The sequence below is a fragment of the Azolla caroliniana genome, unplaced genomic scaffold, assembly GCF_043228905.1.
Source record: "Azolla caroliniana isolate FFs.n. ecotype wild unplaced genomic scaffold, voAzoCaro1.0.p SCAF_8, whole genome shotgun sequence".
Taxonomy (NCBI): domain Eukaryota; kingdom Viridiplantae; phylum Streptophyta; class Polypodiopsida; order Salviniales; family Salviniaceae; genus Azolla; species Azolla caroliniana.
In genome coordinates this window covers 791569-900565 of record NW_028230443.1, presented here as the reverse complement: position 1 = coordinate 900565, position 108997 = coordinate 791569, and the positions used below count along the sequence as shown (strand labels likewise).

The window sequence follows — 108997 nt, the reverse complement described above, 5'->3', positions numbered from 1 at the left end:
ATAGAGCCAAAATCTTACTCGGCCTAATAAAACTAAGTATACACAATCTCTCTAGTATGTCTTTTTGTAAATAGATATAATTGCTAAAAATAAAAACTACACACGATTCAAAAGTCATATGGCTTTTGGATTGCAAAACATAGTTAGATTTTAAAATGAAATGTAAAAACAAGGCAACTGCAAAAGGTGAACATGATGCCTTACCAACTTGCATATTTGGAGCTCCTATGGTGATAAGATCCTTTCCGAGGTTTCTAAAAAGCCTTGTCGGGTTAAAACCCCAATGATAACCCTTCAGATAAATGTTTTGGCTTTGAATGGGAGGAGTGCTGACCCAACGAGGCCAAGCAATGTGTTGTGATGGCATTGTGGGCTATTTATACTTCCCATTCTCTTGCAACCCTCTTCCTTTCTCACAATCTACTCATGCTTGTAAATCAACTTATGATAAAAACCGGTTGTTTTTACTTTGGTAAGACTCTTATTTCCCACACACATATCTTATCAATTCAATGAAGGTTCAAGGCATTGCAAAGTTGACAAACCCTGTATATTAGACCAAACAATTATATTATAATTGAAATGGGAATCAAGCGAGATTCTTGCCTTTGGAGTTATATCTTCATTTATTTCTATGCCAAATGCAATAGTTCACTTGCCAAACCAAAATGTTGTAACATGGCGTGCTATGTTTGGTGGATACACATTACATGGAAATCATGATACTGCTCTATAGCGTTTTAAAATCATGAAAAGCATTAAGGCTTGGAGCCCAATGATGTAATGTTTACATCCGTTCTATCTACATGTGCTTAGATAGCATTGGTCAATAAAGGAAAGGATCCCTTTGGTGTCTAGTATACACCACTAATTTTAAAGGTACTATACCACATATCTAAAATGACCAAACGGGCATATGTAGCATCCATGTATGCATCTCGGATCCCTTAGCATCTTGTTTCTCCTATTCTACTTGCAAAACCTTACTCATATTGCTCATCATCTATGGCAAGCCTTGCCTTCGTCCTTTTTATCGTCCATGTCTAACAAGCTACACGTACACATATGCATGCGAATCAATTAGTTTGTCATTAGGAATTAATAAGCATCACATATCACACCATGACACATAGCTAGTTAATTAAGCATCGCATAATGACTATTATGATCCACACCTTCAACATATTACATATTGGTATCAAATGTTGGATCCAACAACATTGACAAGTGGTGGTGGATGTGTTTATGCACAAACTTAATTCACAATAGAAATACTTCCTCAATGTAAGTAGTTTCTTTAGTACCTCTTGAGTTTTAGCTCCCATTTGCCTCATGTTTTTGTTCTATTTTTATTCGCTAATGAATTGATACATATATATACATACATTATTATATATATATATATATATATATATATATATATGTATGTATGTATATATACATATATGTATGTATACATAACATACATATGTATGTAGTATATGTATACATATGTATATATTTCCTCTTTCTGTTTTTTCTTTTATTTTATTTACAATGTCTCGATTTTCTTAATCGTTTTTTCCGTTTGTGGTGCACTGGTGTGAAGATGGAGCGATCGGACGGCGTAAAGGTAAACGCGTTTATCGGACGGATTTTATTATATATAAAAATCGATATTTTAATTTTAATTATTTGTAAACGCAAGTGGCCTCAAACGCCGGCCGGGGACCTTTTCTGTCCGTCCGCCTGAAAACATTCTCTCTCTTATTATTATTATTATTATTATGCTATTATTTCTTCATTCCTTAATTTCCATTACTCCCGGAAATTCCAGAGCAGCTCAATTTCTCATTGGCCATCTCCTGTTAGGGTTAGGGTTAGGGTTAGGGTTAGGGTTAGGGTTAGGGTTAGGGTTATAATCAGCGTTTAAGCATAAATCGTACCACCCAACGAGAAAGAGAGCATTTAGCAGCAGCAGCAGAAGAAGAAGAGAAATCCGCAGAGGCTCAATTTCTCATTGGCCATTTGCTATTAGGGTTAGGGTTAGGGTTTAAGAATCGAGCTGACTGGGAGCTGAAGCAGCCAGCAAAGAAGAATTCAGGTAGAGTAGAAGAAAAAGAAGAAGAGGAATCCGCAGAAAACAGACGATTGTGAAGAATGGTGATTCCTAAGTCGAAGAAATCAGAGCATCCTCAGATTCCTCCTCCTAATCGTCCTCCTCGTAAGCGAACAACAATGGTAGATATGGCGCCGGAGGAGGTGTACTACAGATCGCTCAAGCCACCATGTCCGTGGTGCGGCCAGACGAACACCAAATTCCGCTACTTCAATAACAGGTACCGGACCCCAGGCACTCGGATCTCCAGCTATGACCAGCCCCGTTTCAAGTGCCTCTCTCCCTGTAACTTGGAGTTCATCTTAGGAAGAAAGAATGAAAAGAAACAGAAGACGAAGACGAAGAATGGGGATATCATCGTCCCCCCCACCTGCAACCCTAACCCTAGCGCATCCACAAATGACGGTAATTGTGCACGCACGATAATGACAAATATATATATGTATGTAATTAACTGTTAGTTAACTTACATTATGCATGATGGGATCGATCTTCCTAATATCCCGAGTACTAAACTAATAATAGTAATACTGATGATGGACGAATGTTGGACGCAGGCACAGAGTGGAGGGATCGACGTGAGGCAGCGGAGGGCACGTCTAAATATAATGATGATGATGATGAAGCCTTCCAATTCTTCCTTCACGAACTGTTTCCTGAGGCTAGTACTCCTCATGTCCACCATTCCTTCAATTCTTAGAATTTTAATGCAGTGCATCATGATTTTCTCATATAGTTAATTCTTCTGCTCTGCAGTATGGTGGTGCCTCCGACATTCTGATGCAGATTGAGGATCATCCGTATGATATCAACCACTACTACGGATCGAATACTACTACTACGATGACCACCACCACTACTTATTATTCTAATCCTCCTGCTCCTACACAACCAATTCCAGGGGTTCATGGTAATTCACATGCAGCTGCTGTCAATGGCCTCTGCGACCAGATTATGATGGTGCAACCTAATAATGATGCTGATAAGGCAGAACCATATCTGAATCAAAAGGTCCACATGGATAAGAACAGTGATTCAGTTAACATTACCACATCATTATCGTCATCATCATCAACAGCAGCAGCAGTAGCAGGAATGCCTCCGGAACAGCAACAGATCTATGAGGAGTTGTTGATGATACTTAACGAACAAGAGCTGCCACCCCTCTCAAATTATATTGCAGAGGGATCAGGAGCAGGAGGAGATGAAGACGGTTCTTGGTGGACGAGCTTGGATCAAGACCCGTTTTGGGCTGCCATTAATTTCTAACTAGGAGCTTTTAATCATTAGAGCGGCTAATGAACATTCATCGTCAAGATCAGCTTAAGCTTCGTTTTAGAAGCTTTTAACTAATTAGCTTCAGCTAGTAAATATTAACGAGAGTACCAATTTCAAAATGTGTGTGGCAGCACTTAACATCCCTGGTGACCAACAAATTAATGCAATATTCCTCTCCTTTCTGGAGACTGGAACATCATCTCTCTTCTTAATAATGTCCTTAAATGGAAGCTTAATGCTCTACGATTGTGTTTTATATATGTATGTCTAGGCATCGATTTCATTTAATCATTAGTCTCTTAATGTGCGGGATGATTATAATTGATTGAATTTCTGTTTTTATGTAAAATACAAAACAGTGCAGTCCATATTATGCATACATTCCCTTTACGCCGTACGATCGAAAAATGAAGAATATTAAAAGAAAACAATTTTGTTCACATAAAATAAAGTGAACAAAGAGAAAATATGTGAGCTCATTAACGAACAAAATAAAAAAGAAGAATTACATCCAAGGATCGAATGAATAAGCGAATTATTTAATTAAATATAACTAAACATTAATAACGACGTATTAATTTCGACAGCTTTTATTTAATATATATGATCTTCGTTTTAATTAAATAGAAAATGAAACAGACCTGAAATCTGAAGCACTAAAAGCCCTTTCAACTACATACTTCAAAAATAATTCCTTATTAAAACTGTTCTACATATATGTACAACCTTATATTTCTCATGCTTAATTAATTATTCTTGCCTTCTGGATAAATTCCTCTTCCCTTGCCTTATTATTAGAACACTAACTACGACCGCAAGTAGAGCTCCTCCAATACTATATTTTTTACATACGCTGTTCTATTTCTCTGGGTTTAGAATAATTATTATACTAGGCTTCTGCAGTACTAGTTAAATTAATTTCTGCCAAATATTATTCACTTGTCGTAGTTACATTTGGTGATTCGATGATCATTGACAAACTTATAATAGGAGGAAGAATCAATCCACGTCAGTGGCACCTGCAGTATCTATCACCCTAGATATTCCTACAAATTGCTTATGAATCAAACAAGAGAACGTTTCCATATTTCATTTCTGGAATATATAGCACGGGCAATTGTTTGAAATATCACGGACAATTCTCTGAATTTGTTGTAGAATACAATTTATTGAAATATCACCGGCAAACAAAAATCAAATTTTACACTAGGTAGGGTTGAATCTTTATCGATATCTGTACCATTACAAGCCTGTTTTAATCAATTTTTCCTGTATAAGACTTTCAAAGATATTCATAGAAACAGAACAGTACAAGTCTACATACGACACAAATATTTTCATAATTTGTTTAAAGGCTTTGGAAATACTGCGTAAATTAAACCCTGCTAGTTATTGGAAAGCAGCTATAAACTTATAATAGGAAGATGAATATTAATCCATCTATGAGCGAGGAGGACTAATGTTATAAACAAAATAGCTAGAAGTTCCAAAATTGATCTATTATGCATTAAAGCATTTTATGTGTGTGTTCCAATGCAGGATATAAGAAGGCAACACGAACAAATATGAATTAACGAGATTTCTTTTTATGTTATTATACAAGATGATTCATGGTAACAGTGGATCAATATATTAGTGCGGTTTGTTTTCTTAAATTAAACGTAGTCTCAATGCAGTGATGCAGAAGTATTAGTGCATCTCAGTTAATTCTAAGCTAATCACTCTGTGGTAAAGATTGCACTAGTGCATTTGGTGAGTTCAGAGATTAACCTTTTTTTCTAGTAGTTGCGTATGGTTGCAAAATTCAGGAAATGCAGAAAATCTCAATAAAAGTTATATGATATTTCATTAGAGTGACTGCGAAAGACATGGATATAGGTTTCGAAGATTTGTACGTGTAATATCAAAGCCAAAAGAAAGATTAGACTGCAGTTGATTACAAAAGGAGTTTTCCCAACTTGTACGATCGATCGCTTATATAAAATCTTCTCTCATAATTTTGTTTCATAGCACAATAATTTATGAATGCCTGGCTCATATATGTATACAGTATGACATTGTGGGGAGGAGGGCCAAACATTTGTCCTATGAGTGGCCTAAGAATGTCTTAGGAAGCATAGAAAGGTCTATTCCCAAGAAGAGAGGTCAGCTTGAATTGGTCTTGGTACAAAGCATTTCTTGGCCTGCATTGAGTTTTGGTGGTCAAGGCCAAAAGTCACAAACAAGATAATACTTTCGGTATATTTGAATCTGATGAAGAAGGTTAGTTTGAAGATGATGTATAGGATTGGGCTTCTCAGTGTCATGGCTTCTCAGAGCTTTGGCTTCTCAGAGAAGTTTCTAGATTCGATGTCAAAAAAAGAAAGGCAAGAAAGAGATATCAGGATATTTCAGTGATGAAGATTGAATGGTTAATGTGTTTTCATGAAGAGATGCAGAGGCTCTCTAGTTTTATGAGATGCAAACAGACAATAAAGGCCAGAAGAAGAGAGCAGGAAGGAAGATCCAGATTCCAGGGATGTTCAAAGTGGTGGTGGCGATGATTGAACAGTCTACCAAGTTACAGATTTCTCTGACAAGATACCATAGCATAGCAGAAGCTGTGATTAAGTGGCAATTAGAACTCTCTGTCTTTTGAAACTGCTTGGTCACTTAAGGAATATTGCTTGTTACACTGCAATTACAATACCGTATAGACTGCATTTGTTTTTCCTATATTTCATTAAAAGAAGGAACACAGCAAGAGAAAACAAACAGAGCTAATTTCTATATTTCATTAAAACAAGGAACGCAACAAGAGAAAACACAGAACAGAAATTTTGGAGGCTTCAAAATAACCTTTTAATCAAACCTTTAGCCTACATATATACAATCATCTATTTGGAAGATACTATATATTTGGCCTTTCATACGATATAACAATCTCCCAGTGATGGTCAAACCATTGGCGAAACTGATGGGAAGATTTGTACAAAACCTAATCCTCCTACCTGAAAGACATGACATAATTAATTAACATTGTGGTGCATCATGCGGTAGAACAAAAAAGGAAAGCTATGTTTTCAATATTTCGCATATTCATTCGATCCTTGGATGTAATTCTTCTTCTTTATTTTATGTGAACAAAATTGTTTTCTTTTAATATTCTTCATTTTTCGATCGTACGGCATAAATGGAATGTATGCATAATATGGAGGTGCACTGTTTTGTACTTTACATAAAAACAGAAATTCAATCAATTATAATCATCCCGCACATTAAGAGACTAATGATTAAATGAAATCGATGCCTAGACATACATATATAAAACACAATCGTAGAACATTAAGCTTCCATTTAAGGACATTATTAAGAAGAGAGATGATGTTCCAGTCTCCAGAAAGGAGAGGAATATTGCATTAATTTGTTGGTCACCAGGGATGTTAAGTGCTGCCATACACATTTTGAAATTGGTACTCTCGTTAATATTTACTAGCTGAAGCTAATTAGTTAAAAGCTTCTAAAACGAAGCTTAAGCTAATCTTGACAATGAATGTTCATTAGCCGCTCTAATGATTAAAAGCTCCTAGTTAGAAATTAATGGCAGCCCAAAACGGGTCTTGATCCAAGCTCGTCCACCAAGAACCGTCTTCATCTCCTCCTGCTCCTGATCCCTCTGCAATATAATTTGAGAGGGGTGGCAGCTCTTGTTCGTTAAGCATCATCAACAACTCCTCATAGATCTGTTGTTGTTCCGGAGGCATTCCTGCTACTGCTGCTGCTGTTGATGATGATGACGATAATGATGTGGTAATGTTAACTGAATCACTGTTCTTATCCATGTGGACCTTTTGATTCAGATATGGTTCTGCCTTATCAGCATCATTATTAGGTTGCACCATCATAATCTGGTCGCAGAGGCCATTGACAGCAGCTGCATGTGAATTACCATGAACCCCTGGAATGGATTGTGTAGGAGCAGGTGGATTAGAATAAGAAGTGGTGGTAGTCATCGTAGTAGTATTCGATCCGTAGCAGTGATTGATATCATACGGATGTTCCTCAATCTGCATCAGAATGTCGGAGGCACCACCATACTGCAGAGCAGAAGAATTAACTATATGAGAAAATCATGATGCACTGCATTAAAATTCTAAGAATTGAAGGAATGGTGGACATGAGGAGTACTAGCCTCAGGAAACAGTTCGTGAAGGAAGAATTGGAAGGCTTCATCATCATCATCATTATATTTAGACGTGCCCTCCGCTGCCTCACGTCGATCCCGCCACTCTGTGCCTGCGTCCAACATTCGTCCATCATCAGTATTACTATTATTAGTTTAGTACTCAGGATATTAGGAAGATCGATCCCATCATGCATAATGTAAGTTAACTAACAGTTAATTACATACATATATATATATTTGTCATTATCGTGGGTGCACAATTACCGTCATTTGTGGATGCGCTAGGGTTAGGGTTGCAGGTGGGGGGGACGATGATATCCCCATTCTTCGTCTTCGTCTTCTGTTTCTTTTCATTCTTTCTTCCTAAGATGAACTCCAAGTTACAGGGAGAGAGGCACTTGAAACGGGGCTGGTCATAGCTTGAGATCCGAGTGCCTGGGGTCCGGTACCTGTTATTGAAGTACCGGAATTTGGTGTTCGTCTGGCCGCACCACGGACATGGTGGCTTCAGGGGTCTGTAGTACACCTCCTCCGGCGCCATATCTGCTATTGTTGCTCGCTTACGAGGAAGACGATTAGGATGAGGAGGACGCTCTGATTTCTTCGAATTAGGAGTCACCATTCTCAAACGTCTGTTGGCTGCGGATTCCTCTTCTTCTTTTTCTGCTACCCTACCTGAATTCTTCTTCGATGGCTGCTTCAGCTCCCAGTCAGCTCAATTCTTAAACTCTAACCCTAACCCTAACCCTAACCCTAACTGTAGGTGGCCAACGAGAAATTGAGCCTCTGCGGATTTCTCTTCTTCTTCTGCTGCTGCTGCTAAATGCTCTCTTTCTCGTTGGGTGGTACAAAAGGTTTATGCTTAAACACTAATTCTAACCCTAACCCTAACCCTAACAGGAGGTGGCCAATGAGAAATTGAGCTGCTCTGGAATTCCCGGGAGTAATGGAAATTAACGAATTAAGAAATCATAGCATAATAATAATAAAAATAATAAGAGAGAGAATGTTTTCAGGCGGACGGACAGAAAAGGTTCCCGGCCGGCGTTTGAGGCCACTTGCGTTTACAAATAATTAAAATTAAAATATCGATTTTTATATATAATAAAATCCGTCCGATAAACGCGTTTAACTTTACGCCGTCCGATCGCTTACATTTTTCTTCAAATGGAAAAACAATTAAGAAAATCGAGACATTATAAATAAAATAAAATAAAAAACAAAAAGAGGAAATATAATATGTACATACATACATACATACATACATACATACATACATACATATATATATACATATACATACATACATATATATATATATCAGTTCATTAGTGAATCAAATAAGAACAAAAACATAAGCCAAAAGGGAACTAAAACATAATTGGTACTAAAGAGAGTACTTACATTGATGAAATATTTGTATTGTGAATTAAGTTTGTTCACCACCTCTCAATGTTGTTGGATCCAACATTTGAAACCAATAATATGTTGAAGGTGTAGATCATAACAATCACTATGTGATGCTTAATGAAGTAGCTATGTGTCATTGTGTGGTATGTGATGGTTATCAATTTGTAATGACAAGCTAATTGATTCACATGCATATATGTGTACTTGAGGCTTGTTAAACATGCACGATAAAAGAAGCAAGGGCAAGGCTTGCCAATGGTGATGAGCAATATGACTAAGGAGACGATATTAATAGTCGTAAATTTCTGATTCTTTAGTTAGTGACATTACCAAAATACCCATCTATGCTTTTCACTAACTCCAAATGTATTTTTCAAATTTTCTAAAATACCCTTGCTCCACACCACAAACAAACAAACAAAAATCCTCTGTTCCAACCCCTATGCCCATATTTATTTGCATGACTGCATCGGCCTTTGCCTTTGCCTTTGCACGCCACCGTGAATGAAGAGAAAATGGAAGCGAATTTCAAGCGACAAACATATCAAATATCATATATAGTTTTCGCCAACATTTTGCTTGTTTTCTTGGGAATTTCTCAATACACCTTTCACTTGTTCTTCGTGATTCCCCGAGCCACCAACTTCTATTGTTTATGTTGTTGTATATGCTCTTTGCTAATGTCATCATGAAGAAAAAGAAGAAGATCACAACTGTAAATGAAACGGATTGCAAATAGATTTTGGAGAGAGGGTTTAGTGTGTTCCTACATGCCTCCCCATGGTAAATAGGATCCAATGATCATTTATCATTGAATCCTTCACCTAATAAACACCACGTTTGGACATAAAGTACGAATTTTTGGTTCTTGATCCACTGCGTAGAAGGGAAAAGATGGCTCTTATTGCACTGAATTGAATGATCTTGATCCCATTCTATTTCATTGCATATATTGTGAGACTTTCATCAATGTTTGCTTGTATTCTATGTAGAAAATGACACCAAACAACATAAATATCAATTTGATATTAGTGGGGGAATTGCATCTAGACCTATTGATTTGAATGTCTCATGTTTGTGATACTTTGTTTTTATTAACTTTAAACAACCTCTTCCCACATAGAGACAAATCATTGTGTATTGCAATTGAATCGATATTTTATTATTTTATTTTATTTATTCCTTCCAAAACTACACCTTAGTTTCCAATACCAATCCAATAAGTGTATATAAAGCATATAATGATACAATCTAGTGGAGGGTAAGATAGGTAATATTATTGAGATAAAAGTAGAGCCCCCACTATGTCAGAAGGTAGAACAAACTCCACCTATGTATTGCAATTGAATCGATATTAACAGATGATTTGAAAGTTGAGGATGTGTTCCTATGGAAATTTTAGTCTAACCACATTGGAATACAATTGCTTCCATGATTCAGCCATAGAGAATGTTGAAAGTTGAGGATGTGTTGTGATGGAAATTTTAGTCTAACCACATTGGAATACAATTGCTTCCATGATTCAGCCATAGCGAATGTTTCATGCATTTGCAACCATTCGTAGTTTTCCATATTTCGTGTAAAATAATATCTTCAGCAATTGTCTCCAAATTTTAGAGTGTCATTGAAATCTCCACATACACGCATTCTAAACCCATGGACAATTAGACAATTAGCAAATTCTTGTCATGTATCAACTCTTAAATTTGAAGTATTCGATGCATAAAAAACTGTAAACTCATGATTTTCTCCATCCATGGTATGAAGGATGAGCATCCACCTACCATGAATGTCATTGTAAGCCAAAATAGGATCAAACTATTGCTTGATTCAAAATAACAATCCAAAAGAAATCTCCTTAAAAACATAAAATACATTGTAGTTGACAAAGTATCCCCTCCATTCAACAACTTCTAATGGCGTATATTCATCCTTCAATATAGACATTATTTATTTTGTTAAATTTGGACACAATAGCAAAATAGTTTCCATTTAAGAAACACAATTGAAGTTTGTTTTCATTCTTAGTAAGACATATAATTGCAATCGCCATAGCATGTTAAACATTTGGCTGTAGATGAACAAACCATATTGAGCTGCTACATTATATATGATGAGGTATAGACACGTAAGAGTGTAACACGCGTCACGTTTTATGCTCGATTATAATGTAAAAGGAACACAACAACACACACACAATGACACAAAAAAGATTACACAAGATTTAACGTGGAAAAACCCTCAATGAGGGAAACAACCACGGGACAAAAGTCCAAAACCAATCCACTATCAAGAAAGAGATACAACACAAAGTACAAGTTCTACTTCTAGATATACTAGAAATATGTAGAGATATGTAGCATAATACTACCGACAAAAATGGTACAATAATCCAAAGGGATAAGACTATCTCTCAAGCATATAGTAGAAAAGAAGAGAGAAGAAAACCCGGATAAGAATGTCCACAAGTCGAAGTAGTAGCCGTGTAGATCTCACGTTGAGTAGCGGAGATGGAAAGAAGATTAAGAGTAGATGAGTCGAGCACCAAGCTTCACCAAGCTCCACCAAGCTCCACCAAGCTTCACCAAGCTTCACCAAGCTTCACCAAGCTTCACTAAGCTTCTCTATGCTTCACAATGCTTCACTCTCCTTCACGTTCTCATACTTTGTTCTCATCTCTTCCCATATATATATATCTCCTTTCCACCTTCTCTTTGTCTCTCTCAAAACAAAAACGGTCGTTTTGTTTTGTTTTACTCTTTATTATTATTATTACTATTATTATTTTCTTTCTTTACTCACTAAAAAACGTAACTTACATTTACCCTTTTAAAGAATAAAGTAAGGGTAATAATTACTAAAGAAACAAAACTTTTGTTTTGTTTCATATTACTATCTAATAATAATAATAATAAATGTTATTAAAAAAAAACAAAACAAAATAGTGACCGGATAATTAACAATCTCCCCCTCCGGTCACACAAGGAGAGAATTGCTTGTGTCTCAATTCATCTCCATTCCGGCAAGCTTGGCACATAGCTCAAGCTTCTCCCTTGGAACCACCTTTGTTAGCATGTCAGCAACGTTGTCATCAGTGTGAACTTTCTCTAGTTGCAACTTTTGCTCCTCGATAGCTAATCGTAACCAATGATACCTCACATCAATATGTTTTGTTCGTGAGTGATACATTGAGTTCTTGCTTAGGTCCATTGCACTTTGACTGTCACAAAAAACCACATAAGTTAATTGGCTCAAACCCAATTCTAAAAGAAACCTTTTCATCCAAAGCATTTCTTTGCCAGCCTCAGTTGCCGCAATGTATTCAGCTTCCGTAGTGGACAAGGCAACACACTTTTGCAATTTGGATTGCCATGATATAGCTCCCCCTGCAAAAGTAAATAAGAAACCGGATGTCGATTTCCTACCATCAAGATCTCCAGCCATGTCCGCATCTGTAAAGCCTTCAAGAATTGGTTTAGAACCTCCAAAACAAATGCACAACTTAGATGTACCTCTCAAATACCGTAGAATCCATTTTACAGCATTCCAATGAGATTTACCAGGGTTAGAGAGATACCTACTCACTGTACCAACTGCGTGTGCAATATCTGGTCGTGTGCTAACCATAGCATACATTAAAGATCCAACCGCCGAGGCATAGGGAATCGATGACATCTCATCTCTTTCCTCCTCGGTAACTGGACAACATTTCCTACTCAATTTAAAGTGAGTGGCAAGGGGAGTACTTACTGGTTTCGAATGTTGCATGTTGAACCTTTCGAGGATTCTTTCTATGTATGTTTCTTGTGAAAGCCACAATTTCTTTGATTCTCTATCACGAGTTATTTGCATACCTAAAATGTGCTTAGAAGGCCCTAAATCTTTCATGTCAAAAGTCTTAGATAACTCCACTTTTAACCTATTAATCATATTTAGGTCTTGCCCAACAATTAGCATATCATCAACATACAAAAGAAGTATAATAAAATTACCATCCTCAAATTGTTTAACATACACACAATGGTCCACATTAGTTCTTTTATAACCTTGATTCACCATAAAAGAATCAAACTTTTTATACCATTGGCGCGGTGCTTGTTTTAGGCCATAGAGACTCTTTTTCAACCTACATACCAAATGTTCTTTCCCTTTCTCTTTAAAACCCTCCGGTTGTTCCATGTATATTTCCTCGTTTAAGTCACCATGTAAAAAAGCAGTTTTCACATCTAGTTGTTCAAGTTCAAGGTTTAAACTAGCTACCAAACCTAACACAATTCGTATTGAACTTAATTTCACAACTGGTGAGAAAATTTCATCAAAGTCAATTCCTTTCTTTTGACCATATCCTTTTACTACCAAACGAGCTTTATATTTTATAAAGTTATCATCACCCCTTTTCAACTTAAACACCCATTTATTTTTCAAAGCTTTCCTACCCTTAGGAAGTTCAACTAGCTCAAATGTGTTATTCTTTTTCAAAGAATTAATTTCTTCATGCATGGCCTCTACCCAACTATCTTTGTCTTTAAGAGTTTGCACATCATGAAAACTTTCCGGTTCACCGTCATTAGTGAGTAAAACATATTCAGAGCTAGGATACCTCATGGATGGTCGTCGTTCTCTAGTAGATCTCCGTAAAGGTTGATTTGCCACCTCTTGTAATGGGAGTTCCTCCCCCCGCTCAAGACCTGTCTCTGGCAAAACAACATCATTACTAGCATCATCTATAATCAACGGCTCAACAACATCCTCATGTTGCTCTTCTTGTTGTGAGGCACTCTCTTGTGTATCATCATCCATCATAGGAATTGGTTCAATATCTACTAGGTCACCATCTGAAGGGGTATTTGACCTTTCCGCCTTGTCAATGTCCTCAATGGTTTGGTCTTCGATGAACACTACGTCACGACTCCTAATAAGCTTCTTTCCCACAGGATCGTAACACCTATAACCAAAATCATCTTGACCATATCCAATAAAAATGCATTGTTTAGATTTAGCATCTAACTTTGATCTTTCATCCTTGGGTATATGCACAAAACACTTACACCCAAACACACGTAAATAATCATAAGAGACATCTTTACCATACCATACTCTATTTGGTACATCACCTTGCAATGCGGTAGTAGGAGATAAATTAATGATATGTGCAACAGTATTCAAAGCCTCACCCCAAAATGATTTAGGTAACCTTGCATCTGAGAGTAAGCACCTAACTCTTTCAACTAAGGTTCTATTCATTCTTTTGGCCAAACCATTTAATTGGGGACTCTTAGGAGGGGTTCTTTGATGTTTGATACCTTGCTCTCGACAATACGCATCGAAAGATCCATAGTATTCGCCACCATTATCGCTACGAATACACTTCAGTTTCTTCCCTGTTTCTCTCTCAACAAAAACATGAAACTCTTTAAAAACATCAAAAACTTGATCTTTTGATTTCAACATTCGAACCCAAAGCTTCCTAGAATGATCATCAATGAAAGTAACGAAATAAAGTGCTCCACCCATTGACCTTACCTTCAAGGGTCCACACACATCAGAATGCACTAGATCGAGTATACCTTTTCGTCGAAGAGAAGAATGCTTAAAGGAAACCCTCTTAGCCTTCCCTGCCAAACAGTGATCACATGTATCTAACTTCACATCTTTTAAACCTGGTAGGACGTTCTTTTTTGCTAGAAAGTCAAGTCCCTTTTCACTAATATGGGACAATCTCTTATGCCACAATTTTGAAACATCTTGATTTTCAACTGCATTGACAAAGTCAATAGAGACAGAAGCTTGCAAAAGATATAAACCATTATGACAACATTTATTAGCTTTCGCAATAATCATAGAACCCTTACAAATTTTCCACTTACCATTTTGAGACGCATGACTATAACCCTCGTCATCTAATGTACCTGTGGAGATTAGATCCAACCTAATATCGGGCACGTGTCGTACTTGATGTAGAATCGGCTTGAATCCCGTGTTGGTTTGCAAGCAAATGGTTCCTGTGCCGACTACCTTTGCAAATCCATCATTCCCCATCTTCACAACACCATAGTCACCTGGAGTGTAAGATGAGAAAAAATCCCTTCTGGACGTAACATGGTGGGAGGCACCACTATCAAGAACCCAAGTGGTTTCATGGCTACTTATGTTAACTTCATTGTAACTTGTACATACAACAAGTAAATCATTAGAGGAAGCAACATTAACAGAATCGATATTGTCATTCACATTTTTCTTATCTTTCATGTAGTTCGACACCTTATTTTCCTTCTTCCATTTGAAACAATATTTCTTTATGTGACCTGTCTTACCACAAAAATGACAAACTAAATCTTTATATTTAGACTTTGACTTACTTCTACTTCTACCTTTGTTGTTTCGGTCATCACTCCTCTTTTGGCTTCTTCCTCTATTTTCTGCAACGAAGGCGTCCATGTTTGATGTTGCTCCTTGCGTCCTTCGCCGAATTTCTTCATTTAGAATTCCACTCTTCACAAGTTCCATTGTCATGCCTTCCTTAGGAGCCGCATAGCTAGAGTAACCCTAAATGTTTCCCATGACTCGGGAAGAGTATTTAGCAACCATAAAGAAAGAACTTCTTCTTCAAACTTTATACCCATGCTAGACAATTGATCAAAACATCCTTGAAACTCATTTAAATGATCTAAAACCGACTTATTTTCTTTATAAGTCAAATGCATTGCTTGTTTAAGTAAAAACAACTTATTGTTACCGGTTCTAGAAGCATATAAGGTTTCTAATTTATTCCATCTATTTTTCTTCCCTTCCTACCACATTTGTAAATGCGTGACAACCAAGGAAAACATTGACCTTGTAACTTATAGATGTAAGATTAACCAGTATTACATTTAATCAATGGAATCTGACGCACGAAAGATTAATCTAGGGTCAACCGAGATGCAGCAATGCTTCTACATCATGTTAAGAAATTTGCAGGAAGTTCTGTACACTAAATTTAATATTTACTCTTTTGTATCTTGATCATGTTAGGAAGCCATCTATTGTCAGATAGTCTTTGTAGACAGACATGTTCAGCCATAGAGGCGGCTTTGGCCTCTCCCATGCCTTCTCAGAATTCAATCTAATAATTCTCTAAACATTCTTAAGAGAGGATCTCCATACTTTATTCAAGTGGTAATCCCCATAGTTCTAAAGATATGTACATTGAATCATGTGTACATTTTTTAGTCCATTGAATTTCTTCGGCTGTCAAATGTTTGGAGGACAGCAAGATGTATCAATGTTGGCTGTGAAAAATATGAACTTAATAAAGCTCGTATCACTACCTTTGCTAGAATTTCAGAAAAAATCTAATGACTTAAATACCTAGAAAAAATCCAATGACTTATTTTGTTTAAATGTATGCATTTGAAATAATATGCTAGATTCTGCAACTATACTTTTTTTCCAGTAAGAAGATAGATGCTGCTGCAGTTGCACATGGGGTGAAGCTTATAGCTGAAATTCTCGTTGTAAGTTCTGGAATCACAAAATTCTGAACTTTTCCATTATGATTAAACTTTAAATGAAGAACACAATTCTTGTCTTTTACAGTGGCATATATATGATTGTGAAGAGGGAAACATCAAATTTTTTGTTGACAGTACGTAGATTAATATTTATTATTTAGATAATCTCAATATACAATTTCATCAGATTAATATACTCGATTTTTTATAGGAATTCAAATTTATCAATTTGGTAGTTATAATTTTGATATGTTGATTTGAAATTGTAAAATTGATGTTTTTCACAGGAGTTTTTTGTTACATACAAAACACGTGAACATCCAACTGTAAGAAAGTTTAGATGATGCATTTGTATTTTATGACACACCCAAGGCAGAGCCGAGTATATATAAGGTGTGTTCCAACTTTCCGTTTGTTTTTGACTGCTTTAGTCAACCGCATAGGATCATTAAACAAATAGAGACATCTCTCTCAAGAATCAGTTTAGTAGAAACTAAAGATGGTAAATTGATGTCTAGGTATCTGTTACGTTAGTTTGTAGGATGTTCTTTTGACTCATTGCTTAAAGAATATCGCAGTGGTCATTCATAGAAGGTGCGGATCCCTCCTAATCTTGCTCCTCCTCGTAAGCGAACGGCTGATATGGTGCTGGAGGAGGCCTACTACAGGGTCCTCACGCCATCATGTACGTGGTGCAGCCAGAGCAACACCAAATTCTGGTACTTCAACAACAGATACTGAACCCCAGGCCCTCGCATCTCCAGCTTTGACCAGCCTCGCTAAAAGTGCCTCTTTCCCTATCAAGCCGAGTTCCCCTTAACCGGACAACCGCACAGCCACAGTAGCAGAAAGGAAAAGAAGCAGAAGAAGGAGAAGATTAATGATGAGTAGTAGCCATCAACATACTGCACCGCAAAAGTAGTCCGTGAGAAATCATGATCCATTGCATATGTATTAAGAATTGAACCCGCAACAATTAATAATTTCATGTAATGGTCGACATCAGTACTAGCCTCAGGAAACAGTTCGTGAAGAAAGAATTGGAAAACTTCATCATTTGCACACGTGAGGGAGGACGGGATGTCAACAATGTTGGTATACTCCTCCTTTGCCTCAATTCAATCTTTGGAGTCTGTGTACACATTGTTATATAGGAATTGCAGTAGGCAGAGAGCTGCTTCCAACATTCGTCCACATTGATGAGCTAGGTTGCCGGTGGGGTGATATTCACATTCGATGATTCATCATTAATCCTCTTCTTCTCTGGCTTCTTTTCCTTTTCGTTATTGTGGCTATGCGGTCGTTCCCTTAAGGGGAACTCAGTTTGGCATGGAAATAGGCACTTGTAGCGTGGCTTATCAAAGCTAGAGATTCGAGTGCCTGGGGTCCAGTACTTGTTGTTGAAGTACCGGAATTTGTTGTTGCTCTGGTTGCACCATGTACATGGTGGCGTCAGACCCTATAGTAGGCCTCTTCCGGCACCATATCATGACCACAATTCTATAATGTGTTCAAAACATCTCTTTGCCACCAAAGCATCCCGGCCATGTGCTCTACAATGTGAAAGCAACATTATCCATCCTACAAAAGAGGATTCAGCTGGAGCAAGTTTCATTAAAGTTTCATTAAAGCTTCAGCTTTCCCCAACCACCCTACATGGCCAAGTAAGTCAACCAAGCAGTTGTAATGCTCATTACATTAGGGCACAAGGCCAAATTCATTTGGATCCTTTCCTTCATTGACTAATCCCATCTAAGTATATGTAGATAGAAGGGATATAACATTACAATCTGGCTCCAAGCCTTGATCTTTTTCATGTCTTTAAGACACTATAGAGCAGGTTCATGATTTCCATGTAATGTGTATCCACCAATGCTAGCATTCCATGTTACAACATTTGCTTTTGGCAAGTGGACAAACACATTAGTTGCATCTTTGACTCTATTGCATTTGGCATATAAATCATTCAAGGTTCTCCCAAGGCAAGAATTTAGCTTGATTCCCGTTTCAACTATAATATAATGGATTAACAGGCCTTGTTCCAAGGCTATAATGTCAGTCGGTGCACGCTTTCCAAATGTAAACATATGTAAAGAGATCACCCCTTGCATCTTGGAGCTGCATTTTTTGAACTAGGTGAAGTGCCTCCTCGGTGCAACCATGTTGAGCATATCCTATCACCATTGCACTCCAGGAAAGTTCATCATGTTTTGAGACATATCAAAAACCCTCCTTGCATCATTTAAGCTACCAAGTGGGGTATACATATCGATTAGGCATAAATCCGTTGTAACTCATCTTTTGAAAAACCTTGAGTGCTTTGTCACCACATCCATGTTGAGTATAGCTAGTTATTGGTGTATTCCATATTCCTATATGTTGATTTGGTTGCCTTTCCTAACACACGAGAAGCATCGGGGAGTTCTCCACATTTCACATACATGTTGGTAAAAGCACTCCCAATGATAGTGCCAAACTCAAACCCTTCTTCCACAACTAGAGCATGGATCACCCTTCCATTAACCAAGAACTCTAAAGCAGAGCAAGCTTTTAAAACATTGACAAGAGTCACAGTGCTCGGCTTAAATGGCTCTTTTTGCATGTTGTAGAAAAAGCAAAGAGCTTTATCATTAAGATCATTTCATGTGCAAGCACCAATGATGGTGTTCCAGCTTATCAAGTCACGTCTTGGCATTTTTCCAAACATAGTAAGAGAACCTTTAAAGTCACCACATTTGGCATACATATAAAAAAGAGCATTGCATACAAATACATCTCATTCAACATTGTTTCCATGAATTTGGGCATGAAGATAAAGAGGACATCATAGCACATGAATTGAGAGCAAGGATTCTATGAAACATTCTCCATGCTCATTGAAAGCTGATATTATAGTGTATAAGTAAACACATTTGGCTCTATAAGCCTATTGAATATGAGCTCTTATTCATACAAACTCTCTGAAAATGAACAATATGATGAAATGGTTACCCTTCTACCTGATATTATGTCTTTGATGATTATATACTTCTTTAGAAGGAGGTGAGCCGTATGAACAGAAATGGGTCCCTCATGAAGACTCATAATATCAGAAAAGCTTCCAATGATCATTCTGCTTCACTGGTAATGGGGGTTCTACAAGAAGAGGTATTTTCATCCTTGGTCCAAAAGAACATTATATGAGGATTTAGAGACACGAATGGTTCTATACTTTGTGGTTCAACCAAATGAGGTTGGATGAGCACGGAGAACATTAGAGACGTTGATGTCGAGTTAGAGTGTCTACGTAGTCTTCTTCATGTCATCAGACTTGCAACTCCTTGTGTCTCAACTTTCTGTTTTCTAGTCTAGGTGTGTATACTTTGCCAATCCAAGTGTCTCTCCATGGTCATGAACTATTAGCCGAAAATATTTATTACACCCGACGATATTATATATCACCCACTCTCTTGACACTATCCACTTATGCACAAGTAAAATTTCATGTATTTCCATATGCATATTTCCAAGTCCACAACTATGAATGGTGCACCCATGCACACCACAGATGCGGTCTACATTCACAAGATAACAAATAACATGTACCATAATCAAACTTTACATATTATGGAACATTGTTAGTTCCAATCTTGAGAGTTGAATGATTGACTTTGGTGAACCAAATTCAAAATATAATGTGCAAAGTTTGCATGTGCATGCTACACATTATAATGTAGTGGCTTAGTATGGTTGTTCATGTGGTACTAGATGTCTAACATGCAATGGCAATTGCAACTATACAACTTACTAAGAATGAAAACAAAATTTGGAGACAATAGCTGAAGTTTTTATATTTTATATTTTTTGTGAAATATGGAAAACTATGAATGGTTACAAATGCATGAAACATTGTCTATGGTTGACTCGTGGAAGCAATTGTAATCCAATGTGGTTGATTAAAATTTCCATCACAACACATTCTCAACTTTTGGATCACTCATCAATATGGATTCAATTGCAAATTGCAATACATGATGATTTTTCTTTATGTGGGAAGAGGTTGTTTAAAGTAAATAAGACCAAACGATCACAACACATGCAATCCCCCCACTTATATGTAAATGGATATATATGTTGTTTGGTGTCGCTTTGTACAAAGAATACAAGCAAAAATTGATGAAAGTCTCACAATATATACAATGAAATAGAATGGGATCAAGATTACTCAATTCAATGCAATAAGAGTCATCTTTTCCCTTCTATGCAATGGATCGGGAACCAAAAAATCGTACTTTAGGACATCCAAGCATGTTGTATCCAATGATAACTAATGGGATGGGCATTGGATCCTATTCACCATGGGGAGCCATATAGGAATGAACGTACATACTAAACCCTCTCTCCAAAATCTATTCACAATCTGTTTCATTTGTTGTGGTCTTCTTCTTTTTCTTCACGATGAGTCATGACACTAGCAAAGAGCAAGACAAAGAAGGATATACAAAAAACATAAACAAGCGAAGTCCGTGGCTGGGGGGGAATTGCGAAGAACAAAGGACAGACGGGTCTTTTGAGAGTTTCCCTACAAAACGAGCAAAATGTTGGCGACAACTATATTTCATATTTGATACGCTCGTAGCTCGAAATTAGCTTGACATATTTTACCTGAGCGTGGAGATTTCTGTCTGCTCGCCGCTCGCCGATTGCGCGACATCTCTGGCTAACCTCTCTGAGGTATGTATCTTGCCTATTTTTCCTTCTCTGTGTCTTTCTGTTCCCTGCTCACATCCCACGTAGAGTAGGATTCATTCGACCAACTAACTAGAGGCAAAGAACTAATCGTTCTTTTCCTCACTTTTAAAAGGAACTTCGCAGGAAAATCCTTGATAATCCATAGTTAATCTCTCGCAGAGAAGCAATAAAATGCTTCGTATCAAAGATATCCCCCAAAATCACTAGACATGAATATAGAAAAGGTATGAATTCCATATGCATTTACTCCAATTTGAGGATGCAAATATGTATGCATGTGTATATCACAGACAGGTTTTTGTCATGAATACACATGCACCTTTTTTCTATTCAATGTCCAGACTCTCGAAATCCCTTTTTTCCCATTCAATCTCAGTACTACCCATTAAAATGGTACCATTATCCCCACAAATTTACTCTAGTTAAAGCTCCTCAATTTATATAAGTGCATAACTAGTATGTATGGGTTTAGTGGTACCGGTGCTTGTTTTGGACTATGAGTATCATGGTTTTCTCTTTGTATACCTAGTTTGAATTGTGCTTGAAATTGCAAACAAATTTATTTGTTATGCGTTGGTGGATGGATGGATTGTCGATTATTATTGTTGAAAACAATAAATAACGTTCAACATTAAAGATTTCACCATAGTGTACACTTAATTTCGCCCGGTGCGAGATTATGCATAGACAAATTTTTCTATTGGTTTAAAAGATAAATTTTTCTCTCGGGCTCTAGAATGATGCATTAATTATTGGCAACATTGGATTGATGCATAGATTTGAGATCTTGGTGATGAACTTCTCCTTGTACAACTATGATGGAATTGTCCCGTTCTTGCTTGAAATTTCAATAAACTTCATGCAGAAGGAAGTTTTCCATTGGTTAGCCAAATAGCTTGTTAAAAAAAGAACCTTTATAGGAATGTGCTAATGACTGGAATTTGGGGGATTGATGGATTGTTGAAATCTAGGTTGAGAAATCTTGACTCTTGATGATAGTACCCAATTGATTGCCCCAAGCAAAATGTGGTGGCCTTGTTGATGATTTCGTGAGAAATTTACAAAATCCCATGCAATTTCACAATGATTGATTGATGTATGGATTAACAAAGTTTGGATTAAAAAGTTAAGACTCACTAAATCATAACTAGTATGTATGGGTTTAGTGTTACTAGTGATTGTTTTGGACTGCGACAATTGTAAACCATTCTTGACTAAAGTTGGTTTATTATATTTTATATAGAAACCATTGGCTTGATGGAAATCAAAGTCAAAATGTAATTGGCAAAGTGATTGTCGCTTAACGAATGTAGTTGACGGTAGTGCGTCAAGCTTGGAAAATCTTATGGACAATGGGATGTTGATGCAAAGGTGAGAGCATGCTCCACTTGATGTGCCATGCATACAAAGTTTTCCACTTCAATTATAATATTGCTTACAACTAAAGTTTTTCGATCAAAGTGTTTGGAAGGTCTTTAGATTTTTGTTCATTTGCATCCAACACTACAATCTTTATCAATTATACTTTATCTAGGACAACATAATGATTAGTGGACTCTCTTATGTCCATATGTACATGGGGCGTCTTAGAGCCCATATGGTTGCATCATACATAACGGTAGGGGAGGAAGTGTGCCAAAGTTCAAGGATAGACAAAGTTGTATATCCTTAAGTGAATCGATCCATGGCAGCATGCTCATAGAGAAATTCCCATTTATGCTTGAAAATTTGGCCCCTAGATATAGACAATAACCCATCACTTCAACCTGCCCTCTTAATAGGTTGAAGACAACTTATTAGAAAGTCAACGTGGATGCATGGAAGTTCATGGCCTTAGTATTTCCCAGGGGTTTACTGTGAGCCCCTTTTCGCATGGAATACCATATAGGTCATTGAGATGATATTGTATACTTCCACGAGATTTAGACACCAAGATTATGTTATCAACATAAAACCTCACCATTTCCATGTTGCTACGTCATCTATGTAGAGGCCGAAGCAACTAGGGGAGGGAGAGCATATTTGCTTCATAGAATGTCCTCTATCTATTTAGAATGCTTTCTCCATATATACATCCCTGGATATTATAGGTTCTTGGAGTGATCTAAGACTAGTAACAATGACGCTAAAGATGGAATACGTTTCTTTTGAATGTGAACTTGAAATTCATGCATAATTTCTTCTCTTTGTCTTTTTTCCCCTTGATCTTTTCTCTCAATATTGTTTGCAATAGATTTTCCCTCAATTTCTTTTACATTTAAATGTGACTGCATGTTTGTGTAGGCTAAAGTGAGTCTTCCTCTTTCTTCTTTATTTTTTGATAGATTGGAAGATCCATAGCGGAAACTCGATCCTTTATTTCCTCGTAAGCTTCCATATATCCCAGGTATTTTAATCTCCTTATTGTATTTAGAATACATGGATTGTGTATACATGGTTCCTCTTCTTGGCTAAAAAACTCTGGTATGTGCTAAGGAAAATTTGGTATGTTTCCCCTTCTCCTTTCTTGTTTAGGTTTAGGATATCCACCCTGATAGTGTTCCTTCCTTGCTATACACTGTCTTGTCTAGTTCTGAATCCTGATGCTAAGGAAAATCTGGTCTTGTCTAGTTCTGAATCCTGATACTTAGCTATAGCTTGTTAGTAAGCAGATGGCGGCAACGGCGGCGCTGGCAGCTCCCTCGACCTCCTTCTCCTGCTTTCCTATCCCTGTTTCTCAGATAAGTCTTCTTAACAGAAGTAATGGAAGGAATAGGGATAGGAGGAGGAGGAAGAAGAAGAATTTGAGAGTCAGATTCCCAACTGCCTTTCGGAAACTCATCTCCACCAAACCATTCCTGGCCTTGGTCCCTCCTCCACAGGCAAGGTATGTTCGTGTATGTGTGTGTATATCAAAGGGGCGTCATTTTTGGTCCTAGATTTGCTCGTAGGCTATCAAATATTGAAGACAAAAGAGAAATGAGCAGAGTTTGCAGAAAATGTATACATGGAAATATTCAAATGATGGACATTTTCGACTTTGCATTTAACCTAGATTTTTCCATGTGCTACTTCTGTCACCATCCTGATGTTTGAATCCCTTATTTGGTGTCGATAAATTAAATGGATATTAATCTATACATCGAGGTTTTGTTTACAGGTAAGAGATATATATGAGGCAGGCCATCATGTAATCCTGGTGTCAACGGATCGATCGAGTGCGTTTGATAGAGTATTAGCAGCTGTTCCTTTCAAAGGACAGGTATGCATTTTTTTAAACTCATAAAAAAGTTCATTTGCCAAGAACTCGGTAACATTGATTGATGTAAGAAAATGACTTTGCTTCTCATGAACTGCTAAAATGATCTCTTATATGCCAACTGGGTATGTATTTTGAGGGGATGGAGGAATGCGTGCATAAATCAAATATACACATGTTTCAATGCACTAATCATTTGACGGATACATGTACCTATCAAATACACAATGCTGAAATTTACAAGTAACAAATGATATGGAGGTTGCTGTCTATTTTCTTGTACTGAGTTTTATGATCTATATGTCCTTATATCGAGTTGCCATTTCCACGATACACATGCTTCAATGCACTAATCATTGGAGAAATGCAAGTATTAAATACACATTACTTTAATATACAAATGATTGGGAGGTTGCTATGTCTTTCCTTGTCCCCAGTTTTATTGTCTATATTTCATTATATGGAGGCCCCATTTCCATGTTTCAAACATTCCAATTTCTGTCCATACAATTGGAATTTTTATTTTTTTCATTGTAAACAATCATTTTTTTCTGTAGGTTTTGAATCAGACTAGCCTGTGGTGCTTTGATAAGAACAAAAATATCATTCCGAATGCAGTTGTAGCAGCTCCTGATCCCAATGTGACTATAGCTACTAAGTGCATCGTTCCAAATGCAGTTGTAGCAGCTCCTGATCCCAATGTGATTATAGCTCCAGTAGAGTTCCTTTCTGTATATTTGCTAAGGGGCACTATTTTCTTTGATATATTATGGATGATGAATGTATGCGATACTTTGTATCCACCTTGAAGCTTTTATACACTTGATATGTACATTAGTGTCCTCTCTTTGACAGTTCGTGGTTTCGTAACATAAAGCAGAAGCACATCTCTATGAACTGTTTACAATAAAGGTGTCCATAACTACTGCGGCATTGATTTACCTGATGGTAAAGATGCAGATATTTGCATGGCATATGTTCATTTCATTAATTGTGGTTATGACAAAGCTGTAATAGAGGTGTTTTTCAGCATTATAGCTCAACATGGAACCTGTAATGAACAATTTATGTCTATTGTCAAATTGCTCTATTTGGACACTTTGATATCGCAGTATCTGAACTAATGTATATGGAGTATTTGAACATGGAATTGTCCTTCTTTACCTACCACTATTAATTGAAATGGAAGGGCTTGGAAAAAATCAAAGATCATGATGTTCCCATTTCTGGAAATGAGGTAAGCTTTGCAAGCTAAGTTTGTTCGATTCTGAAAATGCCGTCAAACTTATTTTGTAAAAATCTTTTAAGGTAGACTAGTGTTTGTAATTAAAATCATTGAAGGTCAATTGTCGTACACCATTTCTGTTTGAAAAAATCTTTTAAGGTAGACTAGTGTTTGTAATTAAAATCATTGAAGGTCAATTGTCATACACCATTTCTTGGGAATTATCCATTTACCTGAATTTGAAGAGCATGTGTACTGGTTGTTCCTAGCACAAGAAAGTAGAAGAGCATGGAAAATGTTTAATGAGAGGCAACCTACCACACAACTGACCTTACCTAAGGTGTGGCATGAATATGCATAGATACTATATGATATCCTAGGGCAGCCTCCAGTTCCTCACCCACAGGGCTCACAACCACGTGAATCCACTTTTTTACTTCACAAAATGTAAGAAATGCCATTGATCGGTAATAATTTCAGAAGGCCAAGATCATGATGGATTGGTAGGTAAATGCTTTATCTATGCCAGTGGCATCTTGCTCCCATTGCTAGCACACATATTTCATAGAGCTAGCTATGTGTAAAAGTTTCCCTACCAGATGGGAAAAACATATCATTGTGCCAATCCTCAATAGTTGGAGACCCCATGATGCTGAGCAACTATGGCTTAACTATACGGCTTGATCCTAGTGTCATTGAGGCTGCAGTTCACCTCAACAGGCAAGCAGCCGGAAGGGGTTCACAAGTTTGGATCACATATTGATCCCCCGAACCCTTAATGATTAGGGCATAATAAGAGGATATATTGCTGCTTTGTGTATATATGAAAAGCCTTTTGACACTGTGCCACTTGCTCATCTTATGCAACGGCTAGAAGCCCTTGGTATCCCTATAGATATGCAATGGGGAATATATGCACTGCATGAATCTGTGTTAGGAAAAGTGCGGTTTCCAATGGTTTGTTGGAGGCTGTGGCTAGCACAATTGGAGTAAAAACAAGGATGCCCACCGTCACCCACTCGTCTGTTGCTATATGTCCACTTCTACAAAGTGCTTTGATAAGAGAACTAAAAAGAGCATCTAGCTTCAGGTCAATTGCTTGAACACTGTGAATATATCGGGAGTTTCTTTATAAAACTCTCCTTTTGAATAAGCATCGAGCAAATGTGGAATAGGTCAACATTCTGCTCAAAACTAGCCCTTCTTTTTTCATTCTCTCAAAGCTTAGTTGAGCTACCTTCATCTGTATGCTTTTCCTTCTTGCAAATGTTTTTATTCACAACCTTACAGGGCGGGTTACCTTCCTTGGGGTCTTGACCAAGTTGGAAGGATGATATATTATCTCAGTACTTGATTTCTCTTATTTGGAGAGAGCCAAGGATAGACGTCAGGATCCAAATTCCATTCACATGGGATTTCTGCCAATTCTGCACTAACAAGCTTATATTGGACTCTGGGGGTGCTGTCAATCATCTAAGCACTCATAAGAAGATGGGAGGTCTTTATTGGGCACCTATTGCAAGCTGATAAGATGGGAACCCACGTTGTGCATTAAATTCAACCAGTGCATGGAATGCTATATAGTCTAAAAACCTGCGAGCAAGATGATGAAGGGGTTCATTGAATCTATAGCAAAGGAAGACAAATATGCTGAGGTTCATATTATTTTGTAGTTCATATAGTTCACCATTTCATGTGCATTATCCTTTAGATCCACAACAGTGAAAGAATCTTGTGTTGTAAGTGGTTGTAATCCATAATTTATTCACCCTAGATTATGTGGTCTATTTTTTATATCATTTAAGATCATTTCCACTTGGCTTTTCCTCTTCTCCCTGGTTCAATATTCTTAATTTTATCCTAGTTTCAATGTGAGTAGGTCACAGTTATCTCATCTCGGTTCATTTGTAAAACTTGAAAGTCCATTATGTGTTTATGCATGTATTTGAAGCTTTATTTTTTACTTCTAAGCTTCACAATGATGAATGTAAATATTCAAATATGATTTATCTGTCATTGAAGAGGAGAAATGGTGAGTTTTCCTAATCCAAAGGTTTGAAGCAAGTTAAAAATACGTGACAAAATCTCTTAATAAAATCTTGGTCATTTATTTCTGCAGATATTACCTGCAGCACCAGTTGAACTTGTAACAGAGCTTTCAAGGTGGTAAAACTCCTTCAAATACTTTTAACTAAATATTTTGTAATCTAATCGTATGAACATGATAATGAAAATTAATAAAGAGGAGTATTGAACTTTGGTATATAGTAAAATATCAGTCCATGATCTAGCCCACAGAATTTTCCATGATTCTCAGTTGCAATATTGGTTAGTGCAACGATCCATAACATCCAGGAAACTCATTCAGTCACTTGGTTACTAGTTTATAATACTATCAAACATCAACAAGCTTGACGAGTTTTTATTCACATTCGATTGCACTGGGGGCATTATACTGATGATAATTTTGTAGACAAAAGAACATAGGATTAATTGTACAATCTTGTATTACACATGTTTTTCTATTAGATAATGGTAATGTCTCTCTGCAAGGTATGTATATTTACCTATGGAGCTTTGATGCAGATATATATTGCTGCATGACACCATTACAGGGAAGAAGCTTGAATTCCACGAGACAAAGGTTCCATTGTTTTTTATTTCATATTGAGGAATGTATCTGAAGCACTTAAGAATCTGTGAGAGTAAACTTTCTGCTAGTACCAAAACAGCAAGTCGAAAATCACATCTTGATCTTATAATTTTGATGGGGTTCTCACAGCCGTAACTCTGTTAAAGATGTAACCCGACACCCTAAGCCTTCTCTGCAGTAGACATTCAGAAGATAAGGGTACGCGATTCATGCTACCTAGAATCTATGATCGCATTTACATCGAAACCACAGGCCACACCCACATTGAAACCTTTCATCGCCCGACACCTTTTTGAGAGACTTGACTAGAAATGAAACTAGTCTCATCGGCCATCGCACTTTTGTATCACAATATAACTCTTTTATTTATGTTCTGTTTTCCTGTTTAAATCCTATCGTTGGCCCTTTCAGCCACTTCTATTTTTAGTTTTATTTTATTTTCTATAATTGTGTACGCATCCCCTTATTGTTACATTTGTCTCATGTGCCAATTTTGGTCTTAGAAGACGTTCATTTTTTTCTTTTTTTCTTTTTTTCCATACTCATGAGTCATTACCATCTTGCTACTAAACATCAAAAATTCAATCCAAGCTTTAAACCCTAAACAAAAACATCTCATCTCTAATGCTATGGTATGAGGATATAATATAGAATCCTTGTAGAAGTGGGGACATGAGAGAGCCACAATATTGATCCAATGTATGAAATGCTAAAGCACAATGTGAAATCATTGCTTGTATGTATTATACAATAGATGTTAGACATCCCCATTGATTTTGGCTAACAAATCATTGCTTTTAGATTCATCTTATGTTGGTAAAATTCACACATTTCAAATATGTGATATTGTAATGGTAAATAATGTATGGTTGAAACTTGGAAACCTAGAGAGATTCAATTTCATCAACTTGAGTCAATTTTGATAAAATGACATTAACAATATGTTGAAAATACCACCTTATCTCCAAGAGCATGCAAATTAGTTACAATAATTTTATTTCTAAATGAAATCACTTTTGATCAACTCAAGAGTTAAGCAATGTCATTGCCATTGCTTTATGTCAATGCTAATAAAATAAAAATATCACCTTATCTCTGAGAGCATGCAAATTAGTTACAATAATTTTATTTCTAAATGTAATCACTTCATATCAACGCAAGAGTTAAGCAATGTCATTGCCGTTGCTAACTTGCTATACATGAATAAAATAACGCATCCTTAATATTGTTGAAGCTCTTGAGTTTAGGGTTAGGGTTTGCTTTATGAATGTAAACAATGAGGGTGACTCATATAATGATCCAGACAGCATACTTTAAGGCGGAACATTTTATAGGCTACATATTGTAAGGCTCATTCCCTTCTATGAGTTTGTCAACACATAGATATTTGTACTTGTACATTCTAATTTAAGGGATGTTAATAGGTGGGCTAGAGCTACTTGCAACCCATATTTTAAGGTGATACATTATATAGGCTACATGTTAAAAGCTCATTCGCTCCTTACATCAGTTTGTCAACACATAGATGTTTAGGCTTGTACATTCTAATTTATGGGAGATGTTAGTAGGCTGGCTATAGCTACTTGCAACATGACAAACCTACTATTGTCAAGGCATATATACAGTTACGATCTTTCACGCCTAAAACATGAATAGTCTTGTCAAACAAGAAAAATGGTTTCTCCTCTTTCATATGGGTCCATTACCATCCTAACAACAATATATATGCTTCCATCTCTGCTCTGTCTAAGAAAAGGTGCAGATATTTCATATGGGTATATATATACATTGATAGTAACCTACTCGTGATTCGAACACATGAGCATGCTTACTTGCTGATGCAATTTTTTCTTGTGAAGGCCCCAAAATCCCATATATAACACTTATTTCAAACATACTCTTGGTAAAAAAAGATAATAAAAAGACCCCTTTATTTTCTGGTTCTGTCGACATACAATCAAACCAAGATTGGTCCCTTTATTTTCTGGTTCTGTCGACATACAATCAAACCAAGATTGGTCAAAATGGACACATCATCATATAATGAGAAGGATTAAGGCAGAAGTAGACATTGTTGGTGTACAAGCGAAGCCTTGGCTATTTGAATTTCAGGGCTCACTTTGATGAGGTTTGTCAGAGGCTGGAATGGAAACCTGACCACAAGAAAACAAACATTGATCAGGAAAAAAGGGAACACATATTGAAATGAATTCAAAGCAAATGAGAAGAATTGTTAAATAAAATGATGTAAATGAGACGTGCATCGAGGCATAATCAGGAAAAACAAATGAATTGAAGTTTATATTCTAGAGAAAAACATGAGATCGACATCAGAGAAAAGGAAATTAGGATTTAAGCCAAAACAAATGAATCAAGATTCAACATTTAGGAGGGAAAAATGGAAGCTTAAGGGCACTTTATATGAATTTGATTTGACAGCATGTATGGTATAAAGATTAGAGGGGCAAGAACTTTACCATGTCAAGTGAAGGATTCCAAGCCCGAGGAGCAACTCTTGTTGGTTAATGCTTCTTGCTGCTCATATAATTATTCTCATTGGAGCTCCTGCTGGAAACAAACAGAGAGGATCATACCAAACCAATAAAGTCGCAGAATTCTTGTAAGGCAAGTCATGGCACCACCAGTCTCAGGTACAGTTGTTGAAATAGCAAGAGTCAAGATTCACATTTAACGCGTAGAGATGCCATGGTGGACTTGGAGGCAAGCGCATCCATGACCTGTGCGGGACACTAGATTTGCTCAGCCCATTGACATGAAGTATCTTCATGTACAAAATGCCCTACTTTAGAGGAGGAGTCATGCTGATGCTTATGGCACATCTAGTTCTTAGAAACAATACTCTGCCATTCTTGCAATGAGAAAACATGATTTTACGTCTCCCCACCACTTCATGACTCTAGTGGTCTTTCATGGCAGCTTCCACACTCATGGAAGAACTCTTTGTAGATGTCAATCACCCGCTTTATGATGAGAATCAACATCGTCGACATAATTTATCACAACAGTTTGTCCTTTCCGCAAGCTGGACTCGCCTATACTTCTAAGATATTTGGGCTTCATTAAAACAAGATCATATTATGAAAAACCTCAACTGTCATTTCCAGAACCAGTACATTGCTTCTTGCTGCTCCTCTCTCCAAGATCATCACCTCCACCGCAACGCAGATGATGCAACTACTGCTCTTCTTGCTGCCCATATAAATATTTTGTTTACAGTTATATTTATTCTAGTTGGAGCTGCAGCAGAGGTCACAACAGCGAGGACTGATTCTAAGCTTCTCGTTGGAGCTGGTCCATATCAAAACAGATGCACGTTTCATATCATCATCATCTTCTTCTTCTTCTTCATCATCATCATCATCATCATCCATGTGAATAGATATGCACAGGGCAATACTTCCATGGCCACCACAGGATTACTCTTCTTCAAGTTGTGCTCCTGTGGCTGACTTGATGTGAACCAATGGTAGCTTACCATGCAAAAACAATGGGACATTCTGCTTTAATGAGTGGTTCCCAAGGAAAATGCTTTCATTTTGTTTCCTGAGATATTCAGGATGTTTGAAGCGGCTCCATATGTATTCAATAGCGGCCAGATGTCCATGAAAATGTATGGCCTCCAGGAATTGAACAATTTGATGACACACATGATGTATATCAACAGTGACATTACCACTCCTTGCATCCTCCAAACATTGAATATTCAAAGCATAAAATGTACATACATATCAGTCTGTAATTTTGACCTGTGGGGGGGTTATAATGAACAAGGTTGTCAGGGGCAAGACGATGGATGATTAAGCTGCAGCTAGCTGTGCAAGGGCTCCCATCACATCTTTTGGTGATAATTATGCAGCGGAGCTGGTGCAGCAGCTGCTCTTCATGTTTGATGAGGATCACGAAATACTTAAGATAGTTGTAAAGATCCTCCAGCTCAGAGATCAGCAGGTGAATTAGGAACTTATGCTTTCCTAGTCTATTAATATATTGCACGGATTCAATAACTAAACCATTTTCTAACTTATATATAGGTGATGAAGTTCCAGTTAGTTCTACATGAAGTTCCTAATTAACATGCTAATCTCCAAGCTGGAGGATCTTCGCGACTATCTTCAAGTATTTCATGATCTTCATCCACCATGAGGAGCAGTTGTTGCTCCAGCCCCTCTGCATAATTATAACTCAAAGATCTGATAGGAGCCTCTGTACAGCTAGCTGCAGCTTAATCATCCAGATAAAGGTTAGCCACCAGCTTCTCCATGTTATGGGGTCCAATTTAGGGAAGCGTAAGAAGATCAGGCATCCTCCCCTGCGAGCTATGGCTGCAACTAAATACACTTCTTCTTTTATGTGGTGAGTTCTTCACGGAACATTCAGTCCTATTAGAAATCGCAGCATCCTCGGCTTCTTCTGCTGAATCCTCAGTAAAGCTTCTGCCTGTTTACCATCTTCCTGAACAGTGTTGTCATCCATGATTCCCATCATTTCGGCCGACCATGCATCCTACTAGAACAAAAACATCTTAAGCAGGATGTAGCAAGTCATTCCTTCTGCTGCTGCAGTGGTTTGAATCGGAAGGTGGGCCTTCGAAGGAGGAGGAGGAGGAGGAGGAGGAGAGGACCTCTGCCTGCCTGCCTGCAGAGGCACCTGCCGCCACGAAGAAGAAGAAGATAGCAGGAACCTAAAGTATTAACGAAGGAAAAAACGTGTAAGAAGAAGCCCTACGTCTTGGGTTCGAAACCTAATTTTCTCACCTCTCTATTATGTACTTCATACATACGTACATACATATCCCTTAATTCACTAAATGTCTGTGATGAAGGAAAAACCGTGTAAGAAGGAAGCCCTACGTCTTGGGTTCGAAACCTAATTTTCTCACCTCTCTATTATGTACTTCATACATACGTACATACATATCCCTTAATTCACTAAATGTCTCTGATGAAGGAAAAACCATGTAAGAAGAAGCCCTACGTCTTGGGTTCGAAACCTAATTTTCTCACCTCTCTATTATGTACTTCATACATACGTACATACATACAAACATACATATCTCTTAATTCACTAAATGTCTGTGATGTAGGGGTTGAATCCATGTCCTTGGTCTCCATTAAATACGCTATAATTACAAACCCTATCCCTCCCTAGTTCTCTCTTTTCATGGTTGAGATTTTATGACATCTCTAGCACGCAATTGCTACAAAAGAAGTCGTTTTAACTTTACAACATAATTCTCACCCCAACTTGTGAATCAAAAGTGAAGGCATTTCACATATTCCAATTGAACCATAGCCCACAATACATTAAAAGCTCAAACATAATTTTGAAATTAGCCATCAGGTCATTGTTCTCCATATGTGTGAAAACTCAATTGAAAGAAGATAGGCTTACTCTAGTTAGAGACATCCATACTAAATTGATACACCTCCAAACCATCCTAGCCATCATGCATGAAACAAATCGATGCCTACTATGTTCCACTTCCACCCAACAAAAGAAACACATTCCTCTAGCAATGTTTCTTTTTTTATATGTAATCCCCAATGGTAAAGCTCCAATCGTAACTCTCCATAGGAATATCTTAGCTCGTAGCATCAACCGAGAACATCAACCTGCCTTGATCACATGAAACCAATAAGTTATGGGCTTATGAAAACCCATATCTTTACAACCCTTTCTTCCATCCACTTATGTTTGTCAATCAACTTATGTTAGGCATCATTTGTGGAGATCATATTCAATCTCCTATTTCCAACAAACGTCCAATCAAACTCTTGAGATCTCCCATCTAAATCAAGATTTGGCGTATACAATGATAGTAATTCTTACAACTTATTACAAATAAAGGAATAACTTGTTGGAATACGAAATGTTGATCTTGTTGTTCGAAATGCTATTAATCTTCTTTGTGACACCAACATAGCATCCTTGATTGTTACCAAACCCAATCTAGCCATCCAATTAAATTGAAGGTTAAGAAGTTGTTTACCTTCTCACCTCAACAACCTTGATATCGCCAAAACCTTCATTTGTAATGAATTGGCACATCCCTTTCTTTGTGGAGCATGCCATTGCACAAAATCCAACATACTTTGCCAAGATATCAACAAATGATTAACTATCAGAGATCTTGCACATTTGACATCCCTTTTAGATTTAAGGACATTCCGCCAATTAGCGTCAAGCACATGTTCCAAGCTTAATGCTCGTCTTCTCTCGTTATTAAATGCTTTAGATCAACCCAAAAATTTATAAGCATCCCTCTTACATTGTATATGACCTACACATTGATGAGCTCATTAAGGAGTGAAACTGGTTTGTAATCACCCCCCCTCCCTTTTCCCATTGAATATGGATATAACGCCCGTCCTATTTTCATCTAATGTCCCCTCTCCTTTTCCTATTTCTACCCCCATGTTCCTCCTACTAGTCCCAATAATAAATCAAAACCCTTCAAGTCCTTATAAACCCCCCATGATCCTCCCCTAACACACTTCAACCCCCAACTAAACCAACTTTGTATACTATCAAACCCTTGTGTTCAATTCACAACCTAAACCAAAAAACAGGCAACTAGGCGTGCGAAACAAGTTAATAGACGGTTTAAGCATGACTTATTTGTAAACGTCTTTTTTTCTTACTACATAGGCCACCTTCAACCCATGACACGTACATGTAGCTAGGTAAAACAAACTCACTCTTCCCTTTCTCCCCATACACTAAAAACTCATATACTAGAAAATCACAAACTAAATTTTGGACTCCTCCTTTTAGGAAACCTAAGATTACTAGTAGAATCCACAATCAATCTAAATACTCTGTCAAAAATGAAACTAAATTTCTTAGTTCGAAGCTTCAACACATCCTGCCTTCCCTAAACCCTAAATTGTAAACTTATTTGAGTTCAAAAAAAGCAAAGCAAGTAAAATCAGCTTTATTGAGTGCTCGTAGAATTATTCAAGAAGCAAATTCTACCATTATTTCTTAGCGTATAGTTAAAAGTAGACAAATGACCTTATATGAATTTGGTATGAAATAGAGAAAGACTTAGAAATCTTATATTTGTTGATGATTTTGTTGTTTTTCAATGTTTGGAGAATTGTTCCAATTTGGTTTGATATAATTTTGTCATGGAACAATGAAAAAACAAATTCGGTTTTGACCTCTATAAAAAGAGCACTTAACAGAATGGCACAATTAAGTGGACACACACTTACCTGAATGGTTACTGTATTTAATTGAATGTTGTCTCAGAAAAAAAAAAAAAAAAAAAGTGCAAATTTTATGTCATTTAGTACATTTAAATATATTAGAATCATTGATAACCACCACACATTATCAAATCAACATAATATCAAGTTTATGATGACCCATCTATGACAAGTCCTGGTCTTTTCTCTTTCACATTGACTTGATTTGAGGTCATGTTAGATTTTGCTTTGTCATTAGGAAATCAAACACAATAAGTTCAAACCATAAATGAAATTATTTGGCGAATTACATCACATCAGCCAAGAATTGCATAGACCATGTGGCACATTTGTACCACAAATCAGCCTATGAAATCATGCAAGCATGAATTCCCATCAAGGCATAACAACTCATTGGAGAACAAAATGTTATGCACAGCTTTCATTAAAAATATCATGTAAACTACCATTAACATTTGGATGTATATTTTGATTAACTTTGTATTTTTATTCTTCTTCCTTATTGTGGTACCCTACTATTCTAATGAGAGAAGGAAAGAAAAGCCACTCATATTTCAATCTACAATTTTTATATATACATTTAGAATTTCATGTTTTACTCAAGTAGTAAAAGTTGGAAGAACACATCATTCTATTTGGATAGGGAAGGCATCATCGGTATCTCCAGCATTCTTCATTTTGATCTTGCGTGTTTACTTCTCTAATATGCATCGAATGGGTGATCCATCTGCCTTGATTATAAGTGGAAGGCAATGCAGGTCATACAATCCAACATCCACATTGTCAAGGTTCAGTCCCTCCACCAGGATTATGTCCTAAGAAATATTATGACAGAGGATCAGAGCTCATCATATTGTATGCCTCTTGCCTGAAACATAATATCAAAATCTGAAATACCTTGTTTTGCAAAAGAACTACATGTGCTGGAATCAAGTAATCAAACGCTGCAGCAGAGAGATAATCAACACCTGTACCACCCCCAAGAAAGCAGAAAAATGATGTAAATTAGGCAGGCTTTTGGCTGTGTTTGGTTCAACCATTTATTTATCTTCCGAAGAATGACAAAAATGGAATCCACGAAGTACACCACACTCATGCTTGCACTGCTTCTTGATCAGAGCTTTAGTTAGGTAGGTCCATTTGTCAATATTTAAAATTTTTAGGGGTTTACCAATCAGCTTAATCTTGGTGTTGTCTCTAAGCCATTGAGCTCCATCTGAAGTGAAAGCAACATAGCTTGTATCGAATTCCTTCTTCCACATAAGACGCCTGCAAATTGAATCTTCATTAACGAGTATTTCACTTCTCATCCAGCATTATGTTCTGGCTTATAAGATAAAAAACTTACCTGTCAGTGTTTAGAGTTCTGAAAAGAACACGTTCCACACCATAAGGAATATGAAGGGCTTGCATTGCCTCAGCTGCAAGACCAAATTATAACCACCAAAATTATTAGAATTGCAGTTAGATGGGGGGAAAACATAAGATAATTTGGGTTGAGTTGCCAGGCAAATGAAGATGGTTCTGAAATTTGGAGAAAATGCAGATACAAATATTGATGAAAGATATTCAAAGCAAGCAATGGCCTGACTTATTCTTTCTTTAAAAAAGTCCAAGTGCCACATTCCAATTAATGCTACGAGCATTTTATATTATAAGTTGTAATCATAGTGAGCTTGTTCATGATCGTCTCCCTCAAACATAAGTTATCACTTGGAGTGCAGGGCCGTTATAGGTATTGTGGCTGAACTGATCTCTGTGCAGCTTCCGATTAAAATTGATGACAGTCAATCTCTATTATTAAGGCAAAATACTTCATTTTGATATATGCTAAAACAAGGAAAACATGATCTAGCTTTCACTGTATGGAAGACTTTTGGGACTCTCTTTACTTTCTGTAGCCCTTTGTTTACCCAAACACTTCAAAACCATTTCTCTAACAAGCTCCCTAGCTCCAGGCAGTGTAGAAGTTGAAGACAAAAAGATGTACGCAACAGCTCAATTGAATAAAGTTTCAAACCTTCATAGTTCCAGTTTGGACACACTTTGTGTGATTGAACACCATTATGGCACGAGAAAAGGAAAAGGCAAATGATGTAGGTCATTTCTTTGAGAAGAATCTACTAGTAAGAATAGTCATATCCAGCCATACATGTATTGATTACATACAACTCGTTGAGGTAGGGCTCCTAATTAGACAATAAGGTTTTGGGACTATTAGCTTTTTGTATCCATGACGAGCCATTTGTTGAAGTAGAGAAACTAATCAAACCATAGGGTTTTTGGGAGTATCTAAATAGGTGTATAAAAGGCCAACCTTCAACATCCTCTGCCCCAACTTTAAGCAGCCTATTAAACTGTTGAAATATGTATCATGTATCAAAATAGGTTTAGGACTATCGAAATAGGTATCATGTATCAAAATAGGTTTAGGACTATCAAAATAGGTATCATGTATCCATAATGAGCCACTTGTTGAGATAGAGAGTCTTATTAAAAGATAGGGTATCGAAGGCTGATCTTCAAGGCCCTTCTGTTCCAATTTTAAGCAGCCTTGTAAAGGCCAAGATTGGTTAGTTTATGGTTCATCTGACCAAAAAGCTCGGAGAGTGCCTAGAATAGTAATTTTTTTAAATGACATGTTCTAAAATTTCAGCAATTTCCTCTCAATTAGTCCAAATCTTCGAAAATTTCCCTAATTTGCGAACGAATGTCATGCATACATAACATAGGTTTGATTGGAATCCAATCCAAATGGCCCCAGCACAGGCCTGTGATAAAACTGGAAAATGACTTTTCACTGGCCTTCAACTCTTTATCGATTTCTTTTGCACTGTCATTACAACAAATAAAAAAAGACATGTATTTTTACCTGTTATATTAGTATCCCTTGGAACATCCACAACCAATGCTAGACCTGTTTCAAGCACACCAAATTCAGTTCTCTCTCTCTCTCTCTCTCTCTCTCTCTCTCTCTCTCTCTCTCTCTCTCTCTCTCTCTCTCTCTCTCTCTCTCTCTCTCTCTCTCTCTCTCTCTCTCTCTCTCTCTCTCTCTCTCATAGGTCATATTTGACCTCCGAAGATGATAATAGAATCTATCTATCTATCTCTCACCATTGAGAACATGGAGATCCAATGTATCCAGATGATCTCCAGCCTCATAGTAGTCCTGGAAGATGTGGCTGGGAGCATCAACATGGGTGCCTGTATGAACTCCAATCTTGAGTTCGGATTGGTTGGCAAGGTCTCCATTGGGGATGCTGGCAACGAGCTTGATCATATTTCCTACCCCTTCCTGTGAGCCCCAGTCAGGGAGGTCTGGGCGAAGGGAGTGTGTGATGTCGATGATACCGCTCCTCTTCACGATGTGATTACTATAATTCGGGGAGGGAACACTCGGGGAGCTATGTGGAGAGGAGGATGAACAGAGGCCCGAATCGAAAGAAGGGTAAGCTGGATAAATGACAGATGATGATGATGATGATGATGATTCTGCGTCCACCTTCAAGAAGGAGGACTGCGAGCAGCGCGACAGATTCAGCAGTAACAGTAACAAGAGCATAGTGTTCAGCTGCCCCGCCATCGCCATCTTCTCTTCTCGTGAATGGATAGAGCTTAGAAGGCGGCAGGAGAGTTTTCCATGGCTCTTCTTCGCTTCTTTAAAAGCTTTTTAGCAGAGTAGAGACAGGAGAGAGAGAGTAAAGAAGATCCTATCTACCACTTACTTACCTGCTCTTTTTGGAGGCCCAATGAAAAGAAAATACATATGATAGATATGGCAGGGGAAGTAACTAACTATTAGTAGTGAAGAATGAATGGGCCTTGCCATGTGGTTCCAATGTTTTCAGGGATCCGCAACGGCTCGGCTCAAACCTAAACCGAACCGTTAAGCCGCTTCTAAGTGGTTTTGGCAGTTCAGTGCGGGCTTGCCATTCGTTAACCTGTTTGAGCTCGGTTTAGGATGGCTCAAGCCGAACCGAACCTATTTGGGACAAACCGTTTAACAAGTTGGTTACGCCTTAATCAGCTTGGCTAAACCGGTTTATGCTTAACCAGTTTGGTTTGGACAAGGTCAAACCGGTTAGGCCGAAACCCGAACAGCTGTCGATTCCTACATGAGGGCCTTTTTGCACGGTCACTTGTTCCTCCTCCGTAGTGTCAGGCCTCGAGCACATGCTTGTCTGCAACAAACTCTAAGAAACAATCATTATAGTAGCACTTTTCTAGTTTAGAACTACGTTTGTGGTTCTACTCATTTTCAATTAACACATAGGATATCACAACAATTGTGTTGTAGGGCGAGATAAAGTTGATACTGAATCAACTCGAAGACTTTGCAAGAATGGTGATGACAACATTGGAACAAATGTTTTGAGAGGAAACGACACGATTTGCCCCCACAAAGGCTGTTGAGAAGATAATGGCGTCTACTAATTGTTTCAATCGAAGAGATGCTCTTGTTTCCTTGATATATAGAAGAGAGAAATGCACTTGAGAGGACTTTCTAAGAACGATTTGTCCAACTATCAATACTTGACTCTAACAAGTTATTTCTCTTCCCGAAAGAGAGGTGGATGGAAAAGACACAAATGACTTAAGAACCCTACTAGAGCATGATGATGAACTAGTGATAAATTGGTCCACTATTAAGACGGTGTGTGGTTGCTTATAATAGTTTCAATGGTATGGAGAATCCCATATTATTGTTATGAGACCAATATCTAGAGAAGAGTGCAAACTGTCAAGGCTTTAACGAAGCTAAGAGAAGAGCCCAATCATTCATGGTACTAGGGGTATGAAGAGAAATAATGGAGGAGCACGTCAAGGGAACTTATATGAACAACAGCTTGGTGAGGATGGTAAAACACTTTTAGATTTCCTAAATTGCTAGATTAGTGTCCATTCCTCGCTTAAATAATGTTTGGGGTGCATTAGACAATCCATATGGTGTGATTCCCTTGACCATAAGAGGAAACTTCCAAGAGGCACTTTGTTAAAACTTTTTCTACTTCATTGACAATAGGATCCATGCATAAAAGAGAAAGGTGTCTACTTAAGACAAACTTTGGTTATGGTGTTATGGAGGATATTGAAGAGAATATGGTTCAAGTTGTAGACTACCTTCGAGTGTTGCACTTCTAAGGGTCACAAATGAGTCCCAAGGGGTCACTTTCCTCTCAATGGGTTAGTTGGGGAATCGAGGGATGTCACTCCATGATGCTTCATCCTACGTCAACACATAAAAGCATTTATATCTCCACTTCTTTCAACCATGGAAGCCTCAAAGACTTCTTAGGTTAGTGTTTGGGGTTGCCGTATAATTAAATAGATAATTATTAGATAAGAAACATATGAAGTGTCTCAACTACATAGATAATTACCAAGTAAAAAGCATGTATATCTCAAGTAATTAGTGTGAAAAAACTACATTGAGGAAAGTGGTTCTTAGTGTATGCAAAGGGTAGAAAGGACCAAAAGACCCATTCTATATGAGAGATCTTTCCTTTTTATACAAGTTGGAGACCCTAAAGGTCCCTTTTACATTACAATCCTATTAGCCATGGGTCATTCCTATATAATAAATGGTAGGTCCCCCACAAATTATTATATAGCAAAATTTCTTACATACACTTGGCCTATGACCACTATTTAATATTGATGAAATACTACGCCTCATAGTATTATTCTATTCCCCTTAACAATTACTCAACCTCTACAAGAACTAGAGTTAAAAATGAGGCAAAGGGCCCAAATGGTAACAAAACAAAAAATTGGTTGGCAGCTCTAGGACCATGGAAAAGGGGAGCTTCAAGTAACTGAGTGTGATTGAAGAGGGAGGAAAAAAATAGAGTACAACAATTCAAAAGGATCCTTAAAAACATAAAATATTTGACAAGGACGAAAAAGAATAACTAAAGCCATGGAAGAATTCTAATTCAATGGCACAAAGAGGGAAATAAAGTGTCATCTTGTTGAACATTCCTAGTTCTCAATATTTCCAGTTGTTCCGAGCAACTTGTATGGCGCTTCATGGTGTTAAGACCCTCAATAGTCGGTGATGATGGTAACTACTACCAAAACATAAGGTTTGTGATTTTTATTGTTGGTGGTGGTGTTATCAATATTCATGGTAGAATGAGATCATCTAGACAAGTTAGTATGGAATTGTAGTGATGATTTGTTCACGTCATTGCCAAAGTTGTTGCAAGGAAATGTGGCTTTATGGTCAAGGTGGCATCACTATCAATCCACTTAGACTTCATTGACATTGCATTTTTTTACAGCCTCATTATCAATGTTGATGGTGTCGTAATGTGTCGCGTGATGGCTGAGTCTATCGAATGATTAAACCAGGAATGGTGGGTTGGGTAGATGCAAAGGGAGGGAAGAGGTGCTGAGGTTGCAAGACAATGTTCAACAAGCGAATGAGTGAGATGATTAACAAATAATGCAAAATGGCATGGAATAGTTGGGTGTGTCATGCAATCCCAAACCTAGAAAATAAGCCATGTGTATCCGGTGGTGCACGCACATAATGCAACTGCACAATGACATTAATTAATATTTGAAAACGATGACTTTCTTTGATCAGGAATACAATCAAGGATTCCAAATTCTGTATTGCTGCATTGGAGTACTATGACAGTATTCTCTTGGCTAAGTATGTGCTCAGATCAAATAGCTTCTAGCCTTTTTTAAACATCTACCATTGATGTGCAGAAGTAAATATTACTTTTTTAAACATCTATCATAGATGTGCAATAGTAAATGTTATTGGCTGATAAATTATGTTGATGGTTCTTGGTGCACTGAGAAATTACTTAATATTCTTGTGAACCATCTTCAAAGTCTTTGACACTTTCTCCAATATACTCGAAGTTCAATCCATACTCAAGGTAATGCGGTATATGATCTGACTTCTACTCGTCCACTGAAATAATCTGATGGCTGTTCCACAATTGCATGAAGATTCAAATCAGCAATACAATATTTAACTGTAAAGTGAACTTGTTCTATCAATTCGTTGTTTACCTTTTGTACAAAAGTGATATCAAAATGGATGCATCTTCTGTTTGGATGAAATGATCCACATTGAACAATAGAGCATCTTTTTTTATCCACACTAAGCTTCCTTCACCTAATACCGCTTTGGTTGAGGTTTAATCCCATCATTGATCCTGAATTTCACGTGGAAATAAGATATCTGTATATACAGAAAGCTAAATGAAAAAACCACATGTTAATGCCATGCATACCTCAAGAGTGCAGGAACTGAACTGCCAAGGTCTTTTCCTTTCACATCCACCAAGGCGATGTCATCATCAGCTTCATCTGATTTACGGAATCCATATTGGAGTTCCTCTTCAGTATTCAAAATCCGAAAAGATGGATACTGTGGCGCATCATTGATGCTAATATTAGACTCTCAATAAAATCATTCAATATTTCATATTTCCTCATAATTCAATTGAATAAGAGTGCTAGGAAAGTTAATCCCGAATCACTGTTCTTAAGGTATACAGCAAGGCCTTTCTTACCTGATATTGAGCGCCAGCCAAAAGCTTCTTTCTCCTTTCCTTCAGGGCCATTTCTAGATCTGATCCCTTTTCCAACAAAATATCTCCAATCGATTCCCATTCTGATGCAGACCCCCCCTGCATTCATACAGAATGAATAGGGGGAATGCAGTAATAGAAGAGATCTAATTTTACACGTATAAGATATTGTATTTGAGGGATTCAAACATAAAACTTCAAATTTCCGCATGCAAGCAGGTGTAATTAGCCTACCTTCGTGAGTTTCCTTGCAAATAAGTCATATTTTTGAACTTCTGCAGTCTTGGCTGGGTCCAATGTTCTGTTTCATAGGTTCACAGGTTAAATAAAAAGACCTCAAATAGCGAATTCCAATTCCAAAATGGCACATGATTAATCATAACCTCATTCTAGAATTTCAATTTGCAATAACCGTTAACCCATTTACGAAGGGTGAGCAGTGGAGAATGTCAAGACAATGCATAGCAAAAAACCAGTGTATATATGTGTTACATATGATGACTATTGTATGCTTCATGGTTCATCCTTCTATGGTTTCACAGGAGTGAATTCTCGTTAATAGAAATCCACATGGACAGTAAACATCAAAAACTTTGCCTCACATGGACAGTTTCAACTGCCAAAGTAACATCTGAATTTTTTGCAGAAAAGAAAGGGAACTCTCATCCGCACTTACAAGATTTTACGCATTGACTTGTTTTCTTTCTGCTGCAAACCAAAACCTGAAGGTTGCCCTGCGTCTGCACCCTTCAACATCCATATTTGCAGTGCTCGTCTAATCATAAAAGAAGAAATGCAAAATACAGTGTATTATGTAAAATGAAACTTGGAAGGATCAATAGATCATGTATGCTTGGAGTTCATGAATCTTGAATACCACAACAAAAGTTGATAAATAGTGTAATAAAACTGAAATGCCTGAAAAATGAGCTAAATTTTACAGGAGACCTAAATCCAAGCACTGTAGTACCTTTTTGAAGAAATTGGGGTTGTCGGCTTTGCAAACATCAAATTTTGGCTTGAATTAGTGATCCCAATTGAGAGCCCATTTCTGATCAAAGATGGGACAATGTGTCATAAATTTTTGGATTGATCTAAAGCATTTAATAACATGTCTAAGTGATGGGACTGCTTGGTTGGCAGAGGTCAGTCTGTTTTGAGGTCCAGAATGCAAGAAATGAAGGTTGCCAACAAATCTTTAGAGAATCCTCTTAGTGCTAGACATCCCCTTGCATTAAGGACCATCAGAAGTTGAATATTTTAAGTCTAACTAATCATTTAACAACTAAATTCAAAGTCGTCTTGAGGAAATATATGTAGCCTCGAGTACAAATAAGTAACAGGGATTGAAAGCAATGTATAGATGCCAGCTAAAGTTTCAGAGACAAACACAAACACATGCACCTCTCTTTGTGCGTATTCACTGATGATGCTCCATACTGTTATTCCTAGAATTTTTTTGACACTTTTGAGATATAATATCTCCGAGCGATAGTGAAGATCTTCTTTTCACAACAACAATGATCCTTGAGATTGAACACGGAAAAAATCTGAATTTCTAAAACTTAAACAAAGCACGCATTTGAATTTAATTACTACGCACCTCTCCGCAGGAAATCTTTTATGATGCCCCCTAAGACATCTGGATGTAAGAGTTACTGTACGAGGTGTCATCTACATAATGTTGGCACAAACATACATACATACATATCCAGACACAAAATACGATATCCACATGTGTTACATACAGACGCTATGAGAAATTGTGCGTATAGTCTATAAATTCCCACTCCATCATTTTGGGTCACATGGCAGAGATTCAAAAGCAACATATTTCAAGTATAAGTGGCCGCTCATGTGATGAAGCGGATGTTGAAGCGGCTCAGTAGAAGCCATTCTTATGAGATTGATTTGGTATAAATCAATATAATCACACCTTCCATGTAAATAAGCACATAACAATGATATGAATGATTATCTTCTTCAAACACAGTTTTCACATGGAATATATAGTATACGATTCTGAGAATCACATAAGAGAAGGAGACGAGGAATACATGGTGCTGCTGAACTGAATGCGAAACGCAGGGGCAGAGGCGAGGATCGTCATGGCGTGGCGTCGGAGGAGGAGCAGAGGACCGCAGGCTCTTCTTCTCTCCTTTGAAGATAAGACTCTCTTTTTCTTAATTTTTGAAAACTGGCTAATGTAAATAAAAGCCTTCAACAATCCGCCCAAAAATCTAAGGGTTTTCTTTTTTTTTTTGTATTCCTTAAGGTTTGTTAGCTTATCAATGGTGTGTTAAGTTTTAAGTTAAGTAGCCTCTTCTATATTTTGTTAGGCAAGGGGTTTACATGCCCGTGCTTGCCCACTATCTATGGTTATCGAATTTGCCCATGATATGTCTAGGAGAACACCTCTTCTTTATTGTCTTACTAGCCAACAACATCACAAAATATCGCTTCGTTATATATCTTTACTACGTCCTCACTCCTTGGATTGCCTAGGTTCAAAATCGAAATGTGACTCATATAATCAAGTAAGATCATATGCCTAGATTCACAATGCAATGTGACTTCATAGTTGTTTCATTTTGGAAAGGCATGAAGCCTTAAAGTAAGAAGTAACACTCTATTCAAAATTGACAACTCCATAGGTGGAGTTTGTTTTACCTTGTGACATTGTGGGGGCTCTACTTTTTTCTCCGCTACCTTACCTATCTTGCCCTTCATTAGATTGTATCATTATATGGTTTGTATACACTCATTGGATTGGTAATAGAAACTATGGTGTAGTTTTGGAAGGAAAAAAAAATCTGACAACTTGGGGTTGATCACTGATTATATCTAATGTTGTCTATATAAGAACGAAATTTGAATTTTCTCTATTTCATTCCATGTATTAAGTGAGAAATGTCTACCCACATTTTCACTTCATAAAGCAACAATTGGAACACCATAGTAATGAATAACATCAATCACTTCCTATCCTTAAGTATAATTTTGGTTGTATTGATTCTCAAACATATATAATAATTATTCCAACCCTCTTGAAAGTTTAGACCCATAACATAAATTCCACCTATTTGTTGATGGGGCATTAATACCAAAATATTTATAGTTTTTCACCACTTGTATTGTTTCTCTCTTGTATGTAAACTTGGGGTAATGTATTCATTGCATTGCCTTTATTGCCACCAATTTTGTGTTATTCACATTAACAGCTAACAAAATTGATTTGATAGAATGTTTCCAAAACATCAAATAAGTGTACGTATATGATCCAAAGTATATGAGAATAAAACATCATCAACATATATGAGTATTAAAATAAGCTCATGCATGAGTTTTTGATCATCTAATCCTTCTTTTTGTAGTCTTGTTTACTATTTCTTCAAGTTTATTGATGCATAAACCAAGGAGACTGGGAGAGCGTGGATACCCTTGCTTGACCCCCATTTTGCTCAAAAGGTACTTTGAGAAACCACAATTATAATTTAATGGCATTCCAATCTCTATCATTCTTTTCCAAAGCTCACTTCTGGGTACACTCTCAATGACTTTTTTAAAGTTCACAAAACAACGATATAGCATTTTACCTTGAAGTTGACTAATAATAACTTTTAACGCAACCAAATGATCGATTGTTTTGGTCCAAAGCCGACATGACCACATGCTTCTTTGTGATGATGTTTAGCCCATGAACTAATCTTTACTCCATGATACCGCTATATAACTTGGTCATAACTACCCTAACCATGATATTTTGGTATTTGCATACCAATTTTTTATCTCACCCTTCATGGATTGGCTTGCCGCTTAATGCAATTCATGAGCCAATCTTCTAGAAAATCTTGGTCAATAGCTTAATCCACAATAGTTGTTATCCATTGATGAGCTTGCAACCTTATCCAACATTTTTTAGTACACATATGCATTATTTAGTGTTTTTGCAATACTCAATTTGTAGGCATTATCCCACTGTGCATATATATCATCAATGGATTTACTAATTATATCACCCTTTTTGCCCTTGAGTTGTATCCATGCTAACTTTGGTTGAAGTTAAAACATTTGTGGTTTCTTCCTTTCTGCATTTACTAATTATATCACCCTTTTTGCCCTTGAGTTGTATCCATGCTAACTTTGGTTGAAGTTAAAACATTTGTGGTTTCTTGCATTTGATAGTATTACCTCTTCTTTATGCTCATCATTCTTAGATATTGATACAATTTTATGGCTTTCTCATTTTTATTTTTTGCTTGTTTGAACATTTTGAGATAAGATGTACATTCCTCATCAAATAAAGCATTCCATAGGAATTTGAGCACTCGATGTTCACTATATGAACATTAAAATAATGATGTCCTACATTGAGAATCATATCTTTCAATTGCTTTCAATTTGTTTTCACATCTTTACTAAGGGACAGATTGATCATGACATAACTCTCAACCTCACTTGAATATAGATTAGCTTTTCCACATCAACATCACATAATGTACCTCCTTTCCTTTGTATTGTAATATATTGGTCAATGTGTGGGTTTTTGGTTGCAATGTGAAAGTATAAGGGCCTCTGGTCAGAGTTTGGTGACATTAGGCCAATACTGAATGTATTCACTATGGACGCATCACATTCTTTCATGAATGCATAGTCAGCTACACTTCCTCCTCCCAAGGTTGCAAGATATGTCAAAACAATTGTCATAAAAAAATGCATGGCCGCCATTGAGAATATGCAAGGTTGTGCAATTAAGCATGTGTATGAGAAGCCTACCATATCTAACATGATACAATCTTTTGAGTCATGTACCAAATTGAAGAGAGAGAAATGAACATGAAATGAAATGTTAGAATAACATCTTGGAAGAACCTAAGGTAGCCTATGAGACCAGAAATTACATTCACATGACTTTTATAGAATGTTTGGTAATTAAAGCAAAATTAAATTGTCCTTAAAACCTAGGTGGCTTCCTTATTTAACCAAGTTGTGATAAAAGTATGATATATAGGTATTCGAGACCATGGTACAAGCAAAATACAAGAAGAGATGCAATGTACAAAAAGAATAGCCCCTAGAGAGGTAGACCATGACTAGAGTAGCCTCTTAGAATGGCTTTTGCCATCATTATCATCTACCATGGTATTCAACCCATTCGGAGAAAGAGTGACTAGACTTGTCACTAGAGTCTTAAAATAGTGTTATTACTTACTGTTATGAGAGTGATTGTTATTCTTCATAGTGTCAGGGAAAAATAGTAGAGACTGAAAGGGCAAAATTTAAGCCAAATAATGATTACAACCATAGAACGTAATATTCGCATTCTTATGCTCAAACATTTGCAAACGAATGTGTATGCTATGAAAATATACGAATGACGTTTAAAATTTTTGTTCTCTCTTTTTTAGCTTTAAAACAACTTTTACCTTATAGTAAATAATGAATACAAACGTATGGTATTTACCATACTTCGAGGGTGTTTACATACCCAAATGATCGAAACATACTTGAATACGAAAGCATGTGTGGTACGTATGGTTCATACTATGATTACAACTATAGGTGAATTCAGGTTATGCATGCTCGAAACCAAAATGAAAGCTCTTAAGTGTCCTAAAGATCCATGGTAATGATTTCAATGGATGGAAGTGGCGTTACCATTGGTAATGCTTCTTGAGATGATGGGTTTACAAGACGGATTCTTGTATGGGATGAGTGGGGTTTAGGGGCTATGATATCCTATGTTGATCAGAGAGAGAGAGAGAGATCAAGAATCAATCACGTCTACAACGGGAGGATATCCTAGGTATACATATTCCAGCTCCTCTTTCCATACCTGATTGCCCATCATGCAATAAATTATAAAGTAGAACAATTTAGTGGCAGCTTATATTATGAACAAATAGATATTCAGAGTTGAGCATATACTGCAATGCGTACCTCGTCACGGAATTCGATACGCATGCGAGGCACATTAGTCTTGTGCACATCATTTCCTTTCGGACCTCTTTTGTAATAGTTACGTCCAATCCAGTGTGACTGTTGATGGAAGACAAGTAAGTTATAACTCACCACTTGAAACACGGCATAGATACCCAAAAGACATAGATATATATATATACATACGTTCATGCTATGTAATGCATACGTGCTCGTGTTTATGATGCTATGATATGTCTTGATAAATGCATTTAACACATACCCATGCACACACACACACACACACACACACACATGGAGTTCAATATTCCTTGAAGATGTAAGGATATAATTCAGTTAATATATATGTTTCTTGATTATTTTATTTCTCATATAATAGTTTTCCTAAGCAACTATGTTTGTTTTTTGATGATGCATTTACCTCTTGTGTTTCTAGTCTGACAATAGATATAGTTATTAGTGACCTACAGGTCATTTTGTATTGTAAACATTTTTTTGTGGGGTTTCACTAACTATCCAGGTTTACCACCAATAACATAATGATGCATTGCAAAAATAAAGTGGTGTTGTGCCTCATCTATACATACCTTCAGGTCATGTGAGAATCCTGATTGATAGACAGAGTTTCGTGCAATCTCACACAAGTCACAGGAGCTCAATTTCCATACCTGCCAATTCACATAGCAAATATAAGAAAAATAGTTTGACATAAATTTGACTTTATGAGGATATACAACCTCTTGTTTACCTGAGCTGCAATGCTATATTCTTCAACCAAAGCTTCCTTTGTAAGGTGAATCTGTAGAGGGTCGTCAGTTGATAGTGAGACATTCATTCCACGTGCAAAGAATATCGGAAAAGGGTTCCGATGGTAATCAAGAAACAGGGAATTGTTACTGAGTGGAGACATTGCCAAGCCAATCTGTGAAGATAAGAATCACCATAAGTTGTTTAAATACAAGCAGAATCTGGAAAGGATAAAATTCCCCTTTACACTGATTGAGATATTACATCATAAAATGGTGTCTCAGCTTAGAGAGCAACAAACCAGAATCAATATATTAGTAGAACTGCCCAAGGTACTTTTAGAGATCTATATAGCAGTGCCTTGAGAAGGAGCTTTTTTTTTTAATGCAGTTAGTTACCTGAGCAAGGTAATATAAATATTGCAACCCGGGTGTCTTGCGTAAATTATTTCCATGTGCTATACTGTGTGTGAGTAAAAATGCAGCTGCCAGATGATCAAGGTCACCAGCCTGGATGGAGTTAAAATTGGAACAGTTTATAATTAAACTAAACTATCGAAAAAACACATTATTTCTATAGACATAATTTTCATTACCTCCCCGGCATGAGGGCGAAACTTGAACGTTTTCATTCCTTTCGACTCGCGAAGCTTCATGATTGGAAATTATTTCAGAAAGACACTCACAACATCATGGCAGTGACAATAGTTTTTGATCCTTGTTAAAAAGCCATACCTTATTCAGAGTATACAAGTTTGCATACACATAGTATGCATAGTAAGAGTATGCAGGATTGTAGATTATGTTCCAATTTTCAGGAGTGGGCATGTGCTTTGTCGGTCTCCTCTCTTGTTTACTCTCATCATCCACCAGGTCAAAACCGACAACCTATGTAGCACCATACAAATTACGCCATCTCGTTAATCAGGAAAACCAACATAGAATAAGCTGCAAATGACCAGTTCAAATTAAACAGGCAACATGCCTGTTCAAGGAACATATGTAGTTGTGGATGAGAGCTAGGGTCAATAGTAACTTCAAACAATGGAAGGAACACATTATCCAGCATATTCTGAAATGAGTTAACAATGCCCATTTCTTTGTAAATGTTGTAAAGTCGTGGGAGCTGAAAAACAAAGATAACTTACAATTAGCGAGCATATGAGAATCAGAATCATGTAAAAAGATGGACAACAAATGAGCTCACACTAATTACAAGGAGAGTTACTGGACTCAAAATAAATGGAGACCTCAATTAATGTTTTACACTAACCCCAATTTCTTCTGACACTAGAAACTGCTATAATTCTACTTCTACAACATTGTAATGAGCCATCTGTTACATTTTCCCGTAACAGTTGTCTAGCTATAATCAGTATAATTTTAGGTTATGGGTAATTTGCATTTTAGGAAAGCAAAAATATGAGGACAACAACTCATTTACCCTCAACAGCTCACTCTGACAAAAGTTCTGACTTTATGGCTTCAAACAGCAGAACCAAATTCACCTTTGGCACTCTTAAAAGTGCTGCATCTTATTTATTAAACATGGTAAGTGTGAAAGTGTTTTTAGAATCTAAGCCATTGAACATTAGGAGAATATAAAGTATAGATAATTCACCTTTTGAGGATAAGAACACGAACTAAGACCTTAGGGAAGAAGTCAAAAGTAAAAGTACGAGACCAAGAGAAAAGTAAAAAGAGAAAACGCAGACTATAAAAAACAGTAAAAATAGAATGGTCATAACTCCCTCGTTGTTTATCCAAATACCACGTTTAAATATGGATTAGAAAGCTTGTAAAAAGAGCTTTCTATAGCTTTTTAAATCGCTTAATTTGGATATCGGATGAGGGAGATATGACGATTAGAAGGTCGATGTGTCATAGCTAAAAATAGGGAGATAAAAAGCTTCTAAAAATAGCATGAACGTGGATAAGAAGAGGAAGGTTATAAAAGAAGAAGTGATATTAGTGAGGAGGGGGGCGAAGAGTGAAGGACAAAGAGTGGATGAGGAGTGTTAGGAAGAAGTGTCTTTGTGGAAGAGGAAGTGTCTTAGAAGAGGAAGGTCTTTGGTTTTAGTTCAATGTGGAGTTTGTCTCCTTTGTATTCTCTTGATGTTGGAATATCAGAACATTCTTATTTCTTGCACGCTTTCTCTATCTTTTTTCTTAGTTTCTTGAGTTATACTCTCTAATCATAATTACCTAGAGCTATATAATATATTATGATTTTCAACTCCATCTAATCGGTTTGGTCAAGCCCTCATATAGTGTATAACTATCTATTATCTTATACACCCTATCAGTAAGCTCATTCAAATATCAGCTACTGAATGTTTTATGAAACATTCTCCATTCCCACTGGAAGTTTGTTATGCCTTTGGGATTCATTCACCCTTGCACAATAAAACTCGCTAATAATTTGTCAGTTCATGGGGAGGAGTTTGAATGTTTCGTGAAACACCCATTTAAACCGAATAATAAGCATGAATCACCCGCGGATTTGAAAAACATTCCAAATCATTACCTGGATAAGCCAAACAACATTTTTGCTGTAAAGTTCATGGTTGGCAAACCAGCTAGCAAGTTGATCCCACTCACTTTGTTTTCTTCCATATATAGAAATACGATACTCCGCCATCTAGAAATAACACAAACGAAGAATTGTTGTTAATAATATCTACCATACAGCATCCTTTTTTGACATGTTATATGAATAAAATTTTAGAGTTCATTAACATACACCGTGGTGCAGAGATTGTAATTGCTCATATGGTGTTTGGATGGATTGGAGATTCATACAACTGTTTAATATTAGAGGGGCTCATAGCAATTGGATGTATATAATTGACTAGAACTTTCAGTGTACAGGAAGTTGTTGGACAAGCAACAAAAGATAGAGTCACCTAGGATATGCCACATTTACACAAGGAAAGTCAATGTCATGCAATTCCAGGACCCATCCCCGAACTATCAGATATATTATTGTTGTCATTAGAACTGGACCCAACTTCTCCATTTGTCATCATTGTGTCATAAAGAGACTCTTATTCATCTATTGGGGATAACTGCATGAGGACTTGGTAGTAATGGTAAGCAGCAATCAGACTAGTATGATTCTAGGATCATGGGTTAAGTATAGCAATCTATAGTAAGGACTCTTCATACCTAAATAAACTTCCTCATTATATGTGACTCACATCACAAAAAGGCTGACTAGCTTAATCTAAGAACTCACCTACCTCCTATAGACTGAAGCAGAAATGATAAACTAGGTGGAGCCAGACATGACAAGAAAGTGGAGATTATAAGAGTGAGAAAGTATTCCTGTTAATGTAAGAAATGTCTCTCCATCTGGAGTTTGCTGAAAGAGTGAATTTTGTCAAAAGGCAAGAACATATCTGGTTTTGGTAAAAGAGACATGCAGTATGTTGGCGATGAAAGAAGCATACCTGATACTTGCTTTGTTCCAAATCCTGAAAAACTTCCTTTGTCAGCTCTGCTAGAAATCTCCCTGCAGATTGTAGATCACCAATTATTCATATTTAGCCATCATATGTAGGACTTTCATATTCTCAACTAATGCTATACCTTGGCATAAAAGTAAACCCTTCCCATTAAAAATGGAATATAGTTTAATTCCTACTTGTAAACAATCTCATGCTTTTAGATACTTTTATTTTCAATGAAGTTACTTGTAACGGTACATTACTAGTTTGTTGGCAGTATGGATACCTTGTAAACGTTTCCATGTGAAATCAGAACATTTTCGAAATTATTGAAAGGCATACAAAATTCAGGTTCAGGACCTCCCAAAGGATGGACAATAAGACAACCAAACATTTTCAAGTTTATTGAATTGTACAGGGAATCCTGGTTGAGGACCTCTCAAATGATGGATGATTAGAAAACCAAACATTTTCAAGTTTATTGAATTGAATAAGGATTCCTGGCTGAGGACCTTTCAAACGATGAACGATCCCAAAACCAAATTTTTTCAAGTTTATTGAATTGCATAAGGAATCCAGGTAACTGAGAACCTCTCAAATGAAGGATGACCGTTAAACCGAGAATTTGAGGCTGGCCTCCTACATTTACATCTTTTTTACAGCAATATTTCTCGCTCAGATATATCCTAACAATCCATTGACACATTCATAGGTTTAACATAAGTAGTAGCATGTAGTCATTCAGAGTTATGTTTGCAGAAGCTCTTTTAAACATGTGAGTGTTGCATTCCCAACCCTTGATTTAGGTTATGTCTTCTAAATTATCCTACAGCGAATAGGATTTGTAACTTTATGAAAGGTTTTGCGCAGTAAACACACCTTGGAGCAGATTTTCTTGCTTCAAGAAAATTTCACGGAGCCTACTTTGACCACATGGGTTGTACTTGAGATTGAATTTGTCAAATCTATGGAATGTGTTCTTGTCAGCATGCACATCTAGCAGATCCACATTAAGGTCATACCTATAGCACTCCCATCAAAAAATAAAAACAAAACCCATGATCATCATCAGTTATCCGTGCCAAAAGGGAAGCTCTGCTATCATTACACTAATATGTACATATGGAATGGAATGCAAAGCCTTAAAGCTTTACCCAGTCAAATCTAAGCTCACAAATACTTCTTTGAGAGTCAAGTATTTTCCATCGCGAAAGATAACAACCTGAACAAAGAAATTGTAGTTATAACTTATGAATGAATGCTCTTCTAGATTATGACCAACTAGTCCCTTCCAATTCTTACCTCATCTGGCTCTTTCTTTAACTTCGATTTGATAAAACGTAGAAGGTGTTTTTGATTCATGCATGCCGAATGGTGGACGTGGGTATCAACTTTCCGCACATTGTAAAAATCTCTATGTGGAGCACTCTTTTGAGCTAAAAATTCTCGATCAGCATTTAACATAAGATGTAGGCTAAATTTCTGTCACCATTTCAACATAAGAAACAGATATTAGAGTGTGATTATAAATAACTACCTTTAATAGCCCAGGAAGAAACATTACCTGCTCTAACAAACGGAGCCGATTATGACACAGTGTGCGAACATTTCCAGTTGACACTATCTTCAATACGCGATGCATATCTGTGAAGAATTCTGTAGCACCAAGAACTGGAAAAAGATCCTCCGTGGCTGCAATAAACATAGTAAAAATTTGTTGAAACTCACACATTAGATGAGAATATAGTGAATTTACAAGGATTCACAGTGAAACAAAAAAAACACTCAGATTCAGTGGTGCTCGTAAATGTGTTATGATGGGCGTGGATTCGATTGATTGCACCTTTGTAATGGATACATAGTCCAGATTCAGTTATTTTGTTGGCATAAATTAGAGGCTAATAAGGCTATAAGATTCGACGGAGTCTTGTTCATTAAGTCTGCAAATTAATTTCCTCATCATCAAATCATCGTGATAACAGGAAATTTGGAAGTACCTTCCTCATCAGCGAACACCTGAACGACCCCGTCTACCATCCGGAAAGCATGCTGAGCCCGGCCAGTCAGTGAGTGAGTCAGTAAGTAACAAACGGAACCAAACATGGAAGCTTTACTTACTTAAACAGTTGAAGGAGAAGGAGAAATGGAATACCTTTGATGCCGGTTCTGCCTTGTATCGGAAAGGATATTGGTTTGGTTTGGGGCTATTAACGTTCCCGTTCTCCTCCTGCTGTTCCTGCTGTCTGTGATCACTAGTATCCCAAGGCGCTACTCGATCCCTGAATACATACTTCTTGCGAAGATCCAAACAATCCTGGAGCATTATACACACCTCTTCCTCCTCTTCGGATGGACCGTCTGGGTAAAAGAACCACAACAAAAAGAACTACCATAAGCCCTAAACCCTAAACCCTAAACCAGAAACCCTAAACCAGAAACCAGGCACATAAAGTCATCATGGTCACGAGATTCTGATTATGTATGTACCAATTGGTGTCATGTCTATTCGAACAAAGGTTTCTTGTTCCGGTTCTTTCCTGAGGATGTCCGCAGCAATGCTGAGTGACCTAGTTATGTTGGTTATCTTCTCTCCCCCGCCGACTCCATTGGCAAGAAGTTCAGTAGGAGCAGCTGAAGACAAGGTAGTTCTTACAGCTCCACCATCTTCCTGTGTTCAAAAGAAGTGGCATATCATACATACATACATACATATCATGCCTGTCAGAACCCTAAAAATTTTAACCTAATCAGAATATGAAGAAAACATGTATCATCCATCCATCATCACCTTCCTTGAACCAGTTGTTGCATCATCATCGTCCTTTCCTTGTGCATGAAGGCCATTCCCCACATCTTTAAACTCAAATTCTTGCTCTTCATTGTCACTTGTCCCCTGATCCTCACCGTCAGAATCCTCCCCGCTGTCATAGCCTCCTCCACCAGCAGGTGATTTGGGAGTAGTACTCGCCCTTGTAGCAAAATTTGTCAAAGACATCGTTCTCATTGTTGGATTTAAGTGGCTTTTGGCACCTGAAAATGTGGTTGATTCTATCTATTATACATATTGGCTCAACTATGAATGCTTAAAAACCTTATCCATCCATAACTAAGCATAATGATTCCATCAAACCTTCTCTCTGTGTCTGAACCCTTCGGAGTCCTGAGGGAATGGAGGTTATGTCCGAATCGAACTTGCCATTACTTCGAGCTGGCTTGGATTGATCTGCTTCATAATTATCAGGGGTTACATTCTCTGATAAAGATGAGGATGGGCTTCTAACCGCACTCTTCAGAGTCTTCCTTCTTCCTTTGCTATCCAGTTCCTTTCGTGTGGGACGGCGAGGGTATGAACCATCATCCAGGTTGAGGCTGTCCACGAATCTCTTGTGGAGCAGAAACGCAGATGCAGCAACAACACTTGCACTTACTATAGCTGCTGTAGCCAATGAGATCCACTGATTCTTCACTGCATCTGATGGAGTTCCCATGGCCACTGTAATTGGCTTCCAAGCCAATTCAAAAAGATCACAGATTCTGCTGGAACAATAGACTTCCCTGCGCCAAATAAATGGACCACATATTGACTGACGTTAATCACTTGCTTTAATAACCAACCCATCAAGTAAAGATCAAACAGAAACTAGTATACGTCTGATTGCCTTCCTGTGCATCGTCATCGGCTTAAGAAGAAGCTAAAATTTGATAATAATATGCATGAAAGAATCAATAGATATCCCAAGACATCCTATTTTTGTTTGGCATTACGGCCTAATTATCTCCAATAACCTATATTCTCTAACAATAATATATCGGTGACGAACAGACACACACGGTTAATGAGATGATATCCAATTTGTTTGATCTGATCAGGGAAACGGTACAGGGATGCGCTTATTTTCTATTGTGGCAAATCGGAGAGAAGGCATAAAAAATCCCTTATTTTCTTTTGTGGGAAGTCTGGGAGTGAGGTTTTTAATAGGATATAGCCTGAATTCATGAATTGGGCAGTTTAATTCATATTCAGTCTGAGAGTAGTTAGAAGTAATGCTGCTAATTTTGTTGCTCTTTCTTACTTACTTGCTGGCTGAGTGGATTATAAAATTGGCGTGGGCTCAAGTTAAATATGGCAGGGGCGAATAGAATACATATATGATTACGGCCATGATCAGCGTCTAGGAAAATTCTTAAATGTCATCAGCATAGTACAATGTTACTTACTGCAATTTTGCAATATATGCATGATTAGGATTAAAGAACAGGTTGTGTCGTAATAATTGAACAGTTCCCCCTTTTCCGGTTAATTAATTATAAGGAAAGGAGTAGAATTAGACTCTCATTTCAACACCCCGCGTCTAATATTTATTAATTAGCGATGCTGCTCCGTTTTTCAATGACAATTATAAGACTACAGTCTGTCTACTTACTAAAATATACATATATGTTTCGATGGATGGATATGAGAAATCCTGTGTGAACTCATGAAGATTTCTATTCTATGATCGATGGATGGGGGGGGGGATTAACATAAGACCTTACCTTAGCTTTACTCACGATCTCAACTCTTACAGATTACTGAATTATGCAGTAGGCATGAGTGTGGATGGATGGACTCAGCCACCAGGAGCTACTAATTTAATATAATTAGGTATTATTATTATAATTTATACATAGTAGTAGGGATGATGCCTCGTGATCCAGACCGGGAAGGATTTATATCTATATATGTATTTAGAATTTGATATACATTAATGGCGGAAGTAATTACGTCGTTTATATTTCTTTAGGAACAGTTATTAGATCTGTTTATGTATATGCGCACATGTCGAAAATGTTAGCTTTTTTCTTTATTATAAATTATGTCTGAGAAAGACGTCGCTGTTCTTTTGTACTGTGGCTGGGGATGGGTCACGTGACGGATTCTTATGAGACACGTGAGTCGTCCCACCAATCATCGACAGACTGACCGACCCATCAATCCAATTTAGCTTTTGCAGGAGGCACCTTATCTCCAGAAACCTTTACCTTTACCTTTACCTTTACCTTTAGCTCTTTCTTTTTCTTTTATAAACAGGCGTGGAATTTATTTATTTATTTATTTATTTATTTATTTATTTATTTATTTATATACTACTACATACATACTTAGTACTGTTGCTTGCCTCTCTACACCTCTCAAATTTCAATGCATTAAAAAATTATAGTTCAAACTTCACTCTATAGATATGCTAAACAATCCGTCTCTTCTATAGCATATATACATATATATATATATATATATATATATATATATATATATATATATATATATATATCTATGGTACCTCTATAGTAGTATTTTACACTGTAGCATAAAAGGGTCATAAATTCCACCCATGTACTACTCGATAATGTTAGAGTGGCAACGTATCTAAACATGTGAACCAGCAACCATTGGCTCTCTAGGGATTGGTAATGTGTTCAAGGGGCAAGGTTATTTCTTTGAGATTATATGTCCATTTTTAAGACTCTCTAGTCAAAGAATCATTTCGTTCTTTTCTTAGGTCTATGTATGTGATCGATACATATTATTTATGGCACTGAGTAAAAAGGACACGGCTTTGGACCTTTTATCTAGCATTGTGAATGTTGGGTGACAGATAATTGCCTTGGAATTGGTACCACCCTCTTTTACATTGCACATTGGATACCCCTTCAAAAGCATTATGACCCTTTTTCTTCTTTTTCCCAAAAAACAAAACTCTAACCATTAGTTATAAAATTTTACACCAGCGAATTTTATATATGAATCGTAGAAGGGACTCAATAGTTCCATCTTATGTGGAGGCCCACTAACTCAACAACGGGAGAGGATGACCATTGTTGGATAAGGCCAATCGATGTCTTTCAACTCTCTCGGATTGTACAACTTCACTACAATAACTTCCCATGGTGCACGTGTTGATTGGAGAAGACGCTTATTGCATTGTTTCGAGAGAGACCTTAGTGGTATTGGGCAGACCAATTCTAGCATGACTTAATCTTTGGCATTGATGGGAGTTAAGTGAACATTGTCAATGGTGGAAAACGAGACTTCTTGTGCCCATTATGACCCTTTTAGAAATTGTTTCAACCTTTTTCCAAGTTTTACTTTACACGTATGTCAAAGTCATAAACATTTACCAATGCAAATGACGTACAAATGCCTACTTATGTGTAGATGATATAGAGGACATCAACATATGAGGATATTGATTTGAATTGAGTACGATATGTTCTTGAACCTAATCATATTTATGTGATCACTTCATGAACAAAGTGTGTTACAATCACTTCGTGCGTGTGAGTGATGTTTAACACTTCAATGTGCTCCTTCAAGAACTCCAATAAATCCAACGGATTCAAGGCTTTAAAGACTTTGAACAATCCAAAGAATGTAAGCAAGTATATTTATTAGCCTACCAATTGAACTAATCTTATCTCCCTCTTTTTCTGTCTCTTTGATATAATCATCAATGTAATGTTCCAATTATGGATAAAACCATTGAGATCCAAACCTTCCCCATTTCTACATGTTTCATCAACTTACTCACAATTCATAAAAATTCCAATATGTTGACTTTTTTTGTACTCTATCTATCTATGTCAATATAGCTCTACAAGCATCTCATCATGGAGATAGGTAATTTGATGGATTTGATTATAACCCTCAACTTTAATTGGATTGAAGCAAAATACATGCTTTTGTATGCATGGATTGGATTTTTGGCTCTTCTTGTCGAAGAATTTTACTACTGAACTTTTGTGTTGTGATGCATATAGTGGCTATGAGAGAAATATGTGGAGTGATAGGTCTAGATTGACAATGTGGGGAAAGAAAACTAGAATGTGATCAAATGTATTACATTTTCGTAAGCTTATAAAACGGTGATACTCAAACCATGAACTTCATCAATGTTTATGGGTGACTAACCACCCTTGGTTTTTTAGAGGGTGTTTTGTTGTGGGGAAATCCGGCTACAAGGATGCACACGAGAATGTCCTTATGTACAAACATACGTAAATAACATAGGACTGATAAGTACTAGCTAAGTAGGATTTGATGGGTACTTTAATGTCCCATGAAAGAGAGGAATAAAAAATTAGTTTAGTAGGAGGAAATCTGTGACGACAGATGTTGTCTTTACTCATGATGTAATGACTTCCCCTTGTCTATAAAAGGGGAGGTTTGAGACTATTTGAGGGATCCATGTTTTGGAGAACAAAGTGCTACCGGACTGAACTCTGTAGGCTTCCTTCCTATTCTCTGTTTTCCGGTTTTCCTTGTCGTTGTGTTGCAAGGGGGTTGTGAGACCTCTGTTTCGCACTGGTAGCCTGTGTGCTCCCGTTTGGAGGCTCGCTAGTGTCTGGGTGTGTGTTTATAGCGAGCTCGAAGCTCTTTTGCCGATTGCGATCGATTGTAATCTTTTCCTTTTTCTTTGTTAATAATTAGTTCGTTGAGTCTCTCTGTGTGTTTTGGGTTTTCCCCATGTTCTCGTCTCTAATCTATTCCTGTCGTGTTATGTGTCCGAGTGAGTGAGGTCAAGAGCTCATCGTTGCCAACTGACATCTGGTCCGGAACGATACGCGTCTCCGAGTCCGTGTGCTCATCGTCCAACATCCGAGAACCGATCCAGACAACCTTCCTACTCTCACCAGCTCCTTGGTCCGAGCCCCTTGTGGTTCTGCCCCATTTCAACACATCCACGTGGAAATCCGCAGACAACATGAGATCTTGCCCTATCAATTGTGCATGTATAACTTTAACAATATTTTTTCGAGTTGGACTATGTTTGTGGGCTTGGTTTGAGCTACATACAATTCCACATTTTGGAGTAGCCAAATTAATTTATTGTCTTTGTGCCACCCTTGGATCGTCGTTATTTGTTCTTTTGGATTCACCATGTAGTTAATGATCCTTTATGTGGGCCTTCAAACATGGTGTCTCATACATTCCACCATGCTTGATGGAGAGTCCTTTTAGGAACCACACTAGGATTTGGACGTTGATTGACACAAACATATTGGTGCAATGTCCTTTTCTAGGGCCTCATGGATTAGCATATCCAAAACTATGGGTATGAGATCTAGTGCAAGGTTGGGCTCCAAATGAGGTGGCCAACTCAAGGCGAGACCCCAGAATTAGAGTTCCAAAGTCTTTTATAAATCTTTTGGTAGAAAACATGAGGAAAATACTACCTTCCTCCATGTCTTTGTCCTTGATCTTGTTGCAACTCCAAGACTTACGATGCATTTATCAATTCTTGGAAAGACAATATGCATAAGTCTCCATGTGTTTTTCAACTTCATGGACAAGACTAGAGAGGGAGTTACCTTGCCAGAATTCAACGTGCATGACAAGCTCTTGCCTATCAATGAGATGGAAGGGTGTGTGTTTGGTGGCAACATTGTAAGACACTTGAAATGTCCACAAGGTTGCATGTGGTTGTTATGGCCAGGTTTATTGAGACACATAATCTTTGTGATAAGTAAGTTGCACAACATCTTCTTCAAGCTTTTAGCTTGGCCATTATACCTCAAAAATACTATGGGATGCTTTTGCACCAAGTAACCATTAGGTCCTCCATAAGGTGTGCTACCACATCATTCATGAAATGTCACATGCAATCACTTAAGACCTCAAGTGGACACCCAAATTAAATAATAACATGTTCATAAATGAATCATTGAAGGTTTCTAGCATCCTTTTGAGTGAAATGTTTAGCGTTCAGCCATCTCATGTAATAGTTCGTTCAATTACCACACACAATCTATCTTGTAATTAGTAATAGTAATACAATACATTTGGGTGTATAGCTTAGTTGGTAGAGCATTGGGTTTTTAATCTAATGGTCGCAGGTTCAAGTCCTAAATAGTCCATAGCTCTAATTGTATATCTCTTTTGGTTCGAGCCTAAATTAATCAACCCAACTTGATGAACTACATTTTGTTTAACCCCTTTTTTTGAAACGTTCTTTAGGAATTCTTCTTTCATCATTGTGAGATATTATAGTGCTACTTGAGGAAGGTACCGTTTCCCTACTTGGTCATCAAGTGTAAGTTTTAAAGTTGCCTCTCCCATAACATTATCGTCAAGTTCATAAGCCTAAAGAAACTATTTAAAGTCTCTATGTGATTGACGTGAGTGTCCCTTTGCCCTAGGTATTTGGGTACCATCTTGCTAATGGCATATATTTATTATCAACTCTAGAGAATGTGGTGGTTGATGTGGTATATTGGTGTGTTCTTATCACTGTATTATTTACTATACCCACTAATGACTAAATTGATTAGCATAATGTGACTTTGTCCATGTCAACAAGTTGTGGTTCTCGAGGAACCAACCGTGCTACAAATTGGATTTTGGTAGTATGTTGTAACTCTATATCTCCCTATTGATGAGAGGTCTCTTCGTTGACTAGGTATGATGTTTCAGACTTTTGTTCCTACTTAGTAAACTAGGTCTCATAATGTAAGAGGAGGCTAGAGCTTGGCAAAGGTTATCTCTCCTTTAATGTGATCCTAGTTGTATTTCTTGGACCGCAATCTATCCATTTTCGTTTGTTTAAGACTTTTGTTGAATTGTGGGATCCTAGTTTGTGGGATGATGTATCATTGAGATGTAGGGACAATGATGATTTGTCAAAATTGACGAATCATCACAATCATTAAATTCAAACAATTGGTAAACTGGCGAGTCATTGAAATGTAGGGATGACGAAAATTTGTTGAAACAAGTCATTTCCAAAGTGTAGGGAGAGTGATGATTACACAAAAGTGACCAAGTTGAAACACCATTGTGAAGCCCAATGATCCAGTGCATGGCACAAAACATCTTGATGGGTGCCACAAAGTTATTACTGTGCATGTTAAATGTGAGTGGGAATATTGGGGTTTTGCACCAAGGAAGATGGGTTTGACAATTGCCCTTCTTCTCCCCATTGCATGCTACTCATCCTTTGTCTCTTTATTGCAATTAGCTTACCCTAGTGCGAGGTTGTTAGGGCCTTGGGTTTAAGGCTTGGCTTTCACACCTCTTTATTATACCATCTATGTTTTTTCCTAGTTTCATCCTTCATCTCTTTATTGCAATTAGCTTACCCTAGTCTGAGGTTGTAAGGGCCTTGGGTTTAAGGCTTGACTTTCACACCTCTTTATTATACCATCTATGTTTTTTACTAGTTTCATATGGGGGTTGAACAACCTTACCAATTGAGCTACAACAATTTGGATGCTCTTTCTATTTCACTAGATGCCACTATGGAATGTAGGGGTTGAACTCATGACCACATGGTCTCCATTGGGCAACCTTGCGAACTGAGCTACATCCATCTCTCTCTCTTTTCTATGCCCACCTATCTTCCTCCTCCCTTTTCCTTGGAAGTTTTAATTATGTTTTTTGATCATTTTCATTTCTGGCCTCCCTTCATTTCTTTTTCCTTCTTCCTTATGTTTCAATTATTTATAGTCATAACCATTGTCCCTAGGCCTTTTGGCTTCGACCTTAGGCTCCTAGCTTTGTTCTGATAAGGTCCTTGGCTTTGTCCATCGGCCTTTTCTTCCTCTTTAGACCCATGTGTCATCCTTAGGTCCTTGGCTTTTGGGCGAGCATTGCCCGTAAATTTCAATTGAGGGTTCAAATTCTATTGCTTGTAAATTTCAACTTTAAAAGAAATTGTATTTTGATGCTTAGATTGTTTTAGTTGAAAAATGAATTTTGTGTAGAATTTTGCTTAAAATTTTCAAATTTTCAATTAAAAGATTCATAACCGTCCTTGAGGAAATACAAACTAGTAAGCTTTCACAAATATCAACCCTATTACATAGGGTTTAAGAAATAAAGAAGATGAAATAACAAAATGAAAGATTGCCTAAGAGAGATCCTTGAACTTTGGGATAACAACCATGATTATTGGCCATGTTGCCTTTTGTCGTCATAGACCTCCTATGCACCCAAAAGGAGCAAGAGACATGTTCGTTACTTACTGTAGGTTCTTACACTCAGTGAAACAAGTCGAGAGTGTATATAAACTTGATGCAAAGAGACCAACACTTCACATGGTTGAAATGGGATAACAAAAAAGTTGCACTAGCCCTTGGAATTCAAAGGAGAAACTTGCAAAACAACAATCATGTGGCATAGTCTTTCATGTCCTTTAAGAACATTTTAAGGTTTGCTTGCAATTATGTTTGGAAATTTAGGTTCTCGAGTGAAATACTATTTGAACCTCTACCAACTCCAACGATAATTGGTATGACTAATTTCATATAAATGAGCATTGGAACTAAGAAATAAGGTGTCTCCTATAGCATAACAAATGAAGAGAATATTAACCTCATCATTTGTTGTAACGAGGTTTGGATGGATCAACACCGTTGACACGGTGAATTGTGTGCACAAGAGCGTCAATCTCCCTTGAGCTCATCAACGAATTAGCTAGTTCAGTGGGTGAACTCTAATGCTAACCTTGCTCTAACGCTTAACGTGATTATTAACAGAGATTAAACAAAGACGTAACATACTGAATGGAAACAATTAACTACCTCATTAGCAAACACATTAACACAGAACATCAACATGGATTCTTTTTCGTGCCTATTTGCTCTGTAATCAGATAAAATGTGGTTTTGAAGTCATCAAATCAGTCAAATTGAAGCATGCATATGTATGTATGTATCAGTATGTATAATGCCATAAACCTCTGAGTTGAACCCTCAGACAAATGCCCTATTATTATTATCATTATTACATTTTTGACTTATGATCGATCTACGCTTTCGTTAGAGCGAGCCTCGTCGTGCAGAAAAACTGAGAAGCACCTTCCATCCTGCCATAGCTTCATTCAGTATGCTTCTTCTTCTTCTTCTTCGTCGTCGTTTAGGACGCGTTCTTGCGACGCCTTCGTACCGGTTTCAGAAGGTTTCCTCAAGAAGCCGCTACGCACAGAGGGAGTTTTCTGCACAGTCTCCATTCAACGTCTTCTATCCTCACTACCACCATTCCTCTGTGTCTTTATGTCTCCTTTCTAAGGTACTTCCATTTTTCTCATCAAGTATTGAAGACATGGAATAAATCATTTTCTGCTTTTTTGTTGTCCTCTAATGTACACTTGGACAGGAAAAAAGCCTGTTTGATGCATTTACTGAACTAGGATACGGTAGGAGCACACTTTCTCATCCTGTAAACGCACAACGCAACATACAGATAAATATAGAGTCTATTTTCCCGATTGACGTTGTTGACGTAGAACATCATTTTCTACCAAGACATGGCCCAAGGAGACTGAAAATGATTAGAATCCTTGAGTATACTATCCATCGGGAAGAATAAAATGGGCCTAGATACGCAGATTCCTTTCATTTTAGTTTTTGTAAAATATTATTCCATATGAAAAGAATAATAAGTCTGCTTTCAATGTTTGAAATAAGCAAAAAACACTGTATCTTAGGTAGATTCTCTGAGTATATTGTTGATAGTTTAAAAAGACAGTAGTTGTGGACCTCGGCTAGATTATGTTTATGTAAAATATCCTTTCAACAGACAAGAAGTCTGCTTTTTGTGTCTGTACTCAAACTTTGCAGCATAAGTGTGTATTATGTCCCAAATCTCCAGATATGCGAAACAATATATGGGCTAGAGTTAATCCTTTTCTCAACAGAAGGTTTCATAATCAACCGAATATATTTCGTTAAAGCAAATGATTTTTTGTGTCTCTGTGTCAATGCAGGTTCTTGGTTTTAGAGTAAGGTATTTCTCAAAGGGTCAGTTTCAGCTGGGTGATCAATCAGGATGTCAAAATATGGATAGCAGCAGTGAAGGTGATAGTACGTCTTTCACAGATTCTGAACTTTTTGATGAACGCAATGGATGTAGTGGCCATCGCAGTGAAATTCTACAAGAATACAGTGATTCAGAAGATGAAGACGGCCAAGTCATTACACCACTGGAAGTACTGAGAGTGATAGAGAAGGATTCCTTTAATAAGCTTTCAGATAAAGAGAAGGAGAAAGCTAGAAGATCAATGGCCGATGAATTGATTAAAGCTGCTTTAGATGAGCCTGATGAAGAAGAGGATGGGATGGTGCCAGAAGAGAAACAACGGTCTCTTAGAGTGGGGATTATTGGGGCTGTTAATGCTGGCAAGTCATCTCTCACAAACTTCATGGTGTGCTCTCTGTGATTGTAAATAAATTTGTAGATTTGGTGATATGTACGACTGAGTGAATGAATGAATGAACAGATATCTTCTGCATTTAATGCATGCACATAGACCTACATTAGCATATACTCCTGCTAAGTGAAATTCCTCTACTCAAATCATGTATGACAGGTGGGCACCAAAGTTGCAGCTGTCTCCCGGAAACGGAACACCACTCTCAGTGAAATACTTGGGATTATGACGAAAGGAGACACACAAATTGTATAAATCCTTTTGACTGTAGAATAATTTAGAAGATTCTATTGGTACAGTATATGGTATATTAGTTTTTTGCTGGCTATATGCAGTTATTGTATGATACACCAGGGTTGGTCTTGGATATCTTAGGAAGGCCGTCAAAGACTGATATTAGAAGGAGATCTGAAAGTGCATGGCAGTTGTTTTCTCACTGTGAAGTTATCCTGGTCCTTGTGGATGCATATCGTCAAATTCACAAGTGAGTTTTTCTAATTTATCTGTTTGTTTCGTATCTATAGGTTTTTCTATTTCTATTATAGTTGTTTTTAAATCACAGATCTGAGGAGATAATGTGAATTGTATGAAATGAACTTTTATTATCATAACCTTTTTTTCTGATCGTGGAATGGGTCTGTTCTGATGAAGCTTCACATAGAGATACAAACATTATTAATTGCATCGTGATGAAACATCATCTTTGAAAATTCAAGAAAAACGAGATATTACAGCGGCTTAGCAAATGGAAAAACCTTGAGGAATCACAGTGGATTGCAACAAAGGCAGGAGAACTTTTCAAGTAACCTTGTGAACATAATTTTCAAATACAATGAATCATCATGTTCAAAAATTGAAGCTAAACAAAGTATTACTGCATACCTACAAATGGGGAAACTTCTGAAATTACAATCTTCTTTATAAAAGGCAGGACATCTTTTCAAGGAACCTTGTGGAGAACTTGGTGAATATAGGGGTATGAAGCTTGTTACCTTCTTTGTATCAAAATATGGAATCCAACAGATATTTATATAGGGGATATGAAATTTGTGGTTCATTTTCCACTCTTGCTAGGCTTGTGAGGTAAGAGAAGTTGCCCAACTGTTTCAAATATCTTGATTATCCAATAAAAAATTCCCTCTTTCATGCCAAAACAATGAAAGACGTTTGAGAGATATTATGTATATGATGTAGAATTCACACACAAGGTTCAAACGATCTCGCATTGTATGATGTGGCATCAGTTTCCAATTATCAAAACTACGTATTATATTGCCAAGTCTAAATAGAAAACTCCTGATTGAATATTTGACAATCCCTCATTTTTATGAGCACTACAATTGATGCTTCTTGTTCTTGCAATACTGCCGTTATTTTAGGTGAGGAGAATAATGTTCCATCATGAAGGATAGAATTTCAACACAGAAAAACATACTTCATAACGAGTATACATTTGTAAACAGGCTAATAGTTTCAATCTGTTGAAATGAAGACATATGTTGATCTTATATAAATCTGTTTGATGATTCTAATTTATTTGATATGGCCCAGCTGACCGATGATCACCAATTTTACTTTTGTAGCTTTGGAGTGATCGAAAAGAAAAAAGGGGTTAAAGATTGCTTAATTTCTAGTTACAATTAGAGATTTTATTCTTGAAGTTTACATGAAGATTGGGTTAAAATCTTACGGTTTTATTACAAAGTAATAATTTGTTTTCTTGACAGGGAAGACAAACGAATTTTACGTTTAGTAGAAAGGTTAGGGAAGGAGGAGAATCCAGATCCAAAGAGAATTCTGGTGTTGAATAAGGTTGATATTGTTGAGAATAAAAAGGATTTATTGCCTCTTGCTCAACAGTTTGAGAAGCTGCTTGGCTATGAAAGGTGAGATGAGAACATCACTTCTTCGTGCTCAGATACTCTGAAAACCCAGCAGGGTAACTTCCTTTCCATTGATGCAGCATATTCATGGTCTCAGCGTTAACAGGCTCGGGTGTGAAGGACATTGTCAACTACCTAATGGATCAGGTAATTTTCGGCTCCTTATTCATGCTCATACGATGCCTTATTTTACATACAAATTCAAATTTCAGCTTTATAACAAGGTGCCAAATTCTTGAGCTATTTAAATGTGAGGGTGTTATCAAGGAAGATGTAAAAAATGGTCACGTCATTTTGTTAAGTTTTTTCTGGAAAATTCAAATGATGTTAGTAAACCTGCAAAATCTTCTTACAGTGTTTAGTTGCCTAGAAATTTTCATGGTCAGTATTACATGTACTTTACGGGAGATTAATTTCCTACCAATTTCTCTCTACATGTTATGCAAAAATAATATACTCGTAGGATTTGATGTATGAATATTAACTTGTTACAGGCTGTTTTGAGGCCGTGGGAAGAAGAGCCAAATCCTCTCAATGAGGAAACTGTAAAGATACTTTCTATGGAGGTTGTACGTGAACAATTGTTGGATCGTGTTCATGAGGTAAATATTTCTAGGTATCTATCAAGAATTATCCGACTTTGTTTCGACTAATGGTCGGGTCACTACATTGTTTAGGAAATACCGTATATTTTAGACCATCAACTTATTGATTGGGATGAGCTGGAGGATGGTTCTCTGAGAATTGAGCAACACTTTTACCTACCAAAGAAGGGGCAATGCAAAATTCTTGTTGGCAAAGGTGGTTCCACAATAAGGTAATTTGAAGATATAAGATATGACAACAATGTTTATTTTCATACAAATTGGATGTATTGAAACGTCTTCAATTCTGACAGAGATATTGGAATCAAGGCATGTGAGGAGCTGAGGGAATTATTAGGAAGAAAAGTTCACTTATATTTAGAAGTCAAACATGGTGGTGGATGTTGAGCCGTGCCTGGCTCCTGGCTCCACAATCTTAATCTGTAAAAAGGTTTCCATGTTTTCCAATTGCTTTCCTAGTGAGCTAAACAATGCATAGGTGGAAAATAGTTATGATTCATTTTGTATTCCTCTTCATGCTTATTGGGGAGAGAGATGCAAACTATGTGGAGATCAGTTTGTGTGTGTGTGAGAGAGAGAGAGAGAGAGAGAGAGCAAAAGGTCATTCATTCAACCCCCTACATTCCGCAGTGGCATCTAGTAAGCTTCGAAAAATATATGATCTAATAAAGATGTGTGGAAGTCAGGTCTTGAACCCAAGGTCTTGTATTCTTAGTCTAATAACTTATCACTAGGGTAAGTTAATTATGAGAAGAAAAGAGAGGGGGTGAGGGTCCACTGGGTTAAGTTAATTATTAGAAAAAAGAAGGGGGTGAGGAAGAGGGCAGGGAGCTCTCTTTTAATCAATTTTGCATATTTTATTTGGACGTTTTTTATTGTATTTTCAAATTGTTCGCAGTAAAAGATTGAATGTTCATGTTATATGACTGCTAAATGCAATTTTTTAACCAAATTCATTCCATGGGCTGTTTTAAATAGAGATTTTCCTCCCTTTTACCTATTTGAAGAATTTAATCAACAATCCGTAGAGTAATGAAAGGATGCTGCTTGTGGAACTCCTGTAATATACTTGCCTTGGCGACATCACCTTTTTGCATTTAACTAATACCTGTGTTTGTATAGCGTAAGACATAGTATGATCAAATTCTCTATATGATATCACTGTACTCACAATTCAGAGTTATCATGGTTGCATGATCATGTTTTCCATAGGGCATCATCATCATTGTTGTCTGGTTCCTGGCTTGGTGGGATGGTTACATCAGAGCGCCTAATTCATCAAATTAAGAGAACCCAAGTTCAATATCTGTTGTATTGTAGCTTGTGTTTGATGATTAAATTAAGATTGTATTTTCTATGGCAATTCTATACCTTAAAAGTCTGAAGAAACTGTTGGCTAGGTTCAAAATTTATACTCAACATTAGATTGGACTTGTTCTGACGTGTTGCATCATAAAATGTGGTTATTCTACACAACAGATTTGAATTATATGAAAAGAGTCTCTTTCCAAAAGACTGTTTTACAAAAGTTGTTTTGCTATCAGCTCATAGGATAAATTTATATATAGATTGAAGTACTTGGGAATATCTGGTAACATTTGTAGAACCAAACATACAGCTTCCTCACAATAGATGGAGTTTGTCACTTTGTGTCCTTTCATACACAATAAAGTAATTCATGCTCAGGACATGTAAATTATTCTATGAATAACTAAACCTACTGTATACAATCATGATTTGTCTTTATATCACTTTACAAGTCTAAACTACAGACCAAGAGTTGGTTCTGCAATCCACAAAGGTAAAACTGTGTACAATAAAGGGTGCTTTCATGTCAGAATTGATTCAATAGAATAATAATAGAAAATAGATGAATTTATATAAAATATTGGTCATTACATGATGAATTTATTGTAGCTTTTTATTTTGTGTTTTGGCTTACCTTCTAGTTGTCCTTAATTATGAACTTTTTGAACGCATTTTGTGAAGTGTTATTTTTTATACAACTGTAACATATGAATCAAAGCCATTAGCTACTAAGATTGTTATAGTTTTGAGGATAGAAAAAGGAGTACTGTTAAGGGAAACAAGCACAAGATCAATATCTGATTACTGGCTGAATATCTCAAATTGTATACTGCGAAGAATTTGAGCAGGCTTTTTATAAATGGATTGATACATTAAACTACTGCTTGAATTGGCATATTAATGCATAATCATCATGCCAAGTAAATGTATGGGGGGAGAGTTTGATATGAGAAACAAAACTAAAGGTTTGACTATTTTGAAAAGGGATTACAAATAGTAGATCTACTGCCACTATAGATAACTAGTTGTTAGCCGTCATTGTTGTAGACAACAAATCAATTGTCCACCCACTACAAATTAGCAAATGAGTGCTGTAGAAAATTGACAATAAGTCATTGCAACCTCAATTTGATCACAACCAATGATCAACAAAGATCACGTTGGTAGAGTGGCAGCAACCTCCATATCCCAACCATACCTAATTTCCCCCAATCCCCCCTCAATCTAAAGGTTGGTCCCATTTTGATCCGAGGATGTTGTTAATGCATGAAACTAAATTATGCAACCCTTGTTGAGGAGAAAATCGATAAGTTGCTTCAATCAAGTCAACTTATTCACTTAGTAAAAAATAGTCCATGTGGCTAGGTTTGATAGTATACATTCAAAAGAACAGCAAGAATATACATATCCTTCTAAATGATTAGAAACTCAAAACAAACACTATTTGTGACACTTTTCCATTTCCCTTCATATGTAGTGTCCTCGATATGATGGCGCATAGATCATTGAACACTCATCTATTTGCTAGCAATGGTTGCTTTAGCTAGTAAACGCATATGTTGGATGATGTTTCTCTAGAAAATCTAGTGTGCCATTTTCAATCATCGTAAAACACGTGTTATCATGGACTATTAGTTGTGGTTGGGGTTTGATGAAGACCCCACATGAATTACCAAAGACTTTCCCAACACCGCAATCTTGCAAATAATTGGGAAAGATGAGCCATGTTTTGCTGAAGGTGATCAAGATTAATGGCTCTAAGAGGTTCACTTTTTCTTGAATCACAGGTTATTAATGCTTAGTATCCTTGGATTAAACCATTTTCCACAATCCAAGGTTTAAAGTAGTAGTGTTGTCTCTAGGTAAAATTCATCTTCAAGTGAAGATTGAGGTTATATTCAAATTATATCTTATCTCTTAAATGAAGTTTGTGAATTATCTTTAATTCCAAATATCCATAAATCTTAAAAGTGGTAATCTTTTGGCATGCATTTGGTACTAAATATGTGTGTACATACTACATGCACATGGATTTATAGAAAAAGAAATACATGGATTAACTATGCAAAGGATATTTTCTTGCTTTTGCATGACTCAACTAACTTCAGATTTGTGTACTTAATTACGTCAATTAGAGACTCATTTCAAACTCTGCACACCGATGTTACATTTATTTATTTATTTTCTTGCAAATTTGGAATTCCTTGCCCTAACACGTTAGCATTTTTTACAAATTTTATGATGTTTAATTTGATCATGGAGAGGTGTCGGCACAAGTAAAAAAGGAAGATAAGGACAATTTCTCTCATTGATGACAAAATTGAACCCTCTACCCTTGACATTTTTATATTTTCATTATGTTTCGAGGTTGTACACATATTACAACCTGGACGTATCTGTAACCAATGTATGCAAATGAAATATTCATGCATGTGGAAACATACTCAAACATTGAGCATACATACAATAGATATCGCCATGTTGATGCTCACCGTTGTGAGCATAGTTTTTTATTTAACTGTTTTACGTTCTAAAAGCAACTCTCATGTATTATAATAAAAATGGGATGAAAGTGTCAACAAATTATTATTCCTTTTACACTTTCATTTTTGAGAGCACACTTTGTAAAGAGAAGTTAAATGTTATTCTTCTTACAAAAAAGTGGATCAACTCATTATAAATAAGGGGGAGGGGGTATTTTATGGATTCACAATTTTGACACATGGGAAAAAGAGTGCCTATGACACTCTTTGTTACACTCAACAGGTCGTCACATAAAGAAAGATATATTAACATGTTTTAAGAGCCCAAAATGGTCTATAAGACCAAACAAGAGATTACACCTTAAGAGTGTTGTCTCGTTTTATCTTAAAAAAAGGTGAGTAACATAAAAAACAAAAAAGAATTTGAAAGAGACTAAATTATCAAAATACAAAATACAATTATCAACAAATCTAAAGTGTGATTACCTTAATGAACAAATAGTTGCTCAAACATACATAACAATTTGTTGCTTCCTTCTATTGATGGCAACCAAAACAAGTTGGTTCCATCGATGATAGAAATATAAATACATGTGTATTCCCTCCAAGAAAAAACCATATCGAGGTATATGAATTCCATTGATATCCAAGTGGTGCATTTTGGTGGGTCTATGTGCTATATTTTCTTCGCAAAAAGCACAAAACACTTGACATATATTTGAGTGGGGATGATGACGAGTACTAAGGGAAAACTAACATATGGAAAGTGCATGCTTTTATGCAGCATAAAAGGGGGGATGCGCTCCATTAAATAAGATTTGTTTTGAAAAAGTGGATTGATTCTTTTATGCAAGGAGACAACGCAAAAGATGTGAAGCCAAACGAAAGATATGGTCTTATGAAGGAGCATTGGTAGCCACAACTTTGGATGATGGATTCTGTCACATCCACATGGAAAAAGCATCATATAAATAAGAGTCTTGTGGGTGCCAAAATCTATACACAAGAGATGGATATATCAAAATGTGTATGTGAACTTTTAAAATCAACCATTTATATGTTTATAAATATATAGGTAAGACAAAAGTCCAACTATCATATCCTATGTTGTGTTTCCTTTTATACGGTTTGGTATTGGATGAAAAAACTGCAGGAAAGAAATTCCTAAAGCATCGACTTAAGCACAAATGCAGCTTTGATTAGTAAACTAGTAAGCCATGCTAGGGAGAAATACATACTTGACTGTGCCCACTCCTCAAGTTGGTATTATACTGTGTATGTATGAATGGCATGACTATTCCGTTTCAAAAGTTAGAGATAAGAGATATTAGTTGTTGTAGGCCATAGCAATGTCAGCAAAAAAAAAGAGGCAAAACATGAGAAGTGAGGAAAGATGAAGTCGAGAGAGTAATAGTTTTGCGAACCGAAACGGTGAGAGCGTATGTTAGTTGTTGACCTTGTGCACAAAACTTATATGATCAACATACCAACAACAACCTCAAAAGTGATAGAATATATATATATATATATATATGTATATGAAGGGAATGAGGAAAAAGTAAAAGGATAGTAAAGAAGAAAAAGGGAAAGGTCTTGTTTGCTTCATCAAAAAAGGAAATCAATTCAAAAGAAGAAGAAGAAGAAGAAGAAGAAGATTGGATTGATAGTGTATACATACAGTTAGTTCTCTAAGAGAAAAAGTGATCTCTCATCTTCTTTCTTTCTTTCTTTGAATTCTTTCTACTCATGAAAAGCATTATTAATATAAAGGAAAGTGTTAAAAGGTCATCAAAAAGAGAAAAAAAAGCTCTTCAAAGACCTCTTCCCTCTCTCTCTCTCTCTCTCTCTGGAATCCCCTTCTTCTTCTTCTTCTTCTTCTTCTTCTTCTCAGTCTTGGCTCCTCTCTGCTGCTGCCATGTCTTCCATCACAGAAGATGCCTCCCTCGGAAAACTTCATGACCCTGCTTTTAAGCTTTTTGGAAGAACGATTCCAGTCTCTTCGGAGGGAGAATACGAATCTGCTTCTTATCAGGTATTGATCTCATCATATTTTCTTCATGCCTTCATTTTCTTTTCATCCAATCCATGTCTATGTAGAGCTACGCCATATCCCTGTTTTTCCTGACACATGTAGCTATATATGTATATGTATGTATGTATGTATCTTATTTCTGATCATTTTTTGCAAACTTTGCAAAACTTATGTATGATTCTCGACCTTCCCCCATATTTCTTTCCAGAATGCTTGCCCAGAGGCCCCTCTTTCTGAAGATGAGAGCTCTGCTCCAGATGTGATGAGAAGCGATGGCCATGATGAAGACCCAAAACGTAATCCCAATCCTTCAAGACTGCCATCACCTTCAATAGTCAAGGAAGGTTCCAATGATCCAACTCTTGAAACAGAGGTAGTGGTTACAAGTTCGTCTACTTATCTTCCTGATGATGCTCCTCATGAGAAGGTAGCATGTGAAGAAGAGGATCTGAAGAAGCCCAAAAAGCTCATCCCATGCCCTCGGTGTGAAAGCATGGATACCAAATTTTGCTACTTCAACAACTATAATGTGAACCAACCTCGACATTTCTGCAAGAATTGCCAACGCTATTGGACAGCTGGTGGTAATCTAAGGAATGTTCCAATTGGAGCGGGCAGAAGGAAGAGTAAACCTTCTATTCCACTCAATCAGTCGGAGAACATTACGGTACGAGAAGATTCTCTTGAGGATGCAAAGGATCTCATTTCGTGTAGTGGAGCGTCTTCCATCAGCCAAAGCACCTTGTTTTCACGGGCTCATGGGGCGGCTGATTCTTCATCTGCTACTACTACGATACTAACGTTTGGCCAAGAAAACCCTGTACTGGATGATGCAAGAAAACCACATGTTTCACATAGATTTGATGGATTTCAAGGATACAAGCAGGATATCTCTAGCACCACCCACGCAAAGACTAACCACAACTTGAATGTCGACTCAGCTAGACCAGTTGACAACGAGAAGGTCGTTAATGCAAACATTTATGATGTGCAGAACCACCCAGATGGGAAAACTACCCAAAATCCTGCCTTTTGGCAGCATCCTCGCCCTATTCAAGATTCCTCGATTGAAGTACTTGACTCTAATGAAGTAAAAGAAAGTAGTGGTGTAGAAAGTATCAGGGGTAAGGCTGATGCAATGCCTACATGTGTATCGAGTGTGTCATTCTCATATATGCCTGAGCAAAGTAGGGCTGATGCAGTGCCGGCATGTATATCTAATGCCTCGTTCCCTCATATACCTGGGCCATGGGCATATGCACCAAACCTTGCATGGGGAAATGTTGTTGCTGCCAATGCAGTTATGCAAGGAGAGCTAAGCAACTCACTGGGCAACACAAATCTTCATCAGGCCATACACTCTGCCACACAGCCTCCATGGGCTTCAAGTGCTGATGCAGCACATTGTATAACTCAGCTTCCATGGGCATCTCTTACTACTACTCATCCGCAGGCCCTAAACAACATAATAGCACAGGCCCCCCCATGGGCTGGATCTATAGGCAATCCATGCTCATGGCCGTTTATGCAGCATCCATTATGGTGGAATAGTGCTTGGGCCATGCCTTTGGCAGCTGCATCTATTGCTGCTGCCGCTGATCAAACGCTTGGAAACAATACACTCGGGAAGAGGCCACATGATTCTATTGAATCTGACAATGAGAAAAGTGTTCCACTGTTGATGCCTAAAACCCTAAGAATTGATGACCCAGGGGTTGCTGCCCAAAGCTCCATTTGGACGGCCCTTGGCCTTCAAACCAGATCAGATAATGTGACATCTACAGGCATGTTCAGGAAAATTGAGACCAAAGTTAAAAATGAGGAGAACAATTATGCTCTGAAATCCAATCCAGCTGCAATGGAGCTTTCAGCTCTGTTTCGTGAGAGCAACCTGCCTCTGTAAACTAGATGTGCAAAACGTGTATTGTGAATGTTATTTTTTTATTACCTGTCGTCTGTATATTATGAGTAACAAATTGATTTGACGTTCTGTAGTTATAATGAAATAGGTGTAAAACTGCACCTTGTACAAATATATTTATACTGTTTATAAATCATAAGCTTAATGCAACCTATCATCGAATAAAAAAGCAGGTAGCTCTCTGTAATGTCTTTTGCAGGGAAATTGACTTGTTTTGCCATTTATTTCCTATAAATTTATCAAGCTTTGTGAACTGGTTTTGAGCAATTGCATTGTAGATTATGCATGCATGTTAATCTGCTAATTTACAAACCAAAGACCACAGAAGTTTATTGCAATTGCTACATTAGTGATGCATAGAGTTATAGCTTATGTTGGCCTTTTTAATTGTTGATGACTGCATGTTATCTATACTCGTCGACAAATGTTGGAGAAGGTTTGATCCATGACGCTTTGGCCAAATCTTGCCTGATATTCAAAAGCATAGGAAATCAATTTTTAGTATTCACACATCACTGATTTCTTCTAAATGGTCATGAAATCGCTAGCTCATGGAAATCATTTCTCAATATGTTCAATACATGCAAGGACATCCAAGTGCACTTGTTGAACTTTGTCATAATGGCATTCCATGCTGCCAATTGTCCTAGAATATGATGTCCAATCACCATTTGAACTGTGGTGGTAGTACTAGTCACCCATTGGTAATCACATGGCGAATGAATAGAGACTTGAAGCTGGCTAAATCAAGGGCAACTCAACCCAACCCATGCATCTTTGCTATAATAACATTTCATGCTTGTGTACCATCTTCAAAATCATTCAACCACATGCATTTAGTGTTAGAAATGTTCAAAGCACTATGTTGCTTGATTCGGGAACAAAAATCATTTGATCCCAGTTATTTATGATAAACAACGCAAACACAAGAATAAGAATAATAATGCATCCACAATTTTTAAGCGAAAAACTCTCTAATAAGATAAAACAGAACAAGAACAGGTCCAAAAACACTATCCACTATCAGGAAATAGAAGGTACAACAATGTGTTGTTCTAGATAAACCAGAGTATTAGATGAAACAAGAGTAAAACTCTAATCACTAATCTCACCAAAGCAATATTACCACTGAAAATATACTGCACCTATTGAGTTCTTGCACAAATTGATTATCACCAAAAATCATATGAATTAGTCGTTTCAAACCCAATTCCAAAAGAAATCTTTGATTCCAAGAAATTTCTTTGCTAACGCTAATTGTTGCAATGTAATCTACTTTAGTATTAGACAAAGTGACACATTCTTGCATGTAGATTTTATACCATCAAGATCCTTTGACATGTCTACATCTGTAAAACCTCAAAAAATTGGTTTACAACCTCCAATAAGCATGAACCTACATGTACACGTTAAATACTTTTTAAATCTATTTCATAACATCCCAATGAAGTTTACAAAGAGTGGAAAGATACCTACTTACAACACAAAGGATAGGCCCGAGAACGGAGAATAGTGACCAAAGTCAGTAAAGGGTGACTTTTATAGCATTTTACAAAGGGTTGGGGTCCTTTCACATTAGGGCGCCCATTGGCTAAAAGCTTCCTATTGGGGTTTACTCTATCCCCTTTTTCCTAATGTCTTGTCAAGCTTGGTGTCCCTTGTTGGCTCACAACTTGTGTTGCATATACTTAACACAAGTTCTGGAAACTTTCGGAGCATACATTCTAGAATCTTTGGAAAGTTCTAGAAACTTCTAGAGCATGCATGCACATGCGATGCTCAAGAACATGTGTAAATATGGTGGTTCATCTTGATCTCAATCAAGGTGAATTACACCAGTTATGGAATCAGAAGTACAATTCATTCTCTCTCTCTCTCTCTCTCTCTCTCTCTCTCTCTCTCAATATCTTGTCTTTTCTTTCACATTCATTGTCTCCTTTTTGCTTTGCTCTAGCTATTATAGTAGATTGTTCACATTCTCCTTCCTAAGCCTCATCATTCGACTCCACTAATAACCTAAATCAGATTATGACAACTTTGCAACTTTTCTAGATCGAAAATGAAAACATTTAGGAATCATTGTAGAAACTTCAAGTAACTTTATCGATGGTGTCTTCAAACCCCTAATGTTCTGGATCCTAAGGTCAATCTGCCAGATAAATTTGATGGCAAAGGATGCACCATCACAGGTTTATCAATCAAATCCAACTTATCATTTGACTAAAGCCCCAAATCTGTTCTAATGATTTTCGACAAAAAATGGCCTATGCTTCTATTGTGGTGACTCCATCCATCTTATTCCCTAGTTCCCAATGAAGGGTCATTGATGACAAATCTACCAAGAAAACAAATGCAGAGCTCCTACTAACAGGAAAACGTTATAGTAGGAGCTATGCAACCGGATGATTCATGGTGTCCACCTTTATTGTGTTCGTACCATTCGCCTACATCCCCTAGAAGGTACGCCTTCGTTTTGTATCTACCTCAATAAATTCACTAGCTTTACTAGATCATAGAGAAATAATTCGTTTCATTGACATTGCCTTTGCTTGAAAACATGAAATCTTGGTTGTCCAAATGTTGAAAACCAATATCGGTCAAAACCATCGATGGGAAAATGCTTTCATCAAGTGCAATTATGGAAGGTACACCTTTAGTCCTTGAATAGGTTCCCACCAAGAGAAAATGATCTTTTATCTCATTGTCTCACACCGACATCTAATCATCCTCAGGCTCTCATGGTTGGAGATGCACAATCTAGTGGTGGATTGGTCTATCCATTCAATCACCTCAACTTGAGCCCTTGGATTTCAACTCCAAGGAAAGAAAGTCTTAACTTGATCACTTTAACCCCTCCAAATATGCTTCAAATATCTTGGTCTTAAAGTTCCTTCAAATCATAGATGGAATGAATATGCTACACGTCTCTTAGAGGTAGGAAAGAGAGCATATTATGCATTTGAGAACATATGTAATCATGGAGATATGAAGTGTTGGATCCTCAAGAAATACCTTTTTGACACTTATGTGACACCGATGCTTCCCTATGGGGTGGTAGCATCCCTAAATCTACTTGGAAGTTTTAAAATGTTCAAAAACATTTTTTTACGAAGTTTTTTCAAGTTAAGAAACAAACACCATACACCCTTCTCCTTGAGATGGCGTCACTTCCCATTGAGATCATGGTTGTAGATAGGGTTGTTGAATTCATGCTTAAGGTTCAAAAAAGTCCCTCACATCGACTTTCTAGAATCGTATGGGAAGCAAGCAAAAAGATCCAAAAGGCGCATAAAAGCAAATATTTGTGTTATGGTTGATGTAAGATATGATAAAAAGGTTTGGTAGATGGGATGCAACACACTTGCTTCATGATTGATCACTAGATTCCTCTATAAATGAGGCCTTTTTGCAACGCCAATGTATCATGAGATGGGACAAATGTGGCGGCTCACACTTCACACATTATACTACACATGTTGCACATAAGTACAAAACCGCACACATCGATATATGTTAGCTCACATGCATTGTGATGTGAAACGGGGTGTTGGGGGATACATGATGAGAGTGGTCGACTATGCACCCTTTTCCTTAAACAAGTTCGAGAGTCAGAGTATCACACTTCCATACAATTCTCTGCCTTTATTCATCGAGAGTTGCTATTCACTTTCACATGTATTATTTGAAATGTAATATTTTTGGTCTCATAGGTCATATTTGACCTTCGAAAATGATAATAAAATATATCTATCTCTGTCTCTCTCATATGTTCTAGAACATCGAGAGTCGCTACTCACTCACATGTATTATGTGAAATGTAATATTTTTGGTCTTATAGGTCATACTTGACCTTCGAAGACAATAATAGGATCTATCTATCTATCTCTACCTCTTCTTGCCAATGCCAATTAGTGGAGTTGAAGCCAACAAACCCAACAACATTTCATCATATAAAAAGGCGAATTAGAACATGGCTAAGAACTATGACTTTATCAAATAGATAATGCTAAAGGTTGAACCTTCAAGTATGCACGTACATCATGCAAACAATATGGTGGCATATTTACTAAATTTACTACGACACGTAGTCAGCTATCCAAATTTGTTTTACTAAAAGGAAGGTGGAGATTTGTTTCTAATGAGAGAGTGAAAGAGACGTTGTTATTGCACTACTTAATGGTTGTTTGCATGCCTGCACGTGAAACAAGTTTTAAGAAACAGACACCTTCCTATGTTAATGCGAAATGTAGAATGAGCTTATTCTGGTCTAAAGAGTATAACATTATGGTTTTCCTCTGCCAGCTTCAGTTTAATAATATTCCAAGTACGTACAACATAACATGTAAGATAAGAAAGGTTGCTAGTTATGTACAACCCGACATCAATATTTATAAATGCCCAATCACATTCATATGAGTCCTGTGCATAAGCTTTGTTTGCAAAACCCTTGATGTGCATATACTTAACAATAGCATGTTAAAGTGACGGACCATATATCCGGTTATGGTTGTAATGCTACTGACTGAGATGGTCAGTCACACATCCCTTGGTTTGGTTTATGTTTGCATCACTTTAAGTTTCCAATCTTTCTCCTCACAACAAGAGAGCTTGTCAATAATATCGGATCATAGATTGCAGTCCTCCAGACTCCCAACAAGGGTTTCATTTAAATGCAGTGGGTGCTAATGTTTTTCTTTTAATAGAGATGATATAGCTCCATACAACTTGATGCAAGACTTTCTTAGGTATTTCATCTGAACACAGATTTGTAGCATAAATATTATACACTTAGCATGGCAGTTCTCATGATGATCAGAGATTCTCATTTCTGAATTCATGTCACATGCTTTTTATTCACAAAAAATACTGAATATCCAGATTCTGGTCAATCATGTGTATGATAAAACAGAGTTGAAAGAAAACAATTTTAGCAATGATGTATGGCATACAGTTTTAATTTACAAGTCATGTGAGTTTGAAGGTTGAGGCAGCACCAAATTTATGTCCACTGCCTTCGGTGTCTGATTCCTCATCACCTGAGTCTATTGGGTCTACAGCAGTAGGTGAACAGGAAATATTTGAAGCAGGAGTACCAAGGGAAACTGAATTTGTCTCTACATTACCTGCCACATGTTCAATGCACTTTGCAGTGCAATCACCAGTTGTAAGCATCACAGCCTGCCTTAATGGTCTGATTTCAACTATTGTTTTCGATTCATCAGAAGGTAATGGCTGTAGCCAGGGCTCTCCATCCAGCCTCATGTAAGTCTTCTCTCCAGCTTTCTGGTTAAATTCTATCCTGACCTTGTGAGCCTGACATGATGTGAAGAGGGAAATAACTATAAATCCTGATATAAAGTATTCTTAGTATATCACTAAAGATACATGTTTCAAGCAGTATGGCAATGTCCCCATATGCAAATATAAAATCTTATCAATAAGAAACAAGGTTTAGGGTTTAGCTAAGAATGCAATATAAACATTTAGTGTTCCAACTTGGAACTTCCAAGCACAAGAACTGCAGGCTCATGCATAGCCTAGATAAAAAAGTCGCCATTCCAACTCTCATCACTCAGTGCGTGAATAGATGTATACATATACAGATGTGCATGCTTCTGAAAAAACCAATGAGCCAAATTTCTACCAAATCTGAGGAAACAACCACTCTAAAGTGACTTCATTGGCCTGGATCCTCCAATGTGCAAGAAGAATTGGCTTCCTGGAAGGTTAAAATGCCTTGACCATGATGATGGCTTCCTGGAAGCTGGGGATAAATAAATGTGACCATAAAATTTCCCAACAAAAGAGAAAATATCGGTCCTAAGCATCAAATAAAGGCACGCACCAGGCACATAAACAAGGTATGGTGAGCATAATGACCTTACAAAGCTCTGGTATAAAGGAAACAAAACATGCTGAACTATAAGTTCAGAATTTCTAGATCACTGACCAGGACTCATCCAACTCCAAATGATACAAGCCAATAAGAATCTATTAGGATGGGCCCGTATATCTAAGCACCAAAAACCCTCTACATTCCTGATAATATACTCTTGGTTTTATGGATAACGGATTATGTGTCAGGTTATCATGTGAATTGTCATGCAATTTTGGTATTACCAATCCCTCTTAATAAATACAATTTCCATATTACTCACGTGATATCCTTACCCTATTTAGTTTCATTCAAAGATATAAACCAGAAGACAATCACTAATAAGGGCAACGCATTTTTGTGCATCTAATTCTCTTCACTCTTAGCCACATTATCAAGACTTTGTATCCTCATGCTTGTTGCAATACCTTTTCAAGAGTTTATGAGGTGTCAACTGACATTTAGTTACCTTCAAAGATATAAACCAGAAGATAGTCACAAATAAATTCTCTTCATTCCTGGCCATATTATCAAAACTCTGTATACTCATGTTTTTTGCAATACGTTCTCAAGATTTTATGAGGTGAAATTGACATATACCTGAGCAAGTCGTGTACCATGGCCATTAGGTGTCAAAAGTGCAAGTCCATGCCATCCATCGTGAAACCCAACAAGTTCAATGTATCCATCATTTACATAGGCAGGAGTCAGGTCCTTCAGTATGAAAACGAGGTTATATTAGTAAGCACGGGACTAAACGATATTCATTTCAAGCATCTTCATTAATCTTTGTTGTTAGTTATAAACGAGATGATCGCATGCAGACTTCCTATTGATTGCCCTTTAAAGGAGACTGTTCTCACGTTGATCTAAGTAAATATACTGGAAATCATCAATGAAGAGAAAACCTGTGTATGTTTCCTCCAAAACTTCCTAACTCTAGGAGTTCCCCATGGATTCAAACCCCCAGAAAAACTAGGCAGGTTCAGCATTACAATGGACCTTATCCTGATCCAAACAAGACATAAAGTGATTCAAGAAGCAGAACACTTACAGAAAAACCATAAGAGCTCTATTGCAGTATACCTTTTAGGGATATGTAATTCATGCCAGACTCTTTCATTTTTGCCTTGAATATAGATATTTGCTATTTGGTTGATGTCCCTGTTACATGTAAGAATACTCTGGCTTCAATAATCAGATTTCTTTATAAGGAGAAAAGATGGCACATGACTCACATTGTAAGGTACATACAGTAAAATACTTCACATGCATTCTGAATACAACCTGATGTGGTAGTGTGTTTCCTTATCATATGTGTGTTTTACCTATCTTAGACCTAATTTATGATTTATCAGAATCCAAAACTGGATATTATCAAATGTCTTACATTGATGTAGGACGCATAATATTGGCCAAAAACCAGCCCTGTGTAACACCAATGAGTGCATATCTTCCCTGCATTATCCTTCAATCATGAATAACCAACAAATATCCTGCTGCACATAGATGCTCTAATGTTAATCAATCTCAGACCTGATTTGCAAACTGATTTTTGAATAATTCGGGATGCTCTTGCCGTTTCCGATGAAACTCATAGGAAACCTCTGCATCCATTCCTGTCAACACCACAAAACATAACTATTAATGTAAAAGTTCATATTTCTCTGGAATACCCATATAATATATATGCTGTAAGAACGTTTCATCTTGAAACCATAACACTACTGTTTTTTAATAGCTCTGAGTACAATTCATTATCTTACATGTCAAATTTATCTTAATGGATGCTAATGTGTTTCTTTTTCGTTTTCTTCATAAATATGTGAGTAGCTCACATTTCTTTGACAAGAACGTGTTGCAATAGGGTGACTCTCAACTCTCGCATCCCTTCCCTAAACCAGAAAGATTTTCTAGCTTTTCATGTGCCCTCTCTGCAAACTTTCTAGCGCAATTAAATGTGTAATAGCAGCAGCACAACAGTTATTATTCTTAAAAATTGGGGGGCAGGGGGGACTCATGGTTCCCCAAATCAACCCAATAATCACTGTTGCCAGATGACTACTCATGCCTCTGCCTACCAAGTCACCTGCATATACTATAGTACAATGGCCATGGTGAACTTCATAGTCACAGAAAGATATTTACCTATACTCAAGTAGTTCCAAAATCCACCTCGGAAATTTTGCGTCCCATCCTGTAGTTGATAGCAAAGAAACAATGTTTATTATGCAAATAAATTGTTAAAAGATGCTACATGATTGAAAACTGAAGCATACAAATTGGCAGCACTCCTGGCTTAGTCAGCAATTAATCAATCAATATATACACATGCCCACACACTTTTGTAAGACCAAATATTTACATACAAACTGCCTTTATATAGCATCTTGTCAGGTGATAGTGGCCTTTTTCGTCCACGACAAAATTGACAGGGTCATTGCAATTACCCAATCTATAATGTAATCCCTTTCACGTGTTGTGATCTAGACCCTACTTGTGTAATTTTTAAATGACCTGTAGAATGAGAGTGAGAGATGGAGCTAGAGAGTTGTGATGGTTCTTTGTGGATGAGTTGTGGGTATATTGTTGTTCTTCAACAACTTCAATGTCTCTTGAGGTCTAGCAGGAAGAGTCCTACGCACCACTGGTCTTTATGGACAAACCCTTGTTTGAAAAGGCAGCGATATCACCCAATTATTTCATTAAATACAATGCACAGACAAACATAGTATTCCTCTAATTCTACCCCCTGATGGCACAATTGTTAGATCCGTTCTTCCATATATTTGCACGCATATCTGCCTGCCTCAATCTTTAACTGATGTGAAGAGGCACTGAGCTGCTCTATCACACTACAAAATGCATGAGATAGATGTGTATCCATATAAGAAGGCCTGATGATAAATCCATCCAGAGATGTGTGTGACAAGAGAGCCTTACAGTGAACAACCTTCTTTACCAAGAGACATTGTGGAACTAATCCATGTTCTTTCACATCTAATTTAATGATATCAGTTCAGATGACTCTATTCTTTTCCACCTTGGTTATGTTCAGGTATTGCGGGCAATCCAAGCTACATATTAGAACAGAATTAGTGCATTTATATTTATGGCATGTGAGATAATAATACCAACAAAAAAGGACTACTTGGGTGAAATCTTGGAAATTGGCAAAATGGTTAAGATATATATGTATACCTCATGGTGAGGATCAGATTCTGATACTTTTTTAAAAGGATGCAATGAGTGAGGTAGTTTCACTGGTTCTAGTTGATGAGCTCGAGTTTCCATCTTCATAAAAACATGCCAACTACAGAAACAACATTATTCCTTTGTAATTTAGAAAATGCCTACACATCAACCTCAAACAAGCAGGTCAAACATATCTTATTAATTGTGTTTACTTCCTGATGTTTTTCATGTGTTTCATTTGTCATCACTGGTTGTCTACATATCTGGAAACGTGAGAATCATTGTGATATGTAATGGATTTCATGGTAGGAGACTACAGGTAGTTCAGCAATTTCTTTTAGAGTCTTTGCCATTCAGGTAAGAAGTCACTCAATAAATTTGCATACCTGTCGATGTTCATTGGTGTTGCGTGGTAGACCAGGCAGAGAAATCTTTTAACGGATTCAACATCTGTGTCTGGGTTCTTTTTACCCTGCAAAATATAGAAAACCCTCCTAATTAATACATTTATGATATGAGGCAATACAAGAAACTCCAAAAAACATCAGCTGGCATCTCACCCATCCAAATGAAAATGGCAAGTTGTTGCCTGTCCCAAGGGGAACTGTTGCAATAGGTGGCGGATGGGAAAGCTTCAAGTCGCCAATTACTCCTAAGAGCCATCCAGCTGTACCATCTCCACCAGCAACCTTAAGAGAAAATTGAAATTTTTGTGCACATGGATTGCATATACAGATTTATTCACATTCATGGGAAATTAATGTTAAAGAAACCTGTTGGCCCAATCCGTGTGGATGGTTAGGAAAGATACCGTACAAACTGAATGATTAGATTCAAGGAAGAGACTCACAATAATTCTTAATGACTCCTGAATTCTTTCAGCAATTTGGTCTCCGTTTCCTTTCAGCTTCTCCAAACTATTAAAAAATTTGTGAAGCGCCATGTCTGGTTCATCTTCGCTCAAATTGAAGACCTTACATTCAAAAGGTAACAGAACAAAGTCCCAAAGTTATGACTCCACTATTCTGAATTAACAAATACACAAGGACACTTTTTCTTTTCTGTGTTACCCACAATTTATTACTTTAACCCCACAAGCATACATATTTGATACCTCCCACACCTTGTGATACCTTGGATCCTGAATTGTTAGTTGATATGTTCCTATTCAAGGTGCATATTAGAGGACTCTGGAGATTAGCTTTGAATTCCATCCCATCCTCAAAGTTATGAGTTCAGTATTCTGAGTTAACAAATACACGAGGATACTTTTTCTTTTCTGTGCCACTTTGCATTTATTACTTTAACCCCATAATCAGACATATTTGATACCTCCCACACCTTGTGATACTTTGGACCCTAGATTGTTAGTTGATATGTTCCTATTCAAGGTGCATATTAGAGGACTCTGGATATTAGCTTTGAATTGCATCCCATCCTCACATTCATACTCCTAATTCAAGTCACTTTCAAGTTTCCATGGTCCCCATCGTCTATGAAATACACCTTTTCTTGCATCATTTTTACAGCATGCTCTATCTTCACCCTTCTACATATGCCAAATTTTTCGAAGTAGTTCAAAACTCTTTGAACGTGATACAGGCAAAATTCTAGAAATCGAAATAGTTGCTTCAGACACACAACAGCAGTAACGGCCATTGTACTTGCTCACAATACACAAACATTGTGAATAGAAAGAAACCACTTGACACCCTATTATTGTGGACTCTTTATCATACAACTGGAATGAGATCAGCAAGGCCTAACAGATTCTTTTTTATCTACTTGAATCTTGCATAATATGGATGAAAGCAGATTTTCAGGCCGATCTTTTTACCTACCTAAAAACGTGCAAGAGGTCAAATTATTTTTGCAGTAAAATGCTTGTATCAGATGTTTTGGCCCAATCTTCATACTGGACTTTGATACTCATATGCACAAAGCATCATCTGGTTCCAATAAAATGTTTAGACAAATCTTGTTCCTACTTATGAACATGCAAGAGCCCCCATATTATTCCTCAAGTTAAAATCTTGCATCAGATGGATGCAACCCAAAGACTAGCCCTATCTTCCAACTGGAGAGTGGTACTCATAAACTTGTATTCTTATTTGCATATAGCATGGATGAACAATACAATGGGACCTTAATAGATTGTCTGATGCAATTCAAAGCTATCCTAGCAGTATTTTGTCACCTGCTTTTCAGAAAGAACAGCTTGATATGATATCAGCAATTCCGAACCGAGCTGACCACCACTTTTTGTATTGATAAATACAAGTACAGGGCATTTTGGTGGTTTTTCTTCGTTTGACATAATCTCACAAAAAATAGAATCTGGAATCTTCATCTCTGCAATGATTTCCTCTGTTGTTTCTCCCATTCTGATGCTGCGAAAAAGAAATTTTGGTGAACAATGCTAAAACATTAATATATAGAGTGCCGGATATAGTGGTGACCAAATAAATGGAATGAGCTACAGCAAAGACCTAATATGGGGTCTGAGCTAATGGTCAATAACTAATAAAAGACAAGTTTTCCATCATTCTTCAAATCATGCAATATGGAGATCTGAGCTACGGAAAAAAATTGAAATGAAAAAGTTTTCCATCATGTCCACAGACGTTTCCTGTCAGCAGTGTAGAGCAGGCATTGTTTACATCAGGCATTCATCACATCATCTAAATATGTGGAGACATATGTCCTGCCACAAATCTAAACGAACGCACGAAACTAAGAGACAAATTACAGAAAAACTAATAATAAGAAATCAGCATTCATCAAATCAACCAAGACATATATATAATGATCTATATGATGCAAGGTAGCACACATAATCTGTTTACCAAGAAATGAACAGAGAGTTGGGGTGGGTAGAAGACAATATCAGACTGGTTGAGGTATGTATGTATGTTTGTTTACCAAGAGGACGATAGAAGGAGTCTGAATTTGCGAAGAGCTGTCCGCATTGGCATCATTTGTTATGTGAGGAGCCCCACAGAAGGGAACATGTTACATGGTGGGGGGCCATTTCAGTTGTCAGTATGTATGTATTGCATCTACATACATACATACATACATACATACATACATACATACATACATATTTGTTGACCGATATCTCACACGTTATCCTATCATACTCACTCACGCTTTTTACTCATCATTTTTACTTCACTTCCTCAACAAGTTTTCCTTTTAACGTACTTTCCTCCTGCCTAGCTAGCTAAACACGTTACACCACACATACATACATGGAGAGAGAGAGAGAGAGATAAAGAGAGAGGCACACGTAAATCGGTTGTGAATTATCGACTAGGATACCCATGGATTCTAATGAATTGTTCAAACTCGGCCGATGTTAATTGATTACGCCTTTCGCTTTCATATCTTTCTTTGTAAAGTAAGCCCCCCTCCCCACACACGTAAACGAGAAAGTCATTAAATCCATTGTGCATATGAAAGCATATGGAGACTCAATGGATACATTGATGAATTATAAATGGTATATGCTCTTTTGAGCATATGCTATTGGTTATCGAGCAAGAAAAATATATACTTGGTCAATTATGCAATTAAGAACATGTGTGTGTTCTTTTGGTCGTCTCCAAATGTGCCATGACCAAATCCTCATAAGCTTTTTACAAATTGCTACATACTCTCTTGGGAAAAGTTGGAGCTAGAGAGTTAGGAATTATCATGAATGTACCAAGCCTTTCCATATGTTGAAATCTGTAAGAAAACAACACTTGTTCTGTCCCCTATCTTCAACATTGGTTAGTCTAGGGGTAGAGGGCTTCAAGAGCAAATGTTAAAGGATAATTGACGGGAAGAGGCTGCCCATAAGAGGAACACCACAGGATGACGTGTGACTAAAGTGCACATGCCTCCAACCTACTTAAGTTAAATGCCTCGTTGACCTTGTGATTAGCAAAGTATCCCAAAAAGCGAGGGCTCTAGCCTCAAGGATACTTTAGTTTAAACCCACTTTATATTATGTATATTTGCGTTGTTTCTAGTTCCACGTGATTGGACATTGTCTCTCGTACAAATGTTGACTCCATCTCGTGTATAGGATAGAGACACTTTTATTTGTCTTTCGGGAGGGACTCACGTGGGTTCTTTAACATCAATACTAGAGATGTGTGTAAGATCTACTTACATACTAGTAAGGAGCATTGGCCCTTTGCCAATTAATTTCCAAAATTAATGAAGGAAAGAAGAGGAGGGGCAATTTCGTTAGTTAGTAGGATACTAAGATAGTAAATGAAGATGATGCATATGCATATCATATATGTATGCATACACACATACATACATGCGTGCATACACACATACATACATGCATGCATACACACATACATACATACTTACACACACACATACATACATACACACATAAATACATACATACACACACATACATACATACGCACATACATACATACATACGCACATACATACATGCATACACACACATACATACATACACACACACATACATGCATGCATACACACACACATACATACATACACACACACACACATACATACATACGCACATACATACATGCATACACACATACATACATACATACATACACACATAAATACATACATACACACACACACATACATACATACGCACATACATACAGGCATACATACATACATACATACATACATACACACATAAATACATACATACACACACACATACATACATACATACATACATACACACATAAATACATACATACACACACACATACATACATACGCACATACATACATACATACATACATACATACATACATACAACTCTTTCTTTCATTTTTGCGCTTTTCTTAACTGGGCATGCCAATTTTACCCCCTCCCCTGCTTCCTGTCCTGCTAATCTACCTGTTGCGTGTGGCTGTGAAACCCTACTTCTCTGTCATGGTTCATTGGGTTACTCTCCCTCTCACTCATGCTCTGACTGGTAAGGGTAATTCCATGTTTTGTTTTTGTTTTCCCGGTTCAGATACTCTGTTCTGATATCTTTATTCCTCGTTTTGACTTTCTGGTTCAGATCCTTCATAAAACAAATAGAAAATTTCTATGCGAATGAGGGCCTGATCTGGTAATCAAGTTAGGCAAGGTAACCTGATCGCATAACAGATCGACCATTCCATCCGCCTCACACACACACACACACACACACACACACACACACACACACACACACACACACACACACCTGTGCACATATCTAGTTAGCCAAGGTGAAGAGTTTTCGGCAAAGAGGGGTTATCTCAAAGCTTAGCATGGGTACAATCCCCATGAACACAAGTTCAGATAGTGATGGTGAATATCCGGCCTCTCCAAGCCATAATAAGAAGTCTACATCACCCAAATTATCCCTCCTTCCCCTTGTTTTCCTCATATTCTATGAGGTCTCGGGAGGACCCTTTGGTATTGAAGATTCTGTTCAAGCAGGAGGACCCATGTTAGCGATTATAGGCTTTGCAATTTTCCCATTGGTTTGGAGTATTCCAGAAGCTCTAATCACTGCCGAGATGGGCACGATGTTCCCAGAAAATGGGGGCTATGTTGTGTGGATTTCAGAAGCTTTTGGTCCTTTCTGGGGTTTTCAACAAGGATGGTGGAAATGGCTTAGTGGTGTGATAGACAATGCACTTTACCCTGTTTTGTTTCTTGATTATCTCAAGTTTTTGATACCTGCCGTAGCAGATGGGCCTGTCCGAGTTGCTGCCATAATAATTATCACCAGCGCTCTCACGTATTTGAACTATAGAGGTCTTGCTATTGTTGGATGGGCAGCTGTGGGTCTAGGTGTGTTCTCCCTTCTCCCATTTGGTGTCATGGCTTTACTATCACTACCCCACATTGAGCCAGCAAGGTGGTTTATAGTTGATTGGGCATCTATTAATTGGAATACTTACCTCAACACATTATTTTGGAATCTGAACTATTGGGATTCGGTCAGCACCCTTGTGGGAGAGGTGGATAGCCCACATAAAACATTGCCCAAGGCACTCTTCTTTGCAGTGATACTTGTTGTAGGAAGCTACATGGTTCCTCTCCTGGCAGGTATAGGTGCATTTAATGTGGTTAGAAGTAAATGGAATGATGGATACTTTGCAGACATCGCCGTCTCTGTTGGGGGGGTGTGGTTGGGATGGTGGATGGAAGCTTCTGCAGCTTTGTCTAATATGGGAATGTTTGAGGCAGAGATGAGCAGTGATTCTTTTCAGCTTCTTGGGATGGCCGAAAGAGGAATGTTGCCACAATGTTTTGCAACAAGATCAGTGCACGGGACCCCTACATTAGGCATTATTGCCTCTGCATCTGGGGTGCTTCTTCTTTCATCACTAAGCTTCCAAGAGATTATCGCAGCAGAGAACTATCTTTATTGCTTTGGTATGCTGGTTGAATTCTCAGCATTCATCTGGCTTAGGGTACATCGGCCGGATATACCACGGCCTTATAAGATGCCGCTTGGTACTGTTGGAGTTGTGTTGATGTGTACACCACCTACTATTTTGCTTTTCTTGGTGATGATCTTTGCAACGTGGAAGGTTATCATTATATCTTTTGTTGCAGCATTTTTGGGTTTTGCAGTGTACCCTTCTTTAGGGTTTTTGAAGCGAAAGAACTGGATTCCCTTCAGTACAGATGTGGAATGTGCAGCTATTATAGATGATGAATCAGAGAATACCAAAGTAAATGACGATGCAAATGTCGGCTTGTTGCATCATGAAAAATGTTAATGAGGAGCCTAGAACTGCACAACGTCTGTGATTAGTATTGCATTATGTACTTATAATTCCCCATGTTGATGTGGGAAAGTGTTTCAAGATGATGTTTTCAAACTCTGTTTTGGTCATCATCATCTGATTATGAAACATGTTATGTATGTGAAGCAAGCCACATGAATACAAGGATCCTACTCTTTGTAAGGTTCCTATAGACGTGCTTTGACCCTACAATATTGCTATTTGCAATTGTCTAGGTAGTAAATTTAGGGTTTATTGACATTTCCCCACTGTGCAGTTGGCATATCACAAGTTTGTCACTGGGTAAGCATGTTTCCTACAATACAAACACTATGCAGTCATGTATGTAAACTGGCCTGTTATAAGGCTTTTGAAACAAAGGAATAAGATTCCACTCAATAGAGATTTGGAATTTGCAACTATTTCTTTCATTGGTGAAATTCAGATAAATGGTGGTGCAAATGGCATGTTGGTTGTATAAAGCAAATTGATATTTGTTTGCATGAATATCTGATGAATGTGAACGTAGTAAATCCATGCATGCATTCTGCTATACTACACCTTCACAAACATGTGTTTATAAGTTATAAATTTGTTTAATTTGTAAGCATAGTTCTTGACAAATGCAAAAAAAAATTGCATTTATGTTTGAAGTATTTGTTGAGATTCGGTTGTTTGAAGTCGAAATGGTAATTGGAGCCAGTAGAGAATGCTTTCTTGTTATTGAATGTAAAATTGAAGCATGTAAGGTTAATAAAATGAACGTTATAAAGCATCGGCGATGAGGATTGTTAACCACCTTAATATTACAAATCTGCAATAGCATTTACAACATAGGTTTTAGATGCTAGATGTCAAACTCTTGCCCAAATGATGACCATTTGTAACATGTAAAGCGAGTAGATTTCTTTCATGCTCACTCCTCATCCTTGTTGTCGTGCTTGTGGGGAGATTGGGCATTTGAGTAAGAGAAAATCACAAATAGCTACAATAAAGACATACAACTCATCTCGTAGCCTTGGAGTTGATACAGTGTCAACCATGGGCATTGGAGCTCTTGGATAATTGTCTAACTTTTGAAACTTGCCTCTAGAGTTTTTTCTTTTTTTATTTAAAAAATATCCTGTCATTAGTATAGTCATTTTACAAGATTCAAAGTTCTATGTAATTGGGGGGGGAAACAACCATTTCGGAGGTTGATAATGCCAATAAGGAGTACCACAGTTGGCTGTCATGAATGGAGAAGGTTTCCATATAGTGATAAACTCATGCCGTTGAGCAATCTTAGCATCAGAGTCACCAATAATACCATCCCATTGTCCCTTCAAAGTATGCACTATGTCTAACCAAATATTTGAGACCAATTCGGCCGGTGGTGTTTTCAGTTGTTGGAAAATAAGAGAGCACCTAGTCTTCCAAATATGATATATAGTGGTACTACTCAATATCTCCCATACTGGTTGGACTTCCTTTCGTATTCCTGTAAACTGTAGTGACAACAATGGTACTTTATGTACTCTTCCAAAATTAGTGCAAAATCCATGGTCCATTGATTCGTTATCATAATGAAATACATCACGGACAAGAGATGTCCAAACCACCATACCCCAAGTGAAAACCAACGGGGAGAAATAATTAGCAAAAATTCTAAGGAGACGTTGCCATATCAATTGAGACTCAATACATTCCCATAAGCAATGTTTTTGAGTTTCCATTTGTAAACGACATCGTGCGCAAGTAGACTCTACTCCCATCCTATGCAGCCATGTGCCAACTGGCAAGGCTCGATGTACAAGCAACCACTGTACATGCAATATTTGGTGTGGCTGTTTTCTAGCCCATAACACTACCCAAAAATTTGCCAGGAATTGGGGAGTAATACCTTGTTGATTCCAAAATTGAAAAGCAGCCGGTGTCACATCTCGTATATCTGAAAGCACATGTCTTCCTAACTGTACAGAATATTGGAAAAAATTAAATTTGTTACCCGTAAAAGGGTCTGTCCACTGATAATCCATTGGGTCCCATTCTAATCTGAAAACCGATATTTTAGCCAACACCCACAACTTCCAATGTGCCTTTATTTCCCCAATCATTGGGTCAATGTACCATTTCCGGTCAGCATATCCGATGATTCTTATCTTGTGTTCCATAGCATAAGGGTAATCTATCCTCATTTCCCCAGATTGTGTCAATTGGTTTGCTTCATCCACCTCAAAGGATCAGTAGGTCTTATCATCTGAATATCCTTTAACAGCCAAGAGTACTTCCAATCTTGAAAAGACCCCAACCCATCTTGAAAACTTGCCTCTAGAGTTATACTAGTTCACCCTCAAGAAGTGGACATCAAGCTCCATCTTATTAGGGATAGCCTATAGCCCAATACTAGTACACTTATTATTAGTTGGTGATCATCAAGCCCCTTCCTACTATAGACTTTTCAATCATTGATTCAATTAGTTGGTAAAGTACACAAGGAAGTTGGAATCGTGGTCTTGTACAATGTGAACTTGTTGCCTATACATAATGAAGCAAACAAGATTGGCCTGATGTTGAGCTCCGATTCAAATATTGCACTTCAAGATTAATGGTGACATCCAAATATTTGTGAAACATATCGAGATGATATCGTAGCATTTGCAAATCGCACTCCAACATCTTCATGAAGATTTTTTCAAACCTCAAAAGGCAATAGCCCTATTTTATAATCAAACAAAATTTCACTTCCCGTTTGATTGGTGGGAAAACTTATTCTCATTTCATTGTAGTGTTAAGTTGAAGATGAAGTGTGAAAAGCATTTAAATTTAATTAGACCATGGTTGTGGTAGTAATGATGGTAGCAAGTTTAAATAAAGTTGAAACCATTCCCCATTGTACATATGTTAAAAAAAAGGGAAAAGTACCAGGATACCCCTAGAAGTTCGTCTATTTACCAGAATGCCCCTGGAAGTTCCAAATTTACCAAACTACCCGTATGTCCAAAAAAATACAGTTTATAAAGTAAGTACAAAGGACCCAAAGAATCTCTTAAGTAAAGAAATGTGTGTTTTAAGGGTATTCTAATAAATAGGGCTTGTAGATTTGAGTGTATAATTACTTTATAAAGTGTATTTTTTTGGACATAGGGGTAGTTTGGTAAATTTGGAACTTCTAGGGGCATTCTGGTAAATAGACGAATTTCCAGGGGTATCTTGGTACTTTTCCCTAAAAACAATGATAAGGTGTAGGGGGAAAGTAGTTATTGTGGGAATAAAAGCACATGGTAAAAGGTCTATCGCATGTCTAAGGGAAACAAGAATGATACCTTGAGAAGCTTTTTTCTCCCACATTAGCACCTTTGCTTTATACATAATGTATTGGGAGGAGTCACAAACTTCACACATGTATATGAGCCCGCATCAAAAACTAAAGACGTAAGTAAGCCCAATATTCTAAGTGTTAGTCATGGAGTTCGTAGCTAAAAATTATGAAGATAGAAGAACATAATGCTATTCAATCGTGGACACTGTTACAAAGATGAAATCCGAAGAGCTTAACATCATTTGTTCATGGACAATCTTAGCAAGACGAAAGTTGATAATAGATATCGTAACACATTTGCGAGGCATGGGGTTATAGAATGCTGCCCAACGAGATTGTAGGGCAAGCTTCTCAACTGTACAAATACAAGAGAATTAGATAAACTAATAGAATTAAATGCGAGGGGGGTATGTGTTAGAGATACTATCGCATGACACAACCTCCTCCTGGCAACAACTAGGTGACCTAATGACAACGACCTTCAAAACTTCATAAGGATCGACGATTGATTATTTATTTAGGTAGGCCAACTAGTGCAATGGTGGTAGAGTAGGTCATGAAGGAATGGTCTTTGCTTAGATTGTGATGTGGGGGAAGGAAAGGGATGGAATGGATATCATGTATGATAGATGATAGATAGATGATGTGGTAGCCTGTAGTGTAGTGTAGGTAAGGTAAAGGTAAAAGGTAAAGGTAGGTCCGGCGGCTGTTTTCCTAAACAGCCGCCGGACCTACCTTACCTTACCTACGACATCATCTATCATCTATCATCTATCATTCCATGATGATGATGATGATGATGATGATGATCCATAGTACGTAAAATTCGTGTTCATCTAGCATAACATTCGTTTTCCTACGTTGGAAAACGAATGAGAATGTTATTCAAACATTCTTGTATTTTTTTTCCCATTTTTTTAATGTTTTTTGTTGTTTTTTTTCCCATTTTTAGGCTTATTTACCTCATAATAAATAGTTAATTCAAAAGTATGGTATTTCGCGAATGCGAATGCGAATGCACGTATGGTACGTATGGTTCATACTATCCATCCCATCCCATCCCATCCATGATGATGATGATGTCCCATCCCATCCCATCCCATCCATCCATCCATCCATGATGATGATGATGATGATGATGATGATGGCCCATGCCCATGGGCCATCATCATCAGAAAAAGCCGATGCCTGAGAAATGGAGAGGAGGAGGACTCATATTTGAACGATTCCCCGCAAGATTCTCTCTGCTTCTGCTTCTGCTTCGTTCCACTTCTACGCGGAAGTTGCAGAGACAGTTGAAGGAGGAGGCCTGAAGCTGCAAGGCCTGAAAGCTACACAGGAAGAGACACAGATTGATCCATCCATCGAGATCCATTGATCCATTGATTTGAGATCCATTGATTTGCGATCCATTGATTTGAAAAGATCCATTGATTTGAAAAGATCCATTGATTTGAGATCCATTGATGGGAAGTGGAGGTGCTGTACGCAGCGTGGCAACTAAGCTTTGCCGTCTATCCTCGAACCAGCAGCGTTGTTGTGCTCTATCTCCTTCTCCAGCGCCTCTCCCAGCAGTAGCTAATTCCTCAGATCCCATCCCTCACTTCTCCTTCCTTGCGGCATCGGCTGCTGCGCAGGATCCTAAACTCTTGCCTAGCAGATCTCGATGTACCACTTCATCATCCATCGCTTCTTCCTCTACACATTTCGCATTGACAAGGTGTTTCTCCTCGCAGCTTGCCCCTAACGAAGCAAAAAATGTTGTCTTTGTAGATACTCTAGCTCTGGTATGTTTCTTCCCCTTCTCTTTCCTAAGCACACACACCCTCACATACATGCGATTGTCTGCATGTATACATATGTCTATGTGTAGGGCTTATAGCAAAGCATGTGTTCTGTGTTTGGATTAGGTAAGAAAGCTAGAGTCACACGGATTTACTGCAAACCAAGCTGAGGCCATCACTGCAGTCATCACTGACGTGCTCAATGATTGCTTGGATAGCGTTGGACATTCTTTTGTTTCTAAGTCCGATTTACAAAAGGTATCGTAACTCTGAAACAATGCGGCTTGTAACTCTTCAGATAAATCAGGATACTGTCATGTAGACAATTCTTTATTATTTTTCTCATATTTCCTTTGACGCTGTCATATTTGAAATATTTGTTTTCAGTTGTTTTCTGAAGCTTTTATTCCTTTTGGTTTCTCTAACAGAGTGACATGCTACAAGAAGCTGCCTTGTTGAAGCTGAAGACAGAAGTGGAAAGCTCTGAGGTATTACTTAACTTGGTTAAAATTTTTCACACAGCACTTACCACATCCATTATCAACTAATGATGAAAGTGGGAAGATACTTTGGTTGCTGCCGGTTTTTCAATAGATTACATTCTCTAATCTATCCTCACAATATTGATTGCCAAGGAATAGTGATACATTACTTTTGCAATTATAGAAGCATATATCACCTTCTGATGGTTGCCAACTACTATTGGCATGGTGTAGCCTCAGCTGAATCGTACACTTTCAGGGTGATTCCACTGATTTTGCTTATCTAACAACAAAATTGCATAATCTCTGTGACTGATTTATTAAAGAAGATTCCTTTCCACAGAAGATTGTGTACGACCTTAGAATGCACATTTGAGATCTTAAAAGTGACACTCAGTTGCTCTCTCTAACCGAAAACTTTCTCATTTGTCTGGTGATTTCCTCACATGTGCGAAAGCTGTGTACTAAGTAATGGGATTGATTTCTCTTATTTGAAAGCCAACTTTATTATGCTTCTACGAAAATGTCAACCTAGCACCTTGTCTGCTATGAGGGGAGATCATTTATAATCCATCAAAACTTTATATAAGATACTTCCATCTGAAGTCACGTGCACTAACATTTTATTACCCATGGAGTTGTCCTATGTAAATGACTAATGGAGTCATTCTAGAATATATCAAGAGTTCACGTTTACTGTAGATCATCATTATGGTTGGGAAAGGTCGTGCTTTTCTTATATAGCTAATGTAAGTTGCTGTGTTTTGAAAAGAAAAAGGACATGCTTTATATAGATTGAGCTGGACATGCCAGGCTAATGGTCTCTTTGGCATAGAGGGAGGAAGTAACTATGGCATACATGTGTATTCAGGAAAAAAAGGTTTCTGCAATACAACGTGAGGCTGAGAAGATAAAGGTAGACATCGACAAACTGAAGGCGGAAGTGAGGTGCTTTCCCTTGGTTATTACTAGCTCAAATTTCGTGGGTTTTGGTTCTCTATTGATTAATTGTTAGTTTATGTTTACTACATTAGGTATGAGATGGACAAAATCTCAGCAGGCCAGCGTTTAGACCTGAATTTAGAACGTGGGTAAGGTATTGCTTTTTAGTAAAACTAAATAAATGAAGTTAATTGTTTTCGTTTTATCACTAAATATGTTAAACTGATAATTTTTTAGCTCATTTTTAGGAGAATGCGAGAGGAATTGGCAAAACAAAGTGCTGACACCTCCAATTTGACCAACAAGCTTAACAAGGTCACAATTGATATCAGGATTTTGTGCTTCTGATGGTTTGGTTTGTTTTTTTATCTGAGATTTTTGAGCTATGGTACACCACAGGAAATCCATGCTCTCAAGACACAGTTGGAAGCATCAAAGTATGAGGTTATCAAATATTGTATAGGTGAGTTCTGGCTATAAAATTACGAAGTACCGTTTTCCAGATTCCTCACCCCTAAACTAATGCAATGTAAATACGTTGCAATGTGTTGTTTTTTCTTTCTTCATCGTGATTAAGGACATGACAAGTTCTGTAGTTTCATGTGCATTTTTACATTCGTTTTTAACAGAGCAAGCTGATCCTATTCTTCTGTAATAGGAAAATTTGAACAGGTCAAAAGTTTTAATATAGAAACGTAAGGCATATACATACATAAAATGTCAGTGACCTAGATTCCTATGTTATATGGAGATTTATTAATAAGCCCACTAATCATTTTCTTAAGGGAATGGATCAATTAGGAACTTGTGATCTACTTTCCAACATTGTATTAATCATGGACATGTCATCTTCAAGACTGGGAGATGATTCTTAGTTATGCAAATCCCTTGGCTATAATGGTAAGAAAACCAGTTTTTGCATGGACCTGAAGCTTAATTGGGTAGCAATATGAGACTCTGAAGTTTTCTAGGGACCTATTACCCTGGAGTTGACCTTGGAGATTTATGAGAAGAACATGGTACTACAGTAGGCAGAAAAGTATTGGAATCCCGCATGTCATGCATTTATTATGCTACCAAGTATGGAGTCATCATACACTGTTAGCTGTTAAGTTTCTCTCATTGGTTTTTAAAATATCATTAAAAAAAGAATATTATTTTCATGAATTGCGTTTTGTTTCTGTGGTTTCAGTAGTTAAAGAGTATGCCAAATAATTGGCAATAAGGTTTGTCGAACAAGAATTTCAGAAGGCCATATCCAGTATTTTTAATCATTTTTTCAATTCTTACTGCAGGAACTATTGTGTCAGTGATGGCACTTGGTCTTGGACTACTGCGGATCTTCAAATAAATTCTCCATCTCAGGTAATATATAGTCATAGCAAATTGTGTTAAATCATGTGGTAGTGACAGGTATTTCGTTAATTTTTTTTTAATGCTTGATTTTAATCTGTTGTTTCAGGTCTTGTCTTATGGAAGGCATGCTGTTAACTTGCAATGAGCTGCTCCACTTACACTGAACAATTCATTTCAGAAGATGTGAATTGAACCCAACGTATCAGGAATGCAATTGCTTTGAATAAAATCACCAAATTTGGCTGCTGCAAGCATTTAATGCTGTAGCCAGTGCATTCTTTTGTAAAATGATGATAGGATGCCGATTCTTTTAATAAAAAGGACAGAAATATTAACCGGTAAAGAAAGCTTTGAAGACAAGCTCCCTTCTCATAATTCACATTTGGGCAAGGGAAAGTTTTCATATAACTTGTAATGACACCATGCATTACATAATTACTTTTAAATCCATTTTTTACTCAAGACCTAGCAACTTTTAAATTGGGTACAAACCAAAGCTCTATTATTGTATGTAGAAAAAAGAGGGCTTCTGTAGGGTGGGTCATGTTGATTCAACTCTTTAAGCTCTGACTTTACTATGTAATTGGTTACTTGCGTCGAGGTCTGTAAATTGACTTGGTATAGGTAATTGGCAAAAACTGAAATCTTGGTAATTCTTATGAAAAATTCAATTATCACGACCATTCTGTTTTAATTAAAAGTCACGTGTACTTGCCAGACAGGCATCGTATAATTATGTTATTGCAGCGCTTTGCATGTCCTTATATCAGAAATGACTGGTCACGTGTGCTAATCAAATAGGCAAATAAGCTCATCAAATTAATTTATAAGAACTTTGTGCGCTTTGAGTTGAAGAATTATACCTAATAGGTGTTTTCAACCTGCTGACTATCATACATGATAACGAACTAAAATTAAAAATTGAAACCTTTTGTGCACTAGAGCGTGAAGATTAATGGTGATAAAAATCCAAAATAGATCTGTAAAGACTTCTACCAGAGATAGAAGGTTGACTGCTAGGTATATTCAGCCTGCCCATTATCATAAGCCTATTATCATAAGCAATAACAAATTGATTTATAAAGACTTTTCTCCACTAGAGGTTTAAGATTTACTACTAGGTATATGCAGGTGGCTGATCGTCAAACAAAATAGCAAATCAAGTACTGGCGACTGGTTCGTGCTTGAAAGGATGGTTCTTAGTTATTAAAGTTACAAGCAGAAACTCACCCATATTTTTCAAATAAAATGTATAAATCTGAGATTACAAGTTACAACTAGTGATGATGAAGTATAGATTAATTCCAAAAGTAAACATTTGAGAATTTTGGTTGTTTGCAAGGATTTGGGGAAACCCCCATTCCATCCCTGTTTCAACGCTGCTCAAATAGCTTCAGCTCTAGTCACACTTACATATTTACCAAAATCATTTAAATTTGGAATGCATAAGTGGTTGATTAAAATTGTTGAAACATATTTTGCAACGTTGTACTGTGAAATGGAAGCACATGCAAGTATATCTTCAGAGGCTGCAAAATCTGCAGTCATGACTCATCACTATCACTATCACTAGACTTCATTGTACATGACAAGTTGATTTCTTTCTTCCTTAAAATGCTAAATGCTCCTCCATCCCATGATATGACTTTTGACCACTGCATCCTGACACAACTTTATGTTTCCAATCATGTTAATTTGCAACTATGCATGATTTGCAAGTATTCAACGTAATCAATACACCTATGACATAAAATTAGTCTCTGCGAGGATATAATAGAGTAATATCCACTAGATTAATGGAAGCTGTAGGGAGTTTACAGCAGTGGCCTAGACCCAATTAAAGAATGTGTTATGTATCAGTAGTTTGGGCGAATCCAGTAGCAACTAATTTTGGCTGTCAAAAACGGTGACTCGACTGTAGATTGGAACTTGGGAGCTGGTCACAAAATAATCAGGGAAGAACACTGGATATTATTCATCTAGAACATTATGACTATGGGTTTCACGCATAAGCAGCATATTAACGCTGACAACAGGGCCTGGTTCCCAGGACTGACTCCTGCCGATGGACTATGGCAAAAATGGTCACATATACAAATCTGCGTCCAAAATATAATCCAAATTGTATGGTAGGACCTAGGAACAGGATGAAGTGGGTGCCGCCAGGACTGACTCCTGCAGATGGACTATGGCAAAAATGGTCACATATACAAATCTGCGTCCAAAATATAATCCAAATTGTATGGTAGGACCTAGGAACAGGATGAAGTGGGTGCCCGCAATGTCCCACGCTTCTCCAGTTCTGACCTTTTTGAAGAAAGGGGAAAATTGAGGAATCATGTTCGATCTCAGTAATGATTATAATCATTCCTAATGCCCATGCTTTACTGTCAAGGTTGGGTCTGCATAGGTAGGATGCACAATATCGTCAATTTAAGGTTCCCTAATACTCCAGTTTAAATTAGAATATGAGAGGATAAGCATCCCTTTACTCAACACAAGGTAGTAGATTCTGGAGTTTGGCGCAGTTTCTATAAAGCAAATGAAATGGACCTACTACAAATGATTTCTACATCCTTATGAAAATGTATGTATCATATATAAGCAGGCCTCATGACTAAATTAATGACATCAAGCAAGAACTGCCAGAACTAGAAAAGAATTGATTCAAATTGCATATACCAAAGTATACAAAAGAATGCAATATATTGTGTATATTTCACAATCAATTATATGCACCCAAAAAAGATTCATATCATGCTGCATGCTCATGTGACATGTCCTCTTATCAAGTTTCTTATAAGAGGACGATAACGAAGTTGCACTTGACAGCTGAAAAATTTACCAGATGAAAGATAAGTTTCATAGCACACATATCTATGGAAATTGTGTCACCACATCTATATATTGAATATTTTGGAGTCAGTTAAATGCACACAAAAACATGCATATCTACTGCATGCTCATGTGACATGTTCTCTTATCAAGTCTCTTGTAACAGGACAATGGCAAATTTGCATTTGAGAACCAAATAATTTATTCATAAAAATAATAAATTGCATAATGCAGGTGTATGAGATGAATTTGTCACCAATGGGCATATCTATTAGAATACAACAAAACCAATTATTGATACAATATATTAAATTATCCTTTAATGTTCATTTGTCGAATGAGCAATTTAATGTTTGTAAGTCAGGAGAAAGTTGATGTAGGATTTTCAGTTTTTTTTGCGTAATTTATTAAACCTTCCTTCAATGCTTGGATAGTAACACCCTCATCTACAAGAATGCTGGTTACACCCATTCGAGAAACCTGATCAATTATGTCCACAAAACATTACATGCATAGCACAATGTCAATATCTTACTTGAAAATATATTGATGAATAATGAGTTAATAATGTATGGTAAAAAGCGAAAAGACACAATAAAAATGTCTAGTTATTTTTATAATTAGAAAATACCCTGATGATTTCTAATTAGAAAAAGGGTTTGCAATAAGCTTCCAAAATAAGCTGGAATATTCAAGCATTTAGGATACAGTTAGCATACCGAATCTATATTCCGAAGCTCATCATCGAAGAAAAGCATGGAATTGAAAGGTATGTTTGTCTTTTGTTGAATATTCCTAAAGTGTTCTGTCTTGTGTGTCCAACTAGGAAATATCTCCTGCATCAAGCAAAATAAAAGGGTTTAGGGTTTACCCCTATTTGAAAAAGGGATTGGATATATTCAGTGGGAATCTGGTAATTAGTTTGCAAATGAAGGATACTTAGAAAAACTCTGCTAGGTGAATTTATATTAATATATATCCACTTGTACAAGAGCATTTTAGTCCCGCCCCACTCAATTCCCTCTACTCTTCAGCTTCCATTTTGTGAGTTGGCCTACTTGAAACAGGAATTGAATAGATTTCGTGGGACTCTGGTAATTAGTTTGCAAGTGAAGGATACTTAGAAACACTCTCTAGTCAATTTATATTAATATGTACCCACTTGTTCAACAGCATTTTAGCACCACTCAATTCCTTTTACATTTGACCTTCCATTCAGTGAGTCGGCATAATCTCATATAATACTAGTTAAATAAAGGATGTTCATAAACTCTTTTACATGAATTTATATTCATATGCATCCACTTAATTTTCCTCAACTCTTGACCTTCCATTTAGTGACTCATCATGCTCTCATATAACACTATTAAAGGAAGGATGCTTATAAACACACTTTTTGATGAGCTCATAATAATATATATCCACTTCATTTTCTCTACTCTTGTGTGGGTCAACATGAACTCACATAACCTTCAAAATGATGTTTACTAATTCATACAGCATTTTGTCTTTGTACTGAAGGATGCCAAATACAGAAATAGATTCCATCAATAACAATGTTTTGAAAACTCACCATGTGAAGAAAGAAAGGAGTGAGGGCAAGCTTATTAAGGAACACCCTTGCAATATCTGGAGTGGGAGTTCTTGATGCAACAGCCATTTTCACTTCCTTCTCTTTTAGAGCATTCAAGATGCCCTTAGCTTCCTTATACAGGCGAGGGTTATCATTCCTGGAATGACATTCACTGACAGAAAAAAAGGGAATTGAATTCTCCTCTTTAATTTGAAAGTTTCTACCACACACTGTCCTATTGATTTACACCACTCACAAAAGGGAGATTTGTCTCTTTATCATCTCCATACCATCCACACATGAGTTTCCAAAACCATCACAGTTACCAAACAATAAAACAAAGTTTTTCTTAAGGTTGGCAAGATAATTGGATTAAGACACTATACAAAGGAGGGAATAAAAAATGAGCTCACCAACTATTGCATGATTGTGTTGGGATCTTGTATGGATAAATGTATAGGCAGTGCTACTGAAAATCAACTTAGTAAAAAGTTAAAAATACAAGAAGAGAGATTTGGACATAGAGGTTTCTGATCAATTAACACAACATTATTAATTAACTTGTTTATCAGTGTGTAGTCATGGAGGAAAATCAGCGTAAGACACAACCACTATATTGTTACATTGTAGATCAGAAAAATCACAAAAAGTAAATTATTTCATTAACCTCAATACAACACCCAAAACATGGTTTGCAAATGGCGCAATTGAAGAACATGTGCACGTGAGAACATGAACGCATGTTTTACTTGTCCAGATTGGAATCCCTACAATGCCATGGAGAACAACTATGCATAGATCAAAGTTTGAGTACTATTTCAGCCACAAGATGGTATGTTGATTTAGCAAACCAATGCCTTAAGCCGCTCAGCCATACCTCTGGTTGGGATGGGGGAGAATATATTAACCACTGAGAAATTACTGAGGCTGGCTGGCAGATGTCCGAACTCAAATCCGGAAACCAATGCTTAAGTAAGCAAGAGGTGCCATTACAGTGATGCGCACACAGTCACAGACATTGAAAATAGAAACTTGATTAAGAAACTAGCTTAGTTTTTCATTTAAGCTTTTCCATCTACTTTTCATTTTTATCATTTCAAAAACCTCTACCTACACGACCCAAAAGAGTAGTATGTAATGATTTCTGGTCGCATGGATCATGATAGCTCACCACGGGATGTCCAAAAATCAACAACATCCCTATCTATCTATCTATCCATCTATTTATCTCGAACAAATAGTACTTTGACTTACCAGTAGAAGGGCCACAGCGTGTAATCGAGATCAAAGACAACGAGGCGGGGGAGGAAGGCAGCAGCGTCGAGAAGGCGTAGAGCTTTGGTGGTCACTTGCAGACATTCATCACCATCACGAGAAGACGACATCTTCCCGTGTGTCTGCCTCTGACTTTGGCTTGCAGGAGAAGAAAGAAGTAAGAGAGAGAGGAGGGCATGGCATCTTCACCATATGATTTCCGATACGATGATATACATACATACATACATTATACATACATACATACATACATACATACATACATACATACATTATTACTTATACATATGTATTACAAAAACAATAAAGGAAGAAGGAAATTGTGGAGGGGGGTATTCAAGAGAATAAGAGAAAAGGGTATATTTTGATATTAAAGAAGAAGTATTACATGGGGGGGGGGGGGGGGGGGGGGCATTCCCCTAATTTCCAGAAAATGGCCTCTCTCTTCTTTGTGCACACAAGCGACTTAAATACATAACCATCTAGCTACTCCCAACAATTCTTCCCTTAATTTCTCTAATCTTGACTCTACTCCATAATGCTCTCCCTTGAGGTGAAGAATTTCGTCCTTGAAACTGAAACACTAATACAATGACATAACTCGCTAAATCTGAAAACATAATGAGAAAGAAGAACAATGGCCAAAAGTGTTCTTATCATACCGATACAACAGGAAGTGTCTAAGTCCTTGCCATTGTACCATTAATTATAGCTATGGTACCCGAACAAAAATGCAGGATCCGAAGGAAACAAACTTTCTTCAGAGATCCATGTGGCTTCTGAAAGTGGTCACCCTTTCCACTTAATCAAGAAATTCCTATCTCCATTGCACACTTCTTTTAAGATTGCTTCAGGTTCTTCAACTTCCTCACATAGATTACTCTTCTGACTCCAATGTTTATCTGCCTAAAATCTTCAAGCAAACTTACATAAAACAAACATATCATGCATCGTGATGGAACAAGGTAATTTCAGCTTGTAAGTAAATCCATTAAAACTTTGTAGTACTTCATATGGCATGCACATACGATGGTTAATTTGTGTGAGAGTCATCCCTGTAATGGCCAATGAGCAGCACTAACCAGGACCAAATCGCCTTTGAAAAATTCGATGTGTTGATGTTTTATGGTGGTTGGTTGAACCATTCGTTCCTTTGATTGTTGTAATCCTTGTTGTGCACCCCACATTGTTCCTTGCCAATTTGCAAGAAAAAGGTCAACATCAAGCTCTTTAATTTTATCTCGAATTGCACGAGAGACCAAAGACAATGGTGTAAGAACGTGCTTCCCTATGGCTAGTTCAAAAGGAAAAAAACTCGTGGCAGAATGTTTAGAGGAATTATAACAAAATTCTAGCATATCCATATGATACACCCAATCTTTCTAATCTGCCTGCACATTATAATAGGCAACAGTTCGGTTTGAAACGAATCAAACCGTGAAACAATGGCTTAACAATTTAACGGTTCGGTTTAAATGATTTGATGGTTTAGGGCTGAAAGTTAATTATTTTTTAAATATTTTTATAAACAACCTTTTCATTTTTTAGCCTAGTTCTCACATTTTAGGAAAAGTCTTTAAAATTCATGATTAGAAATGATATATAATAATTTCTCAATAAAGTAGATTCTCTGAAAAGAGTATGTGCAACCAAATTAGCAATTGGTCAAATATGGTTGTCTTGAACACAAGAGTCAAGCATATCTCTGGCATGTATGTGGTTCACAAAAACTACTTTATTCTGATCATTTGCTTTTTTTTGTTAAGTATTCTATGACTACGATGCAAACATTTCTACTTTGAAGAATCACCTACTGACTTACAAGAAGATGAAGAATTAAACCACTCTAGAGGCCTCAAGCTAGAAGAAGTTGCAATATGTCTTATAATAATGAAGTCAAACAATTGGACGTGTATTGTAAGCTATTGTGAAAGACACTAGATGAATGAAATTTCTTAACATAATGGAGAAGCATTGCTGCATTTCAGTTGACCCTAGATTAATCTTTTGTGTGTCAGATTCCATTGATTAAATGTAATGTTGGTTAAATATTACATCTATAAGTTACGAGGTCAACATTTTTCTTAGACGTAATTATGTATGGTCGCACATTTACAAATGCGGTAGGAAAAAGAAGAAAAATAGATTGAGTTTTACACCTAATCAAGCGTCGAGAATACCTTAGCTAGATGATCTGCCAGAAGTATTTGTTCAAACAACAAATGATTACACCAACAATGCAATGCACCGCCTGCCTTTCTGCAAAAATAAAAAAAACATTCTATATTAAAGGAAGAATCATCAAGCATAGTAGAAAGATGAGATGGATGGATAATAGAAGTTTGTCCAATCTTTGATAGTATATAAGTCAAAATTGATGGAGAAATCAAACTACAATTTATGTTAATAATTAGGTAATTAAGGGTTAATTAGTACCTAATTATGTGATTAAGTTAATAAGCGGAAGATTAAGTGATATGTGTGTGTATGTGTGTGAGAGGAAAAGAGAGAGGAAGATACACTTATGAACAACACAAGATGGGGGATGAGTAACTATATTAAATTAGCATTATCATTATCATCAAATACAAAAATACCTACAATGAGGTATATATAGATCTCATGTGCAAGGGTGCACATGTGTGAGGATAATATAGGTACAAAGGTGTAAGTTCTATATTAAATGTACTTGGGAGTGGAGGATCTAGAATATTCCACTTCAGTACAAGGTCCTATTTAAGGTGTTATAGTCAACACTTTTAACTAGATTCTATCAAGGTAACTACGAAGTTACATGGTTGACTAACTAACTAAACTAAGTTGAGCTTGATCTCTCAACAATTTGCATATAGTACAAAGGAAATAGAATGACGAACCCAATCAATAGATAAAGAAGAGTTTTTATTATAAAACTAGGGATAACCCAGTATTACATTAGTGGTACAAAGATTCATTACATGGAAGTC

The 108997-nt window shown here is 37.1% G+C and overlaps 9 protein-coding genes, 2 long non-coding RNA genes and 1 pseudogene across 15 annotated transcripts; 5 read left to right on the top strand and 7 right to left on the bottom strand.

Annotated features, from left to right (window-relative positions):
* Positions 1 to 17930: 17930 nt before the first annotated feature.
* Positions 17931 to 19528, bottom strand: LOC147860675 (pentatricopeptide repeat-containing protein At5g27110-like; annotated as a pseudogene).
* Positions 19529 to 21070: 1542 nt separating this feature from the next.
* Positions 21071 to 23951, top strand: LOC147860674 (uncharacterized). The gene is made up of 4 exons (XR_015530092.1): positions 21071 to 21157; positions 22419 to 22546; positions 23500 to 23561; positions 23827 to 23951. It is a non-coding gene; the product is annotated as an uncharacterized LOC147860674 (long non-coding RNA).
* Positions 23952 to 31180: 7229 nt separating this feature from the next.
* Positions 31181 to 32944, bottom strand: LOC147860673 (uncharacterized). The gene is made up of 2 exons (XR_015530096.1): positions 31733 to 32944; positions 31181 to 31442 (listed from the first exon to the last, which is right to left on the bottom strand). It is a non-coding gene; the product is annotated as an uncharacterized LOC147860673 (long non-coding RNA).
* Positions 32945 to 36052: 3108 nt separating this feature from the next.
* LOC147860672 (Cyclase family protein) lies at positions 36053 to 39175 on the bottom strand. Its single transcript, XM_087323933.1, has 6 exons — positions 38638 to 39175; positions 38396 to 38440; positions 36872 to 36944; positions 36695 to 36792; positions 36421 to 36491; positions 36053 to 36338 (listed from the first exon to the last, which is right to left on the bottom strand). The coding sequence occupies exons 1-6, from the start codon at positions 39110 to 39112 to the stop codon at positions 36216 to 36218; spliced, it is 885 nt and encodes a 294-aa protein (XP_087180059.1). The 5' UTR covers positions 39113 to 39175; the 3' UTR covers positions 36053 to 36215.
* A 2868-nt stretch (positions 39176 to 42043) lies between these two features.
* LOC147860671 (uncharacterized) lies at positions 42044 to 45249 on the bottom strand. 2 transcript variants are annotated; one of them, XM_087324038.1, is made up of 8 exons: positions 45137 to 45249; positions 44050 to 44130; positions 43756 to 43854; positions 43314 to 43380; positions 43062 to 43178; positions 42780 to 42916; positions 42556 to 42701; positions 42044 to 42471 (listed from the first exon to the last, which is right to left on the bottom strand). In XM_087324038.1, the coding sequence occupies exons 1-7, from the start codon at positions 45187 to 45189 to the stop codon at positions 42662 to 42664; spliced, it is 594 nt and encodes a 197-aa protein (XP_087180164.1). In that variant the 5' UTR covers positions 45190 to 45249; the 3' UTR covers positions 42044 to 42471; positions 42556 to 42661. The 2 variants fall into 2 exon arrangements, with proteins under 2 accessions (XP_087180164.1, XP_087180165.1); XM_087324039.1 differs by having other exon boundaries at positions 43062 to 43127.
* A 3216-nt stretch (positions 45250 to 48465) lies between these two features.
* LOC147860670 (AMP deaminase-like) lies at positions 48466 to 56769 on the bottom strand. Its single transcript, XM_087323434.1, has 19 exons — positions 56345 to 56769; positions 56003 to 56244; positions 55702 to 55882; positions 55367 to 55572; positions 55212 to 55263; positions 54779 to 54906; positions 54517 to 54696; positions 54369 to 54436; positions 54094 to 54236; positions 53218 to 53279; positions 52293 to 52406; positions 50751 to 50891; positions 50501 to 50653; positions 50362 to 50415; positions 50165 to 50275; positions 49768 to 49941; positions 49607 to 49687; positions 49020 to 49118; positions 48466 to 48915 (listed from the first exon to the last, which is right to left on the bottom strand). Exons 1-19 carry the CDS (start codon positions 56700 to 56702, stop codon positions 48847 to 48849), a joined length of 2616 nt encoding a protein of 871 aa, XP_087179560.1. The 5' UTR covers positions 56703 to 56769; the 3' UTR covers positions 48466 to 48846.
* An 8269-nt stretch (positions 56770 to 65038) lies between these two features.
* On the top strand, positions 65039 to 69399 carry LOC147860669 (GTP-binding family protein). Its single transcript, XM_087323916.1, has 9 exons — positions 65039 to 65260; positions 65958 to 66395; positions 66561 to 66650; positions 66737 to 66885; positions 68129 to 68287; positions 68365 to 68431; positions 68779 to 68886; positions 68962 to 69101; positions 69183 to 69399. The coding sequence occupies exons 1-9, from the start codon at positions 65078 to 65080 to the stop codon at positions 69274 to 69276; spliced, it is 1428 nt and encodes a 475-aa protein (XP_087180042.1). The 5' UTR covers positions 65039 to 65077; the 3' UTR covers positions 69277 to 69399.
* A 5113-nt stretch (positions 69400 to 74512) lies between these two features.
* On the top strand, positions 74513 to 76706 carry LOC147860668 (cyclic dof factor 3-like). Its single transcript, XM_087323735.1, has 2 exons — positions 74513 to 74712; positions 74921 to 76706. Exons 1-2 carry the CDS (start codon positions 74596 to 74598, stop codon positions 76613 to 76615), a joined length of 1812 nt encoding a protein of 603 aa, XP_087179861.1. The 5' UTR covers positions 74513 to 74595; the 3' UTR covers positions 76616 to 76706.
* A 4752-nt stretch (positions 76707 to 81458) lies between these two features.
* LOC147860667 (diacylglycerol kinase 1-like) lies at positions 81459 to 88728 on the bottom strand. 3 transcript variants are annotated; one of them, XM_087323286.1, is made up of 13 exons: positions 88626 to 88728; positions 87901 to 88093; positions 86554 to 86676; positions 86264 to 86392; positions 86090 to 86175; positions 85710 to 85821; positions 84657 to 84705; positions 84045 to 84127; positions 83899 to 83966; positions 83595 to 83672; positions 83417 to 83516; positions 83109 to 83222; positions 81459 to 81946 (listed from the first exon to the last, which is right to left on the bottom strand). In XM_087323286.1, the coding sequence occupies exons 1-13, from the start codon at positions 88679 to 88681 to the stop codon at positions 81599 to 81601; spliced, it is 1539 nt and encodes a 512-aa protein (XP_087179412.1). In that variant the 5' UTR covers positions 88682 to 88728; the 3' UTR covers positions 81459 to 81598. The 3 variants fall into 3 exon arrangements, with proteins under 3 accessions (XP_087179412.1, XP_087179413.1, XP_087179415.1); XM_087323287.1 differs by having other exon boundaries at positions 88550 to 88637; XM_087323289.1 differs by lacking the exon at positions 81459 to 81946 and adding an exon at positions 82610 to 83016 and having other exon boundaries at positions 83055 to 83222.
* A 1802-nt stretch (positions 88729 to 90530) lies between these two features.
* LOC147860666 (putative polyamine transporter At1g31830) lies at positions 90531 to 92905 on the top strand. Its single transcript, XM_087323613.1, has 2 exons — positions 90531 to 90685; positions 90776 to 92905. Exon 2 carries the CDS (start codon positions 91011 to 91013, stop codon positions 92475 to 92477), a length of 1467 nt encoding a protein of 488 aa, XP_087179739.1. The 5' UTR covers positions 90531 to 90685; positions 90776 to 91010; the 3' UTR covers positions 92478 to 92905.
* Positions 92906 to 97025: 4120 nt separating this feature from the next.
* Positions 97026 to 101048, top strand: LOC147860665 (protein FMP32, mitochondrial-like). 2 transcript variants are annotated; one of them, XM_087323803.1, is made up of 9 exons: positions 97212 to 97571; positions 97695 to 97826; positions 97997 to 98056; positions 98922 to 98998; positions 99085 to 99141; positions 99241 to 99307; positions 99392 to 99455; positions 100288 to 100357; positions 100455 to 101048. In XM_087323803.1, exons 1-8 carry the CDS (start codon positions 97251 to 97253, stop codon positions 100341 to 100343), a joined length of 834 nt encoding a protein of 277 aa, XP_087179929.1. In that variant the 5' UTR covers positions 97212 to 97250; the 3' UTR covers positions 100344 to 100357; positions 100455 to 101048. The 2 variants fall into 2 exon arrangements, 1 of the variants encoding a protein (XP_087179929.1); XR_015530146.1 differs by lacking the exon at positions 100455 to 101048 and having other exon boundaries at positions 97026 to 97571; positions 99230 to 99307.
* Positions 101049 to 103367: 2319 nt separating this feature from the next.
* Positions 103368 to 106187, bottom strand: LOC147860664 (Haloacid dehalogenase-like hydrolase (HAD) superfamily protein). Its single transcript, XM_087323930.1, has 4 exons — positions 106011 to 106187; positions 104757 to 104928; positions 103903 to 104019; positions 103368 to 103663 (listed from the first exon to the last, which is right to left on the bottom strand). Exons 1-4 carry the CDS (start codon positions 106139 to 106141, stop codon positions 103544 to 103546), a joined length of 540 nt encoding a protein of 179 aa, XP_087180056.1. The 5' UTR covers positions 106142 to 106187; the 3' UTR covers positions 103368 to 103543.
* Between the last annotated feature and the right edge of the window lie 2810 nt (positions 106188 to 108997).

Coding starts and splice junctions, on each gene's coding strand:
- LOC147860672 (XM_087323933.1), bottom strand. CDS start 39,112: ATGGCGATGGCGGGGCAGCTGAACACTATGCTCTTGTTACTGTTACTG. Junction 36,492..36,694: donor CACCAAGATTAAGCTGATTG/GTAAACCCCTAA, acceptor GGGGTGGTACAG/GTGTTGATTATCTCTCTGCT. Junction 36,339..36,420: donor TAGTTCTTTTGCAAAACAAG/GTATTTCAGATT, acceptor AATATTTCTTAG/GACATAATCCTGGTGGAGGG.
- LOC147860671 (XM_087324038.1), bottom strand. CDS start 45,189: ATGACGATCCTCGCCTCTGCCCCTGCGTTTCGCATTCAGTTCAGCAGC. Junction 43,381..43,755: donor AAGTCAATGCGTAAAATCTT/GTAAGTGCGGAT, acceptor CCTATGAAACAG/AACATTGGACCCAGCCAAGA. Junction 42,917..43,061: donor TGGCTGGCGCTCAATATCAG/GTAAGAAAGGCC, acceptor GATGCGCCACAG/TATCCATCTTTTCGGATTTT.
- LOC147860670 (XM_087323434.1), bottom strand. CDS start 56,702: ATGGGAACTCCATCAGATGCAGTGAAGAATCAGTGGATCTCATTGGCT. Junction 55,573..55,701: donor AATAGACATGACACCAATTG/GTACATACATAA, acceptor TCTTTTACCCAG/ACGGTCCATCCGAAGAGGAG. Junction 55,264..55,366: donor AGGCAGAACCGGCATCAAAG/GTATTCCATTTC, acceptor GGCCGGGCTCAG/CATGCTTTCCGGATGGTAGA.
- LOC147860669 (XM_087323916.1), top strand. CDS start 65,078: ATGCTTCTTCTTCTTCTTCTTCGTCGTCGTTTAGGACGCGTTCTTGCG. Junction 65,261..65,957: donor CTTTATGTCTCCTTTCTAAG/GTACTTCCATTT, acceptor GTGTCAATGCAG/GTTCTTGGTTTTAGAGTAAG. Junction 66,396..66,560: donor CATCTCTCACAAACTTCATG/GTGTGCTCTCTG, acceptor CATGTATGACAG/GTGGGCACCAAAGTTGCAGC.
- LOC147860668 (XM_087323735.1), top strand. CDS start 74,596: ATGTCTTCCATCACAGAAGATGCCTCCCTCGGAAAACTTCATGACCCT. Junction 74,713..74,920: donor ACGAATCTGCTTCTTATCAG/GTATTGATCTCA, acceptor ATTTCTTTCCAG/AATGCTTGCCCAGAGGCCCC.
- LOC147860667 (XM_087323286.1), bottom strand. CDS start 88,681: ATGATGCCAATGCGGACAGCTCTTCGCAAATTCAGACTCCTTCTATCG. Junction 83,967..84,044: donor AAAATCAGTTTGCAAATCAG/GTCTGAGATTGA, acceptor AGGATAATGCAG/GGAAGATATGCACTCATTGG. Junction 83,673..83,898: donor ATTATGCGTCCTACATCAAT/GTAAGACATTTG, acceptor TACATGTAACAG/GGACATCAACCAAATAGCAA.
- LOC147860666 (XM_087323613.1), top strand. CDS start 91,011: ATGGGTACAATCCCCATGAACACAAGTTCAGATAGTGATGGTGAATAT.
- LOC147860665 (XM_087323803.1), top strand. CDS start 97,251: ATGGGAAGTGGAGGTGCTGTACGCAGCGTGGCAACTAAGCTTTGCCGT. Junction 97,827..97,996: donor CTAAGTCCGATTTACAAAAG/GTATCGTAACTC, acceptor TTTCTCTAACAG/AGTGACATGCTACAAGAAGC. Junction 99,142..99,240: donor GACCTGAATTTAGAACGTGG/GTAAGGTATTGC, acceptor GCTCATTTTTAG/GAGAATGCGAGAGGAATTGG.
- LOC147860664 (XM_087323930.1), bottom strand. CDS start 106,141: ATGTCGTCTTCTCGTGATGGTGATGAATGTCTGCAAGTGACCACCAAA. Junction 104,929..106,010: donor ACGCTGTGGCCCTTCTACTG/GTAAGTCAAAGT, acceptor TTTTTCTGTCAG/TGAATGTCATTCCAGGAATG. Junction 103,664..103,902: donor AGCTTCGGAATATAGATTCG/GTATGCTAACTG, acceptor ATAATTGATCAG/GTTTCTCGAATGGGTGTAAC.